Below are 142381 nucleotides of genomic sequence, written 5' to 3'. Positions count from 1 at the left end.
CCCGGCTTTTCACTACTTTTCTGCTCTTTTTCGCTCCGCAACTCATCCAAATTTTATTTATTACCTAAAAATGCAAAATTAATTAATAAAAACATTTATTCTTGAAAACAATGAAAATACAGAATATGGGATAAAATGTAGAATTAATGCATAAAAGGTGAGTTAAATGCCAATAAAAAGGGATAAATATATACAATATTTGGCACTCATCAAATACCCCCAAACCTGAATTTTACTTGTCCTCAAGTAAAACAAAACTAAGGAAATCCTACCTATACCACTGTCGCTGGTCTCTCGAATGCATTTAGCGTATGCACTAAGCCTTTTAAACCACTAAATGTCCCTAGTGGACGAGTTGAAGTCTCGTGAAGGTTTGCTTAGAACGTACCTACAAAGTTCTAGGTCAAAATATAAGCTCAGATTCCATCAAATGTGACATGTGCAAGTCAGTTAAGCTCACAGCAAAATGGAGATGTCAATCTAGCTATCAAAGGCACAATCCTAGCACTGATAACAAATAAAGACATGTGATAAGAGTGTAAAGTGTATCTACACATGTGTAAAGAAAGATCGGATGTTATGACTACTAATCACCAAGAGATAGTTTTTAGGCTAAGAACCGAATTCTAAGCCAAGCTAGCTGTCCGGCTTTACGAGAATTGTGAATGTTCACCCAATGAGTTGGTGATATTTCAGTTTACCCGCGTTATACTGCTCTACACACTCTCTATTTATAGCATACAAATACCCAATTTTTTCAAACCCTAAAATTAGAAATTAGGGTTTTTCAATTCCCAAAATTTTTCACCTAAACTTTGAATTGACGTCGACCCATGTCTCTTTTCTTCTCTCTCGGTCCTTCTCTGCCTCCAATTGCGTCAATTGCTCCCTAATTCGAGGTGTTTTATCAACCCTCACCTAGGTCAGTTGGTGAGAGGAGTTAAAGCAACTCGGCTAGGGGGATGGTGTGGTGTCGGGTGATGATGGTGAAGAAGTGATGGCGCTGCAGAGGTGAGGTGGTAGAGATGGTGGAGCAGGTGGTGGCAGGGATGATGATGGAGTTGCAGACGAGGGTCGGGAGAAAGAAGAAGAAAGAAGGAGGAGAAAACGATTTGGGTTAGGGATCGTTTGTTTTGGGGTATAGATATTAGGTACTAGTGTGTTGAGCGGGCGCATCAAATTTTGATGTTTTGTGACTCTGAGCTGCGGGATGCGAAGATGGTAGGTAGATCGGACGGTGATGCGGAGGCAAGCGAGGAGCGACCGTCGGATGAAGGGATACAACGAAACGAACGGTGCTAGATTAGGTTAGGTGTTGTAGTGTAAGGCGGAGATATCAAACTTTGATGAACAGCAAGGGAGCAACCGTTGGATTCAACTACCATCTAATCTGAAGGCTTGGAATTTCAGCGCTGTGGTGCTTGGCAGAGACTTCAGATTTTGATGCTCTATGAAGGAGCGACCATCGGATGCTTCTGAGAACTGATCTGATGGCTGAGAACGGAGGCGTTTTTGTGTGTAGAAAATGAGGTTGTGCGCACCATTCTTCGCGGCTTCCTTGCGTGATTTCTCCCGGCTTTTCACTACTTTTCTGCTCTTTTTGCTCCGCAAGTCATCCAGACTTTATTTATTACCTAAAAATGCAAAATTAATTAATAAAAATATTTATTCTTGAAAACAATGAAAATACAGAATATGGGATAAAATGTAGAATTAATGCATAAAAGATGAGTTAAATGCCAAGAAAAAGGGATAAATATATACAATATTTGACACTCATCAAATACCCCCAAACCTGAATTTTACTTGTCCTCAAGTAAAACAAAACTAAGTAAATCCTAACTATACCACTGTCGCTGGTCTCTCGAATGCATTTAGCGTATGCACTAAGCCTTTTAAACCACTAAGTGTCCCCAGTGGACGAGTTGAAGTCTCGTGAAGGTTTGCTTAGAACGTACCTACAAAGTTCTAGGTCAAAATATAAGCTCAGATTCCATCAAATGTGACATGTGCAAAACAGTTTAAGCTCACAGCAAAATGGAGATGTCAATCTAGCTATCGAAGGCACAATCCTAGCACTGATAACAAAAAAAGACATGTGATAAGAGTGTAAAGTGTATCTACACATGTGTAAAGAAAGATCTGAAGTTATGACTACTAATCACCAAGAGATAGTTTCTCAGGCTAAGAACTGAGGTCGAAATCTAGCTAGCTGTCCGGACTTTACGAGAATTGTGAATGAGTTGGAGGTATTTCACAATTACTCGCGTTGTACATCAATGGCATACACCCTCCTTGCTTATTACAATGAAACAACAAAATGACTCTTTACATGACTCTTATTTACATTGACTACTCTCTTTTAGAGATGATGGAATTGATAAATACTTGATTATTTTTTTTTTTTGATATTATTATTTTTTTTTTCTGAATATATACATCGTTTTTTTTTTTTTTTTTTTTTTTTTTTTTTTTTTTAGAACAAGGAAACACTTTTGATACAAATACAAAAGGAAACAAAAAATTACATGACACTTTGCAAGAGGTAGCCCTTTTTGATGCACCCAGTTAAATTCGATGGTTGTCTTTCTTAATGTAACCTCCACCTTCTATCCCAACCAACCAAAGAACAAGCTAGTCAAGTTTCGTTCAGTATTCTAAAGTGATTGGCAATCGTAACTTCCTATCAAACACCTTGAAGATCGAGGCCATACATGTATTGGTAGATCGTGCGCGTGCAAATTTCTTATCACTATGTGAATTGTGCTAGAATCAGGGTGCCTAAATATCTAGACTAAGACTCCTAATAAAAATACATATTTGCACAAGAGTCAACATTTCAAGGTAAATGAGCTCCATTTTTATGATTTTTTTTAATTTTTTAATTTTTTTTTGAAATTTTTCAATTTTTTCAAAAAAAGAAGGAGTTCGTTTTCAATTATGGCAAATTATCATGGTATCTACTCTATACCCCCAAACCTAAACTAAACATTGTCCTCAATGTTTCAAAATATGGAAAGAATTAAAATGCAACATATGGAAAGGGACATGCTGAGTAGAGTAAAAGGAGAGAGAATACCCGATTTCGGCGAAAGCAGAATTAAAACTCCGTTATTCAAGGCAAAAATCCAACATATTTCAGCCGAGATCATATTGGATTAGCAAAATATATACAAAAGGAACAAAAGGGTTTTTAAGAAATTTTATCTACTGGATTATATACAAAAAATTCACCATACACTAACAATCTAAAGAGTTGAGGATCAACCCAAAAGACAAAGTGTAGCGGTTTCAACAACTTCACACATGAAAGAAAAGCACGTGAAGCTGTGAAACCAAATGAGCTACCCCCAAACCTGGATTTTACAGAAGATATAATTTTGAAAACAAAATCGCGCAGTTTCGGGGGTTCATCATGCACAAGGTCTAACTCAAAATGAACTGTGCTAGGGACGGGCAAACATGCAATTTCCAACTGTGGTTCCTCAAATGTATTATATTTAGAAGCAAAATAGTCCAAAAGGACTTGGGAAGCACACAGTTCCAAACCTAGATTAGGGACTCTCAGAAAAGTCGGTTTGACAATATGGGTACAAACCAAATCTAGGTTGGGTGGAAGGCCATCAGATTGTGACTTAGGTAGAAGAATAGGCATATCATTATCAATCAAATCAAAATCTTCTAACTCATCTACACATGTCACATCATGCTCACAATCATCAATCAAATTGGCAAGATCACAATCAGAATTGTCAACATCATCAACAGATTTATTCTCGTGTATCGGCACATCAGGGGAAACATCACATGGAATACTAGAAGAAATATCATGCATTAAGGTCGGGGCAGAGAAGCCTAATGTATTTGAACCCAAAGGTTCCATAACATTTTCAGTATAGACATGTTCTTCTAACACAACATCATAATCATCATCATCATCATGATAGGGATTTTGCAATCTAGGATAATTTTCAATCCTAAGGTCGGAGCTATTACAAGAATAAAACTCTAATTCATGGGGGTGACTCATATCATGTGGTGTTGTTCCTGTTTCCCTAACGGATTCCCATTGATGGGTTTTCTCTGCAATCTCGGCTAAAAAATTCCATGCATCATCCACAGATTTATCAATAAACTCACCATTACACATAGACTCAACCATGGTTCGAGATTTAAAGTCTAGTCCCTCATAGAGGATGACGACAAGTCTCCACTTCTCAATTCCATGGTGCGGACATTCACTCAACAAATCATTAAAACGTTCAAAATAGTGAAAAACAGTTTCCTCATCCAATTGGACAAAACAATTGATACTTTGACGAATAGCGATGGTCCTATGATGTGGAAAAAATTTTTGGAAAAATTGATTAGTGAGTTGTTCCCAAGTGGTGATTGATTGTGGTCTCAAACCGTAAAACCATGTTTTGGCCCTTTCTTTTAAAGAAAATGTAAACAAATGCAATTTCAGAGAGTCTTCGGACATGTGATCAGGTTGCATAGTCCGACAAATTTGTTCAAACTCTCTTACATGAGTATAGGGGTTCTCAGAATCGAACCCTCGAAATATAGGAAGTATTTGTATCATGCTTGCATTTATTTTAAAAGGGTTATTGGTTTGAGGTAAGACAATACATGATAATGGAATTTGTATTGATGGATACATGTATTCATGGAGAGCACGAGGTTGGCCCATTTTGAAATGACACAAAGCCCACTATTTGGTTTTAATGGGTTTTAAAAAAATTTGGTTTTTGATGGGTTTGGATTTTTGGGAAAAATTTGGTTTTGGTGGGATATAAAAGAAATTTGGTTTAAAATTGGGAGCAAAAGAATTTTTTTTTTTTTTTTTTGAACCAAAACTGAAATTTAACTGAGCTTGCAAATTTAACATTTAACAGAACTTGAAAGTTCTGGATGCAGGCTAATCCAAACATAGTTTTTACAACAATCCCACAATACATATTTATACCCACAGACAATTATGGTTCTACCCAATTTTCCCAAAATAACAGTAGGCTAGGGTTGGTGATTACTCACCTAATTTGATGTAGCAACATCAAATTGAACTCGACCCATGCTTTGTAATTGCTCCTACTCCATTCCCATGCTCTAATTGCAACTCTAGGTTACCTAATTTATCAATTTTTTCACGCCTAGGGTTTCAGGCAGAGAAGCGTGAAAAAATGAGAAAATAGGGAACTAGAGGGCTAGGGGGGAGATGGGTTTTGGTTGTTGGGTGATAGGGTGATGATGGTGGAGGTGTGGTGGTGGCAGTGAAGGTGAAGAAGGTGGTGGTACGGTTGCAGGGGAAGGTGATGGTGGTTCTCTGCTGTGGAGAAGTGAGGGAGGAGAGGTCGACTGTTTTGGGAAGGAGGGTATTAGGTATTTGGGTGTTAGGCGGGCGTATCGAGTTTGATGTTCTGCGATGCTGAGTCACTGGATGCGAAGCTGGTAGGTGAATCGGACGGTGATGCGGAGGCAAGCGAGGAGCGACCGTCGGATGAATGGATACAACGAAACGAACGGTACTTGATGGAGTTAGGTACTGTAGTGTAAGGCGAGGATATCAAACTTCGATGAACAGCAAGGGAGCAACCGTTGGATTCAACTACCATCTAATCTGAAGGCTTGGAATTTCAGCGCTGTGGTGCTCGGCAGAGACTTCAGATTTTGATGCTCTATGAAGGAGCGACCGTCGGATGCTTCTGAGAACTGATCTGATGGCTGAGAACGGAGGCGTTTTTGTGTGTAGAAAATGAGGTTGTGCGCACCATTCTTCGCGGCTTCCTTGCGTGATTTCTCCCGGCGTTTCACTACTTTTCTGCTCTTTTTGCTCCGCAAGTCATCCAGACTTTATTTATTACCTAAAAATGCAAAATTAATTAATAAAAATATTTATTCTTGAAAACAATGAAAATACAGAATATGGGATAAAATGTAGAATTAATGCATAAAAGATGAGTTAAATGCCAACAAAAAGGGATAAATATATACAATAATTGGCACTCATCAAATACCCCCAAACCTGAATTTTACTTGTCCTCAAGTAAAACAAAACTAAGGAAATCCTAACTATACCACTGTCGCTGGTCTCTCGAATGCATTTAGCGTATGCACTAAGCCTTTTAAACCACTAAGTGTCCCTAGTGGACGAGTTGAAGTCTCGTGAAGGTTTTCTTAGAACGTACCTACAAAGTTCTAGGTCAAAATATAAGCTCATATTCCATCAAATGTGACATGTGCAAAACAGTTTAAGCTCACAGCAAAATGGAGATGTCAATCTAGCTATCGAAGGCACAATCCTAGCACTGATAACAAATAAGGACATGTGATAAGAGTGTAAAGTGTATCTACACATGTGTAAAGAAAGATCTGAAGTTATGACTACTAATCACCAAGAGATAGTTTCTCAGGCTAAGAACTGAGGTCGAAATCTAGCTAGCTGTCCGGACTTTACGAGAATTGTGAATGAGTTGGAGGTATTTCACAATTACTCGCGTTGTACATCAATGGCATACACCCTCCTTGCTTATTACAAAAAACAACAAAATAACTCTTTACATGACTCTTATTTACATTGACTACTCTCTTTTATTTTTGGAACAAGAGATGATGGAATACTTGATTTTTTTGGTATTTTTCTGATTTTTTTTTTTTCTGAATATATACATCGTTTTTTTTTTTTTTGGATAAGGAAACACTTTTGATACATGACAAAAAGAAACAAAAGATTACATGACACTTTGCAAGAGGTAGCCCTTTTTGATGCACCCAGTTAAATTCGATGGTTGTCTTTCTTAATGTAACCTCCACCTTCTATCCCAACCAACCAAAGAACAAGCTAGTCAAGTTTCGTTCAGTATTCTAAAGTGATTGGCAATCGTAACTTCCTATCAAACACCTTGAAGATCGAGGCCATACATGTATTGGTAGATCGTGCGCGTGCAAATTTCTTATCACTATGTGAATTGTGCTAGAATCAGGGTGCCTAAATATCTAGACTAAGACTCCTAATAAAAATACATATTTGCACAAGAGTCAACATTTCAAGGTAAATGAGCTCCATTTTTATGATTTTTTAATTTTTTAATTTTTTTTTTTTTTGAATTTTGATTTTTCAATTTTTTTTGGAATTTTTCAATTTTTTCAAAAAGAAGAAGGAGTTCGTTTTCAATTATGGCAAATTATCATGGTATCTACTCTATACCCCCAAACCTAAACTAAACATTGTCCTCAATGTTTCAAAATATGGAAAGAATTAAAATGCAACATATGGAAAGGGACATGCTGAGTAGAGTAAAAGGAGAGAGAATACCCGATTTCGGCGAAAGCAGAATTAAAACTCCGTTATTCAAGGCAAAAATCCAACATATTTCAGCCGAGATCATAATGGATTAGCAAAATATATACAAAAGGAACAAAAGGGTTTTTAAGAAATTTTATCTACTGGATTATATACAAAAATTCACCATACACTAACAATCTAAAGAGTTGAGGATCAACCCAAAAGAAAAAGTGTAGAGACATAGAAAGTTTCAAAACACTAAAATTGGACTTAAATGGGAGTGAGAGCGAAAAACCGAATGAATCACCCCTAAACCAAAATTTTTCAACAGGTTCACTTTTAAGCACAAAATCTAACAATTTTAGGGGTGCAGGATTCACAAGGTCTAACTGAAAATGGACTTTGTTCGGGATGGGCAAAGAAATGCATTCCAACTGTGGCTCTTTAAAAGTGTTATATTTTGAAGCAAAATAGTCCAAGAGGACTTGGGAAGCACACAGTTCCAATCCTAGATTAGGAATTTTCAGAAAAATCGGTTTGACAATATGGGTACAAACCAAATCTAGGTTGGGTGGAAGGCCATCAGATTGTGACTTAGGTAGAAGAATAGGCATATCATTATCAATCAAATCAAAATCTTCTAACTCATCTACACATGTCACATCATGCTCACAATCATCAATCAAATTGGCAAGATCACAATCAGAATTATCAACATCATCAACATATTTATTCTCGTGTATCGGCACATCAGGGGAAACATCACATGGAATACTAGAAGAAATATCATGCATTAAGGTCGGGGCAGAGAAGCCTAATGTATTTGAACCCAAAGGTTCCATAACATTTTCAGTATAGACATGTTCTTCTAACATAACATCATAATCATCATTATCATCATGATAGGGATTTTGCAATCTAGGATAATTTTCAATCCTAAGGTCGGAGCTATTACAAGAATAAAACTCTAATTCATGGGGATGATTCATATCATGTGGTGTTGTTCCTGTTTCCCTAACGGATTCCCATTGATGGGTTTTCTCTGCAATCTCGGCTAAAAAATTCCATGCATCATCCACAGATTTATCAATAAACTCACCATTACACATAGACTCAACCATGGTTCGAGATTTAAAGTCTAGTCCCTCATAGAGGATGACGACAAGTCTCCACTTCTCAATTCCATGGTGCGGACATTCACTCAACAAATCATTAAAACGTTCAAAATAGTTAAAAACAGTTTCCTCATCCAATTGGACAAAACAATTGATACTTTGACGAATAGCGATGGTCCTATGATGTGGAAAGAATTTTTTGAAAAATAGATCTGTGAGTTGGTCCCAAGTGTTGATTGATTGTGGTCTCAAACCGTAAAACCATGTTTTGGCCCTTTCCTTTAAAGAAAATGTAAACAAACGCAATTTCAGAGAGTCTTCGGACACATGATCAGGTTGCATAGTCCGACAAATTTGTTCAAACTCTCTTACATGAGTATAGGGGTTCTCAGAATCGAACCCTCGAAATATAGGAAGTATTTGTATCATGCTTGCATTTATTTTAAAAGGGTTATTGGTTTGAGGTAATACAATACATGATAATGGAATTTTTATTGACGGATACATGTATTCATGGAGAGCATGAGGTTGGCCCATTTTGAAATGACACAAAGCCCACTATTTGGTTTTAATGGGTTTTCAAAAATTTGGTTTTTTATGGGAAAATTTTGGTTTTGATGGAATATATTAAATTTGGTTTAAAAATGGGAGTAAGTAAAATTTGGTTTTAAAATTGGGAGCAAAAGAAAATTTTGGTTTTTTTTTTTTTTTTTTTTTTTAAAAAAAAAAGAAAATAAAATTTGGTTTTTGAATGGGAGCAAGCCCACTGTTTGTTTTGCGTCTGCTTTGGCTCCGCTTGGTTGAAAACTTTTTGTGGAACTGAGTCCAAAATCTCGGCCTAGAATTTGGGTACTCGGCCCACTAACGAGTTCAACTAGCGTGATCGGTTACAAGCTCAGCTGGGTTTAAAAACCCAGAATACAAGATATAAGTCCAAATTAAACAAGCTCACAAAAATTAAATACAAGCCCACAAATTAAACAAACAAGCCCACAAATAAATTATTACAAACCCAACAGAAAATAAGAGAAGCCCAAAAATTGGCTTTAATATTACATGCCCACAATTAAAAAATTGGAAGCCCACAATTCGGGTTCTCTTAAATGGGTTACCTTTTAAGCACAGCCCAGCTGCTCTGATATTGTTGCAAAAACCCAGTTGGGCTTTGGTTCTTTTCCTTGGTGGCGTCCCAGCAGAGGAAAAACAGGTTCAGAACAGCAGGTCCAACAGCAAATGAAGTGAAGCAGATGCAGATGCAAATGCAATGAAGTGAAATGCAAAATAGCTAAGAAAAACACAAGAAAAACACAGCACCAATCCCCGGCAGCGGCGCCAAAAACTTGGCAGGCCTCAAAGATATTAAATTTAAATGCAAAATGTTCCCCGGCCAAAAACTTGGTGGGCCCGGGGAAGCGTATAAAAATGAAGTGCAGAAAAACGCGGGCCTACAGTAATAACGCAAGTGCACGGTCGTCGGTTGTAGCTCGTGCAAGTACGGGTCGATCCACAGAGATTGGGAGTGTTTTGTTGTGTTTAGCTATTTGGGCTCTAAATTGCTATTGGGGTCTGAAATGGATTATGGTCTTAAGGTTGAGAACATGAAAATATGGTATATTGTTCTCAAAACCTTATGTTGGGCTTATGATTATCCTTTGAGTAAATTGGGTCTAATGGGTTTGTTTTTAAGAATGAAATGAACTGAGCTTGGGCTCAGTTGGTCTTGAAGTGCACTAGGCTTTGGGCCTTTGAATGATGAATTGTAAACTTGGGCTTTGGTCTCTGAATTAGGCTTTTGATTAAGCCCACAGTTGACTGAATTGGGCTTTTAGCCTTAACCTAAACAGTGGGTGGGCCTTAATGAACTGGGCTTTGAGCCTTAATGAAATGGGCTTCAGTTTGTACAAACAATGGACAGTGGGCTTAGAACTGAGAACTGAGCTTGGGCTCAGTGTTGAAGTGAGCTTTGGAGCAGCAGTGGTAAAGAAAACAGCAGCAGCAGCACAACAGCTGCACAAGGCAAAGAAAGCAGCAGCAGAAGGGTTGCAGCAGCAGCTGCAGCAGTAGAAGGAAAAGGCAGCTGCAGCACAAGGCAAAGAGGAAGGAAAGCAGCAGTACTGCACAGCAGTGGAAGGGAGGCAACAACAGCAGGGTAATGCAGCCTGCTCAGGGAAGCAAAACAGGGCAAAACAAGGCAATGAAGAACAAAGGCAGTTAACAGGAAAGACAATGGAGAAAATTTACAAGACAATGACTAAACAATGAAGAAAACAAGCAGAGAACAATGCAAAATGAACCAAGGCCTAAGCCAAGGGCAAGGGAGATGGTGAAGCTAACAGAGCAAAGCTAAGGCATTCATCTAGAGTGGGAAGAGAACTAGCTTGCTCATTGTCACTAGTGAGCACTAGTTTCTCCCCACTACTCAATCAACACAATGCACCCAGGTTTTAATCTAACATTCCATTACTTAACAGTGCACAAACTTAACACTGAACTCAAACAACAGTTGAGCAATGAAGGAACAAACATCACAAACATCATAGGAACATGCACATTTAACAGGAACATCAACAGGATATGAAAACAGGAAATTAAAACATGCACATCAACAGGAACATAAAAACATGGAAAGAAACTAACACACATGAACTGAAATTGAAAATTGAACTGAAATTGAACATTAACAGAACTTGAAAGTCCTGGACACTGGCTAGTCCAGCATACCTTTCTACATCACACCACAGTCCCTATTTATACCCACAGACCCAATTTCCGAAATTTACAAAATTAGGGTTCCTCCCCAAAAATCCCCAAAATCAAACAGTACATAATTAGGGTTTCTCACCTAATTTACTTAATTCGACCATACCCCTATCATCTCTGTTCTTCTCCATGCTTTTTCAATTGAAAATTGGGGACAATTTCCCAAATACCTAATTTGGCAGAGAAATTAGGGTTTGAAATTAAACTCACCTAACATGTGATTTGACGAGTCTTCTTTCGACCCATTCTTCCCCTTGGTCCTCTGCTCCTCTCCATGCTTTCTAATTGAATTTCCAACTCGTCCTATTTTATTGATTTCTTCCCTAGGTTTTTAGAGAGAAATTAGGGGAGAAAACTATATAATAGGAGGCTAGAACAAGGGGGTAATGATGGAGAAATATAGGGGTGATGATGGTGGAGGTGTGGTGGTGGCAGTGGAGTTGAAGAAGGTGGTGGCGTACATGGTGGTTGCAGAGCTCTCTGCACATGGTAAGGTGGAGAGGAAGAAGTCGATGGTTTGGGAGAAGGGTGCGTTTGGGTAGCTGGTATAGGGTTTGGTGTTCCAGTGTGTGGCGGCTTCATCAAATTTTGATGTTTTGTGACTAAGCCGTGAGATGTGGAGCTGGTAGGTAGATCGGACGGTGATGCGGAGGCAAGCGAGGAGCGACCGTCGGATGAAGGGATACAACGAAACGAACGGTGCTAGATTAGGTTAGGTGTTGTAGTGTAAGGCGGAGATATCAAACTTTGATGAACAGCAAGGGAGCAACCGTTGGATTCAACTACCATCTAATCTGAAGGCTTGGAATTTCAGCGCTGTGGTGCTTGGCAGAGACTTCAGATTTTGATGCTCTATGAAGGAGCGACCATCGGATGCTTCTGAGAACTGATCTGATGGCTGAGAACGGAGGCGTTTTTGTGTGTAGAAAATGAGGTTGTGCGCACCATTCTTCGCGGCTTCCTTGCGTGATTTCTCCCGGTTTTCACTACTTTTCTGCTCTTTTTGCTCCGCAAATCATCCAGACTTTATTTATTACCTAAAAATGCAAAATTAATTAATAAAAATATTTATTCTTGAAAACAATGAAAATACAGAATATGGGATAAAATGTAGAATTAATGCATAAAAGATGAGTTAAATGTCAACAAAAAAGGATAAATATATACAATATTTGGCACTCATCAGGAAGCTCGGAGGAGATTTGATACCCAAGGCCTCACCGGTATTACAAGGCGGCGCAGTCACGCATTCAACTTACAGAAACCGTCAAGAACTTCGAAGTATGCTTAAAAGAGTAACCAATATTTTTCGAATGACTTTCCTGTTAAGCTCGTTACCCTATCGGTCTCGTTCTAGTCAAAATTTTAGGCTTAGGTTCGCGTAGGTTACGTGTTCTTAAAGCGGGCAAGAAGAGAACGTTGATGACATCCGAAACTTATCTTGTATGGCCAGGCCTTGCCCTTTACTAGAAAAATAAATGTCCGTATTCAGTCCTCAACATATATGCATACGAAGGAGTCCAGTAACTCGCTGACAGGGAATTCACGAGTGTTTAGAATCTTACCTCCCATTTTAGACGGGGGATGAATCGGTTGTAGTCGACTCGGGCCACTGACTCCGATGTCAAGTGTACGAACCCAAGATGCAGAGACAATATCGTAATTGTCCTCCTTCTCTGCAAACATTTTATATTTAAAGAACCCTTCCGTATGGTAATAAAAAAAATAATGTCCCAAAGTCCAAAAGTCCAAAAAGTAAAGAAAAATTACAAAAATAATAAACCCTAATACAATTTTTTTTTTCTAAAAGAAAATAAACAAACCCTAAACTAAAATTGTCTTCTTTTCTGTTCTTTTTGCTTTAATCTTTAGCTCCAAGTCTTTATGAAATCACCAAACTCTTTGGCTCACTTTTCTTTATGTTCCAGAACCTGTAGACACAAGAAAAATACCCAAAAAAACATAAAAAAAACAAAAATAATAATATAAAAAAATATAAAAAAAAAATCTAAATCCCTAAAAACAAGTCCGCGTCGGCGGCGCCAAAAATTGATGTGATTTGTAGATAGTGTTAAAAAGTGAATCGATTCTCGAACTTGTGAAGGATAACTTTAGACTTAAATTCAAAACTAAATAGAAAACTCGCCAATAATTATTACAAACACCGACAAAGTTGGTATCAATATTAAAAGAACACCGAGGCTAAGATTCCACTATTTTCCAAGTTTAAAGTGATTTAATCCAATCTTTGTACTCATGCAATTTTTTCGTTCAATTTGATTCTAAACTATTGCAACAGTAGATTCTCAAAATAACAAGTGTAAATCCGAAGCATAGAACATCAAAAACCTAGGTCTAAGCATGCTCTATCAAAAGAAATAACAATTGCTTAACAAGAATCATTCAAACAATTTTCACTCAAGGCAAAACAATCATAAAAATAATTGCGATAAATAAATAAATAAGAATATACCACTTTTTGTTGGAAAAATAGCTTCCTCTATAGCCTCAGCAATGGGGTTTAGCTCCTCATATCAAAAACACGCACAAAATAATAATCCATAGCTCAAAAAGGTGTTTTATTGAAGAAATTGTGTAACACAGAGATTTGCAACGCTGTAAGGGTGTTACAGACGTCACTGTTACAAGCTTCTAAAACTGTAGAAGAACGATAGTTTTCTAGTGTAGCACAACTGCGACTGTCTCTGTAGGTCCAATGTTCTTCGTTTTCTCCTTCTTCAGTAGCAGCAGCAGAATAAGGTATTTTTCATGCAACTCGATCTCTGGAGCTCTGTGGTGTTCTAAACTTCTCCTAAGGTTTCGTCCCTCTTATATGACTTATCACATACGTATGTCGTTCCGAACTACCTATAACGAAAAACGAATCGTTGACTGACTTTTTGACCGAATCCCGCCTATCCAAATCCGTATAATTCCCATACGTATGTCATCCCAAACTTGTCTCTGTATCCCGAATTGCTAACTAGGCTCCATAGAATATGATTAGAGTAAGTGAAAAAATAATAATGATGAGCTAAATATACTTATAAAAAAAATAGGTTTCTCACACTAATAAATGATGAAATTCTAACTCTTTAACTTGTATATTTTATTACTAAACTTTGTTGGTAATCTAACAATATGATGAAAATATACTTGAATCTAGTACAAGTTGTTAGAGCATTGCTCGGTCGAACTCGCAAGCGTTGCTATCTCAATCTTGTTCGTCAATTTTAGTTGCCAAAACTATATGTCTTGATTTCTAGTCTACTTATAGCTAAGTCTCGGACTAGGATAGTAAAGTATAGTTGAGCTCCAGACTCCACGAAGATCATCATTTATGAAGACGAAGAACTACTCAAGGAACTCGTGGATCTTCATCGACTAAAGGTATGTGGAGACTTGAACTTATCTGTCACTCAAAAGTCTACTTATTCTATCTCCTATCATGAGACAAAATTCGTATAGCTATATAGACTTCGATCATGCACATTTGGTATTTTGATCCGAGTTTATCTCATTTATCCATTTCTCGAAATATGCATTGGTAAGCTTTCGCTTTAACCAAATTCATCTTTACTCGTGACGAAAGTCATGTTGACATTTCAACAACTTGAAAATCGCTTTGGTGAAAAATAGTTTGTGAATAACAACTATATAACATTCTTTAAGAAAGTTTCAATGATCTAAATGAGAGTTTAGATTATGTAACCTTCTTTGGATATAAGTATTGTGTGTTCGCACGTTAGTGTATAAGTCCATAAACTGTGAACCTAAAGTACGCATACTTGTGTGTGTACAAAATGGTTGAAGTAAACTAGGTAAGTATGCGTACCCGTACGCATACTGGCAGAAGATTCACGTCCGTGAATTTCTGCTGAGTTTGGAAATTGACAAACTCTTATCTGGTTACTTAAAGTACGCGTACCTGTACGCATACTGGCGGAAAGTTCACATCTGTGAATTTCTGCTGAGTTTGGAAACTTAAACAAACTCAAAACCGGTTACTTAAGTACGCATACCCGTATGCATACTTAAGTGTGTTACTTTCTAAAATCGAAAAGTTCGTGAACTTAAACATTTATATAATAAGGAATGCAATCTTTGCAAACCATGGCTATAAAGTTCATGAATTGATCCAAGTGAATCAAATCGATTTTGTTTCTATTGTGTCTTGTATAAAAGATCTAAGCAATTGAACAACTCTCTAACTAGTTCTTTTGAAGTTATTTGAACTAGTTGTGTGAAGATGAATAAGGTTGATATGAAAGTGCTCATATGGCTAACCATTTGGTTAACTACTTTTGAACCAACTAAGTGTACAAGTTTAGGTACGGTTACCCAAAACGTAAATGAAGTTTCATTTCATTTGTGTGTGACAAGCTAAGTTCGATCTAACGGTTGAAAGATATTAGCTTGAATCTAATCAAGTTTTCATCTAACATTGAATATTGAATGCTTTGTTACCAAGGTAACTTAGATTGCAAACCCTGATTTGAAATATATATAAAGGAGAACTCTAGAAACTGGGAAACCTAATCCCCACACCTCCTGTCATACTAGTTGTATTTGCTAGAGTCGATTCTCTATTAACATGGTTTCTCACGAGACCCTGTAGGTTAACGACTTAAAGACTTTATTGGGATTGTGAATCCAGAGCCAACTATTTTCTTTGTAGTTACGAGATCTGATCTTGGCGTTTCTATCGTAAGAGCTCAATTGTAAGAATTATCTTGAGATTTATTTCTCCGATAGGCAAGATAAAAGAAGTCACAAACACCTTCGTCTCATCGTTTGTGATTCCGCAATATCTTGTTTCGCTAGTCGATTAAGATTATTTTGAGGTGATTGATAATTTTATGATGTTCTTCGGAAATATAAGTCCGGGTTGTCGATTGGTTCCTATTCACCCTTATTTAGCAAAATAAGGAACAAAACTTGTAGGTAGTTCTGTGAGATACAGAGTTATCTATTCTCGTAGACTTTTCTGTGTGATACATATTTGTTTATTAAAGTCTTCGACTTTGGGTCGTAGCTAGGGCTGTCAATGGAATACCGAGTTCCGGATTCCGTAACCGATAGTCCGAGTTCTTATAAGAAATATTCCGACATAACGGCAATCGGAAATCGGTAATCAAAAACTGTCGGTAATTTTTGCCTTACCGGAACGGTATCGATTTAGGCACTTACCGTTTCGTTTATTACCATTACTGGTAACTATTGTCACACGTATATATCCTACGTGTTAGGATTGTTGTCTTGCCTATTCTTCTAATCTTCTTCTTTTATTCGAAACAAAAGGGAAAAAAACTAAAAACAGTTCGAGAGTCGAGAGAAATAGATCGATACTCGGTTCACTGATAAACTAGAGAGAGATCAAGGGAAATAGATCGAGAGAGAGATCATGAGCAGTGAATCATGAGTTAGATTCTGACTAGTTTTCATATGGAGAGAAGATTTCTCTAGTTTTCATTCAACTAACAAGTAATATTTCCCTAATTTGTTTATTTTTGTTAAAATCGATTCCTGCAGTCAGTTTGTTATTCATTATAATTGAATTTGACATGGTTGGTAGGATTGATTCATTATACTAGTGTTTCTGAAATTATGGCTTATGAAATTAGGGTTTCTTAGTATCTGAAATTGGGAATTTTAAAATTAGGGTTTGTTTTACCAAATCGAAATTAAATTAGGGGAAAGATGCTTGTCCTGGTTTGTGTTTTTTTGCTGAACCTTTATGATTTTAGTCACTGGGACATATATGAATGTTTTTTTTTTAATTCTTTGCTGCTTTTGTCAAACATATGTAATTTGTTTTCGCCTGCAACATTTCATGATTTTAGAATGGAACCACATTAAACCTTTTTTGGCCATTGGATAAGGTGAATATGATGTTTCATGATATCTATTGCTGGGACTTTTTTTTTCCTGCAAGATTCCGCTAATACAAACGCGGACATATTTGTACCTCCTAAGTCCAGATTATGTATGAATTGCGCTTAAAGTTGCTGACATGTGGATTTAGCCAATAATGTTTGGTTTTGTTTAATGCTTTAGGTACTGTTAGGAAAGTTGGAGTTATTGAATTGTTTACCACTAGCCTTTTTGTGGCCAATAGTTTGGGCACTAAGTGCCATTGTTTCCCTGTTATTTAGAAGTTCATTGTGCCTATGTGCACTTGTTACTTGTCAGCAAGATTCTGATTCAGTTGTTATTTGTTTTGTTCAAATTAGGAAAATAATGTCACACAGGCAGAGAATTAGGTTATGTATACTGTTGTCACATACCGGTATTTATCGGTAAAATAACCGAATCCGGTAACTTAATGGCACTGTAGCGGTTTAGATTTTTAAAATTCCGCCGGAAATTATCGATATCGGAATTCCGGTAGGAAATATCGGTAACGGTAATGGATGAGCTAGTTACCCTTTCGATAGGTTCCATTGACAGTCTTAGTCGTAGCAACTCTTAGTTGTGGGTGAGATCAGCTAAGGGAATCAAGTGCGTAGTATCCTGCAGGGATTAGAGACGCAAGGAGCGCAACTGTACCTTGAATCAGTGTGAAATTGATTGGGGTTCAACTACAGTCCATACCGAAGTTAGTTTGTAGTATGCTAGTGTTTGTACCGGCTTAATACAGTGTGGTGTTCAAAACTGGAATAGGTCCTGGGGTTTTTCTGCATTTGTTGTTTCCTCGTTAACAAAACTTCTGGTGTATGTGTTATTTCTTTTCCGCATTATATTTTGTTATATAATTGAAATATCACAGGTTGTACGTTATATCGATCAATTGTGAAATCCAACCTTTGGTTGTTGATCGAAATTGATTGATCCTTGAACATTGGTCTTTGGTACCTTTCAAGTTTATATCTCTTATATTCTACCGGGCTCGCAGAGTTCTATTTGATGATTGCAGATCAAATTGAGAGATAGAGATATCGACTCTTTGATATATCTTTCTTAAGATTGAGTCTAACTGTCTAATTTATTCTCTTGAAAGTATATTGGAGTTAGTCCATACAGATTGTTAAGAAAAATATTGGTTGAGGTTGTTAGACCCCCACATTTTCACTAGTATACTCAACAACACACACGAAACAAAACTATGCATTGGAAAAACACACCACATATGATATAGACAACACACACGAAAATACACTATACATTGGAAGAACACACCATATATGATATAGTTCATACTAGCCTATGGATGATATGGAATGAATGGAATCTTAAGTCGTTCGAAGATAGAAGCAACAATATTTTGCATCTCTGTCAAAATGCAAGGGCTCTTTTATTGTCATGGTTTCACCGAGTAAACCTGGTGTAAGAGGGATCTCAAGCAGTATTCTATATAATTGGGATGTAATTTTTATTGGGATATTTTGACTTTGGGTCACGAAAAAGTGACCTGAACATTTTTGGGTCACGTAATTTTTTTAATTTGAGTTTGGGTCACAAGACGAATATCGTTGACCGTCCTGACAGTTACGACAATAATAATCTTGACAGTTAGGACAATAATAATTTTTTAAACTAATTTGTATTTAATTAACGTTATTAGTGGCCATTTGCATCTAAATCTGAATTATTCTATAAATGATATTTAACGGGCGTGATGATAGAGAGGATGTTCATTCAGGCATTTCCATGAGCACCTTGTGTTCAAACAACTGATCCAGAGATGAGCCTATAATTGATTTCCTAAACCCATTGTACCTCCTTCCCTGAAACGAATTCGAATCCGAGAAAAAACCAAACATTTTTTATCATTCACATGCCCTAATATCTCGGTTAACTCCCATATTTTCTCTTCTAAATCAACATTGATATTCACTTTGGCGCATAGACAAATGAACTCCGTTGAATTAATGGGTTCAAGTTAAGAAGATGGGTTTGTGTGAATTCAAGATAAAGGAGAAGGTGATGTTGCAGGGAAGAAATGGTGCTTGCTGCTTGAATTGGAGATATGGTACAACCTCATACCAAGACAATCGAGGAGAAAATGTTGTTGTTGCTACTGAGATAATTGATGTTGTTTGCTGTTAGGAACAAAGATTCAAGAGTTGTATGAAGTATAATTTAGAGTGAAATGGGTTTGGCTGTGTCCTGTCAGTTGAAGATGAATGGGAAGGATATTAAGAGATTGTGACATGAACCTGAGAAGGATTTGGGTTTGGTTGATGTCTGGAAGCTCAATTGAAGGTAAAATTGATGTATGAATTGACGGGTTCCGGCAGCAGTGGCTAGAGAGAGCAGTTAAGATATTTAGGGGTCTGATAAGATTTTGGCATGATGATTTACAGGGAAGGAGATCATTGTCTTGTGTTTAACAGAATATAAAATGGTAAAGTTAGTAAATAAATTGATTCCCATATTTTAGTCGGTCATTTCCTTATTTACCTAAATTTTATAGTGTCAACGCGGTCAAAGACAGTCATATGACCCCAAACTCAAATTTAACACAAATAAAACTTGTGACCTAAATGCAACTTGGGTCACTGTTTTGTGACCAAAAGTCAAAATATCCTATTTTTATTTAGCTTGTTATTTTTGCTTCTTACACCTTGTAAGTTACTTTATTGTTTTTGCTCATTTTATAATAAATTCTTACTCTTCATCAAAATAAATAAAGTGATATAGTTCATATTAAAACAAATTATACTACAAAATAATATAAAACGTAAGACACTTCACTCTCATAACTTATTATCAACTTCTACTTCCTCATATTACTTAATGATGGATGAAAACATACGTATTTTTATTTATAAAATAAATGAGGTTAGAAGTGCCCTAGTCATGATTTCCACATATCAGTTCAACATTTTCATCATGAGTTGGAGGGGATATCATGAATACATTGGACACCTCGTAGCATGCTAGCTTCCAACCTTATCTAGCATTAACCTTAAGCTAGTCTTTAGTGCTTGATTAAAACATGAACATTCTTTAAGAAAATAGAAATTACATTACATTAAACATTAACTACTTTAGTCTATACATGACAAGCTTTAGCCCTTCCCTACAGATTCCAAGACGGACAAGCTCATTCGTATCATCTCTGGCCATGATATAATGATATCCACCAGAAAATAGATGGTGATAAATCATAATTTAATATGCAACAATAAAATAAAGTATGACCTCTATTAGTATAGCATGCGATTAGTATGCTCATTCTTCCGGAAAATTATAAGTCACTAAATTATAAGTCACTAAACATTAAATATGTATGCATGAAATATGGGTTTGATTTTTTATTTTGACTTTGTTTCTTACTTCTTTTATAAGAGTTGAAATAATCCGAAAATAATATGTTACTCACCAACTTGTATTTGACGGAAGAAGAAGCCTTCGTGTAGTCCAGGTTTTGTGAAGTCATAATAGAAATTTTATGGTATTTTCCTCCTTCATAAAAGAATATATTAAGATGAAAATTAACCATTTGTTATACATTTACATACACTCTCTTGTACTTGAAATAAACTGAAGTTCTGACTTTGTTTGGGTAAGATATATATGCTCTTCGCTATCAATATTTTAATATAAAGGTACTCAACTCAGTTGACCTACAACATTAACATGCGCTTTATAAATATGATTGATATTGTGTTTAAAAATAAAATTTCATTAACTGCTCGAATACACGAGAATATAGTATCGGTTGGTTTAGTCTACTTGGGTGGTTGAACCACTAACAACTCAATATTCAATCCTAGTAAACCTTTAGCTAAGCCAGGTGGATTTCATTGTTATCTTTTACTTTTTCAGCAAAATCTTTTCATTTTACAACCTTTAGTTAAGCCAACATGTAGTATAAAGTGAATTGAGTTGCATAGATTGTGAAGTTGACCAATTTCCCAATGTCGAGCCTATCTAATACAACAACGTTGTTAGTTTAAAGATATTAATCTTTTTCTTCTTCATTAAAAGGTACTAAATTGTAACCACGAAGAAAACTCGGTTATGGATGAAAAACTTTTAATCCTTCAAAATTCACTCTATATTTCACATTCCAAGCCGTGTAGTTTGTATCCATTTCATATACATTAAAGCGTGCACATATCTTGTCACTAACCTCAATGCAATTTCCGTAACAAATTATGACTCTTATCTTTGTAGGAATTGACGGTAAAAATGATATATTCAACAGAGAATACCCATGTCAAATTTTTCTATTGCGATGTTTAAATAGACATTGTGGTTGGTTATGAAATCAGGTTACTGTTATCGTGCCAAACAATGTTTAATTGATTGTAAATTTTGTTATGGTATAATTATTATGGTTTGATGTAGGATTTTTGAACAATATGTGGTTCAATTAGGGGTTGCAGTTGTAGATTAGATGATTAACTTTCCTAGTTTAAAATGTTTTTTTAGCATCATTAATTACATGATTATTGAATCATATATAATACTAAAGATCTATTGAAAATAGAATATAATAATTTTTGACTCTTACTTTATATAATAAGTTGTGAGTCTTATCTTTAGCAGTTGAGGGGAAAAACAAAATGTTTTACAAGTAATGTGAGTTTACTCATATATTTTGTCAACTGAGTTTGGATACAGTTAGTTTCAAGATGAGTTATTAGTGCCTTTTTCTTTCATAATTTTGTTGCTTTAGCTCCACAAAGTATCTTTTCTTGTTTTAAAGACACAATAACTCATTTGATGTTCCGCACCGTACGAAGATTTAGTAAAGGTCGCCGAAGTAGTAGAACATGAGTCGAATCTCATCAACTCGTATGAATTGATTGCGTAAACTTGTAAGAACTCCAAGCCGATCGTTCACGTTTTGAAGGAGATCAACAGAAGAAGCATCAGTGTTATAGAACAACTGAATAGTCTGAGTTATTTGATCGGCAGTGGCTCCTCTATCGTTCAGTGATTACAAACGGAAAAACGAACGAATTATCATCTGTAACAAAGTGGTTCAGTTAGCCTGAAGTGGTCAATTTATTTTTGCTCAATGCATATTTTGTAAGTGTTACGATGTTCATGATTTTTTTCATTGTAGAAATTACATTAGCAAGAACACATCTATTGCAATGTTATGGATAAAAAAAATTACTTAAATTTTGTTTAATTAATTTCCATATTATAATAAAAAAATTCTTTGTAATCTTCTAATACAGTGGATGATATTAAGTTTAAATATAATATTATATTAAGATGAAAATTGGTCATTTGTCTTACTTTTACATGCACTCTTTTCTATTTGGAATGGACATGTACGAACTTCACTTTGTTTGAGTAACATTGTGTGTTCTTCGCTATCATCTTTTTAATATAATGGTATTCAACTCCACCGATCTACAAGATCAACATGTGCTTTAGATGTATGCTTAATAATGTGTTTGAAAATAAAATTTCAGTAACTGCTAAAATTATATGAGAATATGGTATTGGATGATTTTTCCTACTTGGGTGGTTGGACCGAGCCAATATATCAACTACCTTTTTCATTCGATCATCCACATCTGTGAGTCTGCTCGGTTTGACTGTGCTAATTTTGTATATTTTTTGGTCGACCTTAAATAATATGCCAAAGAGAAAAGTATAGTTTTAAACTTGTGTAGCTCAATATATTAAAATCATACTTTAATTTTATCTATGTTTCGAACCATATGAAATGTTTTCGGATAGACATAAACTTATCTAATAGATTCGAAGGAGAAATTGATGAACATCCACAAGATTTCCCATATGAATCTTCTTCCTCCACAAACATAAAATGATATTGTACAAAGATTACCTACATACAAACACAAAGGTTGAAAAAACTTGAACAAAATTCTTAGATTCAGAGATGGACTTACTTCTTTAATTTGGTTTTTTAGCTCAGCTCGGAAAAGAAGATGAAAATGAAAGACAGAACAAGAAAACTTCTACTGATAACCCTTATGACCGAGAGTTATAGTGCGCCTGGATATTTACACCTTAAAAAACTTAAAGAAATATCTTTATTTGGATTTTTTAAATGTAAAAAAATGTTGAAAGTTAGTCTTGAATAAAATTTAAGAATGACTTTTATAAACAATTTTATGAATACAAACGGATTTTGCTTATGATTTCTGAAATTGACTTCTTTTACTTACGGTATCCAGATTTCAAGCCTGAGATGTAACAAGAAAAAGGGGTAAGGAAGTATGCGAGTATGACTAATTACATTCAAAAACAGAATTGTATGAGAGGTTAAGAGAAGATATGGATGTTGATATTCAGGTGATGTATAGAAGATCGCACGGGCGTACGTGAAGTTCAGCTTAACTCTTTTTTGCTATTTCGTTCATTACTTAGTTCTAAGTTTTTTTTGCTTTTTAGCTAATGTCAAGTAATCTATTTTTTAATTTTATTTAGTTATATACTAATTTCCGGTAATTTTTTTAATTTTTTTTAGTTTATATGATATTAATTTGAAACATACAATTACATAAAAGATAAGACACAATATGGACGGTAATATTTGCAACGACTATATGGTAACCATAAGTGGTGAGGAATTGACCGAGTGAGAAAGACTTAATCGTGAATGACTAGTTTATCCAACTGCTCTTAATCCATCCTTATGTATACTCACCCATCTTCATTTCAAAATTAGATACTTCTACATCAACATCAAAAAAAAAAAAATCATGAAACCTGGGATTCAACAACAAAGTTGACTTCTTTTTTTTTTTTTGCTTCTGATATCCAAATTTGAAGGCTGGGATTCAACCACAAACAAGATTAGATTATTTTGATTCTACTATATATCCAGATTTGAATCTCGCGATGTAACCAGTATGACACCTAATAAAAATATTTTAGTAAAATCTTTTGATCTCCTAAGTTTTTTTGTTGACTTTTTTTTTCTGCGGCCAACTAAAATGGGACGGAAAAAGTACTAGTCAACAACTACGAGAGCGCCCGTTCGATTTCTCAACCACGTAAGTTTCCATTTTACCATCAACAGGACGACTTCATTCGGGATCGAACCCTTCATTCAACCAAGCATGGTCAATCTAGAGACCTTCGATCTTTCGTCTTATTCAATTCCTTTTACACAAAATTCTCTTTTAGTAAGCATCTCGAACCAAGTTTTACTATACTTTAGGGATACCCGCAAAAGTTACTTCAATTTTCATAAGAAATGTCTCAAGGTGGTTAGCAAACTTGATTCATACTTATTCTGCTAGAGATTTCACCACTGGCGTCATAAAGGACCCCTTATCCCCTTATAATTATTCTAGTTATGGCATTCTTTTCTAAGAGTTTTATTTCTGCAGCGAACATGGGAAACATTCGTGGCATATCAATCATTCATCTATTTTTTGCAGATAACTCTTTGATATTCTTGAAAGCTAATTCTAGAGAAGATAGGCAATTGCATGAGATCATTAGGAAGTTCAGCAAGCTATCAGTTCGGTCCATAAACTTTGATAAGTCGGGAATAACCTTTATCCCGAAAGCATATAATAGGGTTAGAAATGTCATTGCAAATATCCTTGGGATTAAGAAAATGAGACTTCAAGAAAAATGTCTTAGAGTCCCTTTACTCTTGCAAAGAAGCAAAATAAAATCCTTTGAACCATTACTTGGAAAATACAAGGATAGACTGGGTATTTGGAACAACAAAAACCTCAATTCAGCTGCGAGAACTGTTTTGGTACAGTCAGTGATAGGATCGGTTGCTTCCCATCATATTTCAGCATTCCCAATGGCAAAGGAATTGAAAAAAAGATGGATTTCATCCAAATGAAATTTTAGTGGAATAAAGATATAGACACTAATGGCATGCATATACCAAAGGAAATTGGCGTACATGTTTTCCTTCCTAAGAAATTTGGTGGGATAAACATTAAGAGAACTGAACTCCAGAACTTAGTGTTGCTAGCTTGACTTTCTTGGTGTATGTTCGAGCAAGATACTTTATGGGTTACTATAGTACGTCATAGATAAGCACCTTCCTAATTTAGAACCCTTGTCATGTCCCTTTCCAAACAAGGCTCATGGATTTGGAAAGGACTTAGAGAAGATATTGAATTTATTAAGAGGCATTACTATTGGGAAATAGGTGATAGATCTAAGATTTCCATATGGAAAAACACTTGGATACCTCAGATGAACAACCCCCTCATACTAGAATGTAGTCCAGTAACATGGAAACAATAAACGAATTGATAGATAAGGAAAATAGAAAATGTAAAACAGAAGTAGTTAAACAATTGTTTGATGATGAGACTGCTAAAAATCATGCAGGTAAGAATTCCAATACAAGGTAAAGATACACTAAGGTGGAATAGAAATCACAACGGATTATTTTTGGTAAAAATCTGCTTACAATGCTATTCAATTTTGATAATGTGCCTAAAAATCTGCTTACCTTCATTAAACCCGCAATTGTTTGATCTTAATGAATTTACCAGATCCAGAAAAGAAGTTGCATATTCTCGTAATATCACAGGAAAGGAACAAAACAAGTTAAGAACAAAATCCACTGTGTTCATTGATCATCCCCATGTTGCTTCTGTTACTTTTGGTGTGATCAATTCTCACCCCAACACACAATAATTGTGTTGAAAATAAGCATCCTCACTTTTATCCCAAAGTTATATTTGTGAGGAGGTATAATCTTGGGCAGGATTCGTAAATCTGCTCAAAATAGGTGGAAATTATTCATGATCAATATCTTTCACATTCTGGAATAAAATCTCTTATGGTTTGGATACATTTTGTTTGCACGAAACATATATTGTTCCTTGATTTTCTCTTTTTCAATATTAATTATATATTTCTTCTTGACCGAAAGAAAATAACAAATGGAGAAATCAGTGAAAGAAATATCATCTCTTGATCATTTAACACTATTTTCATGTGTCTCAATCATGAATGAAACATAAGATGATTACCAACGTAAAATTCACCTAGATTCTCTAAGAATACGGATTTACTCTGTCAAAAGAAGCATTAAGCATCATGAACTTATACTTAAAGATTCAAAAGCACTTATTGATCTTCAATATGCACCGGTAGAGGTAAACAAATATACAACTGAAAAGGAAGAAGTTTGGAGGAATTTGAGTCTTGAATTTGATCGTGACGTCCTCAATATCCCTTGAAGACATACGAAATTAGTAATATATTAATCAATTGTTAATTTATTTCAATTTTTGTGTAAAGTCTATTGAAACTATCAATAGTATTAATGATTAAGCTTTGATTTATATCTTTCTTGTCATTCTTTTTCATAGTTACGATTGCATAGCTTGATGTGAATGAATATCTTTTATGATTTGCTTTCGGTTATGAGATGTTATTTCGGTTTTAACTATAACCCTAATTTCCTATCTCATATTATGGTGATGTCTTAAGATTTGTGTGACTTTTTAATATGGCAAGATTTGATTCTAACATTTTGGGTGGCTTTATCAAAGGATCACCAAAACAATGGCTAAATAACTTGTTATGCAGTCGAGAAAATGGTTGCATAATTTGTTATGCGTATGTTTTTTCTTTTGGAATCAAGCATATGTGCATCGTTCTAGTGGTTGCATAACTAAATTTGTAGATACATGAATCAAATTATGGATGCATAAGGTGTTATGTATATTTTGTGGTGTATGCATATTGTGTTATGCATCTTTTGAGGTGGTGGCATAATGAATATGTAATCAATTTTCGAATTTTTTACCAAAAGAACTATCGCCTTCGGCTTTTTCCTAAGAAACCTAAATCTGATATTATTGTTTATACTCGTTGTGTAGATCTCATTAATAGCTTTCCAACGAGATAAGATTTATAAAATTAAGTTTCCTTACCAATTATACTTTTTTAATGATTTAATTTCGGATAATTTTGGGTGTTACAAAAACTGAAATTGTTTTGGGCCTGCCAATAAAAGTATTTTTTTGGGCCTTGCTTAGTCTCATTCTAGAGTTCTCTCTTTTATATGTCGTGGAAGGCGAGCGCTTCCCAAGGCACAAAGGACGTGCAAAGGCGAGCGCTTCCCACTATTAATTGATTAGTTCAAGTTTGCACAATTTTTAAGACAAAGAAAAGAGTACTTTTAACTATTTTTTACAATTATATCCTTGTGAATAATAACTAGTGAAATTTTGATTTCTCTCAAACTACACCATGGATGTTCGCAAACTTCGAACCATTGGAAAGCATTTTAAAACACTCACATAACGAATATAACATGCCTATCAAATTATGCATATTAATTACATTTTTTTATAAGGATAATTTTAGAAATATTTCCTTATTTAATAGGACGAAGGGAGTATTTTTCCTGGGCGCCTAGACGCTAGGCGAGGAGAGAGGCTTTGCGCCTCGCCTCAGCGCCTCACACAGCTAGTCTACATATAATCAAAGTTCTCTCTAAAAGAGTACCAATAGATTCCGAAGAAGATTATAATGATCACAAAGAAGAAGTAGATGGAGCCGGTACAAAGCTGTGCAAAAACTTACTCCAACATCATCAAAACAATGATGATGAGCACGTTGAATATCATGAAACAACCATACACAAAAAGAGTAAAAAAAAAGGACTTCACTAGGGATCGAACCCAGAATCTCTGGTTTCGTAGATCAGGTCCCTTTGCAATTACGGGATAAGCATCCTCAACAAGGACGGAATTCAATAACAGTTCACTTCAAAATGTAAACACCAAGTCCACAATTACTAATTTCATAGCCTCGACAAAAAATGAAAGTTGAAACCACTACTGAAAGCCATGGAGAAGATGCATTTACAGCGTGTAGATTGACCAAAAAAAGTTGGGTAGGCCAAATATATGCACCCAGCCAAGTTAATGAAATTGCGATGACTGAAGTAACTTGTCCGCTGCCACCAACTGGATTCCTCCTCATACCTTCTGTGCTCTTCTTTTTAAGATGCATAAGACTTGTCTTGCAATCTCATGTAAAATCTTCACAGCTGTTTATCAGTAGTTTCATATATCCCGAAACCCGATTGACACAGCAGATACGTCGCCCTGTGGAATTGCAGAAGATACACACAAGATTTCTCAAACTTAGTGGATTGACCTGAAGCATCACTAAACATCTTAAGAATACTGACCAAGTTTCTAACTTAGAAAAGATGAAGTAATTGTCAGCAAATAACAGTCGCGAAATAACAGGGCAATGTTACCATTGTTTTCTGCCCCTAAAAACAGTCTAGAAATGCCTTCTACGGCAATGATAAATAGGAAAGTAACGGTCTCTTTGCCTATGGCACCCAGTAGGTTCAAATGCAGATCCAAGCAAAACTTGACAAGAAACCTAACTTCCTGAAAATAAAAATTATGAATTTCCATCATTCAATTCTATCAAAAGTTAATTTACCAGTTTGAAAGACTGTCACCCATTATATTCCAATTCTTCTGAAAGAAATCTGGGTGTATCCATCTAGCCCCAGAGCCTCTGAAAGAATTATGTCACCCATTATATTCCAATGAGGATTCAGGACACTATGAACGAAAGTATTTGTGTTCTAAACAAACTTCTAAAGAAACTATATGGCATTTCTATCCAGGGAATATAGGCGTGTGATCAGATCCTACTCTAGTCAGGTGCAGCATTTGCAGGGACGGAGGCAAATGGAGACGAATGGGGTCTACGAACCCCACTTGTTTTCAAACTTCAGTTTAAATAAACTTGGTATTTTTGTAAATTCAACCATCTATGGGGGCAAAATAGGTAGGAGGGATATGAAAATTTAGGTTTCCCTGCTATCGACCCCGGGAGCATTAAGCCTTGGCTCCGTCACTGAGCATTTGGATAAGAGTGATTGTAGTAGACCAAGATCCAAACAAGCCCTTATATCTTCTAATAGATGGTCCAATCCTCTGAATTTTTTTTGAGTATAAGCCTATGTTTGTCACAGAAACAAAAATCAGATCAGTCTTATGCTTGTCAACAAGAAATCGAAGATGATCCAGGGTTTTGGTACTAGCACAACCCTGAGCATTTCAAGATAGAGCCTTCATGTTTAATTAAACTAGTAATTTTAGCAAAAAATTCTTCGTAAACCGTGGTTTCGAGCTACTCCAAAACAGCCTCTCACATGAAGTGAGACCCAACCCACCAAATGATGGGCCCCTACTAGGTTTTGGAAGGCAAGTCCCACTACATATGAGTGGGATGGTTTTGGAGTAGTCCAAAACCACGGTCAATCACTCAGTTCCATGACAAGCTTATATCAATCAATCTTTCCATTCCCCTGAAAAATCCGACAGCATAAGACTATAATCCGAAAAGTAAGCACACGTAGTATACTAACAAAGAGATAATAATCAATGCTAGCAGAATAACAAAAAATACAAAGGCACCAATATAAGGGATATAGGGTGCACATGAAAAACAAAGTTTGAGTTACACCAAGACCACAGCATGAATGATGATTATTCAATAGCAAAGAGGCTTGTCTTGGCAAAGCGTTCTCATTTAGTCGTTTTCAGACATAAGGTCTATACCAAGAGAACCTATTTGCTTTATAAATGACAGGGGACAAGATCAAAATGCTACAACGTGGGAAGTCTAAGAACTAGACTTGCATACTTAATGAGTAGACATTATGAACAGCTACAAACAATGTATCAATGCACAAACAGTTGCAGTTGATGAAAAAGATAGAAAAAATGGCATGCAGTCGGTAGGAAGGAATGTGGCTACCCGAGCTTACAAACATAGAATCAAGGCATCATGAGCTAAATAGCATGGGAAAGCAAAATCAATTTTGCTTTATAGATGACATACAGATGTGAATAACATATAACAGATGGATATGTGCTCCAATTAGAAAATAAGTTTAACATACAAGCAGCAAGGGGCTGGGTAGTACATTTTGGACCGTTTATTGCCACCAGTCTCACACAGAACATCGTAGGAACCAACCCACAGCTTGCTACCTACTGTGGGTTGACTCTCGCAGATTATCCCGCATTAACCAAGGGAATGGCCATTCACCCCAAGATCCAAAATCAGCAGGTTTCAACCCAAAACTCTCATATCCAGCAAAACAGCATACTAATGAAAACAGCCCTGCTAGCCTTACTGTCGGCTGCGTCCCATGTTTTTTCCTGCGTGACACATCCCCACGAGACCCCCAACCATAGACTACTAGGATTGGGTTTGAAGGTTAGACGGGTCCCAGAGTTTGAACACACAGGACACAGCCGAAGGCAAAACTTGCATTTTGTAATGGTAAAACTAAAATAATACATACAAAAAAGACTGATGGTAATGAAATGCATTAGAAAATGTGAGATGGAGTTAGTAGACAAATCGGGACTGAATTAAACCCGTTATCTGTGGATACCACATTCTACGGTTGTCTGGCCGCTACCAATTGAAACTAATCTCAACTGGTTTTCAACTACTGCATCATTGGTATACACTATACACAACTGCAAAGGAATACATTGCCTTCACACTCAATAAACCCAATACATAAATGCAATATTATTTGAGCAACAAAATTTACTAAACACTGTAGGCTCATATCAAGTGACATTAATAAACTCAATCACTGAAGGGAATTAGAGAAAGAAAATTGGATGTTCCAAAACAAAAACACCAAGTCACTAATGATATCTAGCATTGATAAACACGATAGGCTCATGCCTCATATCAAGTTTTTTTTTTCCTTTGTTTGTTGTTGTTTATCTAGCATTGTTTGAACTAAATATCTTATTTAACCTCAAATACTACTATAGTAGTTGCATACAAAATGTCGTTTCAAATGAAAATCTAACTTGAACTTTCTCATGCAATTTATATTGATGTGTGCTACGACTCATTATACTATTTTAGTGGTAGCAGTCTCTCAATGGTCCAACTGAAGATGTGAATTCAAAATGCTAACTGCACTTTTCCCATACAAACTGAGGAACATTTCAGGCATTCAGAGTTCAATCTTCCAGACCGTAAATTGGGTTCCGCATTACCCAAAATAAGACTCATAGGATCAAAAAACCACCCCTACTAGTCGTAGGGTGGGAAGAGTCGGGAGACTCACCACCATAGGACTAGCAGGGGTGGGTTTTTAGTCAGTCTCATATGAAGCTTATACCATAGTCCTGCAACACACACAATAACAGCAAATATTAGAGCAAATCTTATGGTGGAAGCATTCCATCTTCCACGCCACCTCAGCATTTGGAATAGTTCATGGAAACTCAAGTGTAGTGGTGGAATCGTAGAAACGGTAATCTTATTAGCGTACCGTTTCTACGATTCCACCACTACACTTAAGCTTCCATGAACTATTCCAAATGCTGAGGTGGCATGGAAGATGGAATTTTTCCACCATAAGACTTGCTCTTATGAGAATGAGAAATAGCAGGGGGCTGGATTTTTTTGGTAGATGGCACTTAATTTCCAATTTTCTTCTTCTCCTTAATCAAGAAATCGAAAAGAAACAATTTCATAGTGCCCCACTAGAGCCCTCTCTCTTTTTAATCACTGCCAAGGATGACAAACATTGAAAGAAAAAGGCAGGGAAAGATAAACATCACTACCAGTCGAAACTACCCAGCTGGTTTTCAAGTTCTGCATCATTGGTATATGCAAGTGCAAAGATTAATAAACATCCCTCACACATAATAAACCCAGAAAAATGTTATCTAACAAAATTTACTACACTCAACCTCTTCACAAGAGCCATTCCCAAACTTGATTCTATACACATTGTAGAGAATCAACTAGTGAATTGAATTCTAGGCGTATAATAATTATAAGTTTCAAAAAACGTTAAAAACGAATAACCATTATGCGTTTTAGATACACCTAAAAGGCATATTGGTTATACGTTTTCAACTTTTTCTTCAAATCATATAACCATTATTTGTCTAGACCTCGAATATGGATATCTCCGCAATAGCTAGACCCTCATTCTACTCATTCTACACAGTAGTTATATCCTTCGCGCTGATGACATGGAAGAATCTTTTGGAGGCTGCCTACTCACAAGACCCAGTCTAAGTGTAATTTTGACTCGATCTACGGGAAACAAAATCAACTGCAATCATAAAAGTGGCGAATAAATATTCCAATACAACTACACTAATTGCAAATGAAAATGTCAACTTAAATGCAATTCTAACTTCTAAAGCTTTGAAAAGTTTTACATCTGTAACTTGAATTCTCAATTGTATTTGCACTTTCTCATGCAATTTATATTGATGTGTCTGAAAAATGATTATTACTCAGTATATTGTTGTAGTAGTAGCACTCTTTCAATGCTCCAAGTGAAGATTTGAACTCAAAATGCTGCAATTTTTGCGTACAAAATGAAATACTGTTTTCAGGCATTCAGAATTGAATCTTCGTTTTCCAACAAGCACAGATTCAGCCACAATCAATAACTGATAAAACAATCCTAAAGCAGAAACTAACAAGCTTGAGATTGTAAGAACAAAATAGTTGGAGTGGAAAGCAGACTAGATAAGCAATTACTAAACAGCAAATTTCAAAATCAACTATTTTGGCTAGAAATATATCGAGCCTCAATAAAAATTAGAGAGCGAAAGAATATTTAAGAAGAGTTTTCTATCAACGATTACCTGATCAGAGCTCCCAGAATTACTGATTACTTAGGGTTTTGATTTAAGAGAAACTTATCAACGAGATGAATTAGGGGTTGATTCAATTTGGGGAAGAGAAAAGAAACGAGAATTTTGGAATTTAAACAAAACAGAAGACGGATCGAGATTTCGATACTTTAACCTGAAAACGGACTGGACTCGTCTACTGGATTTCAGATTTTTGGGATGGAAAATTTGTTGTTTGGACCTAAGCCCATAAGGTTATTTATAGTAGGGTCCAACCAAATTTTCTTTTATCTGAAGGTCCATAATTAATTAAAACATGAAAATGACCATAATACCTTAACTACCAAACGTGTGTGTCTACATGCTCATTATATCGAGTACATATCTGCTACACAGTTTATGAAATTCGAGTACATATCCGCTACACTGCTTACATAATTTGAGTACATATCTGCTACACTGCTTACAGGTTAAAAAAAACGGGATCTCTCTAGTGCTCCACTCAGAGCACTTCGTGTGTAGGAGTGGCCAGCCGAGAGCCACTCCATTGCCCTCGTAAAATCATAGAATTACGAAAATACACTCTACGAGCTTCTAAAGGCACTTTCATTTCCAATCAGAGCACTTCGTGTGTAGGAGTGGCCAGCCGAGAGCCGGGGTAAGGTACGATGTGGTCGGGCCACATACTCCGAGAATGCGGCCCTTCTTTCTTTTCGGATACGTCCTATATTCAAGTGGATTTCTTCTTTTACGGTTTTGATAAAGTAAAAGACAACTACTTATAAAGATTTTGTCTGTGCTATGTACTGGGGGATCCCAAAACCATCCACCATCATTTCTTTTAACCATATTTTTCGTTTGGTGCGATGCGGCTTCGCTTTGCGTGCATTTTTTATTTATTGTAGCTCGGCTTCGCCTCGCCCTGTCCCGTCTCAATGTATGTTTTGGATTTTTTAATTGGTGTCAGACGGATTCAACTTGCCCCGTTGTCATGCATTTTTTATTTGGTGTGTCTCGGCGTGTCGCTTATGATTTTTCGCCCAAAATTATCCACCGTCATTTTTTTAAACCATATTTTTGATTTGGTGTGTTCAGGGTGGAATAGCATCAAAAGTCTTCACTTAGGTAGTAAATGACGTTAATTAGCTAATGGAGGGTAGGGCCTTGTAAAGTTCAAGAAACGTGAGGAGCGCAACTGTAACTGAATCGCTTGGAAGGTGGATTCGGTCTCAATTAGATTTCAGTATGAAGTCTTAAAGTAGGCTAGTATCTGTAACGGCTTATATAATTTGGTGTTCAAATCTTCACGAGGTCCCTAATTTTTTCTGCTATTGTGGTTTCCTTGTTAACAAAACTTTTGGTGTCTTGTGTTTTTCCATTTCATTATATTATTTATCTTTATAATAGACTTTTCACAAGTATTACGTATTCAATCTTAATAGATACGTCCATATTAATTGTGCTCGATTACGAGACACTTTCTTATAGAATTAGTGTTTTGAAAGATAGATAACAAGTTTCATACTTGGCAGAATTCCGATTGGATTATTTGGATACGACTAGATTGATCCTGGATCTTGATTTTTGGGATCGTCTAAGTACTTTTTTTAACAAGCAGGTTCACGAACTCTATTGTCTACATTTTCTAATTGAGAAGAGATAGAGATATAAACTCTATATACATATTCTCAAGGATTATTAAATTGGTCTAATTTTTATTATATTATGTTTTGTCCGTACAAATTGCCGAACGAAAAAGTCGGTGGTGTACTTAGTACCCACCCCTATTCAGTAAGACCTAACTAATGGAAAGTACATTGTATGAAAATTGATACGCTGGATATTGTATTATTTCCACCTTTTTTTTCCTCTTAAATTCATATTGGGATTCATATCACTTAAAATAATTATTAAATTAATATTTTTAGCAACATTTTTAACCTTGGAACATCAATTCAAGCACATTTTCATGCTCAATTGTCACATGTCTGCCTTGTATTCCTAATATATCAATCATGGAGCAGTCAAGCCTTTTTAAAAAAAATCAGCATCCTGATTGAATTCCATAATATAATGATCATCAGAACGGTCATCAGGTCCCAAGAGTGCTTTCATTGGAACATTATACATTTAATCATCCATCTTTCCCCCGAAGAGATTAAAGAAAGTGATAGCAATATAAGCCAGCAAGATCTTATTCGTTGAATCATGAGATTTTATTATCTCTCGTGCGCGCACAACTGTAATACCAAAATTAATTATAAACAACTCCTTTCTGATGATCTCTCCTTTCTTTAACTATTCCTCCCCATTTTTCTTCTGAAAATGAAAAGAAAAATCCTCCCCATTTTTCTGTTATCAAAAAACTTTGAATTCAAACAAAAAAGTGAACATTCGAAAGTGGATCCTGATTTTCTTGAACTATATATCTTCTCCTCCAAACCTAGGTAATAATATCTTTGATTGGGTTTGTTGTGGATTGGTGAAGACCATTGAGGTGTTTCTGGGCTCAAGCTTACATATTGACTCAATAAAAGAAGATAAGAGTTCCTTGGATTGACATGGTTGGGGGCTTTGAATTCAAGTGAGTTAGATGATAATAGTTCAGAGCAAATGCACGACCCATGATTCTTGGTAACCTTTCCTGGAGTATATATATATATATATATATATATATATATATATATATATATATATATATATATATATATATATATGTAAGCATGATGAGGTGTAGGGTTGGTGAACTATAAATGGGTTTGTCTTCTTTTAATATAGACGTAGGAATGATGGTATAAGTTGCCAAGAGTAATAATAATGGTATTGATATAAAATCATGGGTGGTACAGGTAAAAAGGATGAGGATGATGGTTAATGATATTTGGTTATTTTTGATTCTGAATAGTAGTGTCACTCTTGGAAATGTGGTTCGACATGATGGATAAATTGGTTCCAGAGACAATCCATCTGGCAGACATATCCCAAGTCTCAATGGTGCCTCTCAAAAGGCGTTGCATTCTCCTAATCTGCATAAAATACAAGATTTTAATTAGATCCCATGAAAACTTGTCAAAGTTAGATGACCTAACAATATCTCTCTTAATAGCAATTCCAAAAGGAGTAACGGCTAAAGAAACAATTAGGTGTTGAAAATAGGGTTTGATAGGGTAATTATGATCTTGAAGATGAAAGGAATACGCATAAATTTGAATGGGCGTGGGAAGCAAAGCGACATGTCTCTTAACCAAGCGCCATAAATGATAGTTAATGGGCGCTAGAGGGTCTTTAAAAACATGTTTAGTTATGAGATTAACACAAACATTATACGTTTTTCTAGGAGAGTGATCATATAGGGAAAGAATTAAGAGAAAAATAAAGTTTTTAGGAGATGGCCAATTCAGGTGATCATAATCTTCCAGGAAATATCGGAGATGATATTTCGGAAGTTCCACAAGACTGTGCATAATATGAACAGGCAAAAAATCTTGCTCTTTCCTTGAACATTCAAGAGCTTCAAAGGTTGCGAACTGATATTCAAGCCGAGATTGACAGACATGCACATGATTTGATTCGCCAAAGGGAGGAACAAAAATTGATCATTCAGAGGGAGAAAGAGAGGCTTGATAATCTGTTTGCTGCATGGAAGCCAATTTTTTTTGCAAGAGGTGATAGAAAAGAAGAAGAGACGGTTGAGAAAGTGTTAAAGTGTAAAGGTTATGGTAGTGTAACTGAAAGTGAATCCGAAGCATCAGACAATGGTTTTTGAGTATCCAATTGAAGAAGTTGATACCAGTGAATTAGATTCAGATGCAACGGATGAGAAGGTGAAAAAAGAAGCATATCATGAGAGGAAATTGAGGAGAAGATTCGATTATGAGATGGAAAATCCAAAGGTATTCGCCAGGACCATGCAAGAAGGTGAGGAAGATGATAAGTATGAAGAAATTTTAGAAGAGGAGACTGATGAAGATGAGTTTGACGATGGTGATGGAAGTTCTAAGGATTCTTCTTCTTCTAACAATACATCACCTGCATCGTCTTGTAGTGATTATAGTAACTGGTACAGAGACAAAGAAGATTGGAGCTAAGATGAGGACGACTATTAGAAGTCTCTTCTGGGGTATCAAGAAACCAAAGTTTCTAAATTTTGAAAATGTTTAACAAGTTTTTAACGATTGGCGTTCTTGGTGCATTCTCCTAATCTTCCGAATTTTGCTGATGACAATGGATAGTTGAAGTTTGTTCCATTTTGCTTTGCTGCCGGTTTCTGCTTTTTTTGATAGTTGTGATATTGTGGATAAGAAATGGTGGTCAATATGTTATTTGGGAAATATTTGATTTTGAATTTGGTTTTGTAATTTTGTGTTTGGATTGGATGGTTATGATGTTGAAGGGTAGAACTCAAGTTCTTTAGACAGGAGCTGACCATTTTTTGATTTGAAGTACCAGCTATGTAATGGTTTGAGTAAATGTTTGGGTTGTGATGGCTACTACTATTACGGGAATTTTTCGTATAGAACTGAATGTGTTTGTTGCTTTTGATATGAATGTAGTTGAAAACTTATAAATACTTGCTAAGATTAAAGTTGTTCTTGATGATTGACGTGAATAATGCAATGATAGTTAGAAACCAATTGCAGGAATTGATGATGTTGTTCATGAGAATTTTTTAGAACCTCTACTTCATATGATACTTAGAGATTCACCTATGGTGAATGTGAATATTTCATATGTGACATCCTTTGAGTACAAAATCCTAAATATTAAGAAAACTAAAGTTTTATCTCCAACCCATAAATTCTTTTGATTATTTATTTTCTTATTTGCAGGCATAAAATTGGTTAAAATCCTTTTTTATTTTTATTTTTCAATGATTTTTATTAACAAAAGTGTGACTAGGATGGAAAAACATCATCTTCTAAGTGAATGCCTAAAACTAGAGGTTCACCTAGAGGATGTCTAACTTTTTTTTTTGTCACATCATATTCACATCAATAGGTTGGAGATGATTTTTTATAATTATGGTTGTGGATCCTAGGTGGATTAGGACTTTTTCCCTCACACACATTCTGTTGGAGAGGCTCTTATTCTTGTAGGTAGGTAGGTAGATACCAACATCATCACGGAATTAAAAAAAGCAAACAAATGAGATATGCTGAGATATGTTGATATTGTTTCCAATTTCGAGGACCACCTTATTATTTTCACGAGGAGGTCAATCAATAATCGCAAGGATGCTAACGGGGATGCCAGGTTTAGTGAGGGTGTACCAAACTAAGGTAAAAACTGTTTTGTCCTATATGAAAATATATTTTGTTTTATTATAGTTTTGGTACACCCCACTTAATTTTGTGCCCCTATTAGCAATATTGAATAACCGGAAGATTCCCCAAAGAGAGAAGCGCGTCCATAACTAAATTACAAACCACTTTATGACTAAATAACGGTGATATATAAATACCATCCATTTTAAGAATATACTAGATTTGTGCCCGTGCTACAGATCCCGCCAGTGACGATGTATTTTTGATTTGGTATGATGGAGCAAATACATTAAACGGGTGGAAAATATGTGCATATAGTTTTGCTTACTTTTTCCTTTTAAAGCAAATATAAAATTAAAAATCCAAAGAAAATCTCACCAAACAACATCCTAAATCGTATAAAAAATCAAACATTTCTACCAGCAAAATCTCACCAATCTCTTTTGTAAGGGAGTTGCAGTACTTTGAAGCTAGGGTAACAACTAATATATATATTGGTACCTCCTCGACGACATGAAGGGAACGTTTACCGATTCTTTTTCGTCTTCTAGGAGATAGAACTTTGACATCTCAGTTAGTTCCGGTTCGAATTGATCATAGTCGTCCCAAAATCCCTTGAAATAGAGTGCATTCGCAAATATAGACTTGGTATATCTATTGACTGCATCAGCAGGTAAGCATGTAGAATATTATGAATTAATCCATTAGTTTCCTTTAAAGCCCATGAGTTCACCTTCTACGGCACTTCTTCGCTCTGCATACATATAATAAATCGTTGGAACTGTTAAATAATTAGTAAAGGAGGTGATAGTGTGAACACATAGTTTGAACACTTAAAGGAATTGTCAGGTTCTTTTTCTCTTTTCTTTCTTCTTTTTGCTTTTCCACCTGACTCTCTGCCATGCATGTTATCTATTCTTTTATCTTTTTATCCTTTCCATGCGTGTTTCATAAATACTGCAAACACGTTAAGAGATATTTCTATCCCTTGTAATCTATATGTACCCACCATATTGGTGAGAAGAATATATGAAAATAATCATTTCAATACTTGAAGTTTAAACTGTGAGTGAACCTTAAGTTTGAGTTGGTATCAGAGATTCCATGGTGAAGCTGAGTGTTTCAATATAGAGCGAGTGCTTCTTATCGATCATTATTCCGCTGCTATTTTAAGGTTCATTTTTAATTTTTCTTGACAGGATTATTTTGTCTTCAGTCTCTTATTTCATATCACTAATTTACAGTGATATTTATTGTTCTGCGATTGAAGTTATTGTCCTTGATCTACTAAGGACGTGAGTAAAGTTAATTACTACTCTTAGAAGTCAAAACTGTCTTGATTTCTTTATCGTAATTATTTTTACTATTCGACGTTTATTTTGTCATGCCTACTGGTGATGATACTGGTGATGTTATTACTTCTGTGATGAATTCGGTACCTTCTCAGGAGCCGACTTCGATTCCTTATGGTGTAAAATTGAATGACAAAAATTTTACTCTTTGATCTCAAATTCTATCTATGTTTGTCTCAAGTAGAGGCAAAAATGGACATTTAACTGGTTCTACCAAACAACCCACTGAAGGTGAATCGACATATGATGAATGGTGTACGAAAGATTCTCTTGTAAAAGGTTGGCTTGTTGGTGCTATGGAGCCAGAATTAATGAATGTATTCATTCGTTTACCTACTGCAAAAGATATTTGGGACGCAGTGAAACATCGATATTATGAAGGGCTGATAAATCAATTCTTTATGATTTATCTCGAAAGGCTATGACAACAAATCAAGCAGGTCGAATTGTGGCTACTTTTTATTCTGATCTTGCGATTATTTGTCAAGAGCTTGATTATCGTAAACCAATTACTTTTACCCAAGCAGATGTAATTAAAATTCACAAAGCAGAGATTGATGAAGAGCGAGTTTATTTATTTCTTGCTGGTCTTGATGATTCTTATGATTCTGTCAGAGGAGAAATACTTCGTAGTACTCCACTACCTGGACCCGAAATGGTTTTTTCTATTGTGAGGCGTGAAGAACAACGTCGTAGTACCATGATGAATCAAGTTGTTTCCCCTCAAATAGCAATGACGGTAAACAAATTTGGGAATTTTTCGTAACAATCTTCATCACAAATACTGGTGGAAAATGTACTTATTGTGGAAATAGTAAGCACACTGTCGAAATCTGCTTTAAGAAGAATGGTTATCCTGAGTGGTGGAATACTCGATCAATAACAAAAAAAGGAAAAGGGAAAGCAGCTATCTGTTCTACTGAGATGACAACATCAACAACAACTACTCCAATATTTGATGAACTTCCTTCTTTTATAGATCATCTTGTTCCCAAAGAATCCGGTAATATTGGCCTAGCTCTAATAGTTGCTAACTCAAACAAGGATCATGGTTGGGTTCTTGATTCTGGTGCCACTAATCATATGACATTTGAAGCATCTATTTTGAAAGATGTATGCCCACCTGATTGTTCAACGGTCTATAATGCTAATGGATTCCATACCCGGTTACTGGAGCTGGGAGAGTTGATTTGAATTCTTCCTTAACTTTAGAACATACTTTGCTGATTCCTTCCCTTTCTAACAATCTTTTATCAGTATCACAAGTGACCGCACAATTAAATTGCATAGTATTAATCTATTCGAATTTCTGTTTTCTTCAGGATCTCAGCAACGGGAAGATAATTGGGCGTGGTACTAAGAAAGAGGGATTGTATTATGTAGAAGATGTGTGTGAAGGGAGGTATTTATCAGCTAAGGGGTCCTCCCATGCAAATGAAGATCAGATAAAACTATCGTATCACCGCTTAGGTCACGTTTCTTTTGATATTTGCAGCATTTATTTCCAACTCTATTTTCGGGATGCAAACCTTCTGATTTTAATTGTGAAACTTGCATCTTAGCAATAAGTCATCGTACTACTTATCCTGATAGTTTTAGCAGAAGATTAGCCTCATTTGTTTTGGTTCATTCTGATGTTTTGGGTCCCTGTCGAATCACTAGTAATTCAGGATTTCGTTGGTTTGTTCTTTTTGTCGATGATTACACTCGTATGACCTGGCTTTATTTGATGAAAAATAAAAGTGATATTGCTGGTATTTTCAAATCTTTTCATATTATGATTCAAACATAATTTTCTACCACTCTGAAGGTCCTTCGTTCGGATAATGGTGGAGAATATATCAATGAAACTTTACAGGGTTATTTTCAGGAGCATGGTTTAATTCATGAAACTACTTGTCCTTCTACGCCACAACAAAATGGTGTTGCGGAAAGGAAGAACAGGAAATTACTTGAGATTACTAGATTTTTTTTAATTGGAGCAAACATGAAGCCACATTTCTGGGAAGAAGCTATCACTAATGCATTGTATCTTCTTAATCGTGTACCCACTAGTGTTTTGAAATTTCAAACACCTTTAGATAAATTGGCTTCGTTTGTGGCAGTTCCTTCTCAACTTAAGCTTCCTCCACGAGTGTTTGGTTGTGTTGTTTATGTCCACATACAAAAACATTTGCGCAGCAAGATTGACCCATGTGCTCTAAAGTGTGTGTTCGTTGGTTATCATCCGTTTCAAAAGGGTTACAGGTGTTATCATCCTCTTTCTCACAAATTTTATGTTAGCATGGACATTACATTCTCTGAGCATGAGAAGTTCTACTCAACGTATGATCCTAGTTCTCCTCTTCAGGGAGAGAACAACATTGAAGAGTCGAATTGGATAGATTTGTTTCCATCTAATTGTGAGATACATCATTCCATCATTAACGAAGGTTAAAGTAATTTACCTTCTCCTACTGATTTTGGTCCGACTACTATGCAACCCGAGGAAACAGTTCAAGAGGGAGAAACACTTGTTGTCGAACACCCCCCCTCTTTCTTCAACAACAGTACCTACAACCAGTTATCCTCATGATGATGTTCCTGAGGTAAACATAGATTTTGTGATTAATACTAACGATTCTTGCGAATTAACTGAGACAAACAGGTATCAGTTGCCACAATGGAATAATCGTGGAGTGCCACCATATCTTTTTTCGCCCGAACCAATAAAGAAGGTGAAATACCCAATTGCGAACTACATGTCTACTCATAGATTGTCAGAAGCTGGAAAAGCATTTGTCAACCAGATGGAAGATATTACCATTCCAGAAATGTCGAAGAAGCATTACGTGATCCAAAGTGGGCTAATCCGACGACAGAAGAGATGGTCGCACTAGAGGAAAATGGTACATGGGAAATAGTATCATTACCAGAAGGGAAGAAACTAGTTATATGCAGGTGGGTATATACTATCAAGCATAATCCAGATGCCTCTATTAATAGGTGAAAAGCAAGACTTGTGGCTAAAGGGTTTACCCAGACTTATGGTATTGATTATTAATAGACACATTTTTGTGTCTAATTTATCTCGATTCTATATATTGATAGTGCTCATTTTTGTACTTATTATGGTGTTTTATGTGTGTGTAGGTATTTTTGGCCAATAAACATTTTTGGAAAAATCTGCTCGAAACGTTGCGCGGGGCACCCCCGGAGGACACTTGCTATTCGGACCCCTCAAATGGATAAGGGGTAACCAATTACTAAGGGGCATCCATTTCCAGGCAGCTTCTAAAGGGAGACCAGCACAGGATAGGGGGAGGTCATCCTCATCATTTGAATTCTGGTTTTGGCGGGAAACAAAACCAGCGAGCCTGCAGTTTAAGAAATCAAAATTTTGAGAAGTTTTAGGGAGATTCAACCTCGGATTTTTGTTGGGATGGAGGTGATATAACTAAACAGGCCTGGTATGGGTGATTTAATCGATCAAATTGGGCTGAATAATCCGGAAGAAGAAAACAGAGGTTGACTTGTTAAAGGAAACTGTATGGAATTATTTTAGGAATTTCAGGGAGACTAAAGGCGTGATATTGTTTCCTAAGGTGATATTCTATCTAAGGAAGAGTTTCGGATGATTTGGAAGTCTTATAAACGCGTAAGGAAGTCGGCGGAGAAGATTATTGTCGTGGCTTGCACGAAAAGAAAAAGAGGAATTTAATCGCTATTTTTAGGTTTCTGAGGAGTATAAAAGGTGTGTTCGAGTCCCAGGGAATGGGACGAAGTTATTGGAGCAATCGCAGAGGAGTTTGTAGCACTACAGAGCTGAATTGATCAAGTTGCAGGAAAAACCGAGTTTCTGCTGCTGAAGAACAAACATTGCAAATAAGAACATTGTCTCAAATTTGTAACGCTACTACAGTAACTTCTTTGTAACAGTCAGTCCTTTGTTTTGCAACGCCACTACATCGTTGCAAACAATCAGTTTTATAGTTTTTCATTCTTTTAATCAACTTTTGGGCTAAGAACAAATATTTTGAGCAAGTGATTAATATGAGGAGCTAAACCCCATTGTTGAGGCGACGGAGGAAGCCATTTTCCAAATATTATGTGGTAAATTCTATTTAATTTAATATTTGTAATTCTTTTATGATTATTTGCACTGAACTGAAATTGAATTTATGATTCTGATTAAGTGGTTGTGTTCTCAATTGATGGGTCATGCTTAGGTTAAGTCTTTTGATGGTCCATGCTTTCGACTTACAGCTATTGTTTTGAGAATATACTTGTCTAGGCGAATATTGGAATCAATTCAAACGTAAAGAGTTCCATAATTATTGACTAGATTAAATCACATAAAAATTGGAGATTGGTGGAATCCTGAGTCTCAGTGCTTTTTATAATCTTGATAACAATTTCTTTTTAAGTTTTCTATTTTAATTTGAGTCTAAAATCGAGACCACACAATCCGAGTTGAACGAACTTTACTACCACTTTCAAAACTACATCAATTATCAAGAGACATTTGCTCCTGTCGTAAAAATCAACACTATTCGAGTATTGTTTTCTTTAGCGGCAAGTTTAGGCTGGCCGCTACGGCAATATGATGTAAAAAATGCCTTTTTACATGGTGATTTGCAAGAAGAAGTCTACATGACACTACCTCCATGTTATAATGCTCTGAACATTGCAAACGCGGTTTGTAAGCTAAAAAAGGTCGTATATGGTTTGAAGCAGTCTCCTAAAGCTTGGTTTGATAGATTTCGTCTAGCAATGAAGGAATTCGGGTAGACACAAAGTAACGCTGATCATACCTTGTTCATGAAAATAGTAGGTGACAAGATAACTGTGCTTATCATCTATGTAGATGATATGGTGGTAACAGGAAATGATCCTGAAGAGATGGATAAACTGAAGAGTTGTTTGTATTCCGAGTTTGATATGAAGGACATGCGTGGACTTAAATACGTCTTGGGTATTGAAGTTAGTCGATCTAAAAAGGGAATTTTCTTGTCTCGGCGAAAATATGTGGTTGACTTGTTGAAGGAAACTGGTATGCTTGGTTGCAAGCCAGTTGGGTCTCCTATGGAACAAAATCATGGTCCTGAAGAGTGTTATGATCAAGTACCAGCTGACAAAGGACAATACCAGAGGTTAGTTGGGCATTTGATTTATCTTTCCCATACAAGATCTGATATTGATTATGCCGTAAGTGTTGTAAGCAGATTTATGCATAATCCGGGTCAACAACACATGGATGCAGTCATAAGGATACTAAGATATTTGAAGTATGCACCGGGAAGAGGTTTGTTGTTTTCAAATCATGGACATCTCGATGTATCAGGTTATACTGACTCGGATTGGGGAGGCAAAGGTGATAGGAGAAGATCGACATCTGGGTATGTTACCTTCGTCGGGGGTAACTTAGTAACTCGGAAATCTAAGAAACAACATGTTGTTTCCTTGTCAAGTGCTGAAGAAGAATACATGGCAATGGTAAAAGGCATTTGTGAATTGTTATGGTTGAAAAGGCTTATGGGGGAGCTCGGTTTCCCTACCGAAGGAAAGGCTATGAAGATATTTTGTGATAACCAGTCAGCAATCAAAATTGCAGAAAATACGGTACAACATGACCGAACGAAGCACGTAGAAATTGATAGGAACTTCATCTATGAGAAGCTCGAAGAGAAAATTATTGAAGTGATATATGTTCGTACGACACAACAACTGGCGGACATTCTAACCAAGGCCGTACCAAACAATATATTTAATGATTCACTTATCAAGTTGGGCATATGTGATATATACGCACCAACTTGAGGGAGAGTGTTAAATAATTAGTAAAGGAAGTGATAGTGTGAACACATAGTTTGAACACTTAAAGGAATTGTGAGGTTCCTTTTCTCTTTTTCTTTCTTCTTTTCTCTTTTACTTTTTTCTTTTTGCTTTTCCACCTGACTCCCTGCCATGCATGTTATCTATTTTTTTATCTTCTTATCCTTGCCATGCGTGTTTCATGGATACTGCAAACACGATAAGAGATATTTCTATCCATTATAATCTATATATACCCACCATATTGGTGAGAAGAATATATGAAAATTATTCATTTCAATACTTGAAATTTAAAGTGTGAGTGAACCTTAAGTTTGAGTGGAACAGCCAAAAAATAGAATTAAATCACAAAGCAAAACGAAAAAAACGCAAAGCAAAAGGTATAAAAAATTTCATACCTTATTTTTGAAATCCACAGTCTCGGCTTTGGCTTTGTAAACTGCATGCACAACTTCTTGGAAAGAAGATTTTAGTGAGGAGCCGACCCAACAACCGCCAACGAAAGAGAGTTTAGGACCTTCAGGTCCTGTTTGTGATACGCGCAACATCTCAATGAGCTAAGAATGACTAGAATTTAGAGTGTCGAGGCTTCCATAGTTGAGGAACTCTAGTAACTGTTTTAAGGTTTCACCACTTGCTCCAAAAGATAATAACCCAAGAGCAGTGCCCATCGAAAACGGAGAGAATACAAGATTGGTATTCTTGGATTCGCTTAACCACAAGTCTTTAGCAAGTTTCATGCATGAATTGACGCTTTTTTTTACGACTTCTTTTCTGGATGATCCATGAGGCTTGGATGAAGGAGGATTTACTTTTTGTTTCAGATCCATGTCCATGATAAGAACAAATTCTGACGAAACCAAAGGAACTAAGCTAAACGGAGATCGCTAAAAACTAAGAAATCGCAAAACTATATGTTCTGTGGTATGAAGAAAGCTTTACACCTCTCTATTTATAGTGTACAGAAATCCTAGTTACACAAGTATTTAGAAATCCTATATATTATAGGAAATTGCCAGTGATAGACCGATTGCCAAACACAGACCCTTCGATACTACGTGCCTACCTTTAGCTACATCATTTAGTTAATGTTATAGCTACATTATTTAGTTAATGTTATCAGAGCCAGATCACTAGTTAGAAATTCATCCATCCCTGACGGAAAACGGCATGAAAATTTTGAAATTAAAATACAACATACAGTATGGTCATGCCTTCCGGCAAGGAATGATAAAACTTTACTTCCCTGTACTTCTGTGATTCACCGACTGCAAATTCATACTTCCGATAAAACTTTTTTGCAGTCAGAACAAGTGATACCATCAATAACATGTCGTCCGATAATCAAGTTCTCTTCTCTTTTGGTACCTGCAAGTATGTTCATGGCATGGAAAATAAAAAGCTCGTCCTCCAACCCCCTCCATATACAAAACACATGAAGTCGGATCTAAATTGCTAACAACATTCATACCAAAAAAAAATTATTATAAAGAGAAAGAAGGAGATTGAATTTGTTGATCACACCACAAAATCCTTAGACATGATATATTCATGACATGAAACAATATTTCTGCAACGAAAGCAACCATATGGCCGAGGCTCTATCATACTATCCTCCAAAAAACGACTTCACTGGGAATCGAACCCAGAATCTCTGGAGTTGTAAATCTCTAGTAGTTGAGACTTTAATAGCTGACAATTAAAGTCAAGGACTGAACATTCGAGATTCACAACTTTTCAGGTTACATGCAAATATGCATTCACTCATTAACAGCTTTAATGAAAAAATGTTACAGAAAGAATTAGTGAATTAGAGGTAAATAAGAAAACCGACGGTCATAAATCCTAGACATTAATAGCATGCAATTAAAGAGTAGACGAGTTTCACTCCATATCTCAAACTCTATATAAGTATTTTTCAGCTGTGCAGAATAGTACACCAGTAACATCAAGAAAGCTAAGCAATAAGAATTATGAAGAGTTTGAACTTTGAAGAGATGTTGGCTAAGAAGATAAAACAGTTTTCCGTTCTAGTATTACTGATTATCGCGTCAGCTGTTACAATGGGCACAGCTGAATCCCAATCTCTAGCTCCCACCCAACAAGATGCAGTTCAGATTCCTGGGTTGTTTCCGCCACTACTACCAGGACCATACAATCCAGATACCGGGAAATGTTGGTCAACTCTTGTTGATATTGAAGGTTGCAAAGCTGAGATCTTGAATTTCCTGTTCACATTTCAGCTTCGACTGGGTCCTGCATGTTGCAAAGCTATTATTGGCCTCAATGAAACTTGCTTGCCAGCGGTTTTTGCATGGGGTTGGGGGTGGGGAAGAGGAATACCTTTCAACCATGCTTACCCGGATGTAGTCAAGGGATACTGTGCATCCATAACTGGAGCGAAAACATCACCACCAACTGCTTTCGCTGTTCATATGTCTCCAATTGCTACAACCGAATCTCAACCTCTAGCTCCCGCCCAACTAGATGCAATTCAGATTCCTGGGTTGTTTCCACCACTACTACCAGGTCCATACAATCCAGAAATCGAAAAGTGTTGGTCAACTCTTGTTGATATCGAAGGTTGTAAAGCAGAGATCTTGAATTTCCTATATACATTTCAGCTTCGACTGGGTCCTGCATGTTGCAAAGCTATCATTGACCTCGGTGAAACTTGCTTGCCTGCTGTTTTCTCATCGGTTTGGGGATGGGGAAGAGGAATACCTTTCAACCCTACTTACCCAAATGTAATCAAGGGCTACTGCGCGTCCATAAGTGAAGGGAATGTTAAAGATAGAGACTCATCTGCTGAAGACTCTCAACCAAACAACTAGCATTCCGTGTATGAAGGAATGACCGAGTATTTTGCATCTTAGATTAGTCTTACGGGTCTTTAGTTTCAGTTAAACTAGCGTCTGTAGCTCATGAATAGGTTGATTAGTTATAACAACCTTTGTATTCTCTGATATAAATAACAAGTAGACTCCACAGTTCTAAGTGTGGAAGTCTTTCACCAAAATTCAAATCCTAACTTGGTATCGGCCCCGATATTAGTACAACGTTCTGATGCTTTGTCTATTTTTATTAATTTTCGAAAACAAATTGAAAATCTTACAGATCATAGGATTAAGATTTTTCAGTCTGACAATGCCTTAGAGTATAAGAAGTTCACAAGGTATTTAAATGAATCTGGTATTCAACACCGATTCTCTTGTCCTCATACATCACCACAAAATGGAATAGCAGAAAGACGTATTCGCCATGTCACTGAATCTGGCCTTGCCCTTTTATTTCAAGCACATATGCCCTCTTCATTTTGGGCTGATGCGTTTGTCACTGCTTGTTATTTAATTAATCGTCTGCCTAAATCATCCTGTGAAGTTAAAAATCCTCTAGAACTCCTTTTTCATAAAGAACCAGATTACAAGTTTTTAAAGGTTTTTGGTTGTCTTGCTTATCCTTGCCTCAGATCTTATAACTCAAACAAGCTAGAACCTAGATCACTCCCATGTGTGTTTATAGGTTATAGTAGTTCTCATAAGGGTTATGTCTGCTTACATAGAGAGACTGGTAGGATTTACATCACACGCCATGTAAGGTTTGAAGAACAGTCGTTTCCATTCAGTCCAAAGCAGCAGTGTGTACCATTGCATAGTCCAGGTAATGTGCCTTCATATACTTCTTTTCTATATTCTCCTCATTTTACGCGTAGAAATTATCTTCCTACGCAACAGCATGTGGTATCTAATAGTGCAGACCAGCATCTGGGCATCTGCAATGATATGGCTAGTTTGGAACCTTCCATGGCACCTCCTCCAACTTCTGCTTCACAACTGAATGCTCAAATTATCTCTGCTGCTGATTCTGTCACAAGTATGCCTTTTCATGACCGCTCTGAAGTAACTACTACAAATGTTGTATCCTCTACTCATCCTATGCAAACAAGGGCAAAATCTGATATTAACAATCCTGTTCAAAAATTGTGTTTGTCTGCATCTAAACATCCCCTCCATGATTCAGATTTCATGGAACCTACATGTTACTCAGAAGCATGCAAACTTCCAGAATGGCGTGCATCTATGGATAATCAAATAAATGCCCTCATCAGAAATGGCACATATTCGATAGTCCCAGTTCAACCTGGCATGAATGTAGTTGGCTCAAAGTGGGTTTATCGAGTAAAACAAAACTCTGACGGGACTATTGATAAATGTAAGGCTCGACTGGTGGCCAAAGGTTTTAATCAACAGGAAGGGGTTGATTATGGAGAGACCTTTAGTCCTGTTATAAAACCATGTACTATACGTCTGGTTCTTTCTATTGCTGTCATGAACAAGTGGCCATTGAAGCAACTAGATGTTGAGAATGCTTTCCTCCATGGTAATCTGGATGAGGAGGTCTATATGAAGCAACCGGCAGGGTATGTAGATGTTAATCGTCCAACTCATGTGTGTAAACTGCATAAGTCATTATATGGCTTAAAGCAGGCTCCACATGCATGGTTTTCACGGCTCAGTAACTATATGATGACACTTGGTTTTAAAGGTTCAGTTGCAGACACATCCTTGTTTGTCTGTAAAACCAAACTTTCAGTTACTTATGTGTTGATTTATGTGGATGACATTATTGTCACAGGGTCGGACTCTTCACGGGTTGCTCAACTCATTCAAGAACTAGGTAGGGAGTTTGCAATAAAAGACATGGGGGACATTCATTTCTTTTTGGGTGTCGAGGTTATAAAGCAATCTGGTGGTGTAATTCTCACTCAGCGCAAGTATATAACAGATCTCCTCAAACGCACTAAATTGGATGGTGTAAAACCGATGACGAGTCCATTGTTTTCTAGCTTAAAATTAAGGCAGACGGGCAGTGAAAAGTTTGCAGACTGCACCTTATATCGCAGCGTTGTTGGTACTCTTCAATACCTCCATCTCACGAGGCCTGACATTTCTGTTGCTGTAAATAAGGTATGCCAGTATATGCACAATCCTTATGTTGAACATTGGGAGCAAGTAAAACGTATTCTTCGATATCTGAAGCACACCGTAGATTATGGTCTTCATATTTGTCCTTCACGAGACTTTTCTTTGCATGGTTACTCGGATGCAGATTGGGCTGGTTGCCTAGATGACCGTAGATCCACTGGTGGTTATGGTATCTACTTTGGTGGCAATCTGATATCGTGGAGTGCCAGAAAACAAAAGACGGTCAGTAAATCCAGCACTGAGGCGGAATATCGGGGCATTGCCATTGCAACATCTGAAATTATCTGGATTGAGTCTTTGCTTCGTGAACTTGGAATTCCTATCTCGCCTCCGGTACTGTGGTGTGATAATTTGGGCGCTACATACCTTACAGCTAATCCTGTCTTTCATGCTCGTACAAAGCATATCGAGATAGATTACCATTTTGTGAGGGAAAGGGTGGCTAGCAAACGTTTGATAGTGCAGTTCATCAGTTCACGGGATCAAATAGCTGACATTTTTACTAAGGGGCTACCTTCACCAAGATTTCAATTTTTACGTGGCAAGTTGCACATTCGTAAACTTGAGTACAACTTGAGGGGGAGTGTTAAAGATAGAGACTCATCTGCTGAAGACTCTCAACCAAACAACTAGCATTCCGTGTATGAAGGAATGACCGAGTATTTTGCATCTTAGATTAGTCTTACGGGTCTTTAGTTTCAGTTAAACTAGCGTTTGTAGCTCATGAATAGGTTGATTAGTTATAACAACCTCTGTACTCTCTGATATAAATAACAAGTAGACTCCACAGTTCTAAGTGTCGAAGTCTTTCACCAAAATTCAAATCCTAACTGGGAAAACATGGACACCAGCTCCTTTTGCTGTTCATATGTCACCACAAGGGGCACCTACCTTCAAGGTTTAACCCTTAACTTAGAAGCTCTAAACCACGATCGCTCAAAAGAAGTGCACCATAACTAGCCGTTCATTGTCGTGGAGGATGCGTAAAATAAATACTTAGCATTTTTTAAGTTAGATATTTAATGTAGATGACTATTGCCATGCACGTCGATGAAAATTACTTTCAAGGCTAGCTATCTGATTGATGCGAATGAATGTTTCCTTGAAACTGAGTTCAAAAATATATAATGGATAACTAGTCTTCAACATTGCTAATAAGTAAAAACATCTCTTTACCTTGTCTTAATGAAATTTGGTACAATGTCAAGTAAATTGATAGCCCTATTAGCAACCCTGCTAAATCTTGTCTCATTTATATTTGCACTTCTCAAGCGACAATTCTCACTTTCGTGGTTGTACATACAATGCACAATACGGCGTCGTTACTGGTAAGTGGATATGAAACATGTAAGTTTATGCATCAGGAAGGAGCAGCCGCGCTTTAGAATGTTACCGCTTTGCCAGTCCCTTTTGAAAGGAATCTTCAGTACTTTGAAGCTATCATAACAAAATTGTTCGCCTTTCACAACATAGCCTAACAAGGCTTTAAGTATTGAAGAATACAACGCAAAATATCTCCATTAACAAGCAGGGAATGAAAGTGAACGTACGTATTTGTAGATTTTGAAGATTCCGACGTCAGAAAACTCTACTAAATTCATCATATATCTTGATGCTCTATGGAATGTATACTTAATTAAGCACAAGATGAAAAAAAAAACGTTGTGTAAAAGTAGAAGTTTCTGACTTGAACGAGGCCTTTGGGGTTGTGTAGAACTAAATCTGCATAACAAACTAAGGTTTCTGGCAGGTTTCAGTAAACAACGCCACTCCACATTGAACTGTTTTGAACTGAAAATGGTAATAAAGTGGGAATCACTTGAAATTTCAATTACAGAGAAAAACAATCACTTGAAACTCACCATCGATTCTCTTAAATTCAAAGAAAAACAAGAAATTCTAAACTATTTAGCGACACTCGATAGAGGGAGAGATATATAGACTAGTTCGATAAAGAAGGATTAAGGACATGTCCCATGAACAACAAAGCACCACTTTCCTCCTCTCTGATTATGAACATGAAAGGATGATCCGCTACGAAATCGACCGGAGGAGGGCCGAGGGAACTCACCCCGGCCGTAATAACAGTTGTAGAAGCAGAAGCAGCTTCGATTCCAACTTCATCAATTTCAACAAAGCACTTGTGATAAACATTAGAAACATGAGGGTTACTATCACCACTCAGCATCTCAGTCAGCTCTGCCTTGAATTCATCAAAAGGCAAAACTAGTCCTGCTTTATGTAGAACACTTTTTGCTTCAAAATCAAAACAAATTTTGAACTTGGGAATCTTGAACTTATTTGTTGGAACCCATGGATGACAAGAAAACAGCAGGATCAGAGCTCACCTGTTCTATAAGTTCACCGAACCCATGGATGACAAGAACTGATCGTCCAGTCACTTTGGAAATAAGGGAGTCTCAATACTTTATGATAAATCATTAGAACAGCGAAACAATGAAAACAGAACACAAAACAAGAAAAGCACAAGGAATTTTGCATATACCTTATTTACAAAATCCACAGTCTCGGCTTCCGCTTTGTAAACTGCATGAGCAACTTGTTGGAAAGAAGGTTCAAGTAACGAAAGAAATTTTAGGAGCTTTAGGTCCGGTTTGTGTTTCGCGCAACATGTCGATGAGTTGAATATAGATTTCTGAGACTTTCAGAATTCAGAAACCCTAATATCTGTTTTAAGGTTTCACCAGTTGCTCCAGAAGCTAGCAACCCAAGAGCAGTGTCCATCGAGAATGGAGAGAATACAGGATTTCCATTCTTCGATTCGCTTAACCACCGTTCTTTGACGAGTTTCATGCATGAATTGGTAGTTTTGATGCTCTTTTTAGGTTGCTCACTTTTCATTATAAATCTACTTCCTGAGGATCCATGAGATTTGAAAGGAGGGTTTACTTTTAGTTTATGATCCATGTCTATGATCAGCAAACGAATATTGTAAAACTAAACCTATTGGATTCCAAAGACTTGACCCTCTATTTATAAGAAACAAACCCACACATATACACCTCCAGTATTGCCAAAAATAGACCTGATTGGTAAACAAGTTAATGTTTGGGACCTCGAACAGAAGGTCCATGGAGAGGACAACAGACCTACATGTATTTCTGCTGGTGATGACAAACAAGTTAAATGTAGGGGCCTCGAATAAAACAAAGTGATCCGATTATTCCATGGGCATCTAGGTGGTGTTTAGCTCTTCATCCGACTCTCAAACATTTTACTTACCAGCCCCAACCATACTGAGAAACAGATCTATGCTCTCTTTAGACATGTCAATACACAATGCAAACCTCACTATCTGTTAATGCAAACGATTAGCGTTGAGTATAGAGCAAAGTTGGAAAAGTAGCGACAATTATAGAACTTCAAAATTATTCACAAAAGTGACTTGACAAAATCTTTTCAACACACGCTAATTGAAAACAAAAGTCAAGTGTTTATAATCTAATCACAGCTAGATCACTAGTTAGAAATTCATCCTTTCCGAACGGAATAATAAGCAACTAAATTCTCGAATGGCCATGCCTTGATAATGCTACCAATTGGCTTTGACGATGTTTCTGTTGACAAATACAAACTTTCCTTCCTTGTACTTTTGTGATTCAGGGACTGCTAATTCATACTTCCATCCTAAAACCTTTTTGCAGTCGGAACAAGAGATATCAGCAATAACATGTGGTCCGGTAATCAAGTTCGCATCTCTTTTGGTACCAACAAGTACGTTCATGGCATGAGAAAATAAAAAAGCTCGTCCTCCAACCCCCTGCATATACACGAAGATACTCATGATCTAAACTGTGAACAACATGATTGATACCAAAAAATGATACTAAAAGAGAAATAGCTAGGGAGATTGATGATCGTACCACAAAAGTCTTAGCCATGATATCTTCATGACACGAAACAATGTTTCTGCAATGAAAGCAACCATATAGCCGAGGCCCCATCATATTATCCTCCAGTATCTAATCTACAAATAACTTCACCAGTGAAGAAGATAGAAAACCCACCAAGTACCACTAGGCTAGGGTTAGTAAAATGGGACTTCGAGATTCGGACGACTCCTCTTCTTCTTTTCTTGGGAAACAAGACTTATATATGTTTTGCCTTCTAGGGATATCCAAGATTTATCTGACAAAAAAGGAAGAAAAATAAAACGGCTTCTCCGGGGATCGAACCAACCAAGAATATATGGTTTCGTAGACCAGCGCCTTCTCCATGGGGCCATGAAGTCTGTTACGTTGGTTGCCACTGAGTCAGCGAAAATGGCCATAGACAAATTGGGACCTCGGCACACAGCTAAGAGCGGCCTCACAGTTATGCAGTCTGACTAGACAAGAAGAAACCTGCACATAAAGATTTACAACTCTGATATATCAATGGGCGGAGTGCCCTTCCCTTCAACATGACATTTAAGTGTTAGTAATTTGGTACCTGACAACTCTCAAGGACCTGATCATAACCCAATCACGGCAAAAGGTAGCCTCACAGTCTGGCTAAAGAAGAAGAAACTGCACATAAATAATGCCTTGCAGAATCAAGTCACTCTGTTGCACTCAACAGGATGTTGCATTCATTAAACAACCTCAATAAAGAAGGCAACATTTTTCAATAATTTACTTCAAAATGAAAGCACCAAGTTCAGACTCCAGAACTACTACTTTTTCATCCAGTTCCTTCTAAACTGACACTCAAGAGTGACATTAACAAAATAAAGTCGAAACTTGAAACTACCACCACTACTAATGCAACAACTGCTAAAAGCGTATCCTCCAATGCTGATATCTTCAGCTACTTGATCTTCAAACAGGTGAGCAGTCATCAGGAGAACGGCGAACTGGTGAACGGCCATTTGGAGAACCGCCGGCAGGTGAACGGCGAACAGGTGAGCGTCCAACAGGGGAACGAGTACGGCGAACAGGTGAGCGTCCAACAGGGGAACGATTACGTCGGACAGGTGAACGAGTACGGCGAACAGGTGAGCAGCCGCCAGGTGAACGAGTACGTCGAACTGGTGAGCGACTAGCAGACGAGTGCCGTACCGGTGAGCGGCCATTGGCTGTGCGGCGAACAGGTGAGTGGCTGACAAGGAACCAAGAGCATTAGTTAAAACTGGAGACCAGAATAATAACAAAAGACGGTAGGAATAACCCGAACCCCTCATCTATCTTACCTTGGATATCGCCCATAGTCAGGGCTTCGATCTCTGTTGCTCGAAGGTCCCTTATATCTATCATAGACTGGACTGTGTGCCCGTCCATAATCAGGACTTGGTCTACTTCTTCGACGCACTGGACTTCTGCTTCTAGAACGGCTATCTTCCCTTCCTCTCCTGGGACTATCACGCCTATCACCACCACGCTCGCTGTCATCCCTAAGGGCATATTCAACTGAGACAACCCTACCACAAATCTTACTGCAAATCACACAGAGAAACAAGTTACAAATGGAAAAATTTTAAGAAACCAAAACAGCTATCCAACAGCAAGATATAAGAACAAAAATTTACCTCATGTGAGTGCACTCAAGGGCTTTAGTAGCTTCTTCCTGTGTCTCAAACTGAACAAATGCAAAGTTCCTTCGGATTCTGACATGCAATACCTTACCATAAGGCTCAAAATGCTTTTCAATGTCTCGGATCCTTGTATCTATTGGGTCAAAGTTTATCACAAACAGTGTTTTAGTAGGCCTCTGGTTTGCCGCTGATTTAGATCCATCACGACGATTACCGCGTTCTCCCTGCTGGTAAAGAAACATGACAAAGAAGAAAAATAACAAAATTATCATCAACCAGATAGCAATATATAACCGATTTTAACAGTAACAAACAAGGCTAAGCACACAGAAAGTACAACTGCATGAAAGCCAATTATATGAACTGCAAATGCCAAATGGAACTGAAAATACAAGTGAAACAAGATGATTACCCTTGACCATTCCACCGAAAGCCTGCGCTTAGTGTAACCAAATGGGGTATTATCAAGGCTTCGGATGGCATCTTCAGCATCACGCTCGTCATCAAAATAAACGAAAGCAAACCCTGCAGCGGCATAGCAAAATTAAGCTAGGAGTAGTAAAATAATAAAATAATAGAAGTCTTTGGTTCTATTTTATTTCTAATTCAGAGTGAGAATCATATCAAGTTTCTTTTCCAGGATAAAAACAGAAAATGGGGTACTACTTCTAGCAGGTTGTGTTTCAGAGTGAAGGCCGTATCAAAGGTTTCTTTTCCCGGGTAAAAATAGAAAAAATACAACACCTGCAAGTAGGGAGAAGGTGGATGCAAAAGGATGTCAACACTTTTGAAGCGCTGCATGGTGTGTTAATTGATGATAATAGTCTAAAAGCTTAATCCAAACAATCAGAACTGAGAAGTCACTGATGTGCATGCTTCGCCAATATCAGTCATTAGCATGACTGTGAAACACTGATCCATCTATGAGTAGTAGAAGGAGAAGGAGAAAGCATGGCATGGCTGCGCAGGCAGTATAAAGATTGTAAAGAAGGAAATGCATATGTTCTGATGAGCAGGCTAGCAGGCATGAAGGATAGCATTGTTAGGAAAGTGTTTCTTGCACAGAAGTAAATGCACTGATACACTTTCCGGAGTTCCTGCGTCAAAACAAACATTTAAATATAGAGCTTCTTTTCTTTTCCAATGAACTATCCCTGTTGTTAACACTCCTAATCTTCTCTACTTATTAAAAAAAGACCAACGATATGCATATATCTGAATTCACAATTCATGATGCAGTCAAGTTGGCTCTGCACATCGAAACAATAAAAATAGAGGACAATGCAAATTGCACATCAACCTTCCTACGCAACACGCTATTTGCTAGCAAGCTTATCCCGCCGGCAAGTGATACAGCGCCTATCCAGAAGCCTCAATTCTTAAATTAGCCAGCAAGTGACGTAGCGCCCTTAGATCACACCGTCCTGTGATCTAAGGGCGAACACAGGACGATGCAACGGATGAAACCAAACCTAACAACTTACCATCTAATCATCCGACAGGCGATAAAGACTTTACAATGTTCAATTGAAATAGTACAGGATTATACAATTAACAAAAGGGTGGCACTCCCAGAAAAATGGGGCAAAAACCCTAATTTTACAGATAAATTCAACAAACCCCATCAAAATCCAAACTTTATATCAGATGCATAAACAATTAGGTCAGAAAAAGTAAACCCAGAGAAGATTAAGAGCTGAAAAACAATCAATTCAATATTAAACAAAAGAAGATGATTGAAAAGAGATGTTTTTTGGTTACCAGATTTCATGTCAACTCTATCAACAGTCCCATACTTAGAAAACAAGCGTTCAAGATCAGATTGCCGTGTTTCATAATCAAAACTCCCACAAAAAACTGGCCTCATTATCACAATCTCTCTACTTCCTTCACCTTCACAGAAATTCTGCAACAAAACAATCACATGAACAGAAAATTAAAACCCAGAAAAATTCAAGAAACTTAGATGTAAATCCTGATTCAGAATTTTCTGTATTTATGGATTTGATGAAGAAGAAGGAGATTTACAGAATATGCCTCTCCTATCTCAAGCTCTGAACTTTGAAACAAAAAGAAGGAAAAGAAAAAGCCCTAATTCGGGATACTTTTAAAGGGGTGGTAGTCGGGTGCCTAAATAAAATTTAGTGGTGCCTAAAACAAAAACTAGTGCACTTTTAGGTGTAAGGATTAGCCCTCCATCTCTGTGTTTCAAGAAAAGTGATACTTTCACTATTTCAATTTGGAGTTGGGAATACTCATTGGTAAAAACAAAGTGAAATATCTATGTAGTATCAAACAGCATGGTCAATATAGCTGATCAATGGTTGATTTCAGACACTTAAAGCCAACTTACAAGTGCATGACTCGTGGTTCAAGCAGCCTTTTCAGGCCCCACTCAAGAAAAACTTTGAAGATAAAAGGAAAAGAAGGCAGAGTAGTGAAACTTGCAGGGAAGAAGGCAGAGTAGTGAAACCAAATTGCAGCATTAACAAAACCGAAAGAAGTGGAATTGCAGCATAAGAAAAGAAAACTGCATATTGAGAACGATTAGAAAGATACTTGAAGCAGCCTTTTCAAGCACTAGTCAAGAAAAATATTTGAAGATAAAAGTAAAAGAATAGCCAAGGAAATGTAAAAACTTGATTAAGTCATAGTTGAGCTCATTCAGAAGTTGCAGTGAAGACTGCAGAGTACTGAAACCAAATTGCAGCATAACAAACGGAATTGCAGCATTAACAAAAACAAATAAGTGAAATTGCAGCATAAAAAAGAAGCTGCATATTGAGAAGGATAAGAAAGATCATGGGTGCATGACACAGAGATTCAAGCAGCTTATCAAGCAATAGTCAGAGAAAAATATTTGAAGATAAAAGCAAAAGGATAGCCAAGGAAATGTAAAAACATGGTTATGTCATTGGTTCAGCTAATTTGTAACTTGCAGTGCAGAGTGAAGAGTACTTAAACCAAGCTTTAGAGTCACTGTGATCTTTTACTCCAAACCAAATAAGTGGATTTGCAACATAACAAAACCAAATTGCAGCATAAGAGAAAAAATAAGTCGAAATTCCATCATTAAAACCACATGAGTTACATAATGATATGAATGTAATCAATTGAGCAAGATGAAAAAGTTTTTCCATCTGTCACATTAGCAAAACTAGAATGTCAGGGTTGTGTCATAATGTGAACAAAATTAGCTTCTAAATTTATTTCCTTGCAAGTTGACAGTTAACTGCAATCTTCAAATGCACCACTAGACTACTGCTCTGCTCTTTTGCTCATTGCTCTTCAACTGCCCTGAGAAATACAGTTCAAATTGGAATAAGAAGAATATTCAAGGAAATTCAGAGTAGCAAATGAACAAAAAGACATTATAAGAGAGATTACCTGTCTACAGCTTCCAATGCTTCTACAGGAAGAGGTCCAATAGTTAACCCAAAATTATCAGGAAGTTTGAAAAGCGGTTCAGTGAAAGGAACTCCTCGAATAGCAAGAGCAAAAGCAAATCCCAAGGCTTTGGCGACCGGGACAGCAACTGCATTCCCAACTTGAATATATCTGAAATTAACAGGAAAAGAATTCATACACATAAGAGAAAATTCACAACTGCGTCACCAGACAATCAATATTTGTTCATAAAAGAGAAACATATGAATACAGTGAAGTCAATTAATCAGATAAAGAACAGGAAAAAGGTTTTAAAACTCGATGTGGCACTGAGAATGACATCACAACACAAGTGAAGTCAATTAATCATATACAGAACAGGAAAAAGGTTTTAAAACTCGATGTGGTACTGAGATTGACATCACAATACAGTTATGCAATTATGCTTGGCATTGTAATTGTATAGATTTGCTGAACAGGCACATAATCTGGCCAACAGGTCAGCAAATAAATATGAAGGATCAGATATATTTACTCACTTCTCCTTAACAGGTCCGCAGAGTTTAAGGTAATCAGGAAATCCCTGTAGTCTTGCATTTTCTCTTACAGATAAAACTCGATCTTGAGCTGGATGCATAATCGCCTGATTATGAGGCTCTGCACGCGTAACTACTGTGGGGACGGTCTCGTCCCACCACAAACGACCAAAAGGCCTGCGATTTTTCAGAATTATTAGATGCAAATATAAGAAAACCAAATAGGAAAAAAAAAATGATTTGTGTTTAAAAAATGCACTTACTTGCTTGAACTGCCACCGGTGAATGACAGAGCATAGTCGGGTATCTACAACACAAAAAATAAGTAAGATAAGTGATTTTAAAATCCAAATAACATCAAACAAAGCAATAATAAATTATACCAATGGTTTTCCGTTAGGAAGCATTTCTCTTGGGATGGATGGGTCTAACTCCCATTTCCCTTTTGCATCTTTCTGAACTCCACCAATATCACTAAAATTTGCACCCTGTCATTAACAAATGGTTAGTGTTTGACTTAAGAAAAGAATTAAGCATAATTGTCACGTAAAATAGAAAAAAGGTAACAACCTTTGCTCTTGGAACTCTACAGACTCTCTGATAATCATCAGCGTTCAATAGAAGTGGAATGTGATCAAAAAGAACTGTATGACGACCAGTACCTGTTACATAAGACAGTGAAAAAGTAATCAGTTATATAAGTGATGTGGTAGAAAACAGAATCAGTAATATATATGAATCCACAGTAGTACAAATATAGCATGAACAGAAAATCAAATCATCATCAGCACTGCATACCCCTGAACAACTAGGCCCTAAAGAGCTGTATTATGCTGGTTTCTAAAACCAAACTATGGCCAACCTTATATGATATCTCCTTGCACCCATTGCCCATTAGTAGTATCTTAAAAGCAGCTCAAATTACTAGTACAATTGTGATACAAAGCACCAGAAGTACCATCCTGAAAATATTTGTACATTGTCTAGGATTGCATAGTAGAATATGTAACTTAATATCAGATACATGTAGAATATGTGATTGCACCAGAAGTACCACTCTGACACAAGGCATCAGAAGTACCATTCTGAAAATCTGATACATGTTGAAAAGCTGACACGGTAATAAAAGAACAGTATGCTACTATAATCGATTTCCTGCACGTGTACATTATAAACAACAGATTGCACCCTAGGCCACTGAAAGTCTATGCTATAACATGACGTACATTAACAGTTTTACTTGGCAAACATTTATCAAACTATAACATCCATCCAACCTTATATGTTCCTGAAATTGAGTTATAACTGACCTTCTCTATTCAACCTTATATGTTCCTGAAATTGAGTTTCAGGATCTGGTCCATACGGTCTTTCTTCCCGCTCTTCATCATTTTGTATCTAAGAAAAAATACATACCAGGATATAAAATTGTTAGTCTAATTATATACAGAACATAAAAAGGAAAAGGTTACTACATAATAGAAGTTAAAAACCTGAGGGAGGTCCCTGATTGCGTCCTTAAGCAATAAAAGGTCATGCAATTTAGGTTTGTTGTCCTCGTCATATGCAACAAGGCATTGCTGAAAAAGAAAAAAAAACATATGTAAGCAACAAGAGCATATACATTAAAAGGATCTTACAAATATAATTTTTACCTCAAATTCAACAGTAGTATTACCCCTAACAACAACTTCATGTGTAGGGAAAGGGTAGGAAGGAATTTTCTGCAGAAAAACAAAAAAAAGAAAATCAAGATCTAAACAATCGGGAAAAATAATATAAATAAGGTAATAATTATAATAAATTACCATTCCCATTTGAGCTCCCCACACGAACACGCGTTGTCTAAATTGAGGAAGTCCAAAGGAACCAGCAGCCATGATACCTAATCGGACTTGATAATCCATTGATAGAAGACGTTTAACTGCATATCTGGCCAAGTACCCGTCGGCGAACTTAACTAAATCAACAACATTTTCCATTAAAATATATTGCGGGTTCAGGAACTTGACGATATCCATATATACCAACATCTGGTAGTTTTTCTCGTCATCTAGCGGTTCTTCATCGTTCCTAAAGCGGTTAAAACCGCTGATACCCTGACAGGGTGGCCCTCCACATATAATATCAACATCACCCTACGCCATAAATTATAAGGCAGCATAATAAGAATAAAGCAATAATTTTTTACACAACTTGATGTTGGCAAAATCTACTATTACGGACTGCTAAGACTATTCTTAAACCATGTTCACACAAAATATACAAAGCAAGAACAATATACCGGAAGAGGAAGCAGCTTAGAACGGTGGCCCATTTTCACAAACTCGCGGACTTTATCTTCACAATTACTGGTCAAAAAGTTCAATACAAATATTCAGCTTGTGAAAAACATCAATGTGCAGAAAATATATTCTACCTAATAAATACTTGAGACTTCAGATTACTAGACCTATTATGAGGCCAATTGTTAACCACATTTGTCTATCTATAGCATATACTAGATTACAGTCTACATAACATGAATGTAATTTCAGTCATACGATAAGGACAGTGTGTGTTTACAGTGAGTTATTTATCCAACAGAAACTACAAAGAATATCTGGTTCAGAATGAGGCAAATAACATTTACTTATAGTATTTTTCACAAAGATCTGAACAGCAGTGGCTAAAACAGTGACCCTTGTTATGAAACAAGCAAGCATTTCTGGTGTTGATCTATCCTAGAAGATATAAGTTCACATATTTATATTTCACGAAATTACTGTACACTAAGATAGACATGAATTCGGCCTTGCTGTAAAAAATGCTTATGGACTGTAAAAAATGTTTGGTCCCTCTACCGGAGAACCTAACAATGACAAACTAATTGTTATTAACAATAAGGCATGCACCCAAACATAGGGTTTGCATACAGATTCTCTTGGAGCAGCAATTATAACAGTTGTAACCTTAACGCATCAGTAATTTACCAAAGAAAAGAGCAGCATGTTGAGTACACATATTTATAGATGTAAGATATAAAAATAGTAAACCCGCACTGTATATCACAATAATTTTCCCGAGATATCATACTTCAATGCCATCACATATTCAAATCTGTACAGTGGAACTCAAGGAAACAAACAAGGTTCGATGCCAAAAGATTTGCATATTGACCAGCACAAGCAAGCAGGAAACTAAACGTCATTTCTATAAAAACTCTTTAGGGCATAAAAGTTAGGATATATCATTAAAAGAGCCCAAAAATATATTGAATATAACATTCAGTCATAAGAATATCTAATTCAGAAAGCAAAAAACAGCATGTAATTGTATGGTCTTTTTCACAACGATCTGCACAACAGTAGCAAGAAAGTATGCCCTCCTATGAATCATTCAATATTTCACATCTTATTTCCAGTGAAATTCATTACCTAGAATTTGGCCTTGAAGTAATTTCTCAAAGTGCTTAAGGACTTTAGACAGTGCCTGATAACTCTACCTATGAACCAAACAACAGTTATAAACCTTAAGGGCATGAATTCAGACACGCTGTCTTATCCAGATTTCCCTTGGAAATATATTACAACCGTTATAACCTTGAGGCATCAGATATTCTAAAAGCCCAAGTGCCACACAAGTGGAATACACACACACATGAACCAAAGTGATACATCAAAATATTTCTGTCGACAAAATGGCATAAAAGTTGCATATCAACCAACGCCAGCCAGCAGGAAACTTAACAGCATTTTTATAAACAAAATGCAGCCTTTGAGGACAAGTAAAAAAAGAAATACATACAGAATTAGACAGGCTATGTTTCACAAATTTTCAAGTCATGGCAGCAGCAAAGCATAAGTATAATTAAACCTATGTTTATACATATAAATTACCTTAATCCTTTGTACGGCTCCCATGTGTCCTCTGTGGAATCGTAACCGCTCCAACGAACCTAAGTAACATCCCATAAAAAAAAAGTATACCGTGTATCAATAAGAGTGGAGCATAAACCAAATTTGTGAGGATCATAAAACAGATAAAATCCCATACCTTGAAAAATATTTCAGTTGCTTTAATTTTGTCATCATCATCTTTTGCCTGTAAGTTTGCTGCATTGACTTTGGGATCGCCAAAGCTGATTCCGACAAATCTTTCAACCACAAATTCCCCAGGTGAAACCTCTTCATCTTCTTCAAGATCTTCACTGCCTTGGGTAGTACTGTTGCTCCCATCGCTTGGTACATATAGATTGACAAGCCTCTGCCATTCTTTTAACAGAGAAAGGAAGTCCTCGGCACATTCGTTCCTGACATTTGTCTCGGGATGGTTTAATTCCAGTGTTTGACAGGCATGCGCATTCACATCGACAGCCCACCGCTGTTTAACAATGTGACAAATCAGCATCACATTATACAATTCAAAACATATAAACACAACATATAAGAACAAATGTATAGAAAAAAAGAACTTACCGTAACAAGATTTACCCCTCCAACTTCAGCACCGAGAGTAAGCCCGGTGGACATTGCTCCACAGCCACAATACAGATCAAGTAAAGATAACTCTGATGCTCCACTAGACATTGCACTTTCACAAACTCCAACAGTTGATATCCCCGATTCCCCACTTGAAGTTGCACTTTCATTTGTATCTTCTGCCAAGTAAATTTTTTGAATCAATCATAAAGAAATCCAACAAAGGCTAAAGTAAACACAATGATCTATTATTAGAAACACAAAAACAAACAGCAACACAACACTTACCAGGTGGAATGCTAACAAAAGACTTGTAGGGAAGTTCATATTTCATATCATAATAGTAATCGCACTTGGCAATTTTTTCCTCCTTTGTCTTTAAATCCACCTGATGAAAGTCAAACATCTTAATGTACGTTTACCAACAGAAAAAAAAAAGAGAGAGAGAGAGATAATGGAATTGCAGAAGTAAAACAAATATGAAACAAAAACCATACATTGGATGCAATTCTTGTAATAGTAACCTTCCCAAGAAGTAATTCCAGGGGATTGTTGTCCTTTACTATTGAGAAAAAGATACGCTTCGGGTGCAGATGGACAGTGTGATCAGTTTTAGGTTTGTTCTTGGATTTATTTTTCTTATTCTTCTTCTTAAGTTCAGCATCTTGTTGTTCCTTCGACTGATTTTCAGCATCAACCTCCTCTATGAATTGATTTTCAGGATCAAGCTCCTCCATGAACTCCTCTTCCTTGCATTTATCTTTGTCCCTCTTAACCTTCCGGACGGCATCTCTACAAACCTATGTCATTAAAATGCAAATAAGTTATACTATAATAAAACTAATTAAAATCTAAGTAACAATACCAAAACTATGATGTTAATATATCACTACTAACTCTAATTTCAAATCATAGTAAAAACACACAAGAAAAGCTTACCGTGTCAGTGATTCTGTAGTACCATTGTGCTTTGAAATAAGCTTCATTATCGACAGTTTCAAAAAACTCGATAATTTTACAAATGAATGGAGATGTCGGCTTATCACTCTGAAACATAAGAGATGCAACAATTCAGTATACAAGAACCCTACAAGTTATCATTTGATACAATAGCAATCAAAATACCAAGCAATTAGTTATAATCATCTCAATGGTTCAGGACAAGTACAGTAAAATTACCAAGACATGGGCATCATCCTCAAGATTGTACTCAATTCCATCAACAAATGCTTTAGAATAATGGCTCTTTACTTCCATGATTTCCTCTAACTCCTCCCTTCAATCCACACAAATAAAATCAAGAAAAATCACCAAAATTGAACAGAAATAAACCATAATTTAAATTGCGGGAAACAAGAATTGAGACAGTAACTTACTCTTTAGCACCCCTTTTTATCTGAAAACAAAAAAATCAACAAAAAAACAAAAATCAATCTCAAAACCTAGGGAAAAAAATTCAAATTGAAACTAAAATTGAAAAAGAGGGGTAAAAATTAGAGCATACCCTTTTAGTATTTTCTTCTTTGATTTGCTCAATCAACTGCAACAAAATCAAATAAGATCAAATCCCTAAACAAAAATCCAATAAAATCCCCCAATAATCAAGGAATCAAACAAAAATTGAGTGATTATTTCAACGACTAACCTCAGGAACATATCGATCCGGCCATCTTGCAACAGCCACTTCCTTTGGAATAGGTTCCCCTATAAATCTGAACTCTACAGATCTAGCAGGTGCTTCTTCTTCTTCTTCAACTTCTGGTTCCTCATTCTTAACCTTTTTAGTAGCTTTGTTCTTGCCATTACTCACTGAAGCTTTCCTCTTCTTCACTTTCTCTTCAATTTCTGGATTATCTTCCGGTTTTAACACTGGTTTTGGTGTTCTACCACTTCTTCTCGGACTCATCTTGTGATTCTCCTCTCAGAAACCCTAGTTTTTGGTTTTTCTCTGGAAGGAGAGAGAGGGAGACTGAGAAACTGTGGAGAGAGAAGTGAAAAATGAAAAAATTATGAGGGATGTGAAAAGATTTTGGGCTCTTAAAATGAAATCGGAGCGGGAAATGAAATTTTGAATGAAATTTTTTTGGTTATTTTGGGAAATAAGATAAGGGGAATTTAATAATGTTTTGGAATTTCATTAGAAAACTAATAAAAACTTCAATAAACTCGTAACTCTAAAAACTATTAAAATATTTTGATATTCAATAAAACTCAATGCATCAAAAAATCAATGGCTTGCTTCAAATGATCTTTAGTCCAGCTCGATAAGATGAAAGTTATGTTGTTCCAATTTTTTTCTAAATTTTGATATTTTTTAAATTTCTGAAAATCATACCCTATTTTTGTTATATAGTCGTATCTTTTTTAGTCTACCCAGTCATTAATACCTTCACTCCATCAGCAAAAGCGTCATCGAGCGCGATCCATCGTAATCTCATTCTGTTGTTTGATTTTTTTTTATAAACCATTTCATTCCGACCATGTCATCTGGTTTTGTTGGTATTTTATTAAGGTAAATTGATTTCGAGCAATAATCTTCTTATAGAATAATCTTATTAACATAGATATTTTATCATGTCGTAATATTTTATGTTTGTTTTTACATTTTAATATGTTATTTTTTGTAAATCATGCATTAGTATTTTAGTATAGTTGTATGGAGTGAATCATTATTGTATGTGTGAATTCCTATATATTTTAAGAGATTTTATTTTCAAATTAAGCAACAAAAAATTTGGATTCAATTTAAGTGGTTAAAGTGATTCAAATAGATCGAGTGAGTAATTCAGCAAAAAAAAAGAAAAAGAGATCGAGTGAGTGTATGCATGTATATGTACTTACCTTCGAATTCTAGGACGAACCCCAGAAGAGAAGGAAACCTCAAGGTATATGTTCTAATAAAGACAATGCACGACTTAGATTGTAGGATTAATTGTATATTATAGAGTGAATTATTTATGAATCAAAGGATTTTTTTTTTTGTATGGATGTGTATACGGGAAAACTTTTATATTTTGGCATAATTTTTTGAATTCTTAGAAAACATACCTTTTTCAATTTTTTACCCAGAGAGGTATCAAAGAGTACAATATAAACTCGTAAGACACGCTTCAAAAAAAAAAAAACTTGTAAGACAATGAAAAATCTTGATGAATTTATAAATACATGAGCAAGGTACAAATGACCAAAATGGTGATGCAAGAAAAATTGCATTATAAAGAACATCATTAATGAATTGTGTTACGTATAACTCAAATCCGTTAAATTTACACCACTCACACGACCCATTTTCACATTATTCATTTTATCAATGAGACCTACCTGATCCATCAAATCAAGAAGAGTGTTATACCAAGCGATTCCCTCAAAAGATCTGATAGGGGATCGGAAGGTTCACGAAAGCCATCTTTGCATGGAGATTATCAATGGATGAAAGTGTGTACCGTATATTATCTGTGGTGGGATTTTAGTCGGGACAATGGAACGGTAAACTAAGCATTTTCGGCAACTAAAGTCTCTCCAGCACCTAGTTAGTAAGTTCGCGAATGATTCGCGAATTTTTCCGTATCACGAATTTTACCGTCTTATTCGCGTACGTTTGCAACTCCGAACCCAAGTCGCGTATTATGTGGCATTTCCGGATTATTCGCGAATCGTTCACGAATTTTACGTATCTCGAATGATACGTCCGCTTAATTTGCCATAAATTCTTTAGTTTTTACTTTTCAAAGACTCCACTTTTTGGGCTTTACTGCCTCCCGAACATACATGACCGAATATTAGACGTGTTGTAATTTTTATGAAACAAAAACGACTGAAGAGATTTGAAGGTGAAGGTGAGAGAGATCTCAAACTCACTAACCAAGCATCTAAACCACCATACGACGTCCTCTTGAATAACTAATGTTGTATATATTATTAATATCATCATATTGAGTTTATTTTTTCCTTAAATAACTCACACATATGCATAAAAATTGGTCTATGACCTTATAAATACAAATTATTTGTTATATATAGATACCAAATTTTCAGAGCCGAACTCACATTTATAAATCGAATTATACACGTACGTATGCCGTTCCGAATTAATGACGAATCACGTCATGTTGACCGAATTTTGGACCGAATCTGGATTTTACAAAACCGTATAATACTCGTACGTTTATCGTTCCGTACGTTTGCCGAATCATGAATTGCTAACTAGGCTCCAACACTAATAGTATCGTATAGGCGTAATTGTTTTGCATGTTGGCACTTCCTTAATATTCTGGTATATTAAATACCTTAGCACAGTGAGAAAATGCAAGTATTTTATTAATTTTAATTGATAAAGAGGATATAATTATGTTGACATCTTCGCTTGTACCACAACTCACAATATACTTTTGATCGATGGTTTTACAAAAAGGAAAACTGCCAAAAAAATGGAATTGCTACAAAAGGAAACAAATAGATAATAAGCAATTAAGTAAAATTTCCATTTCCATATTCCTATTTAGATTATGTGTAAGCATTTTTGCAATAATAAAAAAAAAATGATTGGTTTAATTTTCTGATAAGATAATGATACACATTACATATCTCGATGTGATTTTATTTCAAATTTTTTTTATGAATTTGAATTTTTATGTTAGATATATTTTTGATGTGATTTTTTGATATATTTTTGACAAACAAAAGATATCACAATTGGAACCAGTTTGTTTTCGTCCACACTAAAATTCACAAAATCATCAACTTGAAGTGATTTTGATTTTTAACTACAATAAGAAACTTAAAAAAATCTACCATAAAATACATCACTTTTAGTAAAAAGTATTTTAGGAATAGAATTATGTCATTTTATTTTAGAGGATTTTCTATTACTAAAAGATATTGTTTATAGAAAATATTGTGCAACTTTGGAGTTTTAAAATTGGAAAGCCTCATTTTGTTATATATTATAAAAATCGTAATTTTATTTTTGGAATTCTTTTAGAAAACTACCCAACAATATTTTTATATTTTGTCTTGGAATAATAGTTTATAGTAAGTCTATTATTTAGAAAATAAAAAATATAAGCTTTTATTATTTTTGGTTGCTTAATCTTTTTTAACGGAGTTGTTATTTTTCTATTGCAAAATTTTTTTTTGCTTAGTATCATGTTAAAACGTTCCATGATTTTATATTGACGATCTTTTTTTCTTAATATTAAACAGGATCAACAATCAAATATTATACTATGGAAGAAGCATGTTTCGATTTATGTGTATCTCTGCAACTTTTCATGTTCAAGTTTTAGATCGATTTATTGTTATGCTTGTTATTATAGGGATGTGTGTAACTGGACGTAAAAGCCAATGGCTTAGAAATGCATGTTCAAAATGTTAATGTACATTTGAATGTTTGATATTGTGACTCTTCATGATATGGTTTGCATGTAAGACCCAGTAAGTCAATGGAATAAAAATTCAAAACTTTTAGAAAAATATTACCAGTAAAAAATATAAACCAGAAATTTCTCTCATTATGCGCGGGTTACATAAATAGATTCGGTAAAGGTAAAAATTTTAGGAAAAATATCAAGTCGTAACCATTAATCAGAAAAATGTAGCATCTACTGAATCATGACTCTCATAAAAGATACCGACAAGATGTTTTCCTTAGAATTCCGCTGATCTAAGGCTTTGCCTAAAAAGAGCAATGACAGGATCATAGTGGGGGACTTTGTTTCTCCAGTGCAAGCATGATAATTTGAGATTAAAAATTTGTCTCTCTTTTTTTTTTCGGAAAGGAGGCAAGTCTCAGAAATATATTGATAACACCGGATTAGGAAATCGGAAACCTTATAGAGATATTTCAAGATCATACAAAAGTCATTCAAATGGTAGTATCTCCGTGAATTCTTGCATTTTAAATCTATTCTAACAAACCTAACAATCAGTTTCAGAAAACCTTCTTCTCTCGCAATGGAGAAGAACAAGCATCTAAGGCTAAACTTATTTTGAAAACAAAACCAATATGTGCCAAAGCAATAGGCAGTGATTGGATCAAATCCAACCCAACGATCGTCAGATTATGCAAAACAATTGTAGTGATGGATGAACTTGGCGATGATCTTTAACGAGTTGAAGTTGTCTTTGTTTTCATTCCTATACCTAAAACAAGTAAATTTAAAACTATAACAGAAATAAATCTGAAAGCAGCAGGGATAGATGTCATAAAAGATGCTGATGCATCGATCTGAAAGTAGATCGACATCAAAAATAGTATGCATTGTTCTCTTCTTGTTAAGAGATCACAAATCATATCACTACTGAATATGTTAAGATTAATCAAACAACCCTCAAAGAAAAGTGCACAACAAGGGATTTGAAAAAAGAGTTTCGATGGATGATTGGCGTTGCTACAAAAACGCCAATATCTTGGATGTTCCTGGAGGAGATTGTGAAAGTGGTGACCCCTGAAACGCTCGAGTTTATGCTCCTGCATTCTGAATGCACAATACTGCACCTTGCTGTATATTATGGAGAACTTAAACATGTTAAGATGCTGGTAGAAATAAGCCCCAAATTGACACAAATGCGAGGCACGGCGGAAGACGAGTACGTTGTGCCATTATGCTTAGCTGTATTGAATCCAAAAGATGAACAAAAGGAGATGATAAAGTATCTTTATCCTGTAACTAGAGACAATCTTTGGCTTGTGAACAGAAACGAGGACCCAAGTCCATTCGCTGGTGAGAAAGGATATTGGCTACTGATCATGCTAATCGAGGCAAATTGCTGTGGTACGTAACTACACAGTACTCATTTTAGACCACTTCTAAGAATGTTTTTTTCCTGTTTTTCTGTTTTGTATACAGTTGAGTAATAAAACCTACAGTATGGCTCTATTATTAACACAGTTGAATCTGAATATATATATTTTGTCGCAGATGTAGCATTATCCATTTGTCAACAGTTACCAGAATGTGTTAAAGAAAGGTCGGCTTTGTTTTTATTAGAATACATTGCAAGTAAACCGTATTCATTCTTGAGTGGAGCTAATCTGACCTGGTGGGAACGCTGCATCTACTCACGTTAGTCACCCCTAACTTAGCTTTTAATTTAATTAACTTCGTTTCGTGTGCATACAATCTTAGAGTTGGTTAACCTCGTAGTTGTATGTGTTGGATGCAGTTGAATACTTGAGTTCCGTTACATTGAAGGTTGATGTGGAAAATTTTTATAACACAACCAATGTGGCATAAAGCTTTATATTTTTTCTCAATTGTTTTTATTTTCTTTAACATGGGCACCGTAGTAAAAATAAACTAATAAAAAGTTTTCCTTAATAATAAAGATTTCGCGAATTGCAAGAACACGGGCAACGGGATAGAATTCACTATGGAGTTGTAATGGGGATGTAGTGCTTCTCCACTGCGGGAAGTAGTAAAAAAAGTCACTATACCGTCTGTACGAAAACTTTGGCCATTTGATGTTGGCGTATTTCGATTTCAGTTTTCTTTTAATCCCGATGGACGTTTGAGGTTCTGTTTGGTATATTTACCGTCCAAACCTACGTACCATGGCACACTGTTAGCGACGTATCTGCCACTACTTTGGATGAAGTAGAACCTGAATTAGTTTGGAAAAATGGAGTAGTCTCAATTGTTGCAAGGGTTTAAAGACGATGGTGATATAAGAACTTATCTTGGCTTTATGAATATATGGAAAGAACAAAGGAAAAAATATCTTTATTTTATTTTTTCACTTGGCGTGTCTTATTAATCTATACCAACACAAATGTGGTTGTATACAGGAATTGAGATTGACAATATAGATGAATGCCCGATCAAAGGAGACAATTAAAGAAAATACAGAGAGCTCAAAAGACACCAAAAGAGATGCAGAGGACCCTCCAGAGATGTCAAAGGACTCCTCGATAAGTGATAAGCAAACCATGATAAAGTACATATCCGATCGTTTCAAGCGCTACTTGATGCTAGGTATTTCTCTTCCAAACTTACTTTCACATTTATTAGAGATGATAGTGTTCTCTTCTGAGAGGTATATATATTTGAAGTCATTGATTTTGTATTAGACGAATTATAATAGTGACCTTGTTTAATGTTTACTATTAATACTAGATTTTGCGCACGGGCCTAGATATTTTATAGAGAATATATTTTTGCTAGTGAGTTTTGGGGTTAAAAATTTGAAACATGAATAGAAAAAAAAAATAGGCTATTAAATTATGGCACAAAAAAGAAGTTAAATTATCGCTATTGTGTTATTCTTAATGAAAAGAGGAATGTACAAAAATTTCACACTAATCACTAAAGTAGTCCAGAGAGTCTTCTCTATTTTTTTGGTTTAAACATGAAGAAACCTTGTTCCGTATCAATTTGTTAAACAGTCATAAGCTAAATTACAGCACATTCCTGGTTCTAAGTCGAGCTTCAATCGCAGCTTCCGGTGTTCTACATGAGTGCAGTTGGCATAACCATGAGTTTGACTGTTCTCTATGTTGAATTCCATGTGATTTATAAAGCAGCTAATGCTTGTGCCTGCAAATATTCACGGAAAAGTATGTTAATTTTATGATCTTGCAATAGTGACAAAAATAACATAACCTATTACTAAAAATGAAAACACTTTATACTCCAAAGCTTGTTTATCAAAGCAATGTTAAACTAATGAAGAAAAAAAGTCCCCAATACCAAAAGCACGAAACAGTTTTGTAAACATGGAAATGGTCTTAGCCATTTTGGTTGGCCAGGATGAAGAACATATAAGAAAACAAATACAAAAGGAAAACATTAAGATGACAAGATCATAGCTCGGAAAGGGGGGAGCAAACTTGTCAATAATAAATTGTATTGCAGTTTCAGCCAGGATTTTTAGTGAGAGTGGCAGATACAGTACAACTACAATCTTTTTTGGAAGAAAATTTGCACAAAACCAAGTGATACTGACATGGTGAAACTATGTTCATAATATGAAAGACTTGAAGAAGCGTACTATCAAAAAGTATGATAAAAGTATAGTGAAAGTAAGAAAAAAGTGCACTTCCACACTTGCCAGTGTGCCGCAAAATGGAGTTGCCAACCCAACCAAATTCCACCATGAGAAGGTCACCACTTCTTCCTCCAGTTAAATGTAGATTTATTGATACCGGTGATTTGGCATGTATGTGTGGTGTTTATAGACGTGGAATCATTTCATCTGGTGCGATACAATTCAATCATTCATTAATGGACCAACTAAACCATGAAACTTTATTGTAAAAAGAAATTAAACATGTCAAAATAAATTTTTTTAAGGAAGAACCATGTCAAGCAATGAAACTAAACTATGTTCTTTGTGCCACAGCACCGTCGTTCCCTTTATATGCGTGAAAAATGAATGCATCATGTCAAGGTTCGTAACTATGCTGTTTAGTATACATAACTTTGATGATCAATATTTTTTTTGTTCCAACAAATAGCTTACAGGCATAAAATTCTCAACATTGGATGACATCAAACTGGAGGCTCTACAACAACAAAATAGTTGTATGTTTCCACCATACCTTAGTGACACACCAATATGGTCTTCCTGCATCCCATATTCGACGTTCTATTATGTATTCTCTGTCGTTGTAGACGAAGAGAAACTTCACCAGAATATAGAATTCAGAAGAATATTATCACCAAAATGAACTACTAAGAAGATGAGTTAAGCCTAGTCCATTAAATGTATGAAGAGCCTAAGGTAATCACCAAATCTTACGTGTCCAATGGACTACCATGGTTCCTTTAGTAGGGCATTCCTCTTATGCCTTAGAATGTATGAGTATGATATTGCATCCTGATTGGACGGGAAATCATCATCCCAGGAGAAATGCCTGAGCAATTCGGGTGTGGCATCCTCAAAGACAGTCCTATTGCAATATTCCGAAGGGTCGATCTAGCAAACCGAACAAAAATCTTAGACAAATGGTACATGGACTACAATGAACTAACAGTGAATATAAATCCTACCAAAAAAATTCAGGGTGCGATATTAGAATCCTAAAGGATCTAATCAACCATTTCCAACATCAAAAAATTAACAATAAGAAAATAGTTTATCAAACACATATAATCAGAATAATACGAACTCCACAAAATTCACCTCTTTTTCCTTCTTGTCTACTACGACTACTGAGAAAACAAAACGCAAAAAAAAAAATAAAAAAAAAATGAATTAAATAAAAAAATTAGTATAATAGCTCACAACTGCATAAAAATTAATAAAATCAGAAAAAGAATAGATAACACATACAATCAGAATATACTAACTCCAAAAGAAATTCACTTTCCTTTTACATAGCAAACTCTTCTTCGGTATAAAAATCCCTGTGAAACCAAATATCAAAAAGGAAATAGATCAATGATCAAAATTGTTAGGGTTATTGATTAAGAGAAAAGGGTTAGGGTTTACCAATACAGAACTGGCCTTGGTTATTTATTCTTTTCGGCAAAAATCGTCTCTGCAAAAAAAAAACAAACAAACAATAATTAAAGCAAAATCAACGATGAACAATCAGAAAAGATATGAAAACGAAAGAAGAACAAATCCTTTTTTTTTTTAAAAAAAGAGAGAGCAAACCCCAATTTTTCACGAAAAAAAGAAAAAAGCAGGATTTTTTCTCTTACGAAGGAAGAAAAAACATGGAGATACTAACGGAGGTTATCAGAGAGCAGTTTAGGGTTTATTTTTTTGATTTCGTAGAATTATTTTGAGGCGGAAGTTTCAAAGTCAAAACCAAAGATATATTGCCAAAAGATATAGAGAAGTGGTGTAGAAAATTCGTAATATTGGTGGTATGAAATAACAAAAGATTCTTATTGGTCGAAATTAATTTCGGTCCGGCCAGAAACTCTTAGAAGAAAGATTTGTTCAACTTTTAACCACAACAGAAGAAATTCACCTTAAATTATATTATTAATTAATTAATTAATAAAAATCATGTCATGGATTTGAAAGTTTCTGATCCACATAACAAGGGGTTTGGTTTTCATTGTTATTTCGGTGCCTTGTATCAAACATATATATAACAAAAAGTTGGCACACCAACAAGCGGTGGCTTTGGTTAAAAATTTGTTAAATCTGTTTCACGAGGAAAAGAAGGAACAAAATATGAGCAGAGAAGAGCTAATAAGTGACTTTCAAGGCACAAAATTAGTGGAGGCAGCTATGAAGCATGGAACCACAGAATTTGTTTTGGAATGTTTTCAGGTGTTTGGAGACTTTTATGGGGTCGGTTACGGAGAAGACGAGCCTTTTTTTAAACTAGCTATTAGAGAGCGAAACGAAATAGTATTTAATTTCATATGCGAAACAAGAAGAGCAGAAGAAAATATCATTTGTGCTTCCGTAGTGCGCACATGGCCTGGAAGTATTCTACATTAGCCATGCATGTTTTTTACTAAAAAAAAAAAAAAACTTTGCTTTCCAAAGAAATATGAATTGGCAACTCTATTTCTAAATCCTTATTTCAGACAATATTTTTCCCATGTGCATGTTAATCTGAATTCCTTTTTACAGGGAGTGGAGAGTTATATGCTACAGAAAGATAGATTAAGACAAAACAACGGAGACACACAAAGATTTGATGGAAAAAGGGGAGAAATGGATGAAAGATACCTCAGGATCATGTATGCTGGTGGGTGCTCTTGTAGCATTTGCCGCTGCTTTCACTGTACCAGGTGGTAATATTAGCGATAATACCAGCAGCAACAACGGTGTCCCAGTTTTGGTGGGAAAGGATTCGTTTATGGTCTTTGCAATAGCAGATGCCTTATCTCTATTCTCCTCTGTCACATCAGTGCTTATGCTTAGCTGATGCGACAGGCATTAATTAGGCACCCGCAGACTAGCCCTTAACCTAAAATAGGTTGCGCAAGGTCAAAACCGTTTCAATATTTCAAATCAGACGATTCATAAAATTTCTAGGTTTTACTTTATTATCTCCGTCCTCTTCACTCCAAAATTCCCACTTCATCTTCCTCTCTCTCGCTACAGTGAAATCCAGAAAATCAATCAATTTCATCGAAACAAATTCAAATCAGAAATTCCCATGATGATCAACATGGGTAAAGACTGGCAAGAAATAACTCAATCGATTATAATCGGCTTAATCTTCTCATTCCTGGTCGCCAAATTAATTTCCATGGTAATCTCAATCAAAGATGCAAATCTCAAAGTAATTCGAGAACAAGAAGAAGAGGATGAGGATGATGTGAAACCTAAAAAAGAATCAACATCATTACCAGAAGTTAAAGAAGAAGAAGAGGAGATTGTTGAATCTGATGAGAAGAAGAAGAAATCTACTGATACTACTAGGGTTCTAAGTGAGAGTGAAGATGATGATTGGGAAGGAGTTGAAAGTACTGAATTAGATGAGATATTTAGTGCTGCAACTGCATTTGTAGCAACAGCTGCTGCTGATAGGTTGTCACAGAAGGTATCCAATGATGTTCAGTTGGAGTTGTATGGTTTATATAAGATTGCTACTGAAGGTCCTTGTACATCTCCTCAGCCTTCTGCTATTAAAATGACTGCTAGAGCTAAATGGTAAGCATCTGATTGGTTTTAGGTTTTTTGAATTTTTTTTGAATTGATTTGATTAAGTTGAAGATTTGGTGTAATTGGTTGTTCTGTTGTGTGAAGGAATGCTTGGCAGAAACTTGGTGCAATGCCACCAGAAGACGCGATGGAGAAGTACATTACCGTTGTTAGCGAGATTTATCCTTGGATATCTGGTTCTTCTGTTGTAAGTGTATATCTTTATTCTGTTGGCGTGAATTTTGCTTTGGTTGTTTTGTGTTTATATGTGTGGATAGTTTTGGATTTTGATTTTCTGCAATTTGAACATGGGGATGATTAGAAGAAGCATGGTGGGGACAAGGAGGGAAATGATTCCAAGGGGATAATGGGACCAGTTTTCAGCTCGTTTGCATATGAGGAAGAATCCGATAATGAACTGTAAGGAGTCTTTAAGGAATATATGTTTACAAGTTTCTTTAGAATGTTCTGTGGCTGAATGATGTGCTTAGCGATTGTTAGGTTAAGGTTATGGTTACTTTTCTAAGCTTGCAATCACCTCTTCATGTGAGGGGAAAGGATTAACGATAAGAGAAAAACGATCTGAGATTGACACCCTTTAGACAAACCTATCTCGAACCCGTAGCTTTCGATTGTTATGAATACAAAACATAGTCTGCTAAGTTGTACACATACAGGAAAATTCAGCACAAATTATTATCATACAACCAAGAATTGGGCATCCAGCAAATACATAGATGTAGAAAACCAGAAATATGCAACCAATTGTATTGAAATAAGAAAATTTAATTACCAGATGGGAGTTCGTAAGGAAGGATAGTGTCGTCCCACGTGAAGAAGAATAATCCTTTGATGAAGTCCTTTCTTCAGACATTCTTTCATGTCGGGGCCATACATTCAGCAAATCTGCCCCTAAAAGTTCTCAATTATTCCTACTGCATCATCAACAACCAAATACTGTTCCATGAGCACAAAAACTACGCAAATCAATTGAATAATAAAAAAATGATTAAGAGTATGGAAATCTACGAGTTGGGTGGTGCCTACGGAAAGAGCATCAATGTTAGGTAAGAAAACCAGGAATACTTGGAAGCAAACTGTGGATTAATGGATTTATAGACTGTGTACATAGTATGTGTCAGTTTGAATAATCTTTCTTCAATTAATCTGATTCTAGATTCTTAGCGGATGCCAGATAGTATTTTTATTTTTGTGGTGGTGAAAGTCTGTTGACATAATTGAATATTCTAACTGGTTAATAATACTTGTTGTTCGATTAACTACTTATGATCATCTTTCAATGGGTTTTGCTAACTAAGATCTGGTCAGCATGATTGTTAGGGTGCATGCTGGTATATTCTTTTGTTTTAGAGTGCTTATTTATTTCAAAATGAAAGAAAATGTTGCAGTTAAGAAGTTCGGCTTTCTTGTTGAGACTGAATTCTTGCTGCGATTTTTTTGTTGACATATATGTTGCATTTTCTTTGCTTTGCTTTTGGGTATCCCTTGAGCATTTATGTGGTCGTCGCATGGTGTGTATATCATCTGCTTAGGTGTCGGGTATTTTTCACAAAGGGTTTTCTCTTATAATGCTTAGGTAGCAAAGTCGGTGGGTTGTCAATAGGTTCGTGTGAACTGTTTACACCTGGTATTCTGTTGCTCAAATGAAGATAAAATGTTGAGCAGAGACAGTATCAAAAGAGGATGGCCGAAATATTGATGGAGGAGGACATATCCGAGAAACGTCTCAAATCATGTTTGTGTACCCAGATTGTGAATATTTCTTTAGGTCTTTAACTACCTCAACAATAATTACGAAACTAGAACACAAAAGGAAACTTATGAACAATATTAGTACTAGCCTTTCAATTCATGTATAGAATAGTTCTGAAGTGTTCCCTTCTCTATTTCCCTTTCTTATACTTCATTAAAGTTTGAAATGATATTGACCATCTTTTTGGTCATATTTTTTTCTTGTTTCAGTAAGATGGAAGCTATACATACATCTGCGAGAGAAGGAGAGCTGGACAATCTGGTGAAGCACATAGAGAATGGTGTTTCGGTGAATCTTCAGGGTTAGTTGCTATTGAACGTCGAATGTGTTATTTATTTACTGAAACCAGTTAGCTGATTATACCCGGTTTTAGATTCTTTCATCAAGTTTAGGTTTGTGTTATTGGGTTATTTGAGTGGATAAGTGTCTCACCAATTAGCATATCAACAGATTAGTGTCTCAGTATTTACACCTTTCTTGTTTAGCATATGCAGTTTTTATTCCACCCTGCCCTAAATGAGAGTTGGTAAGCCAAGTGCAGGACGTACTAGTGTTATGCTATTTCGCCACTGAATAGCTATTGGTGTTGCACCATTTTACATTTTGGAATAATCCATCAATGAGAATTGGTGACCTTGTATTAACTTGCAGGACATATTAGTGTTATTCTACTTAGCCACTCCGAATAACTCATGTTTTCAGGACTCAGTGATCACATCACATTTGTTCTAATTCTGCAACATTCTTTTCATAGTTCAAGCTTATCTTGGCAATTGTTCCAACTTCAATAACACATAGTTTTCCATATTTCCGAAGTATAAGAAGCTATGTGCCCGTGTCTTCTATATGGCAAATTACACCTTCTCTGCTATTATTGTGAACTTCATATGTTATTTTAATCAAAATAATTTCTCTTATGTTTCTTGTCTTGCCCCACATGTTACTAGACCCCTAGCTGTCTCCCTCTAATGTGATTTCATCTTGGTTGAATAGGACGACATTTGGAGTTTTCCACATCAGATCATCTAGAGTCCATGAATTAGATATTTGATTGGTAGGTTACTTTGAGGATTATGACCCATTCTTGAGAGGAATCACGTGGCAAATTATTGTTACGGCGTAAAGAATGATTGACTGAAAGTTCTTTTCACATGCTTCTCTACTAAACTTTAGTTCTTGCGAACATAGGAATGAGCTAGCTCACTTGAGCTTGCAGGGAAGTGCTAAGAGGCATGAAAGCTGCTCTTTGATTTTAGTAAGAAGTCAGCGTACATACGCATTAGTGTTAACTTGCAGGACATACTAGCGTTATGCTATTTAGCCACTTTGAATAGCTCATGTTTTCAGTACTCAGTGATCACCTTTGTTCAGATTCTGCAACATTCTTTTCATAGTTCAGGCTTATCTCAGCAATTGTATTAACTTAAACTGCAGACAGTTTTGCAATCTATACAGAACAGGACTGCAATAGCATATATATCTGATAACTGATGTTTAGCAAATTGCACTTCTTCGCAACTACTGTAGACTTTCTTTGTTTAGGCGGAGTTTTAGGGCCTTTTGATAGTCATTGTATCTACCAATCCGAAACAATTATATGCTAGTCTTCTGCTAATAAAAAATTGGAATAACTGCATCTGCTAATAAAAAATTGGAATAACTGCAGATAGCGAGGGACGTTCTCCATTGCACTGGGCTGTCGACCGAGGCCACCTTGACATGGTAGAGTTGCTTCTCAGCAAGAATGCTGACGTGAATGCTCAGGTATGTCATAAATATCATTTCTGCTGTTTTTGTTCTTGCCACCTACCAGAGAGTGTACAGGTGCTGGTACACTAATAAGATGACAGAACTAGCAAGTTCCTATAGGTTGTGTAAGAAGTGTAGTTTTAACCCTCTAGGATGAATAACCATCTGATCCATGCTCAGCCTTTCTGCGTGTTCAGTATACCATCACGAGACACATTGCAAGCAAACTTCATATCCCGTGATGGCTATATAAAAGTTGGTTGAGCACTTCATATTTTTTTTTTTACAGTTTTGCAGCGCTTAGGCAATGTCTGTACTTCTGTTTGAAATACATTATTCACTATGTCAATATTCGTTTCTCATTGATCTTACTGGATGGCTCTCACTGTTTTTCTTAGGACAATGAAGGCCAAACTCCGCTGCATTATGCAGCCATGTGTGATAGAGAAGCCATTGCGGAAATTTTAGTAAAGCAAAACGCTGATACCGATGTGAAAGACAATGATGGAAGCTCTGCATCTGATCTTTGCGAATCAAACTGGTCTTGGCTGCGTAAATAGATGATCTTAACCTTTCATTTCCTATCTTAAGATTTTGTGGATCTAGTAGGGTTTAATGTACATCCAAATTTTGAACCTGAACTATGTTTTCCCTCGTCTTCCTCAGTAGCACATGTTCATGGGTGCTTTAAAATTGACTCAGTTACTGTATTTAGCTTAGCTGGTTTATAGAAGGAAAAAGGGTTTTTGTAAAGAAGCTCAACATTTCGAAGAGTGTCTATATGTTTCAAGTTGGGGCTTCAATTTTTCACCTCCTCTTATCTATTCATAAGCTAGCTTGGATCATCCCCAATAGTTTCAATTACATATTTTACATCTTACCAAATAATTACAGAACTCAAAAAATTTGGAAAATGGAAAATGCCCCTTTTCATTAAACAAACTTGCAAAAGTTGCAAAAGTTTTGCAGACCAAGGGTTATGAGTCCTCAGGAAAACAAGTATCAGAACCTCCAGTTTTCAATAAGAACCAAGCATAAGTACTCTTATGGTAAGTACTTGGATCAACATCAATAGCTGCTAGTAAATTCTCTTCAGCAGCATCAATATCGTTCCGCTGATGCCACATGAACAACGCGTACCGACTCAACACTTCTGCGTCAATTGGCTCTGCTTTCATCGCACGCAAGAACATTTCTTCAGCTCTGGCAAACACATTGATTCTGAGTTACATATCCAAGAATAAAATGGTGTAGTAGAACAATTTCTAAGTATGCTGAATTCTAGTTTTGTTGAAGTGTTTCTTGTTTAAGAGTAGAAGCTTTACAGTACCTGTTGTTATCCTTCATGTTTTGGTACAAGAACTGCGCGTAATTGGCAAGTATCAATGAACTACTCGGATTCTGGTTAACCAGACGCTCGTAGTAACATCTCCTCCCATTAAGACTGCTATCTTCTAAAGACTTATCTACCTTAGTCGGCAATGAATTCCTGTTAAGTACACCGGATGTGTCACCACAAACTGCATTTGCAGATGACATTACGATGAAATCAGCTACAAGATTCATAACCAACGGAAACAGGTTTGGAGATTTCATGCAAGTTTTCTTAAAGAGCAAAACCATAGAATCACTCATTTCTCTAGAAACTGTAATCGGATTTTCCATTGCAGTTTCCCCGCTCGTCGTCTTAAGAAGCTCATCAACCATGAGAAGCACAGAAGATATTGATTTCACAATAGACGAATGTATAGTCATCGGCACAACATCAGCCACATCGGACGTTAACCTTGTCTTCATTTTAATGATCTTTAGAGATAATGGAATCCCATAACCGTTCACCGTCTCCATTGATAATTTCGTTAAAAACGATTCTACGTCACCGTTAAACATAGTTTCAGGTGATATTGGTGGCAATATTCTCCATGGAGGTTCTACATTCTTGATATGTGGCATTTCCAATTGGTTGCTGCCATAGCTGCAAAAGATAGCTCTTTTAGGTGGTGGTGGTTTGTCTTCTCGAAACCCCGAAAACCACCATGATTTCTTTTTGTAGGAGTAAGATTTAAGGATTTGAGGATATTGAAATGGTGGTTTTTTGGATGCTGAGAAATGTGATAATGGAGTTGAGAGTGAAGACATGATTTATTTATTTTATTATTTTTTTCTGATTTTTTTTGTTGGTGGATTTTGCAGAGAAAGTGTGTGTATAGAGAGAATTAAGAGAATTCAAAGAGGAAAATGCGAAATATTTGGTCAACAATCTCAAATATAATCGGTTTCTTAGGAGTTTTTGTGATTCTAAGTAAAAACAGATTAACGGCAAAATGTTTGTAGACAATGGTCGAATCCAGGATAGTAGGACTGTGGGCAAAACAAATTTTCCTAGTCATGGGGAAATGTATATATAATTATATAACACCTTAATGTAATTTACTATAGTCATTTCTTTTTTTTTACACAGCTCACAATCAAATTTTATTAATAAAAAGCAAAGAAAACGGATAAAGGGTATTAGGCCAAACCCTCTGAAAGAAAAGAAAATACAGAAACTAAAACATGTTACGTGAGTTGATCTGCCCTTAAAACAGATTGAAATAAACGCTGGTGGCTTATCCCATTAGTTATTTTAATTTATAATTAAGAATTCAATGTTTTTTAGAATCTTCGCCGATGCGGATGCCCTCGTTGGATGCATTTAATATTCATATTTATACTTCTCTGGAGAGCTAATTTTGAAGACATTTGAGAGCATGTATCTTAACTCTATTATCATTCCAGTTTACTCCACCATCTTAAAAGAGCAAAACATTTTTAGAAATATGCCGATGATATACTCCATAAAACAATGACAAAGACCTTAGAAACCAGTACATCGACCTAATATATATGTTACATTCTACCATTGAGGGACGACATAGTTGTGAGTTGTGACTGACACAAAATAAATGATTAGTGCAGTGAGTGCGAAATGTAAATGATTATTCCATGAGATTTTTCAGTTTATGTGATTTTTGTCGGATAAATTCCATTTCATGCTTTGATATCGAAAAAAAGCTTAGCACCCTTACGACTTGCCCCCAAAGCCTTTTCTTCATCATGTATCACATAAGATGCTAGTCCATGGCAGTTCAGCGGAGACCCTCAACAGGGCCTAACCGGAATAGTTGGGTTCATTATTTGTGGATCAAAGATGTTAATGGAGCCACATCATGTGAGAAAGACATTAAAAAAATGCGGGTATCAAGCAGTTTGGCTTTGAGGGAGTGACATTACTGACCGAAATACGAAGCTCGACGTATAAAGGGAAACTTCTACTTTTGGCGATCTAGGATGCAATTAATTAATTAGTTTGTTTTTTTCTTTTTATTGAACTATTAATTTTATTTTAAATAGGAAATGAAATGTTTCTTTTCTTAATAAGAAACGAAATTTCATGATTTGTAAACTATCAATGGGGTAAATGAAAAAATCCCAAAATGTATTCGCTCAATTGATGCGTTTTACTACATGGAACCGTCTCACTCGAATATATAGATGAATGTACTGCATGCAACCATTTCCGGTTAATACGGATCCAATAATTTTCAGTAATTTTCATTATACTATAATTCTAGTGATCCTGTTACAATTTTCTCTAATTACTATGAAGATACAGTCTTTTATGGAGTCTTCAATAATGTGAAACTATAAAAGGAGGAAGTTCCACTCGCCTGACTGTCAGTATGCTCGTGCCCTCTACCTCTTTGGAGAGACATGATAGACACATTTTTGTGTTTAATTTGATCTCAATACTATATATTGTTGGCACTCGAGTTTGTACTAGTTTTGGTGTTTTATGTGTTTGTAGGCACCTTTGGAAAATAAACATTTTTTGGAAAATTCGGCTCGAAAAGTTGGCAAAAGCCCCGGAGGACACGTGTTATTCGGACTCCCACCGTTGGATAAGGGGCACCTCAATTACTAAGGGGAACCCCGGGTCACCCAAAAGGCATCTGCTATTCGCACCCCAATACATGATTAGGGGGAGGTCATCTTCTCCATTTGAATTTTGTTTTTGGCGGGAAAATGGAGAACACTTCTGCAGATTTTTGATCGAATTGTTGAACGTGTTCTAGGGAGATTCAATGGCTGATTTTTGGTAGATAGTTGTGATATGGCCTATTAAACACACTGTGGGCGTTTGGTTCGACCATTATTGGCTAGAATCAGCTAAACAATTCACGGGTTGAAAACAGGGAAGTTCGTGTATATCACGGGTTTCACGTGATTTGGAGAAGATTCAACGTGTTTTGTGCGTGCATGGAAGACCCTCACAGCCTGTTGGAGCGTGAAGGAGTTAAATATGGTAATTTGGAGGCTTGAAAACGCGTGAGAAGATGAAACAGGAAAGAAAATATTCCCAGAAATATTTTCTTTACTGCCAAGTTAAAGAGAATTATATGGAGTGAATGAGCGAGATTCGATGGGTCTGTTGGCTATAAATAGGTTGCTGGGGTTGAGTAGAAAGGGTATCGAGAGTCTGGGGGGATGAGGAGAGCCAGAGAAGAAGAAATTCGAGTTTTCCCAAACTCGGTTTCTGCTCCTGCTGCTGCTGATGAACATGAAGAACACGAAGAACGGACCTGCACCAGCAGTCGTTTTTCTACAGTAATAACGACTCACACCTGTGGGTCGTACATCAGGCAGACTTATTTACTACAGCGTTTGCGATACAGCTGCAGCAGTCTTATTTTGTCACTGAGGGTCGTAGTTCTCTGGTTTGTAACAAATATAATTGTTACAAACCCGGTTTTATTGTATTTCTCATATTCTCATCATTTGTAAACCATTTTTGAGCATCAATGAAATATTTTGAGAGGTTTTCCAACATGATGAGCGGCTAATTCCCTCGTAACCAAGGCAATGGAGGAAGCTATTTACGCAACATAAATGGGTAACGATTTCATTTAATTATATAATTCACCTAATCGCTGCTTCTGCAGAGTTTTAAATTATTTGAATGATTGTCTTAATTATTTGTTATTCAGTTTGATAGGTTATGCTTGGTTTAATCTCTTGATAATCTATGCTTAAGGTTTACAATTAATGTTTGAGAATCTGTATGATTGATAGTAAATTAAAGATAAAAGAGGACTTAAGTATTGAATAGAGTTTTGAAATATTTATCATTCAATTTTGCATAATAGTGGAATCTAGTGTATTGGTTACCTCTCGCACCCATTGTTAATATTTTTGTATATATAATTTTATCAAATCTTTAAATAATCTTCACAAGTCCGAGAGTTTGAACCTCATTACTACAACATCATTCAAAAACATTATCAAGACACTTTTAAATACATTTCATAGCTAACATCATATCTCTATTATTGTTGTTCCAGTTTAAATGTGACTTTAGCCTTATAAAGCATACTGGTCTACGCCAAACAATTAAAAAAGACCTTAGAAAACAGTAAATCGACCTAATACACGATACACTCTACCATTGGGACACGATAGTTGTGACTAACATAATATAAAAAAAAAGTGAAAAATAGTATAATCCCCTTATTATATGGGTTCAATATATAGAAGCCCCACAAAATGGATCCTTCACTATCAATTCCATACTTTCAATTTTTGATATTTCTAGGCCCGAAACTTTTATCTTTCGGGCCAGGTTTTGAATTCTTCCGGATTGCTGACGTCGGCAACTTTTTTAATAAATCTAAAAATACCAAAACTAACCTCCACTATTTATAGTCGTTTTATACGGTAACAGAAACACAAAATCAAATCATTTTTTTAGCTCTCTCTTCTCTCTGCTCTCGTACATTTGTTCTTCAGAAACAGAATTGGAATTTTTCTTCACACGAATCGTTGCATTGAAGAACAATAGTTCGTTAGTTTGCTGTGTTGAAGACGAGATGAAGAACAACAATTCATTAATTTTTTTTTCTCAATTTGTTGATGTTATTCACTTGTTTTTCAGATCTGACGAGAGTGAGTAGATGAATTGAAGAAAAACAAATAGGTTTGTATCAATTTATCTTTTCTGTTTGTATCAAATACGTTTGATTCACTAGTTTTTTTGATCGATTTTTTGATTTCGATCTTCTACTGATTTCCGTATTTTTTTTTTGTTTGGATTTTGTTGAGTCTGAGAAGAGGAAGAAGACAGGTTGGAATAGATAAATCAATATAGGTGTGTTTTCGATTTAGTTTTGAATTCTATTGATTTCGATTTTTATGATTTGGATCTTTCTTATTTCGTTTTTTTTTTTAAATTTTTTTGATTTGGTTGATACTGATAACAAGATTTGGTTGATACTGAGAAGAGGAAGAGAAATAACATTATTTCAGAAGAAGGAAAACAACAAATCTAGGTACGAATTTTATTTTAGTTTGATTTCATAACTTTTTTCAATTTTTTTTTTATTATTTGTTGTTCTTGCAAGTCCGATCTGAGAATTTGTTGTGGATTTGTTGTTTTATTTTTTGTTGATACTGAGAGGAGTATGAAGAAACAATTTTGTCTCAGAATAACTACTTCAGATTGATTTAGACATGCTGTTTTTTTGTTACAGTATGTGTAACTTGAGGTTACACATATATATCCTGTTGTATTTTAAGCATGTGTAAAGAGGATGAAGATACAATTTTGTTTCAGAAGAACAACAATTTTGTTTCAGAAGGAAAACAGTTGATGTAGAGATGCAATTTTTTGTTACAGTATGTGTAACTTGAGGTTACACATATATATCCTGTTGTATTTTTAGCATGTGTAAAGAGGATGAAGATACAATTTTATTTCAGAAGGAAAACAATTGATGTAGAGATGTTGTTTCTTGTTACAATATTTGTAACTTGAGATTACACATATATATCCTGTTGTATTTTTAGCATGTGTAACTTGAAGTTACACATATATATCCTGTTTCATGTGTATTTGTAAACAGTTCTAGCATTTGTATCTTTTAAGACATATCTTTTACTCATATTTCTCTTGTTTTCCTTTTGTTGAGTATGTTGATTGCTCATTTTATGTTTAGCTTGCCGCATAGGAATTGTGTTCGTTTGTTTTTTGATATTTTTATTGTATGTTTATATTTTTCAGGTTGTCACGGCTATTGTTAGTTGCATTGAACATGGAACATGGAAACTTCCAATAGTGGTTTGTTTTGGTTTGGAACATGGAAACTTCCAATAAATCTGTCAGGGTTTAAATATGCAACTGATCTTAGTTTTTGTTATCCAGACATCACAAGTCTTTTTGGCTCATTTTTTTATGCATTAATTTGTTATTGCTTTAATAGCAAGAACGAGTAGATAGACTTGTGATCAAAATTCAAATGTTTGTTCATACAATTTGTACTTGAGAATATTTTGATTGTTGTTCTAAAAGAGAAAAAAATGAGAGTTGGAATGAATAAGAAATAAACAGACTCAGAATGGAACAAGCCATATTTATGTGTAACAGCGAGTTACACATGCTAATTGGATGTGTAGACACAAGTTACACATGTTAAGTGGATATGTAGACGAAAGTTACACATACTAATTGGATGTGTATATGAAAGTTACACATGCTAATTGGAAAAAAAAATATAGTAAATGCAAGTTACACATGCTAATTGGATGTGTAAATGAAAGTCGCACATGCTAATTGAAAGAAAAAACAGACTCAGAACTAGAACATTATATTTATGTGTAACTGCGAGTTACACATGCTAATTAGATGTGTAGATGCAAGTTACACATGCTTACTGGGTGCGTAGATACAAGTTACACATGCTAATTGGATGTGTAGAGGAAAGTTACATAGGTTGTACATCGTCACATAAAACAGTAACAAAATTATAGTTACAGACAAAGACAACCAATATCTAGAAAAAAATTGCATTTGATTGAACAAGATCATTAATAATAAATACAAATTTAAGCATAATATTCAATGTAGACAAGATAATCACTCAATGTAGACAAAAAAAACAAAAACAAAACATTACTCTTAAATCAAATTTTATAGGCGGATCACTCATTGTTGATCTCCGTTCTTCGCTTTCAACAATTGATTTCACTCAAATCTCACTTTCACTAGATCTTCTACCACCACTACCACCGGCACCATCAATACTCATGTAACCACCATCACCACTGTAAGAAGAGTGACATAACCAGAAATGCAAGATAATTAATATAAAACTTATCATATAACAATCACCAACATAACCACTACATCAATATCATGTCAGCTACATACTTTTAGTACCATCCAAGATCATATATACCTACTCTCAATATCATGCATATGTAATCTGAATAATTTAAGTACAAACACAGTTTTATGAGTATAACTTACAGATCAAGACATTTTAATACAACTTTGTAAGAGAAGCTCATATTCATCTGATTGTATGAATGTGTAACTTCGAGTTACACATGCTAATTGAATGTGTAAACGAAAGTTACACATGCTAATTGGATGTGTAGAGGAAAGTTACACAAGCTAAATGGATGTGTAGACGTCAGTTACACATGTTACAAGCATAGCATGAGATCAAATTTAGTTCATGACATCATCACAAGCAAAACTCAGAAGAAAAATTCACAAAAGAACACTAACATTATATCATCACAAACGATTGAAAGATTAATACCCGTTAATGTAGGATCTTTTTCAGGTTTTCTCTTTCTTCCTTTCATCATTGTAGATAAATAATAGTTCAAAACTGAATCTGCAGTTTTTCTTCTTCTCCGATCTAGTTTGAAACTGAATTTGTGGTTGCTCTTTCTTCTTCGATCTGTAAAAATAATATTATCAGTAACAAATTTGATCAACGCGAATTAAAAAGTAATAATAGGAATCAAAATCGAATAAATCAGAAACAACAGGAATCAAAATCGAATTAATCAGTAAGAACACGAATCAGAATCGAATTAATCAGTAACAACAACAATCAAGCAAGACAGAAATTTTTGAATCAACACGAATTAATCAGTAACAACAGGAATCGAAATCGAGGAAGAAGAAGTTAACATTAAAGAAGAAGAAGTAAAGATTAAACAGGAAGAAGAAGAAGATTGATCGAAAACCTACCTTTATTTTCTTCTTCTGATGTTTGTTTTGAGTATGATAGATCGATTCTTTGACGATTCTGAATGTGAATTTTGTTTTCGGTTCGATCTGGAAAAAAATTATGCAATTATCGATCGGAAGGTTTCTCAGGTGAGATCCGGTTTCTCTCTCTTCAAATGAAAATAAACGTGTCTGTTTGAGAGAAAACCTATGTTAGATACTTATATAGTGAAGGTCAATCTGGTCATTTCAATCTCTATTAAAATTTATTTTTTAATTAGGGGCCTGGTTTTAAAACTCTTTTAACTAGGGGCCTCATATTATGGGTTATCCATGGGCGGGGTCTAGGCCTAATTTTCCCAAAAAAAAATCCCGAGAAAATGGGTCGTATGCCCAGGAAAAATTTGAAATCTGGTTCTAATGGACGGTTAAAGTATTGGGTAGTATGAGATGGAAAAAAAGAAATTAAACCTAAAAGTGACAACCATACTCTTGATATTTCTTTCTTTTAAAACGTCAAAACCATTGAAATATCCCTTCCATATATCCCTAATCCTTCTACACCGTCTACCCTTTTCTCAATTCCTCACGAGCAAAAAAACCAGAAACTTCATTATTCTTTGAATCTCAAAACTTTCTTCCATCTCGCCTTCTCTTTTTCCATACAAGCCGGTTGGAGAAATTTATCTTTCTATGAAATCTTAAAGCTCCCTACCATCCAAACTTTCATGAGTGACAAAACAATGTTATTCTGCCGGTCGAACTCATAAATTTTGCTATCTCAAGCTTATTTTCAATGTATTAGTTGAACAAAACTATATCTTGATTTCTAGTCTACTAAGTCAAGTCTCAGACTAGGTATAAGTGTTGGTAGTTGAGTATCAGACATCACCCTCAAAAAACTAAAGATCGACGAAGACATTTGGAGAATTTCATCAACAATTATGCAAACATTTAATCGTTCTATTTACTCACAAGCTTTACCATGCTATCTATTTGAGAGTATATCGTATGACTTCTACTAGATTTATTACAAAGAAGAAACTTTGAGTCAATCTTGTCTTGTTAAATATCTTGAAATATGATTCAAGAAATGGACATTTACTACATTATCTTTGGTCACCAGATTGATCACATTTAATAAATTAGATGTTAAACATAGAACTATGCATTATTGTTATTTGAGGACATCTAAACAAATGTATTATTAGATAATTTGTAGTCAAAAATTAAAATATATGGATTTTTCTTTTGTTTTTTAATATTTACAATTTATGAGATAAAGTTAAATCCTATGCGTGATGCTATTATTGTCGGGAAACCGGGGTTACGTTCATCTCGAACCGGCATGTTTTCATGGAAGTCACTTCCATGAAACATCCTACTTTAGATAACTTAGGTGGAATCTTTTACTTACATCTTTAGATTAGCATGATCGAATAATACTAGCACAAATATATGATCAATACGATAATAGAAAATTACACGCGACATAAAGATTACGTGGTTCACCTACCCTTTGTAGGCTACATCCACGACCAAAACCACCCGGAGAATCTTTCATTATCCACTATAAGAAAAACAGTCTATAACAGCACCACATGTTTGAGAGTATGTGGCAAAATGTCTGTATTGCAACAGTTTCATCCTAATGTGGAAAAAACTTTTTCTATCCACATGAAAATAACTGGCGAGGCAAAATGCTGAGATTTTTCCACAACAAGCTTAGATGTGATGCAAAAAGATGGTATATTGCCTCATGACAGAATGTAGGTGTGGCGAATTAGTAATGATTTTCCTTATGTATTATTATTAAATATGGAAAAACGAAATATCTCCGGAAATTATTACTCCATATTATTATATCGGTAGACTAGAGTTTCACCTGTGCCGTAACGGCACGGTCTTCATAAAATAAAAGAAGAATATGTCAGTTTTAACCGTTGTAATTTTTTGTTGTTGGATGTATATAGTGACAATATTTTATGATGTTTTTTCTTTTGAGAATTGGTAGGTTGACCGTAATAGCTGTCTCGAAGAAACCACCGCGTGAGACATGTAATGTAACCAACTGAAAACGTTTACTATCCAAATAGTAGATTATTACCTTATGTTATAGTTTTGAAAGTGGTAGTAAAAGTTCGTTGCTCGGACTTGTAAAGATTTAAAAATAAAAATATATACAAAAAATATTAACAATATGGGAAAGAGTACTGGGACTAAAGATACGACCGTTTTTTTCATTTTCAAGTGGTTCAGAAATTAATTCTAACAATTATAGTTCAAAAACAAAACAAATATTAACTCTAGTTTATTGTCAAGATAGATTTTATAAAATATTAGTTGTATTTTATGAGCATGGCGCATCAAAAATCCCTAGGACCAAGCATACTCCATCAAATAAAATCACAAGTAATTAATTTAAAATCTTAATTCAATTAAAATTAGTGCAAAAAGTAAATAAAAGAATTAATTAAATTACCACATGGATGAATTAAGGCTTTCTCCGTCTTCCCAGTGCTTGGGTTTAGCTCATCATAGTGAAATACCTCTCAAAATATTTTATTAAGCTCAATTGGTGTTTACAATGAAGAGAAAATGGAGAAAAGGGTGAAAATCGGTAAACTGCAACGCTTATAAGCATTACAGAACACCGTTACAAAGAACGATAAAAGAGTGTTGCTGTTGTCTGCGTAGCTGACTATGACCCACAGAGACCGGTCGTTGTCACTGTTGGGGAACGACTGTCTTTGGCCGTCTGTTCTTCGTGTTCTTCCTCTTCATCAATGACAGCAGCAGCAGCAGAGAAAAATGGTGATTCTCCCTCTGCAGCCTTCTCTCCTCTCCTCCCAACTCTCGACACCCTTTCTCCTTGACCTCAGTGAGCTAGTTATACCCAACAACATCGATATCTTCCATCATAACTCCATATAATCTTCTCTTCAATTCTCTGCAGACGCGAGAATAATATTTTTGATTTTTTTCCTGTTTAATCGAAATCGTGTTTACCAAATATTCTCTTGGCTTCTGACGCTCTCTCAATCTTTCCTATCTTAGATATATTCGAATCCCATGAGATAACGCACGTATATCCTCCAACAGAATCCAATATTTTCCAAAATATTCTCCCGTGAAAACAGCTCCCCTGTTTGGACTTTGATCTTCTCTCCCGGTCATTTCAGCCAACTTGATCGCTAAAATCACTTGCATTCGGCCTGTTTAGCCTTAACAGGCTTAGCCCAATAATTTCCAGCGATCGAATCTTCCAAAAACACGTCCAAGAATCGAGTAGAAATTTCATGCAGGCGTGATTGATTTCTCCCGCCATTTTCAAATTCAAATCGTGAAAAGGTGTCCCCTTAGAAAACAGTGGTGTCCCCTTAGGAATTTGGGCTGAAATACTAATTCTTGGGTTGAAATAGTAATTTTTCTGGTTTCCTCCGGGACATTTCTGGGACGTTTCCGGTACATTTCTGGGGTGCCTTTAGTACTTTTCTTCTGGGTGTAAATCATCACTTTTTGAGCAACTCTTTCCATACAAGGGTATTTTCTCAAAAAACACCTAAACAAACACCTAAACAAACATAAAAACACAATATTAGTACAAAAATAGAGTTCCAACAATATATGCATTGAGGACAAATTAGACACAAAAATGTGTCTATCACCTTATCATCCTTGAATTCTTCTAAGGTTGTTTTTATGAAAATTACGGTCAACCTGTACAATTGTTTCTTCTGTATTATAACCAGCTTATTTTCGCATTTAAAAAATCAACCAAAACTTCCATTTTCACATTAAAAAAATCAACCACAACTTCCATAATAGTTTACTTGTGTCCTAACGACATAGAATAAGAATTGTCCACTACCTGATTACCACACTGACCACCTGCACTTCCACCACCACTACCTCATCACCATCGTCACCAGCTTCCATGGACCACCACCCGCAAATACCCCCCGACTGATATGATTATTAACGAATTTATTATTTATTTAATAAAAGTATCTATTAAGATAATCATAAAACATTTAAAACATTAACAAAAAATTTAATAATGAAACTATATTTATTTAATGATGAATATTTAATGTTGCGGATGTTATAGTGGGAGATTTTCTTTTCCCTAGGTTAGGAACTTAGGTTTGTCATTCAAAAATCGGTTGGAGCCCATCTTGTTGCAAGGCTCTCATCCAATTTCTTTTAGTATGTTCCACTCTCCATTGTACTCTTTCTCACTAAAGGAAAATCTGTTTAAAAATTATAAGACATTTATAATGAAATATTAATATACCTTAAGTGAAAGTTAATTTATATAGATAATTATAAGATATTTATGATATAAAAAGATATTTATAATGTAAGATTAATGAAACATTATTTATGAAGATAATCATGAGATATTTATAATGTAGGATTAATAAAATATTTATTATGAGAAATTATTGATACAATTATAATGTAAACGACCACAACTGTTGATTTAGCTTCTCCCTAAACAAATCTTGGCCACTCTTTATCTTTCCATAATGGCAAGGGTGTTATATAAAGTACGTATAATCATGTTAGATTATTTATTGAAAATAACTTCTAGTCAAATTATTCAGTACTTTGAAACAGAAGCCCGGAGAACATAGGCTATTGTATACATGTAAGATTAAATACCAATCTATTGTCAAATTACAATGTGTAATCTGAATAACCTTTTGAGTTTCTCTCTAAGTTTAACTATCAAGATGAAATCAAAATTCTATTTCCTCTAATGTCTAAACCTAGAAAAAAAAGTTGTGAATAAATGAAACCCCGACGACATGTGATAGCCAAATTTTTATAACCTGACTAATCACAAAATACAGGCACCCCTAAGTTTCAACCATGAGGTTATTGTAATCAATAAGGTTATCTTTGAAAATGTATGCTTCAGCTAAATATACAATACAACAAATGATATTCAAGAAAATGATAAAAAAAAAAGGATTTTCTCAAATGTTGTTAGCTCAGAGTAGTTTAAGGTCACACATGTACGTTTCGGTGGACTAAGATTGAGAGAAAATTAAAACAATATTGAGCGGAACAATACTCTTAGATTTGAGTTTTTTCCTCTCCGCAATCTATCTCCCTTCCCAACTTTATTTATGATTTTCGTTTGCCACAAAGTAAGGAATTAGAGTTTTCAAACCCACTCATCCTACTGAATGTGAGCGACAAATCAATTGGTCGATTTTATGGGAAGGCAAGTTTGTTATTTTCAGTTGATCAAATTTTTCCATTTTGATTTGGACTTTTGAGATGGGAATAAAAGAATATGTAATGAATTTTTCTCAAATAAGCGTGTATTCATGAGATTGACAGAAACCGTGAATTTATAATTGGAAGGAAACATTAGGACCGGTCTTTATCTACCTAACTTAGCGAAGCTTCATTGTATAATATAATACAAAGAAATAGGCAGAAAAGTATGCATACCTAGAGTACATCCCTTACCATAACGACACTTTCCGATAATAAGTAATTTTTTGTGTATTGATTTTACCTTGTGCCCGATTGTTTCTAGTAATTATATAACATGACATTTTTTGGTTTGTTTTATTTTTTTGATCTTTCATGTATTTTAACCGAGATTATTTTATTAATAAGACCATCAACCACAACTTCTAATTTATAATGTTACTCATTTTGTAGCTACACAAAATTAACATAGCCTATTGCTACTCACCAACCGCCGCCACCACTACAAAACCATCTAATACCATTTATTTCTCCACCACAACCGTCGCGTCCTCCCGTTAGCCGTTTGTCGTACCTCTAATTTTGAATCACACACATCATGGTTAAAGTGTTGATTGAACAAACTTAGATTGTTAATTAATTTATTCAATTATATTTTTTATTGTTATATACTATGTTGTGTTGCAATCAATTTTATTTTAACCCGTTTTTGAATCAAGATGAAATCAAAATTCTATTTCTACTAAGTCTAAACAAATATGAAAGAAAAATTGGTTCTTGAGAAAATCTCACATTTCTAGACCAAAAAGTTTTGAATAGATTGAAACCCCGACGACCTGTAATAGCCAAATTTTCATAATCTGGATAATCACAAATTTTTATAGCCAAATTTTCATATTTTCACAAAATATGATATCTGTTTTTCTCAATTGTGATTACCAACTACATCTTTCACGATACAATGTTGCCAGTGTTTTAAATATATAAAACTAATAATGTTCACGATTATTTACCAACATCACCACCATAAAACCACCCTCCGGCATTATTTTTTTCCACCACCACTGATATTATCGCCTCCACCACCACTGCTTTTACCAGCCACTATTTCTTCTACTACTAACCACTAATTTCTATTGATATAATTTTTATTAAAATTATTTATTAATGTAACAATAAATATTTATTAGATTAATTAAGAGGACATTAAATGATGAAAATTTAATAAATTATTCATTATGAGAGATTAATGAGACACTAATTAATAAAACACTCATAATGATTAATTTTAATTAAAGCAAACCACAACCATGAATTTAGTGTTCCCAAAAATGAATTCGGACCGCTCTTTAACTTGCCTAAGTTGTCCAAACTATATACTCTATAAGGGAAAAAAGGAAAATTAGTTTATGTATGGAAAGAGTCAAAGTCCATTTTCTCCCCACGTACATATTCCCTACCAACCATCTCCACTTTCTCTCTTTAACCTCTCCCATATCCTCTCTCCGTTTTTCTTATCAACCTTCTGAGATCTAACATGTAAACAAAAAAAGAAAATTGTTGCTGCGTTTAATCTTTTGAGAAGGAAACAAGCTCTCGAGGTTACTCATGATCTTTATTGGGCTTGCGCTCTAAATTTTTCCTTTGATTACAACTTTTATAAGGTTTGAGATTAGTGAAAAACTACTTAATCTTCACAGTGATTTTAAAATATTAAGGAGTCATTCAATTGAGATCAGATCTATAATAGGGGTTGTGATCACATAATTATTTTTCCTTTGTTTCTCTAGACTGATAATGGGCTAACCATCGGTTTTTTCTGCCTCCGTTTTCACTTCTTAAACTGATTCTAATCTGATAGACTCTTTAAGAGCCCGGGGGAAATAATCAACTTTGGAATGTTTTCGGGACAAGGTACCGATCTGTTAAAACTAAAATCTATTGGGTATTAACGATATTTGATTATCAAAGTAACTATATTCCTTGAACATTGATTTTGCAGGAGCAGAGAAAAAGATTAGAAGGAGTTGATTTTTCAGAAATAGAGAATTAGATCGAAGAAGTTTAGTTTCTATTCTCTTTATTTTTCCTGAAAATTGTCATGTGGTCTCATCCTATGATGTAACATGTATTTATTTTATTTTTTGATCAAAGATATACAATGTATATGTATTAATCTTGTATATGAAATAAAATAAATCTACAAATTGAGAATTCTATCCTCGTTATTTTTTTTTCCTGTAGTTAGATTTACTAAATGATTCAAAATCAATGTAAAAAAATCAAATTAATTACTATTGTTATCATGGACAAAAATTTGATAATAAATGTCTTTGACCAATTAATCAGGAACTGGTTTTTTAAATAAAATAAAATTACAATAAGACACAGCTATTGCCGAAGAACATCATAGATGTGGCAATAACTTCTTGTCACACAGTTTCTTGCCATAGGGTGTGGCAAAAGGCTATTGCAACACAAAATACGGATTTTCGCCGCACAAAGAACAAGTTGCAATAAACTAGTTTTCTTGTAGTGATCATAACAAGTTATGACATTGACACACATCATATAATTAACTAGTTATATAACTCACTAGCGGTAAACATTACAAAAATTTACCTCTTTCCTTATTCTTCTTCTTCCATAAACCTCCACCGCATGGTTGCTTCGACTTTAGACAAGAACATGAAGAACAGCATGAATTCTAGCTTCTCCCATATGAACCCTAGAAACCATAGATTTCTCCCATACCCACTCTTTCTACAAGTCACTCTTCTCACATAGATTTTTCCCCGTCATCAACCATTATAGGACACAACGGTTGTGACCCTCGATAACTCTTGTTCTTGAGAGGATTCTACAAGAGAATAGTCAAGAGAATGGACTTTTACTCAAAATATAAGCCCTCTTATATAGTTGAAAAATCCTTTCTCCCCAAGTCTTATAACTCCTAAAAATAGATTCACACCTTAATTAGGAAATCCTGAACTAGGAAACCACATAACTTGGGAAACACCCAAATTACTTCTGATAAGTTCCGGAATCTTCACGAAACAAAACCCCAACAACTATAATAATAGATGAATATTTTAAACAGGTTTTGGATTAAGAGCTCCATCTATCCCTACCAGCCAATTGACATTCCTATGAAACCAGTAAGTCAATTAGACCAGAGCTTAAATCGTCAAAACTACACCTTGTTTTCTAGAAACAATTCAGAAAACAAAAATAAAAGGATGTCACCCCATTTCAAAGTAAAAATCTCATGTGCTATTGTGCTGTGGCTGAATGAGATTAAACTTTCTTCCCATAAGGGGATACCGAACATCCACGTCCAAAAGATAGATTTATGACTTATATTGAAACTAATCGGCACCAAACTCTATCCTTTGGATTTGTTCTTTAAGTCAAACTCTGTTCCACATGTAATGGAGCGTGATTAGCTGTTGTTGAATCAGTTCAGTCGAGGATATAACATCAAACCCATTATTACTTTGTTGTTTATTCAATTTGCTCCACAATCTCTAAAATGAAAACGATTAAACTGGATATGTACGTGCTTGTCCTTTCACTATTGACGAAAAGAAAGGACCGACAAATTTATCTGAGAAAATTTAGGTTCTCGTCCGGGGAGCCATTCTCCTACTACATATTTGCACACAGGGGACATAAGTACGGTGTGAGCAGTATAATGCATATGATCAAGCTACAATTAAAAATATATGATTATAATATCTCTAGACTATAATAGTGGTTTTTTTTTTTTTGTAATTCAATATTCATTAATGGAAATCAAGATTACATAGGTCTCAAGTACATCAAATTGGAAAAGTAAAAAGAAATAACAAGCTTGTAGTGGTACAATAATTGAAAATTCCGATAAGGAAAAGAAAAGGAATTCCAAATACTGACCTAATACAAGAATGTAAGAACCGATTGAATCAGAGAGAAGATGATCTTCATAATATTCATGGACCATTTGATAAATCGTCTTCCTCATGAAGTAATGCTCCAATAATATAAGAGTAATCTGCAAATTTGTTGACCGGTCTGAATCCGGCGATGTACTTGAACAAACATATAATCAAGATCAGGTAACCATTAAAATAAAAGAGAATCACCATTAAGGTGAAGACAAGAATAACCATGAAGGTGAAGATAAAAATCACCATGAAGGTGAAGAAAATAAGCCTAATAGGAAAAAATCTTTTTATTCTAAAATTAAAACACAAAAAAGTAAGATCCTTGCTCAGATCTAGCCCCAAATGGACTAGATCCAAGCAAGAAGATGAAATTGAGTTTTTGTTTTTCTCGTGGGGGTGGGGGTGGTGGAGAGGAGATGAAAAGTTGAATTAAGAATTATCTAGTGGTTGTTAAAAAATCCTGTTGTGATGTCTTGTTTAAACCTTTATTTAAACCGAAAATTGGTTGAATAATCCTTGAACTTAAATTCCTGGGTCTAATGGACATGTAAAAAAACAACAGTTTTATTATCCTGAATCTAAAAGACACTGTTCTAGTATCCTATTTGGTTATTTTACCCAAATATCTTTTTTTATAACAATCTACTAAAGTGCCCTATCCCTATTAGATTCTACGAACGAAAATAAACACTTCTGTATACCGTATTAATCTAAAAGATACTGTTCAAATATATCCTTCTTTAATCCATCCTCTAAGTTGTCGGTGGTTGATGAAGATCATCGTTGCCATATACCCTTCAAATAATGTAGTCAATATCGGATTTTGGTAGATACCGGTCAGGAAGGATTATCGGTGAAATATCGATAATATCAGTATTTCGGATAACACTGAAACCGATATTATCGGCGACATTATGAAGATTAAATTGCTTATAAATTCATAAAATGAAGACTCAAATGAATGATAAAGTCGGATTTTTCAAGATTTAATTGATGAAATTTTCGAGTGTGGTACATATTTTGTCAAAGTCAACTGGTGGTTCTTTACACATGACGGAGACATATCCCCTTATCTTCTCGCAAGCCATTTGTTCACCTAGATGTCAATATATAAGGATTTCAAGAAAATTGAATTAAAACCTAAAATATAATCCAAGTCTAGTTTTTTTCATGTATTAAATCGTTGTTATTATTGGGGATTCACATTCCAATAGAGGGGCTTCACATGGTTTCTTAGTGACTAAAAAAATGGTTATGGGATGTCTTGATGCAATAGCAAATGTCTAGATTACCCTTCATCTAAAATAAAAACCTAAAAACTAAAATCACAACTTAATTCTAATCCAAAATTTGTTCCTCTTCTTCTTCATCAATCATAAATCCTTCCCACTTTTTTTTTCAATTGAATGAAATCACTAGAAAAAAAATTAGCAGGGGGTTAGTCGTGGGAGAGTTCGAGAGATTTTAATATATTTGGGTTTTCTTCTGTTAGTCCTGAGGGAGTTTGAGGGAGTCTCTCCAAATCCCCGTTAGTCGTGGGGGAGTTTAGAGGAGTCTCCTAAACTCCCTAGAAAACACCTGTTAATCGCTGGAGAGTTTAAAAAAAGCTCTTGAACTCCCTGTTAGTCATAAAACCCTACAATACTAGGGAGTTGGTTGCTTTGGGGAGTTCGAAGGAGTTTTTAGTGTATTTTGGTCTCACAACAAATCTCTCAAAAGAGTAGAGATTTTAGTGTATTTTGGTCTCACAACCAAATTTGGTTCAAAATCTTTCTTTTCAAATCGTACGGATTTCTCAAATCTCACCAACAAAAATGTTGTTCCCAACATGATGAAATGATTGTCAGATGATGGCCATTATGATACGGTGAAACATTTCTAGGAAAATATTAGGATAGTGATCTAGATTCCATGAAAATGTGTGGATATATAGATTTGTTTAGATCTAAATATCCCGTAAGATGCACCAGCAAAAAAAAATGTAGAAGTCTTCACAATTAGCGCTTCCCTGAGTTGAATTACATTACCACTTCTGCAACCACCGTCAAAACTATTTTCTCACCACTACCATCACCACCTATAACCAACCACTACTCCCTTAACCACCCCAAATAAGAACCCTAATTTTAGAAATAAATAAGATTCAATAAATGCTATAGCTCGGAGAAAAGATTTTGAACCAAATTTTAATTCCATCACAATACGTGACACATTTGGTCGCTCTCGATGGACAGTTAGTAAAAACTTCAACAGGAAAATGTGGAAAAATGTTCGTGAACAAAGGGAGTTTGAATTGTATGGAGACCGTTAAATTGAAGGGAAAAAAAATTATCTCGTTGCACAAAATAACATACTATTGATACAGAGATATGATCATTTTCATTTTTTTTTTCTTTTGATTAAAGATCAATGTTATTTGCAAATGAGGGTTTATTGTTTCTTAAAAGAGAATGAGTTAGGAGTGAACTCTCTCAAACTCCCCTAAACTCCCTCTAATAAACTCTCTCAAACTCCATACACTCCCCCAAACTCCCTGAACTCAAAAACACCAAACTCTCTCAAACTCCTTACACTCTCTCAAAATCTCTCAAAATTCTTGAGATTTAAAATACACTCAACTCCCCAGAAATCACTCGAGGACTAACCCCTATAGGTTTGTAGAAACTGTTACGGTTAGAAAACTATAAATCCTAACCGTAATAATCCATCTACGTTTTGGTTCGACGGCAACAATACTTAAACCTAACCGTAAAAAATTCTGAAATACAAATTTTCAGAAATTTATACGGTTGGATTTGATTTTGGATAAACCAACCGGTATTTTACTACGGTTGGGTTTTCTTTGTTTTCAACGAACTGTAAAACGTTCTGTATTAATATGTTTGTTTGCGAGGTGATTGGAAAATACTAGATGGTAACAAGAGCTTTCGGTTTAGGATCTTCCGTTCAGGGGAAAGTATATAGGGGATATGTTAAGATTTTTTAGGATGAATAACGAAGTGTAGAGATTTTTTAGTCGTGTGAAAATAAATAGGGAAAGTAATCAGTTGAAATATAAGGATTTGTTGAGATTTTTTAGGTAGAAAAAAATCACTCTACAGATATACTCATTTTCCGTTCATGAAGGACATACTATCTATACTTAGTTGCAAGACTTGGTTTTCCATTTGTACAAATAAACAACGTGTGAAGATGGAACGATTTTCATGGGATTGCATGATTATCTGGTTTGTGCCTACAACTGAATGAAAAAAAAGATCCTGATCCGTGTTCCATAAGAAAGGCAATTCAATATTAACTTTTGTCGAATTTTGGTTGCTGACACAGCTCGTGCTGCTATTCTTCTCTTTGTTCTGCGTATGAACATCATCAAAGTTAATCAATAATATTAAGATGAGGTGCGGAGAAAGCCAGCTAGAGAATGGTGGGAGCTCAATCCTTTTCCTTTTGATGTCTCTTACAGTCAAAACTTGAGAAACATATTTACCAGAATTCACAAATATTTTCAATTATTACGGAAATAAAGATTAGTAGAAGAAAAATTTTACAAGAGAAAATTTTACGGCTGATTATATTATAACAACCTAACTGTAACCGAATTTACGGTTGGTTTCTTTTTTACCCAATCGTAAGTGTTTTTTTATTAAATTGAATTTTCGCTAATTTTCTTTACGGTTAGGAGTTCATCATCACTACTTAACGATTTGTCTTATGAGTAAAAAAACCCAACTGTAAATTAGTTTGAAAGGCTAAAAAATTTCATTTTTTTCTTTTACTTTAACAACTTGAAATTTGTCACTAAAGTCATTTGTTTTAGTTGAGTGAATTAAAATTTAGAATTATCAAAAAAAAATATATATTTTTCTGCTCTCTTTTCCTTCTGGTTCTCTTCCTCTAAATTCAAAATCATTAATTAATCTAATAACTAATGATATGATAACTAATCTTATTAAATAATTAGCAATAATTAAATTGAAGGTTTTTTAGTCATTATGAAAAATATTTAGATAAGAGGTTTTTAAAATTATTAATGGGTAACCTATTTTTGATCTATTAGTGAAGCCCCTCTATTGGAATGTAAAGTCCCAATAATAGGTTTCATTAAATCCTATAGCGTCAATATAGAAGGATTTCAAGAAAATTGAATTAAAACCTAAAACATAATCCAAATCTAGTTTCATCTATTAAATCCTATAGCCACATACTTAATTTACTATTGCAAACACCTAACAGTTTCGTTGAGTGTAAAGAAACATCAGATAACATCATTGTAGCTCATGAAATCATTCATTCTTTCAAAAAGGAAAAAGATAGAATAGGAGGTTTAGGAATCAAAATAGATCTGTCAAAACCTTTGATGAAGTAAATTGGAGTTTTTTGTTAAATGCCTTAAAAACTTTAGGCTTTAATGATCTGTGTCAGCTCACCGAGAAATGCATTTCAACTACTTCAATTGTTGTACTGCTAAATGGAACTCCTGGAGAAACATTTAAACCTACTAGAGGATTAAGGCAAGGAGCTCTTCCACCCTATCTATTCATCATTTGTATGGAATTTTTTTCCAGACTGCTTCTAACTCAAGAAAAAAACAAGATTCTTCATGGAGTTAAGATAACCCCCAAAAGTGAACTCATATCCCTTCTATTGTTTGCTGATGACTGCTTACTTTTTATGAAAGCAGATCTTTTTGGAGTGTAGGAATTTACTAGACACAATAGCAACTTTTAGCAAGTTCTCAGGACAATTAATAAATTTTGAAAAATCAGGTGTCCTTTTTAGCAAGAAAGTAAAACCAAAACATCAAAGGATGATGTCTAAAATGCTAAAAATCAAGCATATAACCCTTAAAGATCCTTACTTAGAGGCACCTCTTTTTATGGATAGATCAAAAATAAAAACCTTTACTCCCATTCTGGAAAGAGTGAAATCCAAGTCTAAAGGATGGAAAAGTTTAGTTCTAGCTCAACCTTGTAGATTTGTTCTAAACAGAGCAGTTCTCTCTAGTATCCCAAACTACTTAATGGGATGCTTTCTCCTGCCTAAGCAAACTACTAATAAAATAAATTCCATTCAAAGGGATATCTGGTGGGGTAAGGATGCTGGAGGAAGAGGTTTCTACCCTAAGGCATGGCCGTATCTTTCTAAACCTATTATTAGAGGAAGTCTAGGTTTCAGAGATGCTCGTAAGTTTAATCTTGCGATGTTAGCCAAAATGGCTTGGAGAATGTTAAAGGAACCAAATTCCTTATGGGTAAAAACTACGGGTTCAAAATACTTTATGAAATAAATCTCTATTTAGAACCAAACACTCAGTTAAAGGATCTTAGACTTGGAATTGCATCAGGCAACACATGTAACTAGTGCAAAAAGTTAGTATTTGGGAGGTAGGAAATGGAAAAGGCATAAATATTTTGAAAGATATTTGGATTCCTGGATTAAAACAGAACATTCAACACCTTAGTAATGCTGGAAATAAAAATTTGGTCTGGGTAGCTGACTTAATCAATACAGAAACTGATACATGGAACAATTCTCTACTATTTTCAACCTTCCCATCTGACATCGCCACCAAAATTAGTCAAATGCACATCTTTAAAGATAGTAGCCAAAACCTTAGAAAAGATCAACTGAGATGGACTCTAACCAGATCTGGTAAATTCACTGTAAAATCGATGTATGAGAAATTGAATGAAAATGGTCTAGATATAGTCAGTTTAGCTTTACCAGAGTCTTTTTGGAAAGCCTTATCGAGATTAAATATCTCATATAGAATCAAATTATTCTTATGGAAATGCCTTCAAGATGCACTTCCTGTTAGAGCATTGCTCGGTTGAACCTACCAAGCGTTGGTATGTCAAGTTTGGTTGTCATATTTTAGTGCAAAACTCATGTTAAGAGTCGCTTGATTATGTACTAGAGTTAAACTTCGTATAGGTTAGATTGAAAGCATTAGGATATGAGACATTACAAGTATTGCGAAGTCTTGAATATGTGAAGAAGCAAGGAGCTACAACTACAACAATCATCCTTCCACTTGAGCTTAGTAATATTTGACTTGAACTGTTTCATTCCCTAACGTATCTTTCAAGTCGTGCATATTGAAAACATAACTGCAAAGCATATATGAACTCTAGATAGACATAGTATTAAGGAATACAATACGAGGTTTATTGCTTAACCATTAAACTTTGTAGATAAGACATCACCATAATCATTTGAATGCTATTGTGATTATGTATGGGTATGAGGTGAGGATTTCATCCTAGGGAACAATGTTTACATGTGTTCTAAGGAATTAAGTTCATAAATTTGTTTGTGAACCGAAAAGGAAATTGCCAGGAGTTATTGGTTTTGTTATTCATTGCATATCTTATGAAAAATGGGATGGGTTTTTTATTTGCTGTAGGCCCCACTTTTTGTGTGTCACGCGATGGATTCCACGGGATTTTCATCCCGGTGGATCTAGACTTATTGAATAAAAAATTAAGATAATAGCCAAATTCATATGAACCAACACACTTTTAAGAATAGTTTACGGCACTTTTTAGCTTTGGTTACTTCTACAGTAAAATGTGGCTTTGCTGCTTGTAGATACCCCAAAATTGGCATAGCCCAATTACAGGAGGAAAATATACCATGAGATCAGTAAGGTGCTCCATATAGCCTCTTGGGCCAAAAATAAAAAAAACGGTCCTCCGCTCTTCTCTCTGCGAAAACCATTTTCCCCAAAAATAATAATCCTATTTTTTCTTCATGTTCTTCATCCTAAATTTAGGTTTATTCGGGTTTAGATATGGATTTTATATCTCCCGAACAAATCTAGATCCTAGTTAGTAATTCGGGGTATAGAGAGAAGTTCGGGACGACATACGTACGGGAATTATTCGGATTCGTATAAGTCGGATTCGGTCAAAAAATCGGTCAACGGTTCGTTGTTGGGGGAGTAGTTCGGAACAGATACATACGCGTATAATTCGTTTTAGAAATGTGAGCTCGGTACTGAAAATTCGGCATGCATATATAGTAAGCTGATAAGTATTATAACCTTACAAAAATAATTTATAAATATATATATACCATTTATTAGGTGAAATAAGAACAATTGAGCATGATAATCCAGAAAATAACGATTAAAAAACATAAACGTAGTGGATAACAATAATTTCTAACTTAATTTTGTGTTAAGTAAAATATATGCAAAACCGAAAACCCAGTACAGCGGTCCAGTGTTAGACATAGTAGTGGGGGGTTTCAACTTCGAAACCCAGCCCAGTCATACTTTTAAAATCTCAAACAAAAACACCTGATTTATTCTTCTGAATTATTAGGATCAGCGAATAATCCGCGTTCTATTCGGTAACTCCATATAATCCGCGTACTCTGTTCGGACGATGCGATTAATAATAATTGTTAAAATATTTAAATCTCCTAGGTTTTTGTTTCTTGTTTCTAGGAGTTGTTCCTTGTTCCTTATTTCTACAGGGAGATACAAAATTCTCTAGAAACACTTTCACCATTTACTTATCTTTTAAATTTTTATAGTGGCCTTATGTTTTCTTTTATAACACCAACCATTTTTTCTTGAAGTATAGGTTGTGACTTGTTTATCTATACAAGTTGTTAGCATGAGCCTAGTGAATATTGAGGCTGGATCTTCCCTCCTTGGAATTTTATCCCCGTCTTTGTTATATTCTTGTTTGCCAAAGATGAGAATGGGGTTATTTTCGCAAAAAAAAATTTCATTTCTTTTAACCAAGCACACCATTATTGCAATGAGTTTCCACTTCCTACACAATTATGAGTAGCCAAATTCTTGTAGTGTTCACTAAACAAACAGTAACTGTGGCGTACTTTTAAGCCTTTTGGCGTTACCAAAACAGAAAATGAGCTATATAGCCAAAAACACAAGTTTTCTGGGCCATATGGACTGGTAGAAGTTTCGTCTGGGTCAAATGGACAGTGCAACTTTTTAATTGAAACTGACCAAATTACCCTTTTGTAACTACACGTTCTCCGTCTCCTTAACAAAACCACGTCCTCCTTCTCTCTTCAGATGAAAACCGCTAACATTCTTCTTCTTCATCTTCTCACAAACTAGAAGAGGAACAAATTCGTCCACTGTTTCCCTACACCAAAAACCATCAGAAATCTATTTCCTCCACCGTCTCCTAACCATCAACAGTAGCAGATTCATCAGAAACCATCCGAAAATCAGTTTCCTCCACCGTCTGCTAGTTTCATCAACCTTGAACACCTTCGTGAAATTGGGTTTCATTCACCGTCAACACTGTCGTGAAATTGGTTTTCATTAACCGTTTGAAAACACCATCAACACTATTCTACAACATCAGAGGTTTCTAGGGTTTCAATCAATCTATCAGTTCAGTGAAGAATCAGGGTTTTACATCAATTTGAAGAATCAGGGTTTCAAAATGTCTCCTAGAACTCGTAATTTTTCAATCCCTAACTCTGAATTTCTCTTAGTTTCAGAATTGCATGGTTAATTGGTGGTTTTATTTTCATTTTAGTTGATTAATTTGTTTACTTGATGATTTTATTTTCATTTCAGTGGGTATGTGTATGTAACTGTGGCTTTGATGAAACTCGCTTGCATCTGGTTATTTGAGTTTTTTTTTGTTGAAATGGATTTGTTGAAGTTAGTTGTGTGGATGGAATTGTTGTCTTAACTCGGTTGCAGGTTTATACTATGATGAGCAGATTAAGACTAGATGAAACCAGTTTCATCCATGTTAAAATCTGCTGTTTCATACAACATTGATGTCTATGTTTGTGTTGTTGTGAGATTTGCATATACTAGTACAAGTAATTAGATGTAAAACCATTTTAGCTTCATTTCAGTGTAAAACAAACCATCAACTCCATGTAGCCATGCTTCTCTTGTTATTTGTTTATAATTTGTTGTGAAATTTGGTTAGATGTTACTCGGGTATCTGCTAAACTAGCATGAGTACTGAATATTAGGTTGTGATAATGAATCTGTGGATAAATATTTGTATTACATGTTGAAACTGGTTTCATTTAAAGTAATGTTAGGATGTAACTTGTTGTCATCTAGCATTAACATGGGATGTAGTTGGTTTTGCATCTGTTGGTGTACCTAATTCTAATGATTAGGTTGTAAAGAAACTATGTTGGATGAAACTGGTTTATATTCAGAACGGTTGTATGTGTTTCATTTTGTTAAATCATTTGCGCAAATGCTTTTGTTGTATTGCGTAAATGATTATAGTAGTACTTTAGTATATGGATTAGTGTCTATGGCATTGAAATGATGTGGATTCTTATATAGTGTACTTCGCAATATATGAAAACCAGATTGCGCTAATGTGATAAAGTGTTTGATGGGTTGCATATGCTGGTGGTTTTAATTTTAATTATTATGGGACTAATAACAGCGTAGATATCAGTGTAAAATCCTTGTATTTGATTCTTTAGACCATGTTAACATGTATAATATATAGGATGTAAGTTGGTTTCATATGATACCTGCAGAAACTTGGTTTTATCTAGCTCTAATATATAGGATGTAACTGGGTTTCATCTGATTCCTGCAGAAACTGGTTTTCATCTAGCTTTGAAGATATGATATAATTGAGTTTCATCCATATTTAAAAATATGATTTAACTGGTTTTGTGCCAAATTGTTGCAGGAAGCAGTGGCAAGAAGAGTGAGAAGAGTGCTGGTGTTGAAAGAAGAACCAAGAATAAGCATGATGTGAACGTGGGTGTTGAATCAAGCACAAAGGATGATGTGGATGCCGAAATGGATGAAGACAAGTTAAAAAATATGGATTAACTGGTTTTGATTCAAATTTGTATTCAGGCTGATGTCATTGCGGGAGATGAGTTGGACGCTGCAAAAATGATAAATGCTGAAGTGCAAAAGATTGATGTCGAAACGCAACACTTGTTCATCCCAATGCTGAATGAGAAAGAACATTTCACATTGCTTCACCTTGACATCCATGGAAGAACTTGGACACACTACAATTCTCGCCTAGGTTCTTCAAACTATTTAAAAGAAGCTCAAATGATGGCGGAAAGAATAAATCATCTCTTTCAAGTTCAAATTCAAAGTACTAGTATGGATGACGTTGATGTCGTCGTTCAATCAGATTGTCCACAACAGTGCGAAAGGTAGGTCGTTAACTCTTTGAACTGAGATTATAACATACAAACTGAAACGAAGTTTGAACCGACATTATATTTTTTTTTGCAGACCGTTAAACTGACATTACATATTCATTTGTCTTGCAGTGATGATTCTATGATGTATGTTATCTACTACATGGAATGGGCAATGACAGACGGTTACTCCTTTGAAGGCAAAGATACTATTGGAGAGGAGATGGGCACAAGACGAATCAATCTGGCATATGAAATCCTAACTGATGAGAATAGCTGCTGGAAAGTTTGATGTGTTTAGTGATAGACGCATTTATGTGTCTAATTTGTCCCAATTGTTTATATTGTTAGTGCTCGATTGTGTACTTATTTGGTTATTTTATGTCTTTGTAGGTGTTTTTGGAGAAATAAGCTTTTGCGGCGAAATTGGCTAAAAAGTGGTTTTTGCGCTCGTGGGAGAAAACTACTATACGGACTCTCACATTGGATAAGGGGCAACCTAATTACTAAGGGGTGACCCATTTCCAGGCATCTGTTAAAGGGAGACTGGGACTGGTTAGGGGGACATCCTTCTCAAATTCAAATATTGAATTTTGGCGGGAAAAAGAAGTGTCACGTCTGGCACTTTTTGTGTTCGATTTCAAGCGAGTTTTAAGGAGATTAATGCCCGGATTTTCACTGGACTTGACTTCCTAGACTATAACAAGATCAGTACAACAAATTAGACCCAGCCAATTGGGCTGGACAAGACGGAAGAATCAACCAAAGTTCAACAGGACACGAACTCTCTGTTTAGGGTTCAAATATTTTTGAGAGATTTGTGGAAGACTTCTACGCGTGGAAAAGGAATATATATCCTCTGGAATTACTATACGCTCAATTGGAGATATTTTAGGAGGGTTTGGACTGCTGAATATTGCGTAAGAGAGTTTGGCAGAGAAATAAACACGGAACTTGCTGAGGAGATAAACGAAAATACTGGGGAAGATTTAATCGACTTATTGTGTATATAAAGGCTGTTTAAAGTCTTAGGAAGGGTTATCAAGAAGTTTGGGGAAGTTTAGAGACCACAGAGACGCAGCAGAGAGGCTGTAAGACGAAGAACAGGAAGCTGCAGGAAAGCTTCCTGCTGCTGCTCGAGGAGGAAGAAGAAGACGAAGAACGGACCCTCCAGGACCGTCGTTCTTCAACAGTGCTAGCAGCAGTATACCTGCGTCGTTCTTCAACAGCAGAATACCAGCGTCGCTTATCAACAGCAGCACTAAGGTATCGTTCTTTTATGGACGCTTAACGAGGGTCGTAGTTTCACTGTATTATATTTTTCACTCTTTTAATCATATTTTGAGCATCAAGTATGTATTTTGAGAACATGATTATCATGAGTAGCTAAACCCCAATACTGGGATGATGGAGGAAGTTGTTTTTCAGCCATGTGGTTATTTAAATAATTCTTAATTCACTTTTTGCACCGATTTTAATTGATTTATGATTTCAATTAATTACTTGTGATTTTGTTTGATGGAACATGCTTAGTCCTAGGGATTCTTGATGTGCCATGCTTATAATATACAAGTAATATTTTATGGAATCTAATTTGGCAAAGATAGAGTTAATACTTGTTTTATTTTGAGCTATAATCGCCTAGGATTATTTTCTGAGCCACTTGAATATGAAACACATTGGAATCCTGAGTCCTGGTTCCTCTTGATCTTGTGACAATTTTGTACATATTTTTGTTTTTAAATCTATTCAAGTCCGAGCAACGAATCCGTATTTACCGCAAATCGAATTACTACAACTATTTAGGTTGTTTAGAAATTTTTTATTAATGTAGTTCATTTGGTAGTACTTTTTTTTTTTGTTGAACTATGTCTTCGCATACAGTTGTGATCCGTGGATTCGTCTTGATTAAAATATGAACTCTTTTACTGAAAAATGCCTATACTTCAATTTCATGATGGTTGTGTTTGAATATGTTAGCCAGAAATGATTAAATTTGCAGGTTGAAAATGTAACCAGGCTTGGATGAAACTGGTTACATCCTAGCCTGTATAAAACTTCAATTTTTTTTGTCAAATTGTAACCAGGCTTGGATGAAACTGGTTACATCAAAGCCTGTATAAAAACTGTTTTCAGAGTGTGCACGTTGACAAAAATAGTTTTTCTGTCCATATGTGATGGATGAAATCCAGTTTCATCCTAGCCAAAAATCTCATTTTTTCCAGAATAGGTAGGATGAAACTGGTTACATCCTGTACAATTAAATTTGAATCTTCGCAAACATTCAAATTTTACAGTGAAAAACTGAAGGGAATGTACTTCACATTGGAAGTCTTGGGAGCTGCATGGAACATCCAGTCGCATTCCAATTTCTCCTTGTAATAACATTCGACCGTATATCGTTCTGGATTGCTCTTGACGACTCTCACCCTGCGACCAAAAAAATGGTTATATTTCTCAACAACAAGACGAGCTTCATCTCGTCCTCCATAAAAATATTGACCAACACCTTTTATAATAAACTCCCATTCAGCCGCCTTGTAAGATCTTTTAATTGCCAACTTTTCATTGTATGTACGTTCTTGAGACATGGGGATATCTTGAGAAGAAACAAGCTCTTGAGAGGAAGGAAAAGGTGACTGAGCTAAAAGCAACTCCGTCATTGTAGGTGTAGGAGTAACTTTACTGCTGCTCGGAAGATGACAAGGATTAACCAACTGAGCTCTGCTAGGGTCAGGTGCTAAACGAAACTCGCTCATTCTACTGCTGCTCGGAAGATGACAAGGATTAACCAACTGAGCTTTGCTAGGGTCTGGTGCTAAACGAAACTCGCTCATTCTACTGCTGCTCGGAAGATGACAAGGATTAACCAACTGAGATCTGCTAGGGTTTGGTGCTAAACGAAACTCGCTCATTCTACTGCTGCTCGGAAGATGACAAGGATTAACCAACTGAGCTCTGCTAGGGTCTGGTGCTAAACGAAACTCGCTCGTAGTAGGTTCACGAACAAAATCAGGAGCACGAAGAGGAATACGTTCAAATAAACGAAGCTCCAAGAAAGACAACTGGTTAACAATACACAATGACAAGAAAGAACAGAGCTTCACATCACTGTCAACAACATTGCTTCTCCCCTCATAGTCAAATACAAACTGAATTGAGTCTGGTAAAATGCTATTCCAATAAGAACAGACATGCGCCTTCAACTCATCAAATGTTGACTTCTTAGTAACTTGGTATGGACACGTATCGGTACCCCGGATAACCGCACAGAGAAAATGACGATCCATCTACAGGCAATATATAAAACAAATATAAATGAATCTGGATGCATTCGATTGACAATAAACAAAGACAAAAATAATATGTAAACAAATAAGAAGCAGTTACAAGCATACAATGTGACCACCAACTGCATTCATACAACCCATACTCCAACATCTCTTCCACTCTCTCAACTACCATTATAATCTCGCTACAGCAACATCTCCTAACACAGATGTTCTCCTCCCTGGAATCCAGATTTGCTCATCACGAATAAACGAACATCTGTGTACAATGCCCTATAAATTAACTAAAACCAATAATGGTTGGCATCTGTGTACCATCAAAGTACTATTTTGGCACAATGTACCACCAAAGAAGCTGTCATAAATTACTATGTACTTCTATGACTACGAGTACTGCTCTAAACAGTTCCATATAATACTTTCTCCTTCAGCAAGTTACTATGTACTTACTAGCAAAGTTCTATTTCCCTTAAGCCTCTAACACTCAACCAAGTTATCATCAGTAAATACCCAAAAAAAAAGAACCAATCAATCCAGAGTTCATCACCAATATTGAAAGTAACATAAGCATCAACAACTGCATGCATAATCTGTGGTTGTGTAAGGTATTTTTGATTCCAATTGCTCACAATAACATCTCTAGGTCTTTAAATAACATCTATGTGGTTGTGTAACGTAAAGGAGAAATCCTAATAATAACCTAAACCCAAAATTGGTTTGCATATGTGTATATTGCATTGAAAATAAGATTACTAAACCCTAGAAAACATGATTCGAGACAAACCCAAATAATGTCACATAATCAACTAAACCCTGGATATTCCAAATCAACAACTAAAATAAAAATTAACAAAGATTAATCTTCAAATTCATAAAAAATCATCAACAACTAAAAATTACTTCAAAATCGACAGAGAAACTTCAATTGGATAAAACCAAATCAAAATTATTTCAATTGAAATTTACCGTTCGACGCTATTAGATGAAACTTCGATTCAACAGTTGAAACTTCGATTCAACAGTTGAAACTCCAATTGAAACTTCGATTCAACAAACTATTCAACAATCATTAATCACCATGATTGATCAACCAGATCTGAAAAAGACACGAGCTCTGAAACTTTGATCGAATTCTGCAGGTGAGGAATAAACGAGCTCTGCTGGGTCGGGGAGGTTTTGAAAAGAGAAATAAATTCTCTTTGAAAAGAAGAGTTTAGAAGGTTAGGGGTATTTTAGGTAAGACATATTTTTTTATTTTAATTTTCCTGGGCTAAATATCCAAATTGGCTATATAAACAGTATATTTCTGATGTTTGGCTATATAAACAGTATCAAAAGCTAAGAATCTATTTCACCCAGGAATTTTCTGTTTTGGTGTTTTTGACCAATTTTGTGTTACCAAAATATACTCCACATCCTATGAGCAAGCAACATCTGAATTAGCGTTGACTAGGCTTGTTTTGTGGTTAGGGGAAAGCAGCAGAGAATTTTTTTATTATAATGGAATTAACATGAATTAATCTTGAAATAATCATGATAATTACAGTCAAATAGTACGTAATGCCACTGTTTAAAAAGATCATATGGTGCAATTACTAATGTTAGATGTAAAGTGAAGTAAAAATGTGGGAAGAATTTATGCAAATCTGAAAATAAAACATACGCTGCTAGAATAACAATCTATAAAGTAAGACTTTCTCCAAACTTATTCATACCATTTCCAAGAAAAGGTATTTCTTATGATTCCTCGGTACATTTTTATCAACTTTTTGGAGAATTCCGAAAATCAAATCAAATTCAAACTGGTTGAATAACAATTGATAAAGTAACACCTTAATAATGTAATATTGTAATGATTTCAAATTACTTCAAAGAGTTTTGTGTTTTCTGGAATCTTGAATACGAATCTAATAACATACAAGGTCTATTACTTGGATACATCTAATAATGATACTTTTTTGTTTTTGGAGAAGCAATTTTGTAGACATCTCCTAACTCGTACCATAGCTCTATTATTAGTGTTCCCCTAAATTGCTATTGCAAACTCGTACCATGTAATATTGGTTTTTGGGATAATTGGAAAAATGCCGTATATTTTGATGCCTCATGAAATTTTTTTTATGGGAAAATGCCTTACCGTCCAATTTTCCATCCAAATAGTCAATATCACGATATTGACCAGTCAATATCTCTTCTGAAGAGATATCAGCAATGCACGAAATGACCAAATTAGCCTAACGCTGCATTAAGTGAATATCTACTACCACATGAACAGATCCAGCGGCATCTCTCAATTAAATCCTACGGCTAAAAAATACGTCTTACTGTAATTTAGCCATGCGTATATCAAGATCGGTCTTGTTAATATCGCCCTCCATCTTCTTCGTTCTATTTTAATAAAAACAGAAAAGGAAAGAAAAAACAGAGGTTGCAGATGAAATTCAGAAAAGCTATAGGAATCATGGTGAGGAGTGAACATAGAGTTGGGTGTGTATTTCGCTTTCTTATTTGTAGTAAATACGAAAATGGTTAGATAGTTTTGATGCAGTAGAAGAAGCAGCAATGACTTATGATGAAGCATCTAGAAATCTAAGAGGACATAAAGCAAAAGAAAAAAATGGTACTATTAGGTCTTTGCATCATTACGAAAGTCATCAGCAACATCAATGGTGGAATAATAATAATCATCATTTTTGTCCATATCAGAGATTTCGCCGGAATCTGTTTTCTCCACCATCGGTGATGAGTAGTCCATCACAAATGATTAATAATATTTCTTCTGCTGCTTATTCGTAAAGATTTTTCTGATTGTAGATTTGGTCATGCTTTTGATGTGGTTGTTAGAGATGAAGAAGAAAAAAATAAGATCAGAGAAGAGAACTCCAGCTGTTATCATTAGAGAATGATGGAATTTTATCTTATTTCAAATCAACGTTAGGGAGGGTTAATTTAATTTTAGATCTCTTTTAAATTGGTGGCAGTATTTTGTTTTTTTCTTATTAATTAGGTTATTATTTGGAGATGAATTTAATTATCAATTGAAATGAACTTAACTAACTTACATAATCCACAATTTTCTGTTTATTCTCTCTTTTTCCTGAGCCACGAGTTAACTCGGTCTCAATCGGTAGATTCAATACACATTTTAATCTCTCTGAAAATTAACTAATCATCTCTGCTCCGGCAGAATCCTACAGTAGGACATGGAGAGAGTTTGAAGAAAAGGTTTGGCTTTTCTGGTAATAATACATTTCCTCATCTCCCACCGTGGCTTTGAATATCCATGACACGCGGTGAAATCTTGATAAATGGGCGATTTTGTCATTTTACTCACATGTGTAACAGCACACGTGTGGTTGTTTTGACCATTTAACTGTACTTGAATGGAAAATTGGATGGCAGGGCATTTTCTCATAACTTTTTTTTCACGGGGCATTTTTCCTATGGGGCATCGAAATATAGGCCATTTTCCCAATTTTCCCGTGGTTATAGCTATCTCCAGTTGGAGATTAATCTAGTCAAGCTATTATCATCCTAAACCCTAAAATCATTCAACCATTAGATCAACACTAAAATCCCTAGACTGGACTTTTCAAACTCTCAGATCTCTCATAATTTGATTGCGGATGTTCTGATTTTAATTGTTTTATCTGTTTGTGCTTATTATTTCAGGAGGTTGATCAAGAGAGAATTGGTATAACGATATTGGAAGGTAAGAAAGCTACACAATCAGATTATTGCTGGTGAAGACATCCTGGTGCTGTAGTAAATACATATTTGGAGACAGTTCTGATATTCAGTAAGTTACGAAAATTCATTAGTTGTTCTCATCAGGGCAGGGGATTTTTGTTTTGTTGACATATCAAATTCCACTACCGTTGGGCAATTACAACTCGTTGTGAAGAATTAATGTGATGATCAAATTCAGCAGGTACAAAAATTCTGCAAGTTAATGAATTTACTTTAAACCATAGAGAAATTTATTTATTTCTAAATCCTCTATGTCCCTTTATCTAGCAATAATAGTTTTTTCATCATATTTTATTCACTGCCACAGTAGAAATGCAAATGTATGTATAGCGAGATCCTGGAGATTTTAAAACAAACGTGTTTGTATGTATATGTTTGTTGCAGGTTTGGGATGCTTCTGTTTTATTAGATGATACAGATCCTAATATCAATTCTGTGAGAGGGTTTGAGGTGATCGATGCCATAAAAAGTGACCTTGAGTTTGTGTGTTCTGGGATAGTTTCATGTGCTGATGTTCTAGCAACTGTAGCGCGAGACTCTGTCGTCCTGGCAACTTATTTTATAAGTGTATATGTGTATAAGATTGTAATTGATAGTTTGATACCATCGCAGTTCTCTTTGAACGCTAACGATGTGTGTTTTAATGGAAGTCTAATGTACCAGGGTGGGATGTTCAGATGGGAAGAAAAGATAGGTTGACTGCTAGCTTCACCTATACAAATAACAACCTTCCTTTCCCAAAAGAAGACTTGAAAACCATCCTCACCAAATTTGAAAGAGCTGGTCTTGTCATAGTGGACATGGTTTCTCTCTCAGGTGATTTCTTTTTCTTCCCTTACTGTCCATCTAAATCATCAGATTCTTAATGTAATGCAAAACTCTGTGCAATCATCTGTTTACAGGTGCACACACAATTGGTCAAGCTAGATGCTCAACTTTCAATGCTACTCTGCAGGATCATAGTAGCTATGCTGAGCCAGGCGACCTAGATTTTCTAGCATTGCCAGCACAGTTTTGCTCCAACTCTCCGGATAGCGATAATCCTCTAGCACCTTTCGACTTGGCGACGCCAGCATCAGAGTATAACATGTAAAAATGCGTCATGACTATTTATATATAAGTAACACGGAACTCACTCGTTGATGCTATTGCTAGGAATCATGCCATTGGCCGCATCGTCCAATACCAAGAAGGGTAAGGATCTCCAACACCACTCTTAGTTCAGGTGGTATTGTTGTTGGATTGTTTATATAATCCTACACGGAAGAAGTACAGTTGATTAGTTAAACAGTCCTATTCCAAGCTAGTAGTCTAAAATCTAATGGCTATGTATATTATGTACTGTCATTAGTTGAACGATGGGCGTGGAACTTCACAAACTAGCACCAATTAGAGACCCAAAATAAAATGACATACTGCAACATCTAGTGCATGATGAGACATTTCCTACGAAGTTTGATGATATGAAAACGTGCTTCATTTTTAATGTTCAGAATTTTCGATACCGGTGTACATATCTTATGAGATTTAAACTATTATTCCGACCATTGAGTCCACTTGTCATGTACACAAAAGAAATGACCTGTTAGGTTGTTTAAACTATTATGTTTCATTTTATCACTCGTTATGTATGTGAAATTCTCTATTTATGTGAAGTATGTGTGCTGGTTAATTCATATTTGCAGGGTGTAGTGTTACGGTTTCAATAGAAGGATCTCTTCCAAATCACAACATGGTGAAAAATTTATATAAATGGAGTTGTTATTTCTTGCCTGTGATGCGGAATTATCGGCTCTTTGGAAGTTGACACAATGTAACTTTGCCGATAGTTGGGTACCCATGGTCACTAGATAGCAAAGACGTCGTCAACAACAACATTCTGGAACAGAATCAAGCAACACAAAAGTTTCCTTATGCGAAGGATTCCATTCGTGTAAAGCGTAACAATTTTATTCCGACTCCCGATAAGTATTTGTAAGACCATTTTTAGTCCGACTAGCACTAATATTCGATATGACTGATCGAAACTCACTTCTAAACTTGCAAAATAGTTCTGCTCATTTGCCGCCGCTATTGCTAATTAGCCATGACCCTATTTCGAATTCTCCATACCTTTTTGGATCGACCTGGTATCTTTTTGGGCATTCTTCGGCCTCCTTTTTGGTTTCTGCTGTATGGGGACTGAGATATTGAAACTGTAAGCTCGCTCAGTTAGTCAAAAAGAGTTGCCATTCCGACCCGGATGTCATTACATTCTTTCATAAAATATGTGGTCCAAACAGCAAATTGTACGACAAAATAAGCATGCACGTATTATTTACTAGATAGTCGTATAAAATAAATTAGGTACTACACACTAAGGTCGTATAAATATACCGGGAATGTTGTTCCATGGTAGTATAAATCAATATGGTAGCAATTACAAAAAAGAGTGATTTTAGTATGATGTAAGTGATCATGTTAATGAATCGATTTAAGTTCGTTTTGGAATATGGAGAAAGGGTAGAGGAACCCATAGTTGTTATAAACAAACCCATGTGCACTCCTAAACCATTGCAGTTTTGAATTTTAGTGTTTTTGGATTTTATTTATAGAGATTCGATATTCTAGAAACAAGAAAAATGAAGAAGGTTAGATGGTAAACCCAACACCTGGAATCCAAAAAGAATAAGCCTGCCAGGATCCATATTTACCATCAACTTTTAACTGCCTAATTTAACTGTTTTTCTGATTGTCACCAACCTGATTTTGGTAGAATCCACAACTCATTTACAACACAAAAATACAAACCAGAAATAGTGAACGTCTGCTTTTCTACCCCATTTTTTCATTACATTTTACAGGGGAAAAAACTTTGAAGTTCCTTGCAGTTTCTGTCTGATTGGAGGTTCCTTCACAAAAGCCGGAAAATGAAGCCGGCGGTGGTCTATTCCCTTCTGGCCACCGCCTTTCTCTTCATCCTTGCCTTCGCTCCGAAACCAGAGAGGGGTCCTTACAGCCAGCTTCGTCTTGGTCGATGCCTGGGTTGCAAGCACCTAATCTTTGATCCGTTGGTAGCAAAAATGGAGAGATCATTAGAAGAAGAGAGTTGGAGTGAGAAAGATGAACATGACCTTGAAGATTATTACAAGTCTCAAATGAAACATGATTGGGATAGAAATCCATTTTCTGACATTCCCGAAGAGGATCCTGAGGACTATTTTTCTGAGAAGGGACAGTTAAATATACCTGGGAGGTTGCTAGTTTTGTTTCCTTTCCTGGATAAGACACCAAAAGATGGGGTGATCAGTTTTAAGGAATTAGAGGCTTGGAATGTTTGGCAAGCAACAAACCGGTTGAATCAGCGAACTATGAGGGAAATGAAGGAACACGATCTAGACGGAGACAAATTCATCACACTGAAAGAATATCTCCCCAATCTCTTTGACAACAATGATATAGGTGCATATACATTCTCTTTTCTAGCCATCTATATTTCTCTTCTGCAAACTAGATATATTGCTGAAATGATTCATGCCAAAAAATGCTCAACAATTATGAATGGCAAAACCAACTCTGCTTGTCAGAATAATACATAGACTGTATGCAGCAGAAATTTCTAATGTTATGGTAACTTGTAAAACAGATATGAATGACAAGACGCATGGCAAACCAGAGTGGTGGAGCGAACAGTTTATTAATGCAGACATAGATGGCAATGGCCGTCTCAATTTCACAGAATTCAACGAGTATAACACCTAATTCTAGTTATTAAGCGGCACATTATTTTGAGTTGTAGTGTTTTCTTTCTATTCACAGAAAAAGCTTCTCTTTTGCAGTTTCCTGCACCCTGAAGACAGTGACAATGAAAGTATCCAGCTATGGATGGTGAAAGAAAAGATTCAGTAAATTTCTTCATACTTTTTCATTGTGTACGTCTCGTTTCACTAATAAATTCTTTTTAATCTAATAGTATGACAATCTTAATGTTGAATTAGAGGCATGGATTATGACAAAGATGGGAAATTGAATTTCATAGAATTTAGTGAACGGGCTTATGATGTTTACAAGAACTACATTGAATTCGAAAATGATGGGAACAACTTACCAAGCGCAGAGGAAAAATTTGCTGAGCTTGATGTGAACATGGACAAGTGAAGTTCCCTTCACCTCGTACTATTCTTGTCAAGAGTCCTTTCATTACGGCATTCACACTTCTCTATGTGTCAACTTGCAGATACTTAACAGTAGCAGAACTGAGGCCCCTCACGCACCACCTAAATCCAGGAGAACTTTCTTATGCTAGGTATTTTACGAAATACCTAATCCGGATGGTAATAACTCGATCACTGATGCTATTAACTACTAATGGATGGTCTTTACGAATCTCTAAATTGGTGGTTTTCTAACATGATTCAGGCTGATGATGATAGAGATGGAACACTGTCCCTAAACGAGATGTTAAATCACCCTCACATTTTCTACAGCACAGTCATTCATGAAAGTGAACTTGCAGATGATGATTATTCCCACGAAGAACTTCGCTGATCCTCAGATGTTTTTTCCAGATCAGAACAAACACGCATTCCGTTGTTGCTGCTTGCAAGGGTTCGCCACCCTTATATGGTTCATTTTGAGTTTGTAAGATGCTTAAGCATCGTTACTTCTCCAATTTTTGTCAGGAAAAAAATGAACACTTTTTTTTTTCATAATTCAAACAATCCAAATTATGCCAAACCCAAAAAGAATGATACTAGGTAGCTAGAAATTTCAGAAGTAGGATCAGATATTGTAATCAATTTCCTAGTGATAGTAACAACATAGTCTGTTTTTGTTAAGAAATTCTCTAGATAGAGTTAGAAAACATGTTCTAATTGAATGTATCATGTGCTTGTTTTCCGTTATGAACATGAAGTACTAAAACAAAAGGGAAATCAATCCGTACATGAAAAACATAGCATGTTCGAGATATAAATGTCAATACCTTATGAAATTATTGTAGATACAGTACTCCAAAATCATAACAAACAAGACAGTGCATGGTAATGTTTAAGTTCCTAATAGGACTGGACTACGCACCAAAAGCTCTATCATCTCCGAGTTCAGGCATTTACTATTCCATCTTCCAAACTACACCTCCTCCATCCTCTGTAGATCAACAAAAGAAAAGTTAGCTTAAAACAAGGCTTTATGAGCCAAGATAAAATGATGATGTAGAGGAACAATTGACCATGTAGTGCAGCTAAAAATGGTTCACTAATGTAATACGGATCGTATTTGTAACCATTCACCCGAGGCCAAAAGCCGAAGTGCAGGGGACAAGGGTCCTAGTAGGAACAGGGTTGATAATATCATTTTCATCACACCCTATTGAAATTGAAGATCACGCAACTACTAGTACCCAGTCCAGAAACATGTTTGATGATGTAACATTATTCTACTTGTAGATTATAATTCAAACACAAAACAAAATACCTTTAATTTTCTTGTTAATCCAGACTTCAATCAACATCCCAGCACCAATTCCTGCAGCAATACATGCCCCATAGAAAGGAAGTATAACCGATAAAGGTTTTCGAGGGAGAAAATAATACTCGGGAACTTGTCTAACTTTCTTCGGAAGCCGCTTCTTAATAACTGGTGTAGCAGCATCAGAACTAGATTCCCTCACCTCACCACCAACATTCTTCCAATCAACCCCTTTCAACAAATCTTTGTTCTCCTCTGTCCCCATAACAACAACTACAATCTAGAAAATTAAAAAAAAAACAACAAATGTTAATCTCAGATTCTCGAACTAAGAGAATCCATGATTTTTCTAACATGGGTTTTTGATAATTACTAAGAATGTGTCCAATTTAGTTAATGAAACTGACAAATGTTCAGTGAGGCATTTTATCGAACAAATACAGAACAATAAACTTAGATTAAGAACCTACACAAATTATTCCAATAAAATCAAAGTTTACTTGACATTTACTAAAACCAAATCATATAAAATTCACCAAAACAAAATTGAGAGGACGAAAATATGGAGTGGAGATCAAATTAAGAAAAATTTAGTTCACAAAAACGCAAAAGAAAGAGAAAGGAATATACCAGATGAGAAAATCGCTCGTGGATAACTGGGTTTTACCAGACGATCAAAATCTATCTCACTCTCTACCAAAATGGGAATCCTATAAATTCCCCCCCTCTTCAGTCTTCTCTCTTTCAAAATCTTGCTGTAAAAAGTATACAGTCTGTAATTTGTATGTATATTTCTAAGTTAGAAATTCTGACAGGATAGGAAGCCAATACAACGGTTACGAAAAAACATTTTGTAATACAATTTTCGCCCAAACATACTACATGGCATTAAGTCCCACAATATGTTTGTTTGGATTTGACTCATGATCTGAATCGACCCCTGGCTTGACGAGTCAGATACTCGACTATTTGGTTACTAATTTTGGTCAGATCTGATTCGCTACTTGACTCAGATTTTATCTCTGATTCAGAACCGTTTGAATCAAGAAAGTTTGAATCAAGAAAGAAAATGCTCTCACCTATGGTACGAAACCAATAACTCACATATTTTTTTAATAATATGAGTCAGATTTGACTCAGATAATAAACTTATTAAGTCAAATCCAGATGAGTCAAATGACTTTAGTCAGAGCCTAAAAGAAGTTCTTGGAAAAATGATGACAACCTACATTTATGGCCCATCATTCTTTGAGAAGCTCCCAGAGGCTGACCAAAAAGGACAATACAAATATAGATCTTGATGTGGCACCCATTAAAACTCCATCTTAAACAAAACTGATACAAAAATCCCAAATTTTAAAAATCGATACAAAAACCCAAATTTTAAAATTAGTTTCATCGAAATTCTACGATGTTTCATCAAATTTTATGATAAAACCAAAATTAGTTTCATCAAATTTTTTGAGATTTTTGGGTTACTTTTATTTTTTTGGGTTACTTTTGTTCTGATGAGTTTTTTGTGAATGAATAATGACACTTTTGGTGTTATAACTCGCGGACCGTTCTCCCTATCTTATCTTATAGTAGATATAAATGATATAATTGACAACAAGAGTTTTCTTGTGTTTGCTATTTTCCTAGCCATTGTATAAATACACAAAGACACAGAAGATACACAATTTTTTTTTTTTGAGGAGAAAGGTTAAAATTTGTATTGAAAAAAGAAAACATAAAGAGAAAACACATGAAAGTGCTACAAGAGCCGGGGAGAAAGCTCCAACAGCAAAGCAAGAAAAGCTACAAAGCACAGTGCCAACAAGCTAAGATAAAATTCTAGTGAGCAAAAAGCAAATGCCTAACACTCTACACGATATTTCTTCTACATCATTTTTGTGACCCCTGTCAAGCTTGTCATTGATAGGCTCATCCTTCCAACCAAGTTTTACAAGCTCCCTCTCCTTCTTAGATTTGTGAAATTTTACATTCAAATCATCAATGATGTTCCTATTTGGTTGTTTTCCGCTAGGATCGATAATCATATCCTCTTTCTATTGATTTTAAAATAAAAAATGAACACAACTCTTTTTTAAAATTAAAACAATCCAATCCTTGGGAAAACCAAAAATAATGATACTAGGTTGAAATTTCAGGAGCAGAAAAAATGAAGAGTTTGTGCAAAATATTATGAGAAACTAAGAGCTTATTTATATGTATGAAAAAAAAACTTGACAAGAATCTCTCACTCCATATTCTTGCATCATCGATACATCAACCCGGAGATTAAAAACTTGAAAAACTACGCACATGCACCCTCCAAATTCTCCCACCTTTATATTGAACTTAGATTTTTCACTAGACTCTTTCGGTAGTGATGGTAGTGCCACATTCTGGAACCTCTCGTTGATAATATCAAAACGGACCAGTTCATTGCATTTCTGGTTTTCATCAAAGGTATGTGCAAGCCAATGAAGAGATCCTTTAAAGGATACTCCTTCAAAATAGCAGTCTATTTCAGAAAGACTGTAAGGTATGCTTTGAATTCTTTTCCATGAATTCGATCCTAATGTATAAACATCGACATCGGAACACTTGGAATCCCAGTTGTCTGTGACCATAACCAATTTGTAATTGTCAGTCTTGTAATCATGACCAAATCCATACCCACCTAGTTTATAGTAGTTTACTTCTTGTGTCATAGGTATTTTCTTGCACTCTTTTGATATCGAATTCCAAATATAAAATTCTTCACAACTATTTTTCGTCGTACGTATCCAACTCAAGCCCTGACATGCAGACAAGTACTCAACTTTATCACGGTATTGAAATATGGAAGGGTAATCCGTCGTATTAATACATTCATGAAATTCACGGCGAATTGTTGCAGATGATGCTGACATTTTTTGCAATAAAGACGATACCGATTTATAATCTATCGTATACATTTTGTTGCATTTCGCCTCAGACAATACAAGCATCCTATTGTTTTTTATGTTCAAAAGCTCATCATACATGCCTTGAAAACTATGGCTATCAAATAAGGCACGAATAGACTTGTTATGCACCTAAATCGCAAAAGAGACTTCCTTGGTAGCCTTAAGAAGATTTCTATGCGAATCTCTTCAGGAAGTTTTGACATTATTGTTGCAATCGCCTCCTTCTTCTTCAACTTCTTCTTAATCTTTTTTTTGATCTTCTTGTTCTTCAACTTTGTGTTGCGGTGAAGAAAACAAGGTTTCAAGTTACTATTGTAAAAACATAACAAGAATAGTATTATAAGTAACAAAAGCAGAAGGTAGTAGAGAATGATATAATGAGTGGCCATCTCCTTCTGGATTTCATGGATGTGGCTGTCTTCTAAATGCATTGCTGCTAAGTTCTTTTACGAGGGTGATGTCATGGATGATGTAATTGTCATCTTGTAGTGTCAGAAATACCCTTTTGGGACCATTACATCATCCATGACGTCACTATATGATATATATAGTCCATTATCAAGAGATAAGATATTATTTTCAGATTCTCTCTCTTCTTTATTTATAGATCTAGTTTTTTTTCTTTCCCCCATTTTTTTCTCTGCTCATGATGAAGAAGATGAAGATGATGATGAACGACGGTGTTTTTGGGTTCTTTTTTCTCTGCTAATGTTGTTGTTGATGATGATGATGATGAAGGCGATAAAGAAGACGATGATGATGAAGTTTTTGCGTTTCTTTTTCGTTTTTTATTGATTTACTGCTGATGTTGAAGATGATAAATACGATGAAGATGATGTTGCCGATGACGTAGATGATGATGATGATGTTTTTTAGATGTAGTTTTTGTGCTCTTTTTTCGTATTTGTTGTTTGATGTTGTAGTTGAAGATGATGAAGACGATGAACATGATGAATACGATGTTGTTGCTGTTTTGAAGACGATGATGTTTGTTGCTGCTGCTGTTGAAGACGTCGAAGAAGATGATGATGTTTTTATATGGAGTTCATTCCAGAACTGAAATCTGTTTTTTATATGGAATTCATTTCTGGAATGAAGTCTGTTATTTTCAGGTTTTATATGGACTTCATTTCTGGAATGAAGTCTGTTTTTTTAGGTTTTTATATGGACTTCATTTCTGGAATGAAGTATGTCTTTTTAGGTTTTTATATGGACTTCATTTCTGGAATGAAGTCTGTTTTTTATAGTTTTTATATGGACTTCATTTTTGGAATGAAGTCTGTCTTTTTTAGGTTTTTATATGGACTTCATTTCTGGAATGAACTGCTATAAGAAAATAAGTAAAAATTAATACAAAAGGGTACATTTATCAGTTTAATATTTTTAAATAATTATGGACCAAACAATAAAGGCGTTTTCTTAAAGGACCAAACAGACTTAGCCCACCTAAAAAAGGACCAAACGATATTTTTCCCATTCGAAAATAATATATCGATGTATTTTTCTCGATTTTCTTATTTTTAATAATAAAGTGCATGCAGATGAAGTTTTCGTGTTGTTTCGGCTGATTACCTATGAAATACGCACTATAAACTTCAATAATGTGAGTGTTTACGCCTAGACAATACATTTTGTTGAATGCCGATACTTCTACTTCTGCATGTTGATTTTAGACATCAAATACTAGAGTTTTTGTAGTGACTAGAGAACTGAGTTCTGTGAAACAAAGTTGACCTGTATTTCCAATTAAGTTAGGAGTCCCTTATAACAGTCACAGAAACGACAATGCAAATTGATTGTGCTGAAAAAACGTTGGGGAAAAAATGCAAACAGATTTTCTTTTTTAAACATATATCATCAGTTCGGACATAGCAATGAAATAATATTATGAAGAAACCAACGACTTGTATAATAAACACCAACTGAATGCCGTTATTTCTTTTTAGAGAAAAAAGAAAAGAAAAAAACATCATATAAGAAGATGTTTGTTACCCAGATATGTTCATCTTTTGTATTGCATGAGTACCTTAATCAGTTACGCGAAGCAAATTCATAGAATTCTCCTCTACAGTTACGCATTCAGCAAAACCAGAATCCACCATCAGTTTTATATAAATTTTGTTGTTTGGGTCATATAGAATATAATCCCCATCAACCTCCCATACTGTTTCGTTGTTCTTGAAATTCCACCTTAACAAAGAAAACCTGCTACTAGTTATACACTCCAGGGTAGTGGAGAAACTTTTAGCCCAAGATTCTCCGACACCATATTCTTGCATCATCCATACATCAACGCGGACATTATATTCATGAAAAACTAAACATATGCACCCTCCAAATTCTACCACTTTTAAATTGAACATATTTTCTTCCAAAGGTTCTTCGGAATATGGCATACGATTCTTTTGGTAGTGGCACAATATGGAACCTCTCATCGGCAATATCAAAACCTACCAGATAAGTGTATACGCAGTTTTCATCAAATCTTTTCGCAAGCCAATGAAGAGCTCCTTTAAAGATCACTCCATGATAATAATTTGGTCCGTTAAAAAGATAGTAAGGTGGGATTTGGGTGCTTTTCCATGAGTTTGGGCTTAATGTACAAACATCAACATTTGAACACTTTGAATCCCGGTCAGCAACAACCCTTATCATCTTATAATCGTAGCAAAAGATGATTAATCGACAATGAAAAAGAAATTCAAAACGGTTTGAGAGGGAGAATAAGAGAAGAATAATTGAACTTTGATTTTAATCAGTTTATGTTTTTGATTTTGATTAGTTTAAGTTTAATCAATTAACGCGCGCGTTACAACCCATAAAGGGTCACCATCCGATTGAAAAGACACTAACAAAACAAATGGTGTAAAAAAATCCTAAATTCCCTAACTGTCTAAATTACCCTCTATTCTTGTTCGTCCCAAAAACAACTCAGCAAATCAACCCACGTATCTTCTTCTAGTTCCACCGCGTATCTCTTTCTTGTTCTCTTTCATAAGAAAAAAATCACATCTAAAAATTCATTTTCCCTGTCTTCGTCATCCTCCGATTTTCCCTTCTCTTCATCAATGATTACTTACTTCAACCAATGAAACCAATTGTGACCTAAATTAGATATATGAATTCTTCCTGTCTTCATCCGTAGAGAAAATCATTTTTCGATTCTTCTCTTCTTCAATGATTACATACTTCAACCAATGAAATCAATTCTGACCGAAATCGTCTCAATTTTCTGACCTAAGTCCTCTCAAACAACAAAGTGGTGAAGAAGCAAACTAAACAAGAGATAAAGAGAGATGAAAAGTTAAAGAAAACAGTGAAGAAGACTCCAAAAGGTAAGAATCGTATAAACTCTGTGGTGATGCATGATGTTAAGTTTTTTGGTCTTTTTTGATGAAATCACGTAGGCATTAATATTGGTATTTTTGATGAAACCATTTTTGGTTTCATTATTTTTCCCTTGTCGAATTTGGTTCCACCTGAACTATTGGTGTATTGATGAATTCTGGTAGTTTTGATGAAACCAAAAATGGTTTCATCATATTCCCTTGTCGAACTTGGTTCCTCCTGAACTGTTGGTGTGCTGATTAATGGTTTCACCATTTTTCTCTTGTCGGATTTGGTTCCATCAATATTGGTTTGGTGGTGTTGGTTAATTCTGGTCATTTTGATGAAACTAGTATTGGTTTGGCAGTGTTAGTTTATTCTTGTTCTGGATAAAATCAGTTTTGCTTTATAGGAAAAAGACATGAAGATTTTTTTAGGTGCTCATTGACACATTTGTGTGTGGTGACTCCTAAAATAAAGACTTTGATATAAAATAAGAAAAAGCATGCCAATTTTGGAATTTCTACGAACCATGTGATGAGGGAAGAGGAATTGAAGAAGAAAATGGTAGCCATAAAGATGATCTTACGTACATACGACAAGCAAAGTCCACGTTTAGTACCATATTTTTTCAAGTTAAAGAGAATAAAGAATATGATACTGCAGACCACTCCCGAGCAGTTTTTTGTAACTTTTGGTCTACAAATGATGGAGAAAGTAACTCTGGTCAGAGATGAGCATTTGAGGAAGAATGTAAACTCGTTCGTGAATGAATAATTTGGTGGAAAGAATAAGAAGATGAAATCTATGAACCTGATGGATAAACCACTAAAAGAATTATAAACGAATACATAAAAATTAGTGTACAGTTGTCAAGTAGTTGTGAACTTAAATGCTTATAATAGTTTATAAAATGTTTAAATGGTTTATGAAAGGTTTCAATTATGATTGTCTCATTTATGTTTAACCCACACCATATTTTCGCAGAATGTTATGTATTTTCTTTGATGAAACCAAAAAAGGTTCCAACATATTTGGTTCCATTATAGCAATAAAATGATGAAATAAGAAAGGGTACCAACTACCAGCATATTACAGGTGGAACCAAAAGGAAAAGGGTCGTATCATGGCTTGGTTTAAAATCAAAATTTTTATATATTTCAACTCATGAAATATTTTCATGTTCCAAGGAAGAAGTCTAATTACAACGAAATATTAAACTATAACAGAAAACTCACAAAGGACCATTTTTTGGTGATCGACATTCGACACAATGGTAACAAGTCATGATAATAATTCATAATACAAGCCAATTTCGACATACTTGGACAACTCAATAATGCACAGTTAGGAAAGCAAAGATGAAACCAAAAAGGATTCCAACCAATTTTGGTTCCAAAATAACTATAGAGTTGATGAAACCAAAAAGGGTTCCAAAATATTGCAGGTGATTATCTTCACTACTTGTATCCTCCATTTGAAGCAACTGCAAAATGCATCTCAGTCATAAACCAACCAACCACAACGAGTTCATTCCCTTCATTCTTCAACTGATTATACCGGCACAACTCAACCACTGCAACTTCAATCACTCATTACCACCATTACACCCATCTTTTCAGCTCCAACATTCATCACCATGCCCACACTGATATTGCTGCCAATCTATCAAATCCATCAGGAAAACCATCTCTTCTTTATAATTTCCAGTATCAAACATCACTGCTCTTCTTTCTGTCAAATCCATGAATTTCAACGGCAACAGTCAACCAAATTCATAAAAATCTCAGCTACATCTTTGTATACTTCAGCAATCAATTCCACCATCAGTTCCATAATAAACCCTTTAATCTCCTTCGTCGATAAATCACAAATATCAATCTCAGATCCAATTATGACCATAAAATTGTAATGTTGTCACATTAAGATATCCAATTTAAAATTAGTAAATGTAATTCACATATAAAAGAATGAAATGATGAACTCTAGATAAGAAATCTACATATTAGTAAGAAAGAAAACCCCATAAATGAATCTGAGATAGGGTGGATACCGGAGAAGGAGAAGATTGTCGCATGAATTATAGGAGATTAGAAGTAGATCGAACATCTATTTCCAACGATTATCATATTATCATCAAATATCTTCTTTTTCTTTTTCCATTTCAACCACTTTGAAACCCTAAGTTCTACACAACAACTAAAATGAAGAGAATGGGAAGGAAGTACTGTTGGTGGTGGTGGCGGCGGGGGAAGAAGCGAAAGAGACGGTTGGTGAATGATTAGACAAATGGTCGTGTTTTGATTTTGGTGGTGATGGTGCGCAAGGAGGAGGAGGAGTTGCTGGTGTTGGTGGTGCGACAGAGAAACGATAAGTCTCTCACAAAGAGAAGAACAAAAAAGAATAGGGTAGGCTGGGTATTCTTGAAAAATGAAATAGATGTAATTTGCACATTTAAAAATATTTGGAGTTTTTGTTTCATTTTTCCTGTATATGGTTTTTATTTAGCCCAAATAATATGGTTGGTGTTTGTGTAACTCAAAGAGTATCACCTTGGTTTTTTAGAGGTTAACTAGATTTGTGCCCGTGTTACACATCGGGCATATTATTTCTTTTAATTTGGTGTGTGCACGGTTCTTCCCTGCCCTGTGGCTATTTATTTTTTATTCGGTGTGCCTATGCTTTGCCCCGTCTCAAGGAGATGTATTTTTGATCCCGTGGCGATGCATGATTTGGTGTGCGCCGGGCTTCCCCCCACCCTGTGGAGATGTATTTTTGATTTGGTGTGCGCAGGGCTTTGCCCCGCCCCGTGGAGATGTGCTTTTGATTTGTTGTTGCGGGGCATATACATTAAATAGGTTGAAAAATGTGCAAATTTTATTTTATTTTATTTTATTTTATTTTATTACTTTTAACTTGGTGTACGCGGGTCTTCGTCCCGCCTCACGGAAATGTATTTCTTATTTTGTGACCGCGGGGCTTCGCCCCGCCCCATGGAGATCTATTTTTGATTTGGTGTGGCGGGGCAAATACATTAAATAGGTGGAGGATATGTATAAATTTTATTTATTTTTTCCTTTTATTTTCGCAGAAAATATGTGGATTTTTTCCCCTTTATTTATTAATTTGGAAAAAATAATCCTAGTATAGTAATTACTCGATTTCCAAATTGAATTTGGACTTCCATAAAATTCCAAACACGGTAAGTTAGGTTTTACTTTGAAGTTCGTAATTTTTAAATCATGTGTTGCCAAGTGCCTTCATCTAACTATTATCACTTTATAAATTCCAAGTTAAATTTGGTTTCCTTTTTTTAATCTTTTTCCTAATATTTTTAAACCAATCATACGTTGCCAAGTGTGCTCACCAAATTGCTTTTTTCATAAAACCCAAAAAAGACCTATTTCGGTCAATAGGAAGCGAGGGTTTCCTCACTATTCGACGTGACAGATTTATTTGTCCATGCCTTTAAGTATTTAGATATGTTAAGTAATTTAAAATAATAAAGGGTAACTTAGTAATCTACCCATTATTAGGTCACTCCTTATAAGCATTTGGTGAGCACACTTGTCACTCCTTATAAGCATACCCTAAATAGTATCATCATTTAGTATTCCTAAAAAGTAGGGGTGAGTATTTGACCCGTAACCGCAGATTTAACCGGGACCAGCCGTTCATTTGCGGATAGATGTCCGGACCGTTCGTTAATGGGTTAGATGCGGATGGAATTTTTGAAATCCAACTGATTATGGATCGGGCCCGGATGCAACTTTGAAAATCCGTTGGACATCCATATCCGTCAAATTAAGTGCATTTTTATAGTTCTAAAGAAAATATTATGGATCATTTAGGAATTCTTAAGATGTTTGCTTAGGATGTTGTATATGGAATTTTTATCTTCCTATACATATATAGGATATGTAGGTTCTACGAGGAGTCATTTGTGTTGGTTTTATTTGTTTTATTATAAATTTTAACTAAAACAAATCTATTGGATTATCCGTATCCAATCCATCCATCCGTATATCCATTGGATACAAATCCGTTGGATGTGGATTGAATGCGGATGCCAAATTTGAAATCAGTAATATATTGGATTTGATACGGATGGAGTGAAAACCCGTCCATACCGGCCCATACTCACCCCTACTAATAAAGGAAGGAGTATGCCTAAAAACACGTTTCGTAATTTAAGCTTTAACACACAATCTTCACTCTGAGCACTACTGCTTGCTGAAATAGGCCCATGCGAAAAGGAACATAAGGTTAGGCCCATACTTAAAAGAACTTTTAGGTGCACTGCTACAACAACTGTAGGTTGTTTGTTTTTTCTTCTATTCTCAACTGAATTTGGATCCAACTTCTAACGTATCTGATAGTATTTCATAAACTACCAATTAGTAAAGAAAACTTTTGAATCTAATCATACATGCGCCCAACAAGTCAGATATAAGATTACAGCTAACTAGAATGTCTCAGGTCGTACGTAAGTGCTTAATTAGGGATCAGAATAATGGAATAATAAATGATCTGATATCCGATTCGGGACGAGAAGGCAGAGTCAAATTTAGATCATGGGTCAGATCTAAACAAAGCAAGTTCAAGACTGAGATTACAAACTCGGCGGGTTGTTTCTTTGCAATCTTCTGCAAAAAAAAATATTTTAAGAAATAAACAATTTTGATCGGATTCAGGGACGGATCGGATCTAGTACTAACCCAGGTTATATTTCGTCATTTTTTTCAGCCCATTAACATTTTACTAGGCAGGATTTGTCAAATTTTTATGTTTAGCCAGTTATAACTTTTCGGCTCTATTTTAATAATTTAATATCCGACTTAGCCCTACTTACATGGTTCTTTATGAAAATCAAATTGTCGTGGCCTTGGGTCGCCATGCAAATTAGTGGCTTTCCAGCCTTTCCCGACGATGGATCTTGAGTCCGTCCCTGATCGGAGTTCTGCTCTTTAGGATCACTTAAACTAGGACAAACCTAGCTAAGATGCATGTGTGTGGAGTCTGGCTTGGCCTAAAGAAAACCAAGAAATTAGGATCACTTAAACTAGGACAACCCTAGCTAAGATGCATGTGTGTGGAGTCTGGCCTGGCCTAAAGAAAACCAAGAAAAAAGAAGTATCTTGTTTAGGCCTGGTCAACTTTTATACATGAGAAGGTGGTGATGATGTAGACTCAATAGTTTGCTTGATGCATCATGAATTATTCCATGATATGACTGCCACCTTTCAAGTCTATTTCTACTCATTAACCCCATAGACCACCACTCTTGGTGGAGGTAACTACAATCTTTCTCACGTTTGTGTGTCTATATATATGTGTAGAACTGTAGATGAACGGTTCCAGTGCAACTATTTATGTTCAACTTTTCATAGTTAAAATTCAAAATTCTTCAACATTTTAATTTTTACTTGTAATCTTCTTTGAATCTGGATTATAAAAATTGTTTTAGGGTCTGTAATTTTAAAATTTATCAACTTGTAAGCAACAATGATCAGCGGGTACCGATACATGTTACATATCTGTTCCGTTTACGCGACAAACTCGAGTTATTCGACAGGAAAACGTAGAACTAAAAACAGGTCCCAACACAAAACACCATGATCAAGACATTAAGTCGTCCCAACAACATAATGGCTGCATCATTATTAAGTTTAAATTTTTTGTTAACCTTGATATTAGACATGGATATATTTGGGTGTACCCTCAAAAGTATGTATAACTTAGTGTTATATTTTATCCTATTAATTCTTAGCTAGTGCTCATATACTTATTGCTAACCTAATAAACCCAGTTAAAGTCCACTCTTCAAAAAGTTTCCAACGCAAAAATTGCACAAGAAATTACACTAATATCTACTTAATTAGCCCCCCTAATTTGTGCTCTAACTAAGCTATTGAACAACACTTCCAAAGGTCATTCAGGAGGAGAATTACTAAAGCTCGTCCCTTTCTAGTAGAGTAGTAACGCAAACCCTCTTCCAGTAGTGACAACATCATCGGTTGTTGATCTATAGTATCCTCGATCTGGATTCGAAACAGACAACATCAACACCCTTGATCTGAATTCAAAACAGACAAGATCAAAACCCTTTCCTGGTAGTGGCAACGTCATCGGTTGTTGATGGATGGTATCCTTGATCTGAATCCGAAACAAACAAAATGAGAAAAATGGGTAGATATATAGAATTAGAAGGGAAAGAACAGTGGGACAAGAAGATAAAATAGTCAAAAAGGTGATCGTGTACCTGCCTAACATGAAGAAGAGTGTACACATGGTGCATGTTATAGTGGGGATACTTTTTGAGTAAGACTGTAAACACTATACAAATGGGTTGCTGAATAAGATATCTTTTCAAGGAAAAGGTTGGATAAACCAACAAGCCAATAGAAAGTACTCAGCTGTTAGCTCAAATTTCTCCAATTTTAGTAGAGTTTAAGCCATGCAAGGGATTGATTTCAGTCTTTTTACCTAACGATAAGTTAATGCAAGCTACATAGACATGATGATGAAGAGGAATTCATGAGGATGATGATGGAGTTTGAAGTTTAGTTTTTTGTTTTGGTTTGTATTGAAAAAGTAGTATAGTTGACTTAATACGGAGGTGTTGTGGGTTGTTAATGGGGTGGAGTCTTTGCATTTCATCATGTATTTTCACAAAGTTTTCTTTCTTTATAAAGCATGTAGTGGAATGCACCTATATGTCTTAATCATTCATCTCATCTCATGGTCTTGTCCTTCTTTATATATACCCTAACTTGCAACAATAAGCTAGCACTGGTGTGGATCAAAAGAAAGAAAAGAAAAATAATCAAGAAAGACGTCTAAATTGCAGCTTGCGTGCATCTTCCATGATCAGTCATGTCTAAGATCTCAGTTCTTTGTCTCCTCGTCCTTCTTTTGCGCTTCTCTTCTTACTCATCTTCAGGTAATTAACTTAATGATAATATCTCTATTAGAGTATTCACCTATATATGTCTAGCTAGCTAAGTTTAGTTGCATATTTTTTTCTTTTGTTTCAAAACAACCATCTGCTAGCAGTCCCCGTTGAGGTAACGGAGGCGTAAGCTTTCCCTGGTAGCTTTGAAAGGATTCAAGGAGGAAGCGGTAACCTAGGGGAAACTATCCTGCAGGGAAAACCCTCAGTATGAAAATGTTTTAACTCTCGTGCATGTTTAACTTTTACAGGAAATGGTGCTGAAGGCTTTGTCCATGACAATGTTGCCATTAATCCAGCTTCTCTTCCTGAGGTACAGTTGGCTCTGTACACTATATGTTAATCTTGCATAAGAGTGTGATACGTCGTTGAATGATTTGTATGTGCATATAAATGTAGTTTACAGTTTAGCTAGTATATTAATGGATGGTGTGTTTGAAATTTCAAGGGTAATGGTATGAAGGTTGAGAAGATAAAAATTGCAACGAGAAAGCTATTGGCAGAACCTTATCATGCAGTACTTGATTATGATTATGCAGGGGCAAACCCCAAACATGAACCAAGGAAAGGCAAGCCAGGTGGTGGATGGTAGAAAGTACGAGACAACACAGAATATCGACTATATACACTCCGTACGTTGCTACTACATTCATAATCATCCTCGCGACATTTCACTTTTGTTCGTCCATCGATCAATCTCAATTTCTAATACCATATAAACTATTAAGATTTAAGAAATAAGAGAATTAGTTTTTCTAATTAAGGAACAAAACTATAATTCTTATGAGTCTTTTAAATGATCTCCTTATGCTTATGAAAATGGGGAGATTATTATATAATTAAGGGTTGCTTAATGTAATTAAATACTTGCTAGTTAGCTATTAAGTTGGGTCGTGTGTTATTATTATTGACATTCTATTATGTACTAATATTTTTCATCACACACTTGAATATGAAGATCAAACTTCCTTCATCTACTATCATTAGTTCTCCTGGTTATTGTTTATCTTTTGGTGTTTGTAAGACTATTTTTCCCGCTCCTGTGCAAGGGTGTCAAGATACACCTTGAGAAATTATTTTTCGGCTTCTAAAATCAAAAGTATCCGAAACCTGTAGGTTGAAAACAAAATTTCAGAACGATATTTAGAAGCAAAAAAAATCTAGTTTTTGTGAAGAAAATCTTTTTCTGCTTCAGACTTCGAGGATTGATTTTTGTTTCTCGTATCCAATTACACATAAAGTTCTCCATTTCATCTTTAGAAAAGTTATCTCCCTCTCCGTTGTTCGTTGAAAAATATGTCATTATATATTTAACGCTAATCTGATTTCGGAATGTCTTTTGGTTTGGCGTTGTTGATCTCTGTTTATATGTAATAACACGATAAACTTATTACGGTTACTAATACTACTGGAGCTACTAATTAGCTAGATATGTAGGTTTACTGATCTATCCACTTCTCAAAAGTTGACCTAATTTTAGATATGTGACGTGTGGGCTCTTCAAAGCATATATAAAAAGCATTATGGACAATTGTGCTGTTCATGATAACAAAGATATCATATCACCATGGTTTTCTAATGTTTATTTGAAAAAACTTTCTTTCTTTCAATGGTTCACATTTTGAATCACAACCCCTTTTCTGAGCTATATTGATATCCATTCATGGATAATCCTATGGAGGATTTAGTTCTATAGTGCTTCTGATCTTCTTTTGTACACGACAGCTGGTTCGATTGGACAATGACCCGACCAAGTACTAGCCAGATCAAACCATATACATGCATCTCCGTTGTTGCATTGTTATGGTGCTAAGCTGAGATTCTATACATGTGCAGACCCAGGTAGATTCCTCATGCTCATTACATCTCAGTGCCCTGGAGGGCCTTATATTATTAGTTTGATCCAGAAATTGAATAACTTGTTCAGACGAATTACGAAGTACATAGTAAGATAGCAGATATAGAAGTAAAAGATTCAGTTTCGTTCCTATGATGGCTGTAACACTAATAACATATATGAGAGAGATCCATTTACAAGGCGTTGGTTATTATGTACATTACCAGGAATTAGTGTAGAAATCTAAGAGGAAAGCAACGATGTCATCCATATTCCAAGGGAAACCATAGCAAGAGTTGCAAAAGCTTGGCTAAATTCAAGTACGACATTTTGTTGTTCGGCTGGCAAACTACTCCAATCTGTCTTCCCAAAATCAGCTATTACAATGCTAACATTATCCTGTGAGCTTCGGTCCTGCAGACGTGTATAAAACTCAAGGTCAGTGAGTCAGTGTAATTGCACCCCCTTGCACATTGTAGACAACTGATCACGGAGAGGCAAGATATAGAGGGATATGTACCAGAGCTAACTGTGCAAGTGCTTCGCAAGCTAACTGAACATTTCCGTGTTCCCGTAGTTGATTCCTAACAAAGTTTACTGCGTCCGAGCTGGGACATCAACAAAAAATTGCAAACAGCGTTAATGTTCTTTGTTACCAATCAATATCATAACTTACACAAAAAATGTGCAAAGACTAAACAGGTAACCCAGCCAACCTCTTCATGTAATCCCATAAGCCGTCTGATGCTAACAACAAAAATTCTGCATCTGAGCCGAGATTTACATTGTAGATATCTGGTGAAGCAATGACTAGATCATCCTTAAATTGTACTCTGCCTCAACAATAAGGAAGTCCCATTTGGTAAGTTTCTCATAAGTTAGAACTGAAAGCAGTATATATATTGCAGAAACATACCGAGATATAAACTTTTTTGTCCATCTACCCTCTTCGACACCTTTCTCTAACATTCTACACAAGAATGCAAATCGAAATCCTTAAGATTTGAACTCAAAAAATAAAAACTGACTATAAGTTCAAATGAGCATCTGTGGAGGAAAAGAGAGAAGAGTACAGGAGACGAACTCATTCTTCTTTGTCTTGAAACGTGTATCACCAAAAGCACGAGAAACAGAGATGTCGCCGCAAATTCTTCCATCTGTTATCTGTATACCAACACGACAATATGACTTAGCAATTGAGACAAGAAACTCTAACTAAGGGACGCTGAAAAAATAGATGGAAATCATTAAGAACCCAAAGAAAAACACACACCCATCCACCTGCTTCTCTGATCCTTCTAATTTCCTGAAGAGAAACTTTGTTGCTTCCGTAAGGCCGATGAGGATTAGTCACTATTTCTGTTTTGCCAGCTCGTGAGAGAACCTGCATCATTCACAAGTTACTTACGCGCCATGAACGAAAAAACGGGTTGCTCTAAATTAAATGTACTATTCGACAAATTGTAAATCAAATCAAGTGTGAATCAAAATGAAATAGATCATAACTTCACAAGGGTTCGACTGATACCACGCATGAGTCACCAATGTGCGAAATGATTAACATGTCGTTTCCAACAAATACAACCGTAGCCGTCGCGCCAGATTCCTCATCTTCTCCTTTCGCATCAAGCCTTCACAAGAAAATGTCAAAAAATTTCAAGAAACTCAATAATGTTAAACAAAAATTTACCAATTGTAATTTCATGCATCATAAGAGACACGTATGTAAGGTTCTTACCAGTTCAACAACTTCGTATCCGCGTTCACGAATGCTTCTTGCAACGCTTTTTTCGCAGGGTTGAGATCTTTTGCACATAAAAGCAACCCACCTTGTAAAGCTTTCACACATTCTTTGTATAGCTCATCTCTAAAAATGTCACATTACACAAATCAATGATAATAACAAGTCAAAATCAAAAACCGGAATTTAATAACAGTTGTTGGGGGTTATTTATTACTTTCAATAATTCTAATTTGCCTCTTCATTACCTTTATAAGATGTGTCAAAAGAGCTGGAGTCACCATTTGATACAAGAAACCACTTTTTATGGCTTTCTAAGGACATTTTTTATGAGATGTGGAGAATAGTCTGAATTCTATAGATTCTCTATATAAACCCTTTTCTTGAACTTGTCTATACAACTTCTCTTGTCACCTAATGTTTGTATCATTTCTTTGAGACCATGATATGCGTCATACTATCTGGAAGACAGACGCTCGAAGGCTCAAGAACGCATCATTCTAGTACCGATCGAATTTACGCGATAAGTTTTCTAAACCTTTGTTGTTATAATTTAATCAGTTGTTTTCTAGCAATATATAAACACTCATAGTCAAATAGATAATATTCTTACCGGAGGAATTCGACGGAAGAAAATCCTGCATGACCATCAAATACAGCTGCAAAAGAGAACCCATTCAGATCATCTGACCGGAGAACGATATCATCTTCCATTTCTTCTCGTGGACCTTGTAATCGACTCGATCCCCATCTAATACCTGAAACACCAGTTAAAGATGAAGGCGAATCGATTACTATAGCTGAACAACATGCTTTTCTTTCTCTATAAATGTTATTCTTCTTGGTTTTCAAGACTGAGTTGTAGCTAATTCCATTGAGTAAGAATTTTTGCAGTAAAGCCATTGAAGAAGAAAAGCTTTTGAAATTACAGCAAAAGCTTTACTGAGACAAAAAAAAAAAAAAAACTGAGTATGTGCTTTTTAGAAAGATAAGAGGAACAAGGTAGACCTCTAACTGCCTCAACAGATTAGATTTCAGATTCCTATGTCCAAATTTGCTTTCCTGAGATATTTTTCCATACTGCAACTAGTTTGTATCATAGTAGAACGGACCGGGTGAGAATATCTCAGCCGTACACGTAAGAAACGTTGTCGACTTAATTCCAAATCAATGACAGAGATGAATGACAACTCATTTCACCACAAATTATGTGACAAAAAAGACAAGCATGCAAAATTTATAGGAGAGGAGTTTGAAAGAATAGTTATAACCACTGAGACAGGATTACAAAGCCTAAATCTACAGTTTCACCTGTCCAGTAACTTACATGAGTAAAAATACTACAAATTTTTTTTACCTGATTTACAATCTACAATAAGCTTCTTCTTCTTGGTTGAGTTTAATCTCCTGAGCTCTCGCAGGAGCTCTCGAAGTTGCCCATTGCATCATGAACCAACAATCTGATAACATGTCCGCCAGATAACTTTGATATATCAAAACACTCTAGTAAATCAGCATCACAAGATAGTAAAACCCATTCATGGTCATCGTCTAGATACTTGACTTCGAACGTACCCACTTCTAAGCGTAGCCTCTTGGCAATTTCTTCTTTCAACTCTGTCAGTCCAGACATTAGAGAGACTCGAAATCTGATGATGGCTTCTTTAAAACTGACTTTCACACTCACGGTCCTAACATCTTGTTTTGTTCTGATGCTGTGAATTATCTGAGCAGGATTCGTCATGTCTGGAGGAGAAGAATGATTAGTAACACAGATTGGATTCGTCCAGGTAGACTTCAAGAATTTTTCATCGGGAAAACTTTCTAGTGCCAAGTTGGAGAGGTTTCTCAAATCTGCAGAACTTCCCGAGTCCTTGGTTAGCAATCCACTCGGGGCCGGTTGCAATTCTGTCACCATACGAGCATCATGAGTCGAGTAGGCAGCACATAAGTTTATTTCTCGGAATGGTTGAAACGGCAAACCGAAGGAGTTACGGGTTTCTTGACCAAGTTCCTGAATAGACGAAACAAATAGATCCTTTGACGGTGTGACTTCATTATTGTTGGCAGGGCTACCTTGGCATGACAAATGAGAAGTAGGAGTACCTGCACTGTCATCTGTTGAACTGCTCCCTGTTTTTGATCTCTTTGCACCCTTGCGAGGTTCGATAATGTTCTTCGTATCGCAATGTTCCTCATTTCCTGGGGTCATTCTTCTAGGTGATTCTATAGGAGGCTTGGAACCTGGGAATTGTTCTTTGCGGTCACTATGCCAGGAAGGAGAACTAACTGGAGCAGGTAATGGGCTTGATGTGAGAGAAGTCAGATCGAATGCTCCTTCACCACCGTGCACAGATTCAATCACACGCTTGATCTTTGAGAGGGAGCGATTAACTTTGTTGATCTTTCGTGATGGCCACCTAGAGATACCGTGCTGTCTGCAGATACGTTTCATGGTGGTTGGGCAAACTGTAAAACCATTAACCACAGTAAGAGGAGTAGCCATTTCATTTTATTTATTTTTTTCGAGAAAAAGAAATTCAAAGCCTGTGAAAAGTACTTGACAAATAAAGAGAGAGAGAAATAAATGGCTTACCCCCAAGACTCTTTGCGGCATCCTTAAGACTGCCAGAAAAATATTGTTGAAGAACATTTAGACTAATACACTTCTCAGTTTTGCCCCGCCTTCTCTCTGTTGTTTTTTTAACTTCTTGATTGCCAGAAAGAGAATGGGAACCGTGATTCACATCAACGGTATTTAGATATTCCACCTTCCTTTTAGCATCATTTTCCACCGGGAACCGCTTTTCCAACAAATCTGACTGATTAACACCTCCTGCCTTATTCATCAATCCATTTTGCATCGGCGGAAATTTAGTCACGGGGGATATTTCAAGTTTCGGGTCACATTTATGTTCTACAGATGCTTCGATAATTTCAATGGATCTCTCCTCTTCTTCCAAATCTTTCCCAGATGCAACCTTCAAATTTCGGAAATGCTGCTTCATTGTGGCAAAGAGAGAGGTAAGAAAAGCCTGTTGCTGGTTGGTCTCGACGATGGTAGGAGGTAGAAAGAACTCTAGGATATAATCATCTGTCCCTGTGTAAGCACTCCGCAAACAAATTGCGAAGCTGCTACGTAAATCAAACATGCGAGCATAGTGAACGAGGGGATAATTTGTTTTACTGAACTTGGTGATATCTCTGGAGAAACATGAACCAAGAGACAAAAATGCCCTTCCTGCGACCCCCTGTCCGTTCTGTAAATGATGTTCAGAACAAGCATCCCGGAAACCCCACATGTGAGGATCAATGACGTAGAAGGCTACATCAGTGGTAGACATACAGATTTGTCCCATGCAGCTGCCGTCAAAACTCGTGCAACTCTTCTGAACACCACCACCATGTGCGATAATGCTCCTATGCCTGCACGGAATCCAGGTCTGAGCCATAGGCAATTTGTGGGTTTCACACACCACTGTCAATATTTCCAAGATTTCAGCCAGTGCATTTTGACGACCTTCGTTACATATCTGGTTTGAAAGAAAAACAAAAACGCATACTGTGAGCAAGAAGTAAATTAGCAATCTCAGACCCATAAATAGGAATTCGGAGAATCAGTTAACTCACTTGAACACTAGGAGAATCCATTATCTCGGAGGTTTTAAGATTTACTGCCTGCAAGGGAACTGAAATTATGTTACAGACGGCAAAATATTGTAGAAACAAAAGATTAGCTTGAGAAATGGCAGACATGGATCATAAAAAAGGCAGTATCCCTGACAACTTTTCTGACCCCATGGCCGTCAGATGATAATATCCAAGAAGAAATAGAATTAAGATGTGTTTAACGAACACAGAGATAAGAACATCACCAACCTCAAGAGCTTTGCAAACTTTATCAACTTCAGGTGCATAATTCACCTTATGGGATGTCGTTATTAGCTCAATAACACCAATACAAGACTTTCCAGAAGTTTCAAAGACCGGCAAAGCCAATGTTCCACGAACATTATAACTCAAAGCATGATTAAGTCGCTGATACTCTTTGTCGCTATAATATTGAACATTTGGAGTCCATTCCGGCAACTTCTGCCGAAACACACGACCTGGAAGCCCCAAATCTCGATCACTCTCTCCATCAAGAGAAAATATATACATCAAAGACACCGTTCTATACTGCAGAAGCCCATTATTATGCGCATCAAGTACAAATGGTTGTCCAGAAGTCGTAAGAACATATCGATCACCTTTTTTAACCGGAGCCCAAACCTGTGCCAAAACTTGCTGGGTCTCCATTGATTCCTTGAAGTACCTAAGTGCTTGCATCATCCTTTCTTTCATGACACAAGATTCATCTGGTCCCTCCGTCGAAAACAGCTTCTTTTTCCCCTCCTCCCCACCAAGTTGCCCAAGATGTTTTTCCATCATTGAATCGGTATTACCTGAATTGTTTAGTCACTTTGTTATAGACAGAAATTCAATACAACACGGAAACTTTTCGAGTAAAAGTAAGCGCCATTTGTCAATCGAAGGCATTCGGATTTATGACGAAGTCCTAAAATGAGTTTACTTTTTTCTTTTTGTTGATGAGCTCACTTTATGTAATGAGTTTACTGTT

The 142381-nt window shown here is 35.6% G+C and overlaps 12 protein-coding genes and 3 long non-coding RNA genes across 20 annotated transcripts in view; 5 read left to right on the top strand and 10 right to left on the bottom strand.

Moving 5' to 3' along the window:
- Positions 1 to 27688: 27688 nt before the first annotated feature.
- On the bottom strand, positions 27689 to 32918 carry LOC113339390. Of its 2 annotated transcripts, XR_003355061.1 has the most exons (3): positions 32721 to 32918; positions 28501 to 29026; positions 27689 to 28148 (listed from the first exon to the last, which is right to left on the bottom strand). It is a non-coding gene; the product is annotated as an uncharacterized LOC113339390 (long non-coding RNA). The 2 variants fall into 2 exon arrangements; XR_003355060.1 differs by lacking the exon at positions 28501 to 29026.
- A 19147-nt stretch (positions 32919 to 52065) lies between these two features.
- On the bottom strand, positions 52066 to 53051 carry LOC113339555 (serpin-Z2B-like). The gene is made up of 2 exons (XM_026584802.1): positions 52829 to 53051; positions 52066 to 52355 (listed from the first exon to the last, which is right to left on the bottom strand). Exons 1-2 carry the CDS (start codon positions 53049 to 53051, stop codon positions 52066 to 52068), a joined length of 513 nt encoding a protein of 170 aa, XP_026440587.1.
- Positions 53052 to 53623: 572 nt separating this feature from the next.
- Positions 53624 to 54419, bottom strand: LOC113340080 (protein yippee-like At4g27745). The gene is made up of 2 exons (XM_026585298.1): positions 54008 to 54419; positions 53624 to 53904 (listed from the first exon to the last, which is right to left on the bottom strand). Exons 1-2 carry the CDS (start codon positions 54089 to 54091, stop codon positions 53677 to 53679), a joined length of 312 nt encoding a protein of 103 aa, XP_026441083.1. The 5' UTR covers positions 54092 to 54419; the 3' UTR covers positions 53624 to 53676.
- A 268-nt stretch (positions 54420 to 54687) lies between these two features.
- On the bottom strand, positions 54688 to 57742 carry LOC113340078 (serine/arginine-rich splicing factor RS31A-like). Of its 2 annotated transcripts, none has more exons than XM_026585296.1 (6): positions 57685 to 57742; positions 57418 to 57562; positions 56069 to 56181; positions 55651 to 55883; positions 55315 to 55557; positions 54688 to 55223 (listed from the first exon to the last, which is right to left on the bottom strand). In XM_026585296.1, the coding sequence occupies exons 2-6, from the start codon at positions 57521 to 57523 to the stop codon at positions 54944 to 54946; spliced, it is 975 nt and encodes a 324-aa protein (XP_026441081.1). In that variant the 5' UTR covers positions 57524 to 57562; positions 57685 to 57742; the 3' UTR covers positions 54688 to 54943. The 2 variants fall into 2 exon arrangements, with proteins under 2 accessions (XP_026441081.1, XP_026441082.1); XM_026585297.1 differs by having other exon boundaries at positions 55651 to 55880.
- Positions 57743 to 58698: 956 nt separating this feature from the next.
- On the bottom strand, positions 58699 to 66111 carry LOC113340063 (DNA (cytosine-5)-methyltransferase CMT3-like). Of its 2 annotated transcripts, none has more exons than XM_026585281.1 (21): positions 65685 to 66111; positions 65544 to 65579; positions 65416 to 65435; positions 65219 to 65315; positions 64979 to 65086; positions 64537 to 64839; positions 64328 to 64427; positions 64037 to 64218; positions 63615 to 63941; positions 63458 to 63516; positions 61864 to 61930; positions 61388 to 61717; positions 61235 to 61303; positions 61073 to 61159; positions 60890 to 60977; positions 60150 to 60241; positions 59963 to 60067; positions 59843 to 59886; positions 59583 to 59756; positions 59044 to 59214; positions 58699 to 58953 (listed from the first exon to the last, which is right to left on the bottom strand). In XM_026585281.1, the coding sequence occupies exons 1-21, from the start codon at positions 65943 to 65945 to the stop codon at positions 58935 to 58937; spliced, it is 2739 nt and encodes a 912-aa protein (XP_026441066.1). In that variant the 5' UTR covers positions 65946 to 66111; the 3' UTR covers positions 58699 to 58934. The 2 variants fall into 2 exon arrangements, with proteins under 2 accessions (XP_026441066.1, XP_026441067.1); XM_026585282.1 differs by having other exon boundaries at positions 64037 to 64215.
- A 6979-nt stretch (positions 66112 to 73090) lies between these two features.
- LOC113339311 lies at positions 73091 to 74739 on the bottom strand. Of its 2 annotated transcripts, XR_003355034.1 has the most exons (4): positions 74471 to 74739; positions 74312 to 74385; positions 74162 to 74190; positions 73091 to 73954 (listed from the first exon to the last, which is right to left on the bottom strand). It is a non-coding gene; the product is annotated as an uncharacterized LOC113339311 (long non-coding RNA). The 2 variants fall into 2 exon arrangements; XR_003355033.1 differs by having other exon boundaries at positions 73091 to 74190.
- Positions 74740 to 75973: 1234 nt separating this feature from the next.
- On the top strand, positions 75974 to 80965 carry LOC113340276 (acyl-CoA-binding domain-containing protein 1-like). Its single transcript, XM_026585481.1, has 6 exons — positions 75974 to 76606; positions 76703 to 76805; positions 76920 to 77017; positions 78581 to 78672; positions 80038 to 80135; positions 80519 to 80965. The coding sequence occupies exons 1-6, from the start codon at positions 76110 to 76112 to the stop codon at positions 80678 to 80680; spliced, it is 1050 nt and encodes a 349-aa protein (XP_026441266.1). The 5' UTR covers positions 75974 to 76109; the 3' UTR covers positions 80681 to 80965.
- LOC113340277 lies at positions 80903 to 82328 on the bottom strand. The gene is made up of 2 exons (XM_026585482.1): positions 81451 to 82328; positions 80903 to 81323 (listed from the first exon to the last, which is right to left on the bottom strand). Exons 1-2 carry the CDS (start codon positions 82257 to 82259, stop codon positions 81098 to 81100), a joined length of 1035 nt encoding a protein of 344 aa, XP_026441267.1. The 5' UTR covers positions 82260 to 82328; the 3' UTR covers positions 80903 to 81097.
- A 13511-nt stretch (positions 82329 to 95839) lies between these two features.
- Positions 95840 to 96627, top strand: LOC113339355. The gene is made up of 2 exons (XR_003355047.1): positions 95840 to 96324; positions 96413 to 96627. It is a non-coding gene; the product is annotated as an uncharacterized LOC113339355 (long non-coding RNA).
- Positions 96628 to 116160: 19533 nt separating this feature from the next.
- LOC113339908 (peroxidase 4-like) lies at positions 116161 to 116724 on the top strand. The gene is made up of 2 exons (XM_026585130.1): positions 116161 to 116338; positions 116425 to 116724. Exons 1-2 carry the CDS (start codon positions 116200 to 116202, stop codon positions 116613 to 116615), a joined length of 330 nt encoding a protein of 109 aa, XP_026440915.1. The 5' UTR covers positions 116161 to 116199; the 3' UTR covers positions 116616 to 116724.
- Positions 116725 to 118281: 1557 nt separating this feature from the next.
- LOC113339372 (reticulocalbin-2-like) lies at positions 118282 to 120380 on the top strand. Its single transcript, XM_026584660.1, has 6 exons — positions 118282 to 118963; positions 119148 to 119250; positions 119341 to 119406; positions 119500 to 119655; positions 119739 to 119835; positions 119921 to 120380. The coding sequence occupies exons 1-6, from the start codon at positions 118432 to 118434 to the stop codon at positions 120047 to 120049; spliced, it is 1083 nt and encodes a 360-aa protein (XP_026440445.1). The 5' UTR covers positions 118282 to 118431; the 3' UTR covers positions 120050 to 120380.
- Positions 120381 to 122790: 2410 nt separating this feature from the next.
- Positions 122791 to 123867, bottom strand: LOC113339554 (F-box/kelch-repeat protein At3g06240-like). Its single transcript, XM_026584801.1, has 2 exons — positions 123196 to 123867; positions 122791 to 123018 (listed from the first exon to the last, which is right to left on the bottom strand). The coding sequence occupies exons 1-2, from the start codon at positions 123865 to 123867 to the stop codon at positions 122791 to 122793; spliced, it is 900 nt and encodes a 299-aa protein (XP_026440586.1).
- Positions 123868 to 133958: 10091 nt separating this feature from the next.
- LOC113339849 lies at positions 133959 to 135162 on the top strand. Its single transcript, XM_026585074.1, has 3 exons — positions 133959 to 134173; positions 134434 to 134495; positions 134631 to 135162. Exons 1-3 carry the CDS (start codon positions 134107 to 134109, stop codon positions 134772 to 134774), a joined length of 273 nt encoding a protein of 90 aa, XP_026440859.1. The 5' UTR covers positions 133959 to 134106; the 3' UTR covers positions 134775 to 135162.
- A 670-nt stretch (positions 135163 to 135832) lies between these two features.
- On the bottom strand, positions 135833 to 138744 carry LOC113340030 (protein phosphatase 2C 57-like). Of its 2 annotated transcripts, XM_026585239.1 has the most exons (10): positions 138374 to 138744; positions 137758 to 137886; positions 137548 to 137650; positions 137293 to 137403; positions 137104 to 137183; positions 136936 to 136989; positions 136736 to 136852; positions 136540 to 136627; positions 136244 to 136433; positions 135833 to 136057 (listed from the first exon to the last, which is right to left on the bottom strand). In XM_026585239.1, exons 1-9 carry the CDS (start codon positions 138661 to 138663, stop codon positions 136263 to 136265), a joined length of 1143 nt encoding a protein of 380 aa, XP_026441024.1. In that variant the 5' UTR covers positions 138664 to 138744; the 3' UTR covers positions 135833 to 136057; positions 136244 to 136262. The 2 variants fall into 2 exon arrangements, with proteins under 2 accessions (XP_026441024.1, XP_026441023.1); XM_026585238.1 differs by lacking the exon at positions 135833 to 136057 and having other exon boundaries at positions 136092 to 136433; positions 138374 to 138743.
- Positions 138745 to 138954: 210 nt separating this feature from the next.
- LOC113340029 (protein NLP6-like) overlaps positions 138955 to 142381 on the bottom strand; it is a 4439-nt gene continuing 1012 nt past the window's right edge. The window contains exons 2-5 of the mRNA XM_026585237.1: positions 141640 to 142205; positions 141391 to 141438; positions 140357 to 141293; positions 138955 to 140229 (exon numbers count right to left, since the gene is read on the bottom strand). Coding sequence (XP_026441022.1) covers positions 139160 to 140229; positions 140357 to 141293; positions 141391 to 141438; positions 141640 to 142205 — 2621 coding nt within the window. The 3' untranslated portion in view covers positions 138955 to 139159. The remainder of the gene's footprint in view (positions 140230 to 140356; positions 141294 to 141390; positions 141439 to 141639; positions 142206 to 142381) is intronic.

The sequence above is a fragment of the Papaver somniferum genome, unplaced genomic scaffold (assembly GCF_003573695.1).
Source record: "Papaver somniferum cultivar HN1 unplaced genomic scaffold, ASM357369v1 unplaced-scaffold_21, whole genome shotgun sequence".
Classification (NCBI taxonomy): Eukaryota; Viridiplantae; Streptophyta; class Magnoliopsida; order Ranunculales; family Papaveraceae; genus Papaver; species Papaver somniferum.
The sequence above is the reverse complement of the archived record's forward strand: the minus strand, read 5'-3'. Positions and strand labels throughout refer to the sequence as shown.

What these genes read in the sequence shown, in the direction of transcription:
- LOC113340277 (XM_026585482.1), bottom strand. Translation starts at nt 82,259, where the DNA reads ATGTCTTCACTCTCAACTCCATTATCACATTTCTCAGCATCCAAAAAA. An exon ending in AACATGAAGGATAACAACAG is followed by an intron (nt 81,324 to 81,450) that starts GTACTGTAAAGC and finishes TGTGTTTGCCAG; the next exon opens with AGCTGAAGAAATGTTCTTGC.
- LOC113339372 (XM_026584660.1), top strand. Translation starts at nt 118,432, where the DNA reads ATGAAGCCGGCGGTGGTCTATTCCCTTCTGGCCACCGCCTTTCTCTTC. An exon ending in CTTTGACAACAATGATATAG is followed by an intron (nt 118,964 to 119,147) that starts GTGCATATACAT and finishes CTTGTAAAACAG; the next exon opens with ATATGAATGACAAGACGCAT. An exon ending in AATTTCACAGAATTCAACGA is followed by an intron (nt 119,251 to 119,340) that starts GTATAACACCTA and finishes TCTCTTTTGCAG; the next exon opens with TTTCCTGCACCCTGAAGACA.
- LOC113340078 (XM_026585296.1), bottom strand. Translation starts at nt 57,523, where the DNA reads ATGAGGCCAGTTTTTTGTGGGAGTTTTGATTATGAAACACGGCAATCT. An exon ending in TAGAGTTGACATGAAATCTG is followed by an intron (nt 56,182 to 57,417) that starts GTAACCAAAAAA and finishes ATGCCGCTGCAG; the next exon opens with GGTTTGCTTTCGTTTATTTT. An exon ending in TTTCGGTGGAATGGTCAAGG is followed by an intron (nt 55,884 to 56,068) that starts GTAATCATCTTG and finishes TTTCTTTACCAG; the next exon opens with CAGGGAGAACGCGGTAATCG.
- LOC113339554 (XM_026584801.1), bottom strand. Translation starts at nt 123,867, where the DNA reads ATGTCAGCATCATCTGCAACAATTCGCCGTGAATTTCATGAATGTATT. An exon ending in GAGTGAGAGATTCTTGTCAA is followed by an intron (nt 123,019 to 123,195) that starts GTTTTTTTTTCA and finishes TAAAATCAATAG; the next exon opens with AAAGAGGATATGATTATCGA.
- LOC113339849 (XM_026585074.1), top strand. Translation starts at nt 134,107, where the DNA reads ATGTCTAAGATCTCAGTTCTTTGTCTCCTCGTCCTTCTTTTGCGCTTC. An exon ending in CTCTTCTTACTCATCTTCAG is followed by an intron (nt 134,174 to 134,433) that starts GTAATTAACTTA and finishes TAACTTTTACAG; the next exon opens with GAAATGGTGCTGAAGGCTTT. An exon ending in ATCCAGCTTCTCTTCCTGAG is followed by an intron (nt 134,496 to 134,630) that starts GTACAGTTGGCT and finishes TGAAATTTCAAG; the next exon opens with GGTAATGGTATGAAGGTTGA.
- LOC113339908 (XM_026585130.1), top strand. Translation starts at nt 116,200, where the DNA reads ATGGGAAGAAAAGATAGGTTGACTGCTAGCTTCACCTATACAAATAAC. An exon ending in GGACATGGTTTCTCTCTCAG is followed by an intron (nt 116,339 to 116,424) that starts GTGATTTCTTTT and finishes ATCTGTTTACAG; the next exon opens with GTGCACACACAATTGGTCAA.
- LOC113340080 (XM_026585298.1), bottom strand. Translation starts at nt 54,091, where the DNA reads ATGATGGGGCCTCGGCTATATGGTTGCTTTCATTGCAGAAACATTGTT. An exon ending in TCATGGCTAAGACTTTTGTG is followed by an intron (nt 53,905 to 54,007) that starts GTACGATCATCA and finishes GTGTATATGCAG; the next exon opens with GGGGTTGGAGGACGAGCTTT.
- LOC113340063 (XM_026585281.1), bottom strand. Translation starts at nt 65,945, where the DNA reads ATGAGTCCGAGAAGAAGTGGTAGAACACCAAAACCAGTGTTAAAACCG. An exon ending in ACTACAGAATCACTGACACG is followed by an intron (nt 64,840 to 64,978) that starts GTAAGCTTTTCT and finishes TTAATGACATAG; the next exon opens with GTTTGTAGAGATGCCGTCCG. An exon ending in TATAAGGTTGAATAGAGAAG is followed by an intron (nt 60,242 to 60,889) that starts GTCAGTTATAAC and finishes CTTATGTAACAG; the next exon opens with GTACTGGTCGTCATACAGTT.
- LOC113340276 (XM_026585481.1), top strand. Translation starts at nt 76,110, where the DNA reads ATGATGATCAACATGGGTAAAGACTGGCAAGAAATAACTCAATCGATT. An exon ending in ATGACTGCTAGAGCTAAATG is followed by an intron (nt 76,607 to 76,702) that starts GTAAGCATCTGA and finishes TGTTGTGTGAAG; the next exon opens with GAATGCTTGGCAGAAACTTG. An exon ending in TGTTTCGGTGAATCTTCAGG is followed by an intron (nt 78,673 to 80,037) that starts GTTAGTTGCTAT and finishes GAATAACTGCAG; the next exon opens with ATAGCGAGGGACGTTCTCCA.
- LOC113340030 (XM_026585239.1), bottom strand. Translation starts at nt 138,663, where the DNA reads ATGGCTTTACTGCAAAAATTCTTACTCAATGGAATTAGCTACAACTCA. An exon ending in TTATGGGATTACATGAAGAG is followed by an intron (nt 136,628 to 136,735) that starts GTTGGCTGGGTT and finishes TTGATGTCCCAG; the next exon opens with CTCGGACGCAGTAAACTTTG. An exon ending in CACTTGCACAGTTAGCTCTG is followed by an intron (nt 136,434 to 136,539) that starts GTACATATCCCT and finishes ACACGTCTGCAG; the next exon opens with GACCGAAGCTCACAGGATAA.
- LOC113339555 (XM_026584802.1), bottom strand. Translation starts at nt 53,051, where the DNA reads ATGGATCATAAACTAAAAGTAAACCCTCCTTTCAAATCTCATGGATCC. An exon ending in GCTAGCTTCTGGAGCAACTG is followed by an intron (nt 52,356 to 52,828) that starts GTGAAACCTTAA and finishes TACATAAAGCAG; the next exon opens with GACTAGTTTTGCCTTTTGAT.